Here is a 144,179-nt window from a genome sequence, read left to right as displayed (position 1 = left end):
ATCAGGCTGCCAGCGTGTGGTCGAGGAAGGGCCCACTCCCCGGTCACGACTTCTGTGTCCTCACATGGCGGAAGGGGCAGGGGAGCTCTGTGGGGTCTCTTTTATCAGGGTGCTAATCCCATTTGTGAGGGTTCCACCCTCATGACCTACTCACCGCCCCGAGGCCCCCCTCCTAATCACACTCATTGGGAGTTAGCATTTCAACATGAATTGTGTGTGGTTGGGGCCTGCAAACAGTGCATGGCACATCCCGTGTGCTGCACACACAGGGTGGGACTTTGAGATGAGGCCCAGGAGCCCATGGCACTTGAGGGTTCTCTGCTGTCCCACCCAGGCTTGACAGCAGAGGAAAATGAGGAACAAAGGGGACAAATGGCAGCCAGGGCGAGAACATGCGTCTTTTGACCACTGGGTTGTTTCTGGCCCCAGAACTGTGCTGCCTGAAATGGTACCCCTGTTGTGTGTTGAGCATTTGAACTGAGTAAAGGAGAAGCAGCCTGATGTCTTCTGTCCTTTCCTTTCTAGGTGAATCCAGGACCCAGCTTCCAAAATGTGGCGGCTCTTGACCACCCTCAGCTGCCTGGTGGTGCTGACCAGTGCCCGGAGCAGGCCGAATTTCCAGCCGCTGTCGGATGAGCTGGTCAACTATGTTAACAAACAGAATACTACATGGAAGGTGGGCAAGGGGCAGCTTCCTACATGTCCCTTCCGAGGGTCGGTTTGCACACCCTGACGCCCAACAGAGGTGGCTGCAACTTGGCCCACAGGAAAGTCTGATTCAGGGGGTGGACGATTAGCTCAGTTGGTTAGAGCGTGGTGCTGATAACACCAAAGTTGCCAGTTCGATCCCCACATGGGCCACTGTGAGCTGTGCCCTCCTTAAAAAAAAAAAAAGAAAGAAAGAAAATCTGATTCAGTCATGGCTGTGCAGAACCATGCCCACCTCGTTCCTTACACGTGTGTGTGTGTGTGTGTGTGTGTGTGTGTGTTGCCTGTATGTGAGCATGCATGGAGGTGCATGGGGAATAAACAAGCTTTGGAAGTGTTTTTCCAACTGGATATCTGTGAGCCCCACCGTGGCAGCCAGCAGCTCCTTGCTTGTGCCCAGCCTAAGGCCTGAGACTGCGGGAACCATGAGGAATAGGTCATGTTCAGGACTGGGAGACGCAGGTTGTCTCTCTGGACACCAGCAAATGGCAGCAGATCACAGGAGACACCCGCTGGTCTGAGTGCCCACGCGGCCCATGAATGAGGTCCCTCTGGGTTCGCCCCGGCCTGTACTGCAGGGTGCCCGTCTTACTTAGTCTGTTCAGGCTACTGTCACAAAATTTCTTATAAACAGAAATTTACACACAGTTATGGAGGCTGGAAGCATAGGATTAGGGTGCCAGCACGGTAGGGTTCTGCTGAGGCTCCTCTTCCAGATTGCAGATGGCCGCCTGCTCGGTGTGTCTTCATGTGGTAGGAGGGGCGAGGCAGCTCTCTGGGGTCTCCTTTATGAGGGCACTCATCCCACTGATGAAGGCTCCACCCTCATGACCTAAGCACCTCGCAGAGGCCCACCTCCAGACACTGTCACATTCAGGTTAGAGTTCAGCGTGAATTTGGGGAAACACAAACATTTGGTCTGGAGCTGTACCCCAGCCCCCTTGCTCTGCTGAGTTGGAAGGAACCCCTGGCCCTGTCAGGCCTTGCACGTGGGCAGCATGCACACCTGCGTCCATCCCATCCCTGGAAACAGCCCCTCTGTTGGTGGGTGACTGCCGTGGTTGGGCTCTCTTCCAGGCCGGACACAACTTCTACAATGTGGACCTGAGCTATGTGAAGAGGCTGTGTGGCACCATGCTGGGCGGGCCCAAGCTGCCCCAGAAGTGAGTGCCCACTTGCTGGGGTGTGAGCAGCAGGTGTTTGTTTGGGACCCTGGGAGGGAGGGAGGCAAAGAAGGAAGAAGGCCTCCCTGGCATCTGCAGGTCTCATTTGCCCCAGAGCTGCACGGACTCTACATAAGATGGTCCCAAATGCCTGTGTTTCCTGCTGTGCTTCTCCAGGTGGCTCAGAGCCCCAGGTCTGGTCCCACGATCTGGTCGGCCACAACATTGTGCCTCACTCCCTTTCTAGGGGACGGTCCACGGTCAACTGGCCTTTGCAGGGATGTGGTGGGGTGGGCAGCGCAGGTGGTAACATGTGCGCTTCTAATGGAGACCTTCCTTTGTCCAGAGTTTGGCTTGCTGAGGACATCGTTCTACCTGAAAGCTTTGATGCCCGGGAACAGTGGCCAAACTGCCCGACCATCAAGGAGATCAGAGACCAGGGTTCCTGTGGCTCCTGCTGGGTGAGGCCCTGCTGGCTGAGAAGGGCTGGTGTGAAGGGGGTTGGGGGACTGGGAGTGACCAAGGGAGTTGGGGTCGGACCACCCCACCTGTGACTAGGCACGTTACATAAACTTCCTGAGTCTCAAACTTCACTAGTATAAACATAAAGATCCCTGTGGCTGTGAGTTATTGCAAGGACTAGGTGGAAGAATAAATGCACAAAGCACCTTGTACAGGGCACGCCCCGTGTGTGGGTTGTGATGTGTTTTTATTTCTGTTGGACACTCTGTCCCGTGCCATTGGCCAATACCACTGGTTTTGACCTCTACTCAGCTTCAGAGACGCAGCCCTTCGGTATCAACGAGCTGTCTTAATTCTGTTTGTTTGTTAACTGTGGTGACATATACATAATATAAAGGTAACCGTCTTAATCATTTCTAAGTGTCTAGTTCAGTGGCATTAAGTACACTCATTATTGTGCAGCCATCACCACCACCATCCACAGAGCTCTGTCATATTGTAAAACTAAACCTCTGTCCCCATTCAACACTAGGTCCCCATCCTCCCTCCTGCCAGCCCCCCACAACCACCCTTCTGCTTTCTGTCTTTGTGACTTTGACTCATCTGGGTACTTCATAGAAGTGAAATCAGAGTGTTGGTCCTTTGCATGAGCTGTGTTTTTATGTTAAACTTCAAAACCACATGTTTCAGAAATGAACTGAGTGCCCAAGGTGAGGCTCAGGGAGGATGGGTCTCTTGCTTTACAGCTGATAAGCTTAGGTGCTAGGACGCTCGCCTGCGATGTCGGGGGAGACTAACCACCAAGAAAGTCAGAGGTGCCCATGGTGGTCCTCCAAGGTGGTGGCTGGTGGACTCCACAGTCCAGGAGTGGGGCTCACCTGGGTGGGCCTTGTTCTTCCAGGCATTCGGAGCTGTGGAAGCCATTTCTGACCGGATCTGCATTCTCACCAATGGGCATGTCAACGTGGAGGTGTCTGCCGAGGACCTGCTTACCTGCTGTGGCATCCAGTGTGGGGAAGGGTGAGTCTGAGGCAGCAGCTCCCAGTTCAGGAGCCCAGGCCCCTAGGAATGGTCTCCTCGGGTGGACGGTGACTGAGGGCTCCCTGGGACGGAAGTGGTACTCCTTCAGGATGGGTGGTGGTCCTTTGCCAAAACAATGTGGGGACCTGGGGAGTTTGGAAGCTGGGTCTGGCGTGACTGCTGCTTTCTAGGAGGTGCCTAAAACCAGGCTGGCAAAACAGATAGTCTCAGGATATGTGGTTACATTTCAGATCACCGGTCTGGTTTTTGTTATCTTTGTTCCATTTTCCTGCTCAACAAATGTAATAGCCTCAGGGCCTGATTCTTTATCTGTAATTAAGGATAATGGGTCCCCATATTAGTCACAGGGAACTAAACCCGTGTGCCTGGGGTGTTGCCTTCTGCCACCTCTGGTCTTGGTTCTACAACAGTGGTTCTCAGCCATGGTTGCAGATTAGAAATACCTGGGAGTTCGGGGAAAAAAAGGTGTGCCCAGGCCTTACCCTATACCACTTAAGTTATTGGCACTGGTATTTTTTTTCAGTGTCCCAGGGAGTTCTGTGTGTTGCTTGTTGAGAATATTCTAGAAAGGACACAACCTGGGAGCATCCTTCTGTCTTCTTGAGGATCTTGGTGGGTGGGCCGGGGAGCTTGGGTGATTCCCTGGCAGAAGGGACTATTCAGGGAAGGATGAATTGGGAGGTCTGCTGGGATCTGGGCGAACTGTTGGGCCAGTTGCTGAAGGCAGTGGTGGAGCCACCAGGCAGTGGTCTAGGAGCAGCGAGCACTTCTCATTCAGTTCTAATGAATGGCTCTTTTCTTAGCTGTAATGGTGGCTTTCCCTCTGGAGCTTGGAACTTCTGGACAAAAAAAGGCCTGGTTTCCGGTGGCCTCTATGACTCCCATGTAGGTGAGTGTCTGCCCTCAGCTTCTGTCTGGTCAGATGGATTTTATAAGCAATGAAAAATAATGGTCTCATTTTCCATTTTAAAGTGAAGGTTGAGGGTTGAGGGCAAGAGTGCTGGGCTGAAAAATAGGGTAGAAAGACAAGCCAGTCTTCTTGATGGCAGAATTAGCAACAAATTCTAAGAAATCTCAGGAAGAAATTTCTTTCTTCCTGAAGAAATCTCAGGCTGTAGACTTGAGGGTGACTACTGTTTACGTTGGTCATCACCCCAATTCTTTCTGACTCGAGGGGCCTCTGTCGGGGCTGTTGGCTGACATCCTTCTTTCTACTTGCCCCCCCACCCCAGGTTGCAGACCCTACTCCATCCCTCCCTGTGAGCACCACGTGAATGGCTCCCGGCCCCCATGCTCAGGGGAGGGGGGGGACACTCCCAAGTGCAGCAAGATCTGTGAGCCTGGCTATACCCCATCCTACAAAGACGACAAACACTTCGGTAAGCACTCCAGGCCAGAGACCCGCTGACAGCCTTCCCGAGCCAGAGAGAGGCTGGGGCAACTGAATCTTAAGAGTCAGGAATGCAGGATGGCAAAGAAAGGGCATTAATGCCTCTCTTGCCTGCCTGTCTTCATCCTGAATTCGGCCTCAGGGATGTTGTCTTACAGTCACAGTCCCGTCGAGTTGTAAGGGACCAAACCCCTGGTTTTACAGGGGAGCAGCCTAGCCTGGTCTCCTGGGTCCCACTCTTCCAGGCTCATGCTCACTGCCACTCGTACATCAGGGCCTGGCTCTCCTGCTTCTCGGCTCCCAGATTCAGTGCAATCACCACTCCCCGGGAGCCTTCCCTGACGACCACCCCCACCCCCTTCCTGGGTTGGGCAGGTCCCCTAGATGCTCAGTCTTCCCCTGGTGGCTCCCGGAAGTCAGTGAAGAATTGGCTGATGGAGCTGTGGCAGGTGAGCCTCACCCCACTGGGCTGCTTCATTTGCCAGGATGCAGTTCCTACAGCGTCCCCAGTAGCGAGAAGGAGATCATGGCGGAAATCTACAAAAATGGCCCGGTGGAAGCGGCCTTCTCCGTGTACTCGGACTTCCTGCTCTATAAGTCTGGTGTGTATTGATCCCTGACGGCCGAGGGTGGAAGGGGGACAGGGCGGTGTTAGGCCTCCCGTCGCCCAGCTCTGCACATCCCTCAGCAGCCGGCCGCTGACTCTCACCATCACTGCTCTCGGCAGCTGCTCCCGTTTGCCTCCCCCACACGTGCCATTCCACATCCCCTCTCCATGGTGTTTCTGTGTGGCCAGTTGCTGCTCATTCCTACTCATCCCTTAATAGGCCGCTCCGATGTCTCCTCAGGGATGCCTTCCCTCCCCTCCCTGGGGCCTCTGGCTCCCGGCTGTCTGCTTCCATTGCTTTGTCAGCATATTCATCACACTGTAACTGTAGGTTTTATGTGTCCTGTCTGTCTTGGCAAAGTCCTAGCATCATGCCTGCCATCCAGTGGATGAGGAAACGGAGCACGTGCTGTGTGCGACACGGGGGGGATTCAAACTGGGAACTGGACGGTCCCCGGCCCAACAGCTGCCTTAGAAATCCCCCCATTGTACATGAACAGTCTGTGCTGCCCGCCTGTCTCGTTTACATTCTGTAGAAGGAGAATTCCAAAGCTCGCCACTCTTGTAAAACAGGGATTACGCAAAGGAAGATGTTTCTGGAAGGAAATAAAAATGTTACAAAGCTGGCAGTTCTTCTTATAGTCCCCACCCATGTTATACAAGGATGAGGAGGCATTTCCAGTTTGACAGAGTGATTCAGCAGTGAGGGGACAGCCTGATTGGCAGCCCTCCGAGCGCTTCATAGCCAGTATCTTTCTCCATTGATCAACACTGTCTGCCACCAACCCAGCTTCTCCTGCGTTACCTTCTCCAGGGTGACCAACCCCAGAGCAGCCATTTAAAACTCTTTCAGCCACAGAATGCTTTTGACACATCCTTACATGGAGTTTCCAATATATAAGGCGAATAATTAGTATTTTAACATTACATTTATTTCTTAAATGAAAACTTGTAACTTTAGTTCTCAAGGCACCCAACAAGCATCTTTTGTGGGTTCCTTTTTAATGTTGACTCAACATATTCTAATGTTGGGCTTTCAAAAAAATACATGTCAATAATTCCGGAATATTGTGGGAACCCTGGGAGCCTTCCGGTGCAACAGTAGGGTTCTGTAGAACCCTATTTGCCAATGGGTTGCGTCCTTTCCTTGTGGCAGGCCTGTTGGACCCTCTGGGCCTGACTGGTCCTGAGGAGGGGTAGCCAGCTGAGTTGGAGGGAGGCTGTGAGATGGGGCCGTGGCCTGGTCTCAGCCTGAAAAGGTTTTTCCTTTCTCAGGAGTGTACCAACACGTCACTGGAGAAATGATGGGAGGCCATGCAGTCCGCATCCTGGGCTGGGGAGAGGACAACGGCACCCCCTATTGGCTGGTTGGCAACTCCTGGAACACTGACTGGGGCGACAATGGTGAGTGGCTGCTCCCTTCCCGCTGAGAATAAGGTGTCATGAACCGGAACATAATTGTCATTTTGTCTTCCTCGGCTCCACCTGCTGCACAGCTGCAAACCAGAGGCCTTGGGCTTACCTGTGACCTTCTGGTGCCTAGTGAGCTGGGGTTTCCTTCTGCCACAAGGGCAGCCCCTGATCCCGAGAGGGCAGTAGGGACCAGGACCCAGCTTCACATCGTTTGTGCCTGCCGGCTCCCCCTTGTACCAGGGGCAGGGACAGGTGACATGGGGTTGAAAGGAAGTGGAATCCAGAGGCCTCATGCTGGGCAAACAGGGCAAGCTGACAGAGCACCTTGGTGCGGTCTGGTGTTTGGGGGCTGGCTTAGTGATTTCTGCTCCTGGGATTCAAAGATGAGTCTGAATATGTTGGCAAGGGCCAAACCCCACGGCACACTTTAAAGGCATCTTACTTTTGCTTTCCAGGCTTCTTTAAAATCCTCAGAGGACAGGATCACTGTGGAATTGAATCGGAAATCGTGGCTGGACTCCCGTGCACTGAGCAGTACTGGACAAGGATCTAATCTGCTGTGGGCCCGTCCAGCCAGCCCTGGGGCAGTTTTTCCCTAAATAGAGCCAGTAGGGCTGGGGATGAGATGAGGGATAGGAATATGTTTTATTCTTTGAGTTCAGATAGGATACAAGAGGTTTTAGACAGGGCCTGAAGGACTGCATTGGGCCATACCTCCTGTCTACCATGAGAGCTGTCTTCCAAGGAGACACATCCAAGGCCTGGCTACGTCCCAGCTTGTTCAGTGGACTGCTGTCCCAATGCACATGAACCAGGGAGGCCACTGCTGCAAGCAGAGCACGTCCCGCCCCCATAGACTAGTGCTGCTCCAGCTGCTGCTGCAACTATCTCCACACCCTTCCCCAGCCGTGCGTCACCAGGGAGCGTAACACACCTAGAGGGTTTGTAGGTTTTCCAAAGGGATGGAAGGCACAGTTCCTGACAAGACAGCTTCTCCTACCTGTCAGCAGTACCTCTCAGTAAGTAGCTTTCTAGATTTGGAAGTAGGTTGAGAAGAGAAATAGGGGGGCAGCCCTTTGGAGAAAGCCACATTCTCCCAGGACCCCTGCATCTGTTGAGCTTTGCGGTGTTGCTAACCTCCTCTGGTCTTGTCCTTGGCATGATTCTTTTTTAATAGAAGTTTTATTTTTTCTGCACCTCAGCTGATCACATGAACGAGAGTCTAATAGTTGGAAGAGCTGTACTAGTTTTACAGACTGTCACCTGAACACAGAACTGGGTGGTTGTGACTTGACCAACCTACCGACCTCTACTACCACTAGTTTTGGATAAACAGCTCTTAATGTTTAAAAATCATGCTTCCCCGATAATTGAACAAGGAAAGGAATGACTGTGCCAATAAAAGATTTCTCCTTCCATGTAAAGTCTGTTCTGGTGGGTTCTCAAAGATCATTTGTCACTGTAGCCTTGTAGCTGCTGTCTGTCCTTATCTGTCCCCCAGAAAGTAATGTTCTCATGGATCTGGGTGCCCTTGAAACTCCAACCAGAGCTATCTAGCCTCAACTGTGTGGAACACAATAAAATGCCTAATTTTAGCTTCTCACTGCCCCAGCCATGCTTTCAAACCACGGCTTCTATCCCTTCTTAGTTCCCTGTCATTCTCATCAGCATGTCTCTGTAAATGCATCCCCGAAATGTGCCCCATGCCTTGATAAGCTCTGCCCCTGCATAAAGAGCCAAGAACATAGTTGTACTCAATTTTTTTACCAATGACATCGCAGCAGTAACCTGTCAGGAGTCACACAGGCATGATGTATTGGTGAGGTCATGACCCAGGTGTCCTGATGGAGGACCAGCTTTCCCTGATACCCTCCGGTGCTGGAATGGGGGGAGGCAGCTTTGAGCGGTATTCTGAGAGCTCCCTATGACTCTTCAGTTTACATTGCTAGTTAGGAACTATTCCCTCGGGTGGTCGGAGTTAAGACTCATAAACAACAAGGTATACCAGGTCCTTGAGGGAACAGAGGAAATGAGACGAATGAGCACAGACCCATCCCGCAGGCCTGTCAATACCTGTTCTTTCCCTTCCCCAACTCAGAGTTGGACTAGCTCTTCCCAAAAGGATGCGAAGTTTGACTTCCAATGTGATTCAGAAAGATCAGAAGCTACCTCAAGTAAGCGCTTATCAAAACACCCGGTAAACACTGTGGGAAAAATCTGTGAAACTCCTAGCGCTTATGTAATGTTTAACGAGGGTTACCAAAGCCACACATTTGTAATCACTTTATTCTTAACATTTCAGTTAGAACACATTCATAACCTCAACGGAATTGACATTCTACCCACTCCCCAACTGAGTTGAATAATTCCATTTCCACACCGCTTTTCCCCATCTCCACCACGGCCCTACCTGCAACTCCATCCTCGCCCAGGACGCCAGCCGAGTTGTGCTAAAATGAGGTAACCAAATGAATCGTGGAGCATGTTCACACTTGGCTTAAGGAGTCTGTTAGAAACCAAAACAATTTTATGATTGATATTGGGATCAATATCAATACTTTTTACCTCAAATTACCCCACTGATCATTACCTCACCACCTCAGCTACTCTGCAGAAAACTTAAAATATTCCACTGTAAATAGAAATCAAGTAGACTGTGCCAGGGATGCTACACATTTGGTTAATTAAATTGTGGGGTTGCCAAATTTAGCAAATATATAGGATGCCCAATTTGATTTGAATTTCAGATAAATATGTCCCCTGCTATATTTGGGACATAACTATACTAAAATAATAGTTTATCTAAAATCCAAGTTTAAGTGGCTTTTAGCCTGCATCTTACCTGGCAGTTTCAGTAGAGAAACAAAAGGTAAACTGTCGTCCAAAGAATTTAGGAGTGGGCAAAAGACCTTGGCACAAGTCAGTGATAGTAAAAATGGCATCGCTTTGTGGCTGGGAGGGACCTCAAGAGGTCACCCAAACCACACAGAAGATCAGCAAGTCCCACGGGTCATGACTGAGCCAGAGGAGAAGCTTCCAGGATGTCCACCTCAGACCAAGGCTCTGTCCACCAGGTTCTTTGTCCTGTGTGAACTTCAACAGAACTAAGATTTCAACGCACAAATTTTTAACAACCTGCCTTAGAATCTCAACTCAACTTTTGATGCTCAAACTACTTACTGAGTCTGGCTCAAAGCTGTACATGGCAAGTCACTTTAGTTTGTCCAAAACTGAGGCTCCAACGAGCCAATGAACTGAAGCCTCCAGGGACCAAAACCAAGGCGACTATGTCAGATGGTGGCGGTCCCAGGAGGAAAATCGGGGTGGGTATGTGAATAGCAATGCAAGTCCAACATTGCTGGAAAAATATCAGTCACATTCAATAAATTGCTGTCCATAAAGGACTGCAGCAAAAGAGCAGACTGTATACTATATACATTGAAAGTAACAAGGGCTTCTAGAAAGCACTTGAATGCCCTACGTCAATGATTCTTCGCCTGGGGGCCTTTTTCAGAGCCATGTCTCCCCTCGTCCAAGCTGAGACCTCTGTGCCTCCCTGGGGGTGAGAGTCCTGACAAAACTCCGCTGTGCGGGTAGGGAGGAAGGCCAACCACAGCGCTAAGAACTAGGCTGAGTACCACTCGGCTTTCAAGCCCATCACCTGAAAACAGCTTTTCCCCTTCTTGAGACTTCAGTGTATAAACTGGTAATTAAAAAACAAACACAGAATTAAAAACCCTGAATGCAGCTAAGAGAATTAGCCAAACGTAGGGAAGGCTACAAGCTGGAACCACGGGTGAGGCGATGCTGCCACTCGCTCATTTTCGAACAGGCAGTCATGCAAGGGCCAGACAGCTGTGTCCCTTCTTGGTGCTGCTCTGGCTGCCTTCGTGGTGGCAGCAGGTGGCCATCCGTCCCTCAAGCACTAACTCCATGTCTGAGTTACCCGCCATGTCCACCCAGGCTTTCAAGTGACCTGCTCTTGACAAATGCAGAGGAATTCAATTCATTATTAGAAAGCTCTTCTCAAAAACATCCGACTTAACTGGAGACCAATCTTCTACAACGGGGCCAAGACAAGCCTGCTGTTTTCTTTCTGAAAGCTAAACTCTCTTTAAAGGAGGAAATAATAACCAGAACACCCAGGAGCTAATTCCTAGCCTTCACGTGCAGAAGACAGTTGCATTCCTAGGAAACATGGGGAAATTACCTAAACATTCACAGCTACTACATTCAAGTCAACTGAAGAAAACAAAATGAAGAGAGAAACAGGAACCAAACAGAAAATTCATTTTTCTACTAGGCCAGGTATTCAAAGGTTGCTTCCAAGTAAATACATTTAATTGTAATCCTAGCCAGGAGTCACACTGAGCTCTCGCGGCCCGTGTGCAGCCAGCTCCCACCTGCAGCTCCGAGGGTGCTGTGCCATCGGCCACCAAGCACAGAGGTGCGGGCAGCCTACAGATACCAGGTAACAAGGGGGAGGCAGCCTCTCCTCTTCTTATCTTCTCAGCTGCATGTTAGTTTCTCAAGGTCCAAGCCCACAGAGTTCTTTTGGGATTAAAGCAGGAGGGGAAGGAAAGGGGAAGCAGCCGATGTCCATCCTTGAAAAAAAGGTCAGTCTGTTTCACGGTGAACTTCGGCTTCCAGACCAATTCCAAATCAGTGTTCTCCAGTCTGAACGTAGTCCTCTGTGACCTGGGACAGCGTGCTCAGGTACTGCCAGCTCAGGGCAGCCAAGAGCATGACAAAGGACAGGTAAATGGGGGAGTAGTGGCTTCGGGAGATCAGCTGACAGCTGGGAAGATTCTGCGTCCTGATCGTGGAGATGATCTGCCTTGTTTTACTAGAAGATGAGTCTGAGTTGGGGATTCTATGATAAATCTGTTAAAGAAATGAAAATATCGTAAATGCTACTTATTGAGTCCTAGGAACTTCATAAACATCTTCTGTGCCGACTTCTTACAACTCTAAACAGGTAGGGATTTTATGCCCATTTCAGCAATGAGGAAACTGAGAACATGGAAGTGTAAGAGCCCGCATCACTCCACTAATAAGGCAGGATGTTGGCCTCAGGCCTGTGGAATCCCAATGACTGTCCTATGGAGCCAGCAGGAGGCCTGAGTACATGCCGCACAGGGAGATACTGGTCTTCACTGATCTGTCCCCACGCCTCCCAGAGCCAGGCGCACAGCCGGCGCTTGGGAATGTCTGCAGTTTTTAGGCTGAAGCAGAGTAACATGGAGAAGGGGAAATAGTATTGGAAAGACTGGCAGACACAGCTTAGGAAAACAAGACTAAATCTGCAGGACGGGTCACAGGCTAGACGAAGAAAGGCAGGAGCTGAAGCAGGACACCTGAGAGTCATCCTCATTTCCTCCCTGCCCCTCCACACCGCCTGTCCCCTCCACAAACCTCCGAAATATTTGCTGAACCCAGTGCTCTACGTGCCTCCAATTACTGCCCCTGGTTAGGCACTCAGGGTCTCTCATCTGAGCTACACCAGCCTCCATGCTGCTCCGGCCTCTGTGCCTGACTCCTAAAATCCACGGACCCTGTTCCCCACTGTCACCAACGAGATCTAAACCCTCTGCCTGACAACTACAGTGGCCCCTATTACCGGCTGAGTACGGTCTGAGCTCTCAGCATGGGGCACAAGGTCACCATGACCTGGGCCCACTGTACCCTCCCCACTTCACACTCTAGTAACAACTGCCTGCATTATTTCCCGTGTGCTGTTGCACGCTCTGTTCCTTCCTTTGCTCACACCTTCCCTCCGCTGCATCGCTCTTCCCACCTTCCTTCACCTGGTTAACGCCTACCCATCGCCCACGTCTCAACCTAGGTATTATGTCTTATAGAAAACCTACCTTGAACACCCGGGTTGGGCCAACTGCCCTCCTCACATACCTCTACCTTATCTCTTACATTGAAATCTCTACTTGTATTTGTCTCCGTAACTAGACTGCAAGCTCACAGGTACCTTGGCTTAGTCATCTTAGCCAGCCTCGCACTGCCTGGCACACAGCAGACCCTCCAGAAATATTTACTGACTCAAACTGACAAACTAGTTAGGAAGTGACAACGCTCTGAGCCGAGATGAAGGCAAAATGAGTGAAGAGGACAGAGCAGGCATTTTAAAAAATAATTGTTTTTCAAAATTTTCATTATGGAATGGGTATTTTTTCCATAAACGTATTCTTGCCACCTTCCTTCCTCCCCTCAAAAAAGCACAGCTGCAATTTCATATAACACAGAAAGAATATGCCTACAGGAATACACTAATGATATCTAATATCTAGTAATTATGCTACAAAGGACAACTATAGAGAGAAAACAGAGATGGGGATGAAACTACAATTTCTTCAAAGAAATTTTAGATGATGGAATTATACCTGTAAAAACAATCAACACGAAACTAAAAGTCAAAACTCCCTTGCACTATTCCTCCTCAGTTACTTTTATTTCTCCTCTCACTATGCCCTTCTAAGCCTATATATAAAAATGTCTGATATGTTCCCATAATCCTCAGACAGGATACTTTAAACAAAATAACTGATGCCCTAAATCAGATGCCAGCAAACTTTTCCCTAAAGGACCGAACAATACCTTCAACTTTGTGGGTCACCTCTGCTGCAGTACCCCCCTCTGCCACAGTGCTGCACAAGCTACCAAACAATAGGCGAACCAATGGGTGTGGCTACGGTCTAATAAAAAGCTACTGACAAAAACAAGGGGTCGGCCAGCGTGGTTGGCCCACCTCGCCCTCAATCCAACTGTGAATCACAACTAGCGTTTAATTCCAATAGTTAAGGAAAACACCAAAAAAATCCGAAATTTTAATACCGGAGCAGATCTGCCTACAGCATTTTTAAAAATGGTTTTCTAAAATTAGTGGCCAGAATAAAACTGCAAAACTATAATATCCCCTGAGCTACATACTACAGAAAATGTTTCCAATTCACATAAAATGGAGAAACAGTGCCTAAAACGGCCTTACAGTCGTCCCTCAGTATCCGCGGGGGATTGCTTCCAGGACTCCCCGACATACCAAAATCCAAGGGCACTCAAGTCCCTTCTATAAAATGGCACACCATTTGCATATAACCTACACACAGCCTCCTAGACACTTTACATAGTTTCTAGGATAATTATATCTAATATAATGTAAATGCTACGTAAATAGTTGTTATACTGTATTATTTAGAGAATGACAAGAAAAAAAAGCCTGGACATCTTCAGTACAGACATATCCCTCGTAGGCCTAACTACACAGTACACGTCAGCAATAACATAACATCCCCCCCGCAATATTTTCAATCTGTGGTTGGTTAAATCTACAGCTGTGGACACTGAGGATACGGAGGGCCGATTGTATTCAGTTTGGAAAGGGTAATTCAACCCCTTAGAATCATGATGAACAGCATAGGCGCTGAAGTTAGCCAGACCTGGGCCCAAATTATGGTCCTTGACATTAACAGTACCCACCTATTTGGTTGATAATGCAGGCACATGATAAGCCCCAAATAAATGCTATTTGGTAAACCAGACTGTCCCAAGTCTCATCAGCAGCCATTGTTTGGTCAATGGCTGAACACTTTCACCCAGTCGCTACAAGAATTTTAGGATTTTAAAAAAATTTGTTCTTCTGTTATACCTTCTATAGTATGAAGTTCAGGGAGTTTTTCAGTTTTGCAGTTTTATTCTGGTCACTAATTTTAGAAAACCATTTTTAAAAATGCTGTAGGCAGTGCTGCTACTATATTAAAATTTCGGATTTTTTTGGTGTTTTCCTTAGCTATTGGAATTAAATCCTAGTTGTGATTCACAGTTAGATTTAGACCAGGGGTGGGTTAACCTGGTATAAATGCTGAGATCCAAAACTGTCAGATACAAAACAGGGAGGAAATATAAGGAGAATGTGCAATATGCAATAGAAATCAGAGGAAATAATTGTTTTGTAGAATTCTGTTTAGATGAAACCACTGTTACAAATCACATCCCTGTACAGGCATAACCAGGGGACTGGAAGGATGCAGAAAACTATTAACAGTGGTGATCTCGGGGACAGAGGAGTGAAAAGGGTCTGTTTATGTTTTCCTATACTTCTGTAATATTTCAATCTTAAAAAAGAACATACCTACGGATAGTAGGCCTCCACTCCCTAGATGGCAGTAGCCACCACCACCCCTCAGTTGTGACAATCAAACATGTCTCCAGACATTGCCAAATGTCCCCTACGGGGAGAGGGGAAGCAAAATCACCTTCTTTTAAGGACCATGCCTAGCAATCGATTAAGAGAGTTCTTGCCTCTAAAAAAAAAGGTTCTTTTGAACTTAGTCATATTTTATTAGAACCAGCATGTTTTATTTTATAGGATGGTTTTGGCATTTAAAAGGGGATTTGCATTAGAAAATTTAGAAATAATTGCAACTAGATGGTTTTTCCTTTGCCAAAAATCCCTAACATGATTTCTTAGACGAGGCCCATGATATAATGAAAAGTGCTGGATGGGGTCCAGGAACCACTCAGTCAGACAACACATTAGCATACACAGAACCTCAGCTTCACACTCCTCAACTGTAAACAAGAAGTGTGGCCTCTAACATCATCTCCCAGCACAAAAAATAGAATTCTACTTAGGATCTCCATCCTAAAACCTTGCTTCATTCCTCTCCTCTCGCCATGGTCTTTTTAAGTCCGAACAATCAGCTCCCTTTATGCACCGTGTCCACCCTTTTTCCTAATAAAGGCTACCGACTCCTGTCTCTATGCCATAACAGAGTGTGTTAAGATCATCTAATATCCAAATATGAAATGTTTAAATAAATGACATTATTTAAATCATACAAATAGCTACAAATTACAGGTAGTTAAATAAAAACCTACCTCTTCCATATACTGGTATATTATAGCCTTGACAGCTGGCATGTTGGTGGCATTCATCATTAGGGTTACTGCTTGCCCTTTTCGAATCTTCACTACCCCTTTGAACACTTGCTGATTATTGTAACAGGCAGCCAAAGTAGCAATGGCCATTACCTACAGGTAATAAGGAGAGGAAAGAAACACTAATTCATTTCATTTCATGAAAAAAAGAGTAAGAAATGGTGCTGTAAGCAATTATCACTATGAAAAGGTAAGAAAGCCTTCTGTAGAATGAGAAAGAGCTGCCTAAGAGCTAAGATGTAACTAACCAAGAAAAAATACCCATGAAGAAAGCACATCTAGACTTTTACATTTCCCATACCTCCCTTTCTCAAAACACAGAATAATCAAGTGGTCTTTGCAGTCTTAAATGATTTTATAGTTTAGCCATGAAAGTTCTTTTTTATTTGGATTAAAAAACACAAACCAAAGCAACATTTTCCATGTTAGAACAATGAGTTATTAGATCTGAAAAATATATCTCAAAAAATAATATCTGACAAGAATTTTCTATATTTTTCTAGGTTCCTTACAATAAACATAATCATTATCCATAAAAAATAAAATGGCATGGGGGCGGGGGCAGACAAAAGGGAAGGTAGTTTCCCATGTTCAAAGGTAAATAATTTCTAGGATAAACGAAAACCTAAGTCATGCATACAGATCTTAGTTCCAACAATCATTCAAGATGGGTCATTAGATTTCTTTGTATAAATACCCAGAAGTAGAATTGCTTGGTCATATGGTACTGTGTTTCCCCGAAAATAAGATCTAGCTGGACAATCAGCTCTAATGCATCTTTTGGAGCAAAAATTAATATAAGACCCGGTCTTACATTTATATTTATATTTTATTATATGTTATATTATACATTATATTTTATTATATATTACATTATATTATATTATACCCAGTCTTATAGTAAAATAAGACCAGGTCTTATATTAATTTTTGCTCCAAAAGACGCATTAGAGCTGATTGTTCAGCTAGGCCTTACTTTCAGGGAAACACGGTATATCTATTTTTAAGTTTTTGAGGAACCTCCATACTCTTTTTCATCGTGGCTGCACCAATTTGCTATCCCACCAACAACACACAAGGGTTCCCTTTTTCCATATCCTTACCAACACGTGTTGTTTGTTGATTTATTGATGATAGCCTTTCTGACAGGTGTAATAGCTCACTGTGGTTTTAATTTGCATTTCCCTGATGATTAGTGACATTGAGCATCTTTTCGTGTATCTGTTGACAATCTGTATGTCCTCTCTGGAGAAATACCTATTCAGGTCCTCTGCCCATTTTTAATTGGATTGTTTGTCTTTTTGGTGTTAAGTTGTGTAAGTTCCTCATATGTTTCCAATAGTCACCCTTTGTTGGCTTGCCAGTTATAAAACAGTCACGGATATAAAGTGCAGCACAGGGAATATAGTCAAGAATATTGTGGTAACTGTATGGTGTGAGATGCATACTAGACTTATCAGGATAATCACTTCATAAGTATATAAACACCTAATCACTATGGTGTACACCTGAAATTAATAAAATTTCAACTGTAATTGAAAAAAATTTTTTAATTAAAAAAAGATTGGTCATTAGAACAAGATTAAACCAAATTTCCAAATCAGTTAAATCCTATGCCTTTCTTCACTTAATTGAGTAAAAAATAAAATAACTGGTAAAGACATTTAAAATACATAAGCTCCTAAAATATCAAAGGCCTAGGTCCACAGGATCAGGTTCTGTTAGCCTGAGTCCAGGAACAGGGCAGTAAATATTAAGTGCCGAATTAAGACTTTTTAATGATTAACAGTTTCACCTATGTTTTACTCAGCACTCCCCATAAATCTATGCTAATGCCCCAGATTTAACTGTGAGGATAAGAATTTAAGTAGTTTAGAATACTTCATGGGAAAAAAAGGTTCTGGAAGGTTCTGGAAAGAAGTAGACTTAACCTTGAGGCTTAGCTCAGTGTGGTGGTTCTGAGTCCAAGAGAAGGTGTTATGAAATGCTCCCTGCCCGGAGCAAAAGAAAATAAACTAGAGCCATCTTTTTAAGGAACCATATTCCTGAATACAACACATCAAAACAGTGGATGCATTCTACCCACCCCCATCACCACCACCACACCACCCTCTTTAGCCTCTGCCTCCCACATACAACAAGACCAGTCACATTACATACCTGTGGAATAGCGCAGAAGTTAAATACACTTTGGTTTCTAAGTCTGGAAAGGTAGGTGATGACATCTGGGATGTGGTGTAGTGCGTTGGTTATAAGTTCATTCAGACACTGCACAGCCAAATCAATATTCTCTGGCTTAGCAAAATCACCCAACTTCTTGACATACTTGCTCCAAACCTAGACAGGTAAGGTTAAAAAAGAAATCAAGATGTACACAGGGGAAGAATGTACAAGCAATATGAAGGGATGTTGGTGAATAAGAACTATGATACATACGATACACAGTAAAGTCTTTCTTAGCTGCTGACTCACTTATCACCAAGATCAATTCTGTTTTTAGCTCCACCCACTGGCTAGTTATGACTACCACTAGAGTCTAGGTCTAATCACAACCTAAGAGTCTGTTAGGTATTCGGGCAAGTGCTCCTTCGAGACAATTAATGCAGTTATGGCCTAAGCAATACTTTGATCATCTCAGACTAAACAGGCCTCCTGTTATTCAGAAAGCATTAGTCTACTCCTGAAAAAATAACCTGATATATACAAAATCAGCTACAATTGTACCACAAGCTAAACATTCTCGATTGCCAAGCCTCAAACTAATTAATGATGAACATCACAGTCCCAATTCTGACAAGAATACTGCTAAATAAGCCTATCTGGGGAAAATGAGCTGGGTCTATACTTTAAGAACATTACTTCCTTGGATATTAGTCACTTGAAAGTGAAATAACATCCTCAACTCCAACAGCGGGATTCATTTGATAATTTTTAATATTAATAATATTGTTCAGAGGATTCTCTGAAGCTAGAAAATAGCTTACTTTTATTCTTGGGTAATTCTTAAGCTTCCTATAGAATGACACTACTGTTCCTTTATACACTCCGTAACATAAGTGACTAGTACTAAAAGGACTAGGAAATTCTATGGAAAGTCAAATTTGTCATCCATTCTTAACTTGCACTCAAACCCAATGAGATTGATGGGATTAGACTGTTCTGCAGAACTTGGAGAAAACAGTTACCGGACCTCCTATATATCCATCCATGAGCTTCAACAATTACTGACATTTAGCCAATCTTGTTCCATCTATATGTCCCCCCACTCCAGCCCGGAGTTATTTTATATCAAAGCCCTGATATATCCACTTATCCACAAAGTACTTCATTATGCATTTCTAAAAGACTAGGAACCTTCTTGTACACATCTTATCACATCTAAAAATTAACAATAAACACTGAATACAAAATATGTAGCTAGTGTTCAAATGATCCTATTGTCTAAATTTATATTCTACTTGGTTTGTTCAAATAAAGATCTAAACAAGATCCATATGTTGCATTTGGTTGATGTCACTTAGGTCACACTTAGGTCTCTTCTGCTCAATTTTTATTTTATTCCTCAATGTGGGGCTCAATCCTGGAAGAGAATCCTGGCTGGTCATTGTCCATTTCAAAGGGGCTAGTCTACTCCAGCTTCTCCAGGCTTTGCCACAGCCCCACTACTGGAGAAGGAACATTACTTCCTTGGATATTAGTGGACTCCCCCACTACTGGAGAAGGGACACCTCTCATTTCACCTGTTCTTCTCAAAGGGGCCCACCCTGCTGTCCAGTGAATATCTGTTGGCTCTTTTGAGGCCTCTCCTCTTACAGGTCTGTTGGATACCCTGTAGCCAGCCCTTGCTTTCCCCTGTGCAGGCTCTGGCAGCAGACAGGTTTTGTTTTGTGGTGTTGGTGTTTTGTCCGCATCTACTTGTGTTTTGGAGTTCCTGGGAATGTTATGTCACTTAATGCTTCTGCACATGTTATCCATGGACTGGATTCTGGGTATGTTTGTTTAGTTCTTGGGGTTTTTTTGGTCGAGTTATTTCATCTTGTTTTGTGAGAACTTGGGAAAATCCCAAAACTAAGCTGCTGCCACCACTACCACCATTTTCACAAAATTCAAAATTCCAGCTAATAAATACAGACAGGATGATAGAATTAGGATAGCACCACTTGGCATCTCCAATGGTAATGGGTCTAGACAGTGACCGCCAAGGAAAAGAACCCATAATTTACAAGGAAAAAAAAATTATCATCAAAATTTTCAACAGCCAGTCTTTAAAACAGAGGAAAGTAGAGTAACACATATAAGATACTCATAAATGTGAGCTAAAAACTTTATATCCAGGAAAACTGACCTTCAAATATAAAGGACACAGACAACTGTTACCAAAATGTATAAACACAAGGAATTATTATTTTCATGGGTCTTTCCTGTCCACCAGAGCACAGGCTTCAGAAAACCAAAATGACTCAAGTCGTCAACATAAAGACGGGTGGTGAGCATCAAACTAAGACTAAGGTGGAAAGGAGATATTATAGTAGCAATAGCTACCTGATCTGACAATTTAGATATCAATACAACGATAGAAAATCCACAGATACTTTTGACTCCCCCAAAACATAAATAGTCATCCCCTGGAATTCACAGGGGATTGGTTCCAGGACACCCCCAGATACCAAAATCTGCGGATGCTCAAGTCCCTTATATAAAATGATATAGAACAATATATACAGTCGGCCCTCCACATTCACGGATTCCCAACTGCAGATCAAAAATACTGTTGGTTGAATCCATGGATGCCAAACCCAGGGATATAAAAGGCCAACCAAATATGTATTTTTAAAAATCCACATATAACCAGACCCTGGGCAGTCCAATCCCACGCTATTCGAAGGTCAATTGTAGTTCTTTTTGTGCTTCTATTTCACAGAAGAGGGAGGTGAAGTGTGTGCAGAACAGCAGAGCTGGTACTCGTGATTCACACTTGGGTGATGTGCCCATCTGAGAGTCAGTGTGGTACAATGGACAGGCGCTGGGCTGGGACCCAGGAGACCGAGGCTTCCCTTCCGGGGAGGCCACTAGCTCACTGGGGATCCTGAGACAGGCCCCTTTCCCTTACGTGAGCCATGGTGTCAAAGGAGGAGTGGACAAGAGCTGTTTCTCCACCCTGGCTGCATAAGTCACCCAGGAAGCTTGAAAAACTATGGTGTCTGAGCTCAGGCTAGTTTTAATGTGAATTTTTATTATTAAGAGTAAGACTGACCATCTTTTCAAATGTTTAAGGATTATTTGCATCTTTCTTTCTGTGAGCTATCTGTTCTTTTCTCTTTGTCCCTTTTTTCTATAGGGCATTTGGTCTTTAACTTTTTGCAATTTTTAAAAAATATTAGGAATATTAACCCTTTACCTGCAGTATAATTTGCAAATATTTTCCCCACTTTGCCATCTGCCATTTTTCACTTTAAAAGCACTTGGTTTTAGGAAACCATTTTATGGAAAGCAAAAGGTAAATGCTAGAATAAAATGAGCAAATAGTCATAAGATTTCCTAGCTTTCCTTCTGAATAAAATCAGTGTCAAAGCCTTTTCTTTCCCTAATTGTCAAAGATCAACTCGTTTCTTAAAATGAACATCTGTAAGTTTTTGCCTATCTAGCATCCTTTCCCTCTTCTTTCCCTGGAACACTTCTTCCCTGGAATCCATTCCATGTGATAATCCAGGTTTGGACACTCTGGCTATAGTAATTGATTAAGGGATGGGCACAGGAACCAAGCCATACCAACCAGGCCTTCCTAAGGACTTTTCTTATTAACCTAGCAGGTTGTGAGTCACGGGTTGTTATATCCACCACATGGAGAATGCCTGTCGAGAGAGAGATAAAGGGGACCGAGCCTGATTACATGGTTCAAATCCCCGGATTCAGCCAGTCTACCTACGTGAAGCAAACTAAATCTTAACCTACTTCATACATTCTTTTACATTGCTTAAGATAGTTTAATTTGGGTTTCTGTCACTTGCAATTAAAAGGGTTGAATGGTTTGTTTTCAGAAAGTGTTTAAAATTATTTTTCCCCAAATCTCCTGAATTTGTTACCTCTTGAGGCCAAAATTCTCTTCCTTCTTGCTGGTCTTCCAGATAATCACGAATGATGTTAGTTTTCTGCAGGAAGAGGCCCATAGAGTTGGCACACGCTGTGTCTTCGCCAACTAAGGGGTCTTCTAACTCTGAGGCCGAGAACAGACGAGAAAGGCCAATTCCCACCAGTCCAGCAACATAGTGGCAGTACTGTAAAAGAAGAAAGTTCTTTAAGAATGAAATTTTTACTAAAATGGAAATGCTAGAGCTCATTAGCTACAAAGAATACAGGTTCCAAACAAAATGTACAAGATCTCATTTTGATTAAAAAACACAAACATACACTATGTACATGGTAAGGAGTAAAAAACATCCAAGAAGGATGTGCACAAAAGATTTAACAAAAGTGATCTCTAGTGTGATGTTTTTATTTTTTTACTTGTATTTTCTGTATTTCTACAATGCACATGCACGGCTTCTGGAATTAAAAGATTATAAAAATAAATAAGTAAACTTTCTGATATCCAAAAGTGACAGTGAAGGCAGTGAGGGAATAAAATCCCCAGTGAGGGAATTTACATGCTTAAAATGTCTTTGCTTGTGTTGGGGTAATGAGTCTCACAAATGCCATTCTTAGGGAAAAGGGGCAAGCCCCCTCCCTCTCTTGCATACTTAGTTTAGTCCCCACAGTCAATTAGGTCACTTTGTCGAGATAAGCACTCTCTCCCAGCCCCCTAACTCCTGCCTTTCACCGCCACTGGTCAGGAACAAACTCTGGCCACACAAAAGCCACTGTAATTTTATTTGCCACATCCTCTGCTCTCCTAGCACTTTCCAGCTACTGTGCCTCCTGAAGAAGACAGCCTCACCCACGTGGGGTCTCCCACAGCTCATCCCCACACAGACTCATTTATAACCACCATATGAATTGGGGGCTGGGGAGTGTCAAGACACTTAGAACACCTCATATTGTCTTATTTCTGTAAAGAGGTGATGGGAACGGAAGAACCAGGGTATTAGAGAGTACTTGTACTTCCCATAATACACCTACAATCCAAAATTAATACCTGTGGGTTCTCATGAACCACTTATGTCTAAGGAAACAGCCATGTTAACAGTTCAAAAGTAATCTGTGTTAAGATGGAAGTGGAAATGACTCAGATACTAACATACGTATACAGACACACACACTCGGTAATGGAAAAGAAGAAAATAACAAAACCCACATATTTAAGATATGAAAACTGGTATCTCTAATTACATGAAGTAATCTAGCAATTTACTTAAAATTTCACAGCAAATCAGAGACATTTTTATAAGCTTAATGTCTGTACCTCTGGGACGAGTTCTATCTACTTTGGCCTAACTTAATGATAAACTCTCTAGGGCATGAATTATTTCAAGTATTAAACTAAGCCCTTATTAAGTATTTATGATGAGACATTCAATTCAAGCTAAACAGATAGGTTGTAAAACCAGAAATCCTGGAACTGGTAGACAAGTTTTTCCTCATTCTGAACTCATTCTGAACCATGAGTACTGCCAGCTCTGTCTTACGCACCACACACAACTTTACCAAGACACGAACCTTGTCCCACTCCTGTTGAGATGTCACGTGCTTATTCAAAAACTCCGCCATCCCAAATCCCATTTTCCGGCAAATGTCAACAATCACTGTTTGGTATTTTACAGCCAGTTTTCTAAACTCGAAGGAGATCTGAAATGGACATCAGAAAAAAATATATACATGAAATATGTATTTATACTGGGAACAAACATGGTTCCTATAGATCATAAAGCAAAGTAACAGAACTCGTTAATTAAGACTCTCCGATGATTCATCTATAAGCCCAACATCCAGGCTCTATTAGTTTTCTATATATTGAATAATAAATCCAGCAGATTTTACAAATATTACAATAGAAGGGTCTAAAATACTAGTTTCCAGACTCAAAAGAAGATTCAAAGTCTCACTACATACTCATCTTTCCAATGTATAATAAACAAAATGCTTCAACATAAAACTGAGCATAAGTGTAAGAAGGTTAGGGAGAAAGCCTCATTTCAGATAAACCTCGTAATAGTGAAAATTGATTAGTGCAACTTCTCGAGCACTTCCTAAGTAACAAGCATTGTCCAGGCATTGGGGATAGACAGCCTGAAACCAGCAGAAACTCCTGCCCCTGTAGTTTCCAGTCTAGTGAGAGGATCAGCTAACCAGATTCTATCATTAGTTCCCAAATTTATATCACAAAGCTATACAGTGTCTCCCCCACTACACGGCGATACTTTTTAACTCCTTAAACAACTCTGTTTAGCTCATTCGGAGGAACGGAGGAACGGAGGAACGCTACCCAACAGTTTTTTCATAGCCCAAGCTCTACTGGAGACAAGTACTACTGATGTTTTTAAAGTTCATTCCTACTGTACAAATATCTTGTTTACAAGTTCAAATTCATGTTTAAAGGTTATCAAAATACAATATAAAAACAGCATAAAACTTCATAAATAAAATGCTATAGTAATAGACCCAACGCACAATACTGAAAACAGTGAATAGACTTTGTTAAGCATCAGGAGTGTGAGAAATACTTGGTCTGTGTTTACAGAAAGGTCAGAAAAACTTCCTCAGGGAGCACCTACATTTAAAGACCTGAAAGAACACCAGCTGGGTACTACACACGGCAGGGATTCAGGGCCTAAGGTACCTGAGGATTACCGTGATGAACATCAACTGTTAAACCCCCCAAAATCCATAAAAACCAAGCTAGTGACTCCAGAACACTGTTCTTTCCAGAACAGCTGTTCCAAGGCAAAGCCAAATGGTAACTCCTATTGTGGATTGAAACAAATGAGCAACTCTATCAAAGGTTATTTGAATCCCTGAATCTCTCTGGGGTTCTTTCAACAGATCCTTGGCTAGGTCAGTTCTATTTATAAGAGGAAAGGTCAGTGAGGTGGGGGAGGAGGAGCAGCCAGACTCAGAAAACCAACACTCCAGAATAAACACTTCACTGCTGAATCTGAACCATCCCCTTCAGCAACTCTTCGGTACTTATTATATGATTATACAATTCAAAAAATGAAAACAAAAATACCTAGGAAAGAGTGGCAATGAGCTCTGTGTTTTCCCAGAAACCTGAGAGAGGGAGAGAGAGCATTGCTGACTCTCTCCACACTTGGCGCCCAATTTCACAGTCTCTAGGAATAAACAACAAGCTCTGCCTAAAGAAGTGAGCCAGGAGGGCCTTTTCTTGTCCTTCCAGGTGATTCCAAGGGCATGAAGGAAGGGTAGCTGGGAGAGTATAATGGAGAAAGGTGTGAGCTCTAATTCCTCACCCAATTATTTTTCAGATTCTTTTTCTTTCTCCTGCTTTTGTACTGTATTATACTGTATCAACGCCACCTGATTATTCGTCATAGACTTTTTTGGTTTGTATTTTATTTTTGGCATTGACACTGAAGACATGATATCTGTAATATGAAACAGCCCTTGCTCCAAAGGAGTCTTTCTCAAACATTCTTACGTAATGGGTAGATTTCTCCCCTCTCCACTCAGAAATATAGATTTGTTTCAATAGCAAGAGCCACATAAGGACTATTCTTCCAAAAATTCTGGCAACTGTGTACAAAAGATGGGCTTCTTTGGGCTATCAGGGAACATGAGGCTTTGCTAAATCAAAACTTTATTTATGAGATCTGAAAGAATCACTTGTGTGATAAAACATGCAAATTCCAGAACAGCAGGACCTGGTTACATGTAACACATAAACTTGTGGGATTTTCTAAAGCTCAAGATTTTAATTAAAACCCACTTTACTCCAACAGAATAGACTGAATAACTAATACTTCCAGAATACTTAGTATACAACAGGCACTATTCTAAATATTTTATACACATGAATTTATTCAATCCTCACAGCTCTAACTTTCCAAATGAGGAAACTAAGGCAAAGCAGCTAAGGAAGTTGTCCAGGATCACACAGCTGTAAGCAGCAGAGGATCCCCTGCTTCTCCGTCTTTACCCCAGCTGCTGAGAGCCTGCTCCTACACCAGCCACTATCCATCGTGCGCAACATGTCCACGCTACCAGGCTTACAGTACCCAAGAAGCCAGCAGTGCTACATACTTAGACTGCATTATATCGCCAGTAGGTTTTGTGAGCTAGCCTGAGAATCCATCTTTTACGACATTGGAACTTGAATGCATCTTTCCACAGGAATAAACATTGGACTTCCAAACAACATATTAATAATAATAGTAGCTAACATGCTAAGACCTTTACCTATATGAACTCTTACTCCTCACAACAATACAATGAAGTAGGTACTAGTATTATCTCTATTCCATAGATGAAAAAGAAAAATGAGGCACAGACAGGCTACGTAACTAAGCATCAGTTAGTAAGTGGGAGTTGGGATTCCAACCCATGCAGTCTAGCTTCAGTCTTAACCATCACATTATACTATGCAGCCCTCAGATTGCTTATTTTACCATTCTCTATAGGTAAAATAACCTATAACTGGTTATAGGTTATAACCGGCTCGCTGACAGTACATCATCAATTAGAAACACAACCATATGCAGAAGAGAGCTGTAGTTTCACTACCGTTGGGAAGTCCTCTAGCACTTGTCGATCCTTCTCCTTGCTCTCCATGAACCGCCAGTCGGGTTCATACAGGTAAGAGTGAAAGTTGTGTAACAGTGGGACCTTTTTCTCTACACTGATAGTCATGTCATCTTCCAGAGTGTCCAGAGCTCGGAGAACCAGATAAAATATGCATACCGCATGGCTGTGAAAAAAGGAAAAACTATTAATGTATTGGAACAAACTTCCAAAGGTATTTATTTTAAAATAGCATCTCGTTCTATACCCTGCAGAACTATGAAAGAACATCCAAGCCTTTCATACTTCAGACATTTTAGTTTTCCTTTTTTAGAAGGGAGCAATGGACTTCTGTAGTTTATTCATAAAAAATGAAATAAAAAAACTTATCAGCTGGATGTCACTACTACTCCCAGAATAAGTTGCATTTAACTAACATAGAACAACTGTACAAAGACCAAATGTTTAGATGAACTAATTCTGCAGATAAAACTAAAGTCAAAAGACACAACTTCTCAGTATGAATACTATCACACATAGTGGCAGTTGGTCTAAATTCATGGATGTATGTAATCTACACAGAGGCAATTTAAGAAGAATTAACCCAGTATACTAGAAATGCAAAGGAGTATACATAAAGCCAAGAAAAATACATGACCGGCCCAGAGACAAGTTCAGCTGCCAGAAAAAAATGTTAATAAACACCACCCCACCCCTTCCCTGCAGGGCCATTATTAATGGTAGATGGCGAGTTGCCTAGAAGGGCAATTTATAAAGTAAACACATGGGCATTTCTACAGGGGACATTTCCTTCACTCAAGTGGCGCATATTCTGCTTAAGCCACCACAGCACAGAGACTGCAACGCGAGGGGCTATGCCAAAAAGTAGCTTCGAAGGACTCAAAGCCCCCTGGAAAAGCTTTCCTCCCCCACATCAAAAGTACCTGCCTCCGACACTCACCGCATTTCCTCATCCAGCGCCTGGATAACTGCTGCGAAACTGCGACTGGTCTGATGCAGATACTTGTAGCAAGTTTTCAAGCTACTGCTGAGCGAGTCCTGCGGGCAGATAAGACACACGGAGGTGGGAGACGTGGAGCAGCAGGAGTGGGACTGGGGCAGGCGGCCGGCGGCCGGCGGGCTCCGCAGCCTGCTGCAGACGCCCTCGGAGCCCCGCAGCCAGTCCTTGCAGGGCCAGGCAGCAGGAGGCAAGGGGCAGCAGCGCGGGGGGATGCCGGTGCCCGCGCACCGGGGCGCAGCGGCCGGGCTGAGTACCAAGGTCCGCTTAAAGAGGGCCATGGCCTTGATGCCGCAGGCAGCTGCGGCCATGAGAAGCGCGGGGCCAGCGCAGGTTTTCCTCCATAGAGCCGCGCCGAGCTGGGAGGCGCCCACCGAGGGGTGGGGCGGACTCTCCCTCCCTTCCTATAGGCTTGGGACTGGCGGAGCACGGAGCAGGCATTCCGCCCGATCCGCCCGCCCCACACGTGAGGCCCAGGCCCTCCGAGTTGGCCCCACCCCGCGTCCCGAGTTACAAACCCTTCGCCCCCCAGCTCCTTCCTCTCCATCTCCTTCTCCCCAGAACCCACAGGCTGCTAACGGAACGGTCCACTTTGGGGAAGCCTGCTTTTCCTCCCTGGGACAGCATCTCTCCTTGACCAAACTTTGTTCAGACTCCCTTGAATTCTCCATTTTTGCACTTCTATCTTTGCCTTGCCCAATTTTAGCAAAAATCCTGATTTAGTTTAGCCAGACTCTCAAACTTGGATATCTGATCACACTCACTATCTGACCGGGTTTCTCTCACCCCCCACCATCCCAAGAATGCCGTTAGGTCTTTGAGCCAGAACGCCCCTGCCCCAGAGATTTCCTCTTAGAAATTTTCCCTCCATCCACCCCTCCACTCTGCTCCTTGGCTATAAACCCCCTTTCCCTTGTATTCAGAATTGAACACAGTTCTATACTGAAGTCTCTTTCCCCTACTGCAATAGCTTTTCTTAATACAATCTGTTTTTACCGCATTAACTACTGTCCAGTTCTGTTTTTTCTTTAACACCTGTCAAGCCTCTACTATCCTCTGGAAAGCTAGCTATTTATTCCTTTTAAGATTTCTAATCTTTCTAATCGGCTTTCCCTTTCAAATCAGTGAGCTGTAAAGAGCAGCTTCCTGAGTTTTACTCTTCCCTAAGGCAAAGGAGGACTGTTTTTCCAGGAAAAAAAGCTTTATGATATGCAAAAATATCAGAAAGAACTTCGTGTGTATAGAGACATACTTCAGAGCAGTTTTAGGTTCACAGGAAAATTGATTCGAAAGTACCGAGTTCCCATATATACCCCCGTCTCCCCTACTCTTTTAAAAAGAGAAATGGGTAATATCTGAAATATCTAACAGGGGAGTGGTTAAAAACACAACATATGGCATATCCACTGGTCGGAAATCCCATAGTCACTTTGGAATGTTAACAGCGAACCGTGGACCCCGGTGGCATCTAGGTGAACTATGTCCTTTTTGTGTGTATTTCCTGAATTTCATGGCTTGCATGCATGTTAGTCACTTTTGACTAATAAGGCTTTTAAAAAGTAATAATTATGAGAATTTTATTGCCATGTTCAATTCAAAATTGTTAGTAAATATTAATATATACTGAGCACCATATATTAAAAGTCATTTAGTAGTGTCTGGCATATAAAAATACTCAGTGAAGGTTTAATAACTACATTCACAGAGCATTTAAAAACGATTCACCAGCTCCTTTCCTCTCAAAATGTGGAGAATCAAGATTTCACAGTAAAATAAAAGAAACCGAGTAAGAGCTATGTACTGAGCTCCATCCAGGCCAGCTCTTCACATAAACTGCTGTTATCAGGCCACAATGATTCCCTTCTGCGTTGCCAAATGCTTTAATGCTCAGCTACCACTAATGGTCTGGGGCCTGCTATCTAACCATGAGTTTCCATAAACACTGTGGCGCAGTCACACTGGCTCTGAAGGGCAGCACTCTTGGCGAGCAGTACCCCTCCTTTCCAACACACCTGCCTCCACTCCTAAAGGGGACTGAAGTCAACAAGTCACTTCCCTGTCTCCTTCCCCCGTCATTCTTTTTCCTGTCACCTACTTGTGTCAGTACCTCACCCTGTAACAATAAATTTCCTCAAATTACCAAGATACAGGAAGACATAACTATTAAGCACACTATGGAAAACACTACTCACAAACAATGTCCACTGCTTCATTCCCCCAAGCTGGGGAGGTGGGGAAGCGGTGCTACAGTGGCCTGTCCCTAGAGCCTCCTGATGTCTGCCGAGATTAACTGCACTCCCATGAGCACTCAAGTGAGAGCAAACAGGGATGCGGGGCACTTAGAGGCAGAGTGTGCAGTGCCTACAAGTACAAGACTGAACTCCCATGACTGGGGCTCCAGTTTCAAGCTGTCCACAAGTGAACAGCTACCAAGCCTCCCCACAGCCTTCCATTTAGACTTTAAGTAACCCAGGTTCCCTCAGAACGGGAAATAAAACCCACAAACTTGAGAGCTGAATTTATGTAACAACAGAATACTAACTACCATTTACTGGGCAGCTAGTGCATGCCAAGAATAATACAAACATTACAGCAAGTTCTCACTTAACCTGCTATACCTTTTAAATCCTTACAAAACCCTTTAAGGAAGGTATTACAGACCTATAATCCTCATGAAATCTTCATGGCCAGAGGTGTAGCAGAAATCTGAATTTTTTGTGTTTTAGAAAGCAGGCCATACAATGCATACATATGCTTTGTCGAGTAGCATCCCATAATTGGTGTTAACAATTCTTCAGCAAAACATTTGAATATTTATACTAAGCAGGATCACTTTAATGCAGGGCTTGTTTTTGCTGCTGAAGACCTTGAGCCAGAACTCATGAAAAAACTCTTTGTTTTCCTATCATTTTGGAGTTGGGAAATTGTGGTTAAGCGATTGTGATCTGGTATCTATTTTACAGGTAAACAAACTGCTGCTCAGAGGTTAAGTTACCGAAAGTTATTCAACTAATTGAGTCAAGACTTAAGACTTGGTAGAAGTCAGAATTGCATCAGTACAAAACACCTGCTTTTTTCCATTATGTGTCCTCAGAGTGATGTCACAACTTGCAGGTGGCAGTATGTCCCTATAGTTACTGATATGCTCCTAAAAATTCAGTATAAATCAAATTTACCAAACCCTAAATTTCTACAACCAAATCCTTCTCTGATCGAAATAATCAGCCGTCAATATCTGCTAAGTGTACATTTTCTCCCAGCTTCTTTGTTACTTAAGAGGAAAACTAAAATAATGGTAAGGGAAGGAAAATGGTTTTTCCTATGTTTCCTCTAATTAAATGTACACTCAACTATCTTTTTAAAATGGCTCATGGGGGTTAAAAAGGACCCAGAAAACCTGCAATTAAACCAAATAATATTGTAAAGTACTGTTCATCCAATCTCAGAGCTAGAAGGGTTGGAATAGCCTACCTCACTTATGAAAAACTTCAAAAGATGATAGTGTCAAGTCTTTCTCCTACCCCCTATCATGGCCACCCATTACCTCCTACCCTTCTAGTGGTTACTAATGCCACTGTTTTGTTTCTGTTTGTTTCCCCAATAGGCTCATTTTATACAGAGGAAAATAAGACATAGAGAAGTCAAGTCTCGACCCAATCTTATAAATTGTGTCCCCTATCTTCAGACACTCAGATCCCTTGCCCTGTTATTTTTCTTTGTAGTACTTCTCTCTACCTGAAATATCGTATTTTTGTTTGTTTTTTTCATTCTCTCTTCCACTAGAACGTGAGGTTCATGAAAGCTAGGTCCTTCACCTATCTTGTTCATTGTTCTATCTCTAGCACCTAGAACAATATCTGGCATGCAACTGGTGGTCACATATTTGTTGGAGGAGGGGAGGGAGAGAGGTAAGGAGGGAGGGAGAGAGGAAGAAAGCTAATACACAGCAGAACTGGGAGGGAAGAAAGGAACTAGGAATCATAAAGTGCCTGTCATGTACCGGGAGCACATGTGACAGAGCTGGCATCTGATCAGCTATCTGGGACCAGTCAAAGCCTATGCTCTTTATCCCAGGTGGCCACCAAACGGAAGCATGGAGATTTTCAGACAAGCCTGGGTTGGCCTGGTGGTAACTTCTCTGTGACTGTTTCTTCATCTTTACAAAACAAGAAAAATTATAGTAGCTTCCTCATAGAGTTCCTGGAAGGTTTACATAATAGACGTAAGGTGTTTAAAACAGTCATTGGCACATAGCAATAGCTCAATAAATGTTAGCCTTTATTACGTATGACACCTTTTATCTAAACTGTAAAAGATCTATGTTTAAAAAGTCTTTCAGCAGGTCTGCCATCAAGATGGAAGAACAGGTCCTGAACAAGTACAATTAGGGATCTGGACTGATCACAATTCTAAGTCTACAGCATGATGAGACTGCCAAAAACAAACAAACAAAAATCAATGAATACTGGTGTGGGGGAAAGGTAAGATGGAAAAGGATTTTATATGTAGCTGGACATTTTATTTCTTAACAACAACAACAAAAAGAAGAAGCTAATACAGCTAAAACAATACATAGTTAATCTTGGGGAGAGACACAAAATGGTTTGGTATAGTATTCCAGCATTTTTCTATTTGTTTGAAATATTTCATAATTAAAATATATTTTTAAAGTTAAAGCAATCTTAACCTATGTTAATTAGAAATATGACATCCATAAAAAAGGAATTTAAAGTTCAGACCACACCGAAAGTATTGTTCAATTTTGAACAAGAGAATTTAAAGGGAGAGAGACTAGGTTGGTAAATAAATGATCTGGAAAGAGCAACAGATAAAAAATGGAAGAACACAAAACATTTGGCTTGTAGATCACTATTCTTAGAGAGAATATGAGAATTCTCTTAAAACACTTCAGGTGCTGTATTACAAAACAAGGTTTAGACTCTCTGGCTCCTGAGGGAGGACAGAGTGAAAGTTCAGCTCACTATAAGGTGTCGTGACCTAAAAACCAGAACTATCTGGAGATGGAGTGGGCGGTCTCCACAGGTAGTAAATTACCTGTCACAGTATGTGTACAGGAGACTGTACAATCTGGATTGTAAAGCAGTGATTATTCATTATCTGTTTTTTGGTCACAGATCTGGTAATAGTGGATATCATTCCCCTCCCCTAAAACATACAATATACAGTAACGTAAATATTTGCAAATAACTTCAGAAAAGCTCCAAGTAAGAACTCTTAGTAAGAATCTCTAATTAAACTAATATCCTTTGAACAAGGCACAATTGTTCAGGAGCAATTTGAAGCTGTATTTTCTTTAGGCATTCCTCAAAAGATTAATCCCTTTTTCTAGTCAGAAGTAATTTTTCCTTTCTATGAATTTCGTTATGGCATTTACTACAATCTGGCATTTACTTAAAACGTTTATCTTGTTTAAAAAGCTAGATGTTTCTTGAGAGCAGTGCACCCAGTTCATTAATTCACTAAAGGTACATCAAACAAGATTCCTATTTTTTAATCGCTTAAAATCCAGAATCACATACAGAATCTTAAATCTGAAAGGGATTTGGGGAACATAAAGCCAATACTCAAATAACCACAATACAAGACTATGTGTATAGAACATTAATTATGACTGATAGTTATGTCAGTCACAAAGTGGCAGTCATGTCACAGCATCCTGTGAAAGGTGTACCCAGTGAAGCCCTAAGCAGATTAACTCCTTATGCAGGGTGGAATGGGACCATTTATTGGACTGCAGATGGGGGCACTGCACCCAGTCTTGAGCATAAAATCAGAAGCTCTCTGATGGCTCATCGCTCAGGCCTCAACTGACCAGCTGACAGCCGCACCTGCACTCGTCCCAGACAGAGCGCTTGAAGACTTGTCTCCTGACCGTCTCACCAGCTCGGCCTGACACTCCAGTGCTGTAGGGACTCTCATTGAACACCGGACTCTCTCTCTCATCCTTCTTTCGTAAGACTCTGTTTGCCTTGCCTAATCCTATTGCTTGCAAACCGGTGTGACCCCCTTGTGTGAAACCACTCTACCTCAACTATTGGAAGCTTATCCTCGGGCTGGAGCCTTAGTTAATGCCCGTGGTAAATTGAGTCAGGACTAGATCGATGGTTTATTTCTAATAAAGTCTGACATTGTGGAAAGACACAAATGTGTGTGAGACTGCTACTTAGATAGTCACGATCCACTCACAATATGGGACTGACTTAAGGTAAAATAGTGCTAGAGAAAACGGTGGAGGGAGGTTCCCAGGTGACATGAAAAGGCATCTCGTGGTGGTGCCTTCCTTAAGCTTTCTATGAACAATTCTGTAACGTTTTATTGACCTGACAAGATGGTGAGCCCTTTGAGTGTCTTATTTGTACTTGCCATCCTGCTTTACAAATACCACATCCTAGAAGCTAAATGGAGCGGGGGGGAAAAAGGTAGGCGAGTGGGATTGGTACTCCTACCGAGGGCGGGCCTTTGTTTTTCTCCGCCTGTCCTTCGAGGGGTCGGAGGTATTCATTTAACGAAGGATACAGGAATGAGTCAGATGAAAAATAAACAAATAAAACCAGGTTTGGACTTAAAGGAGCCAACAACGTAGATAACCCACAGACATATAGAAGAACTTGGAGGAGTAAATGTGTTATAAAAAAGTGAGAGAAGCTTCTGGAGGAGATGGTGTAAGAGAAAACTGTGAGTATGGGTCAGGTTTCACTCCAGGAAAGGTATTCACGTGACAATATTTGGATAATTCAGTTTGTTCACACATTCCTCTGAAAGGTCCTCCTACTTAAACTATCCATATAATCTCAGTCTTGTAAACCACGTATTAGAACACAGATAAACGTCAGTGCTCACGGACAGAACGAAATGGGAAGCCAAACTACCTGAAAACCAGTGTCTTGACGGGGCAGAAACATTTTAAGCAGCAAGACAACTTGGGGGAGGGAAGGGCCGGGAGTCCTGTCTAGGGAACCAAGCCCACCTGGGCCCCACGTTGGGATAAAAGGAGAATGGACCAAGCTGGGCAAGTGGGGTTGCCTGACGAGGCGGGGATCTGTTCCTAGAGGGAAGGAGGGAGTCTGAGGCGTTTAGCACCCGCTCGCCCCACCCCTCGCCCCCGATTTGGGGCCCACCCGGCCAGGCCCGAAAGGCGGCCGCCGCGAGTAGCGTCAACGCCCGGCCTGGGAGGCAAGGATGCTCGACCCACCTGGTCCATCTTGGGTATCACCTTATGCAGGCCCCCCATCCGGAAGCGCAGCAAGTTGTAGAACTCCTCGGGGTGCCCCAAGCACTTCACGAACTCCATTCTGGCAGCGGGCGGTCAGGCCTTGGTAGTCACCTGGTGAATACCTCTGGCTGGCACCCGCCGGCACTTAAGGATGGATGAGGCAGCGGCTGCGCGGTGGGCGGGACGGGAATGGAGGAGGGCCCAGCGCGGCGACGCCACGCCCACTTCTCGCCCAACTCCGCGGTCCTCCGGCTCTCGCGCCGCAAGCCGGTGGACTGACAAGTGCTAACTGGCCAGAGCGTCTCGCACCAGGAAGACGCCGGCCAATCGGCTGCAGGATAAGTCTGGCGTGACCACATCCTAAAAGCTAATTGGAGGGTGAGGAAAAGGCAGGCGAGCGGGATTGGTACTCCTACTGAGGGCGGGCCTTTATTTTCCTCCGCCTGCCCTTCGCGGGGCTGGAGGTATGAACGCATCCCTTCCCGGCCCTCCCGGCCAAGGGAAGTGAAATCCGACTCTGGCCGAGGCATCTGTGAGTGAAGCGGCGAGCCTGTAAGAGCAGAGCCGGCCAGAGTCCACATTTATTGTGTCAGTAAGCCCTCCACGTGTTTAGTCCTGCTATCTAGATTTGCTCTTTTCGTGACTCTCCCCGTTCGTGGTCGCGCTGGCTGCGGAACTTTTAAAACGCGGGTGGGCCGTTAAAGTGGGCGGTTCTTTATTACCAACAGAACACAAAGCAAAAGCTTGGCCGACTCGCCAGCCGCCCATACCCTGCCCAGTACCCTTTACCTGCTTCCCACACCACATGCAGCCGCGTGGAAGACCTGTTACCCGGCCCAGCACTAACACTGCCCTCCACTGTCTATCTTCATATCCCACAAAACGCTTTCCTGTTTCTCTGAGCGATGTCAATCACTACTCTAGAATTTCAACTACTCTTCAAAGTGTTTATTTTAGGCCCACCTTGTCCCCCAAAAAGGATTTGAAGCTTTCCCACGACTTACATAAAGCTGATGTGGAAATTTATATCTCACAAGCCCTAGAAAACTACTTGCTACCACAGCCCTTCACCCTACTCCATTTTAACACAGCAACCAGCTATCCTTCCAAATTTGTCAGCTCACTGCCTAAAACCCTACAATCTCTCCGTTTCACTCAGTAAAGCCAAAGTCCCTACGAGAGTCTACAAAGTTCCGCATGATTAGCCCTCCACCCCCATTACCTCTCTGTTATCTCTTATTTCTCTCCTTTCTGACCTTTGGGCATTTTCTAGTAGGTGTTCACTCTTCCAGCAATATTTCTCCCCATTCAATTGGCTCTTTCACTTCTTTCAAGTCTTGGCTGATATCTCACCTCATGTAGGCCACCCTGATCATCCTGTTAATACTGCAGCTTGCCCCATCACCACCACTGATCCTCCATCTACTCTACTTTTTCCCCACAGTATTTATCACATTCTAATATAATAATTTATTTTTGATGTTTAGTGGCTGTTTCCCTTTGCTAGAATGTAAGCTCAATGACAACAGATCTGTTTTGTTCACTAACTTACCTGCAAGCATCTAGAATTGTACCTGGCACATACTGGATGCACAATGAATACTTACTGAATCGAGCTGCATCTAGGACACCTCCTCTTTGATGTCCCCCAAACTGTGCAAACTGAGCATGTCCATAATTGAAATCTCTCTTTTATTGACCATGCTTCTCCAGTGACTGGCACTAACAGCCTCCCAGTTGCCAATTATAAAAGCCAGGCATCAGCATCTATCAGACAAATCTCTGTCTTCTACGTGCCAGAGACTGTGGCAACCGAAGTGAAATCCACCTCTGCTTCACCTGATCTCCTGCCAGTGCAGTGCCCTGCAGGGCAGAAGAGCAGCTGTGTGCTTACCCCCTCCCCCTGCCCTGCTCCTTTCAAGTGGCTCTATCAAGCCACCTCAACAAGCCCAACAGAGCTCAGTTATTTATAGTGTAAGAACCATTATTGCCAAATACATGACAACAGAAAAGAACAAAGAGTTTTATTTTCATGTCCTAGTTTCTTCCAGCTGTTGCTAACTGGACACTGTGTCTCTACAGTCTGTGATTCTTGCATTGTTTCACATATCAACGATCACAAATATGTCAAATACATCCTTGAGGAGGAAACAAGTAGCTTTTTTCTGAAGCCCACTGGGCACACTAGGGAGGTGGCCAGCTCCCTGACCCACTTGTTCCCCCACCCCTTCTCCTGGTGTCTCCATCTCACAGGAAAGGACCCAGGCAGGAGGCTGAGTCCCAGCAAAACCCTCACGCTACACCATCCTCATCCCTGGATCCCTCCAGAGGAATGAAGGAAGACAATTCCGTGCTCCTGTTTCTAAAATGGAGGGCCTTCAAGCCAACCAATGTTTCAAAAACAAACAAACAAAACCAAACAGAGCAATGTTGGGGCACAGCTGTCTTCCAGCAGCTTTCATTTTCATCACTCCACTGTCGTTCCAGGGGGCTTTTCCCTTAACTGTCCTCATGACTTTTCCCATCTTTCCCAATGACAGAACTAGATAGGAAGAATTAACCAACAGTTGGGGCGGGGGGGAAACTAACCTTGTAGAAATTATACCTTAGACGTAACTCCAGTGACGAATATCAACAGGACTGACAGCCCTCTGACCCACGGTCCCCTCTAATTCCTGTACCCAATTCCAACCCCTGCCCACACCCCCTTTCTTAACATTCAGGCATCACGGTCCCTAAAGGGCAAGATTCCGTGAAGGAGGGGCCTGAACACCTTAGGAGAGCTGGCCCTGCTCTGGCTTGTCGGGCGGCAGCTTGGGCTGGCACTGGGGGCACCACCACGTGAGCCTCTGGAACCCACCTGGAGGCCCAAAGGCCTCCTTCATGACCCGATGCCCGGCAGGGCACTGCTCTTTCTGGTAGATATGCATGTGCTGCTGTCTGCCCTGGAACTTGCCCTGAAGCCAGTCAGCACTGAACTCCACCACATGATCCACAAGGACATCAAGCTGCAGGGGACTGAGGAGCGAACCAAGAGAAAGGGGATGGATCCCAGCTCTGTACAAGGCTTCATTCTTAATGATGTTCCCTAAAAGAAAGCAGAAAGACGACGAGGGAAGAATAAAGGACACATCCATAATGAAACCAGTCCACCAAGTGAACAAAGCAAACTGAAGCTAGTGTGATGGCAGCAGGGCAGAGCTTCAGGAAGACCTGGGGCCAGCTCTGCTGTGTACCAGGGGCTCTTGGGCAGGTCACGAAATCCCTGAATCAGTTTCCCTGTCTGTAGAACTGGTTTGGTAATACTTACCTTTAGGTTGTTGTGAAGATGAAATAAGAGTCATGCATGGCCCTTGTTACAGCAAAGTGGTTACCAAAACAGGCTCTAGGACCTGACTACCTGGATTTAAATCCCAGTTCAACCAGATCCCAGCTATGTGACTCTGGCAAGTTCCTTAGCTTCTTTAGGCTTCTGTTTCCTATCTGTAAGATGGGGATAAGTTACCTGGTTTTTGTAAGCAGTAAGTGAGAATTTAGAGACACACACGCACACAAATGCTGGGCCCCGTGACTGGTATACAGAGTAGTCAGTAAGTATTAGCTGTTACTCTTAGTTGAAATGTCAAGCATAATGCCTGAAATACAAAAGTGTTTAGGAGGTATTATTGCATTATCTTTCTGCTCCTGCCTCATTCTCTGTAAAGCCAGCCTTGATCCCGCCTTCCAGAATCAGTTAACTCTCTCCAAAATGTTCCAACAATGTACTTTCCTGTAATCTCTACTAGGCATTTATTACAGTCTAACTCACGTTACCTATTAAACAATAATCTCCTCATGGAGAGCAGGTTGGGCTTGGCAGAAGGCTAGCGTTCAGCACGTGTGGCGTGAACGGATAAATAAAATGACCACTTTCTAAGAGCTTCAGAATCACATTCACGGCTACACACAAAATCTTGCTCTAAAATTCACTGGCAGACGACCTAGATTCCTATCTCAGCTGTATTCCTCACTAGCAATGTATCTTTTGGTTTAGTTTCTTCATCTGAGTAAAGAGAAAATAAGTAAGTAACTACCCTACAGAATAGAAGTTAAGGATGAACCCATGTGCCTGGCATGTTAGAGTCCCTTGAAAAACGTTGGCTGTTACTATTGTTAATAATGACACGTTCATAGGGCATTAGCTCTTGCTACACATACCCCAAAGGCCACTTCTGAAAGACCCGTTGGTTCCCAAGTCACAGGGACTCCCTTGGTCCTAACATGAAAATGCAAGGCCACTGCCTGCTGAGCCACTGGTCCTCGTCCCCCCTCACGAGGTGAGCTATGCCTGCAGCAGACAAAGTCATGCCTTGGATACAGAGGTGACTGTCACATCACCAGCTCACCCGACTGCCTCAGCAGCCAATCACAGGTGCACGTACTAGCCCACTGTGGGAAATAAGAATGGTATGTTCTGATAGTCCAGGTAATTTGCTGTCCAAGTTTTCATACTGCTCAGCTTTTTTCCCCACCTCAAAAATGTTCAGTTTCACTGCTCAGCATACCTGGACAGAGAGCAGAAACCTGCTTCTTCACTCATGTCTTATAAGATCCTCATGTAGACCTAAGACATCTCTGCTTTCACCAGCAGGCAGCTCCATCTGCCTGCCAGCCCCATTAGCAAATGCACGGCTCTCCGTTAGCAAATCCCATGGCTTTGGTTCCTACCAGACACCAATCAAGCGCATCCTGCGTGCCAGGCACTCTGCTATGTACTGGAGGATTCAAGGACGGACGAGACGTGACCCTTGCCCCTTAGGTCACACACTAATGCGGCTGTCAGGCAGACTACAAGGGGTTACAGAATTAGGGTGTGAATTCTGAAGCCAGGAGGAGTTAGAAATTGCATTATCTAACTCCCTCAGTTTAAAAATGAGGGAGTTAAAGAGGTTAAATGATCACCTCAAGACCAGCAGTGCTCACACTTGGGTGGGTCTCAGTTTTGTACCACCCAGACGAGTACCTTTTCTATTAAATAACGCTGAGGGGGCCCATCCCTGTCCCATCAGTCATACCTAAGCCTGAGAAGTATCTTTGATCCAACAGTGTATAGCAGACAGGCTGTTCCTGTCCCAGAGCTTCTAAGGCTTGTCCTCGATGGAACTTTTCAGACAAGATGTCAGAGTTGGGTTTCACCACTGGGGAAGAGCTCCAAGACATCTGACAATTATAAAATGCCAGGAAGCCACCACTGTCAAAGTACAGGACCAACCTGGGAAGGAAGAAAAGATCGTAAGTACAAGAGAAAAGGAATGGCTCTGCCAGAATCATAAGAATTTCAGGGCTAAACAGAATAATTAAAAGAAAACACATATGGGCGGCCGGATGGCTCCATTGGTTGGAGCTCGAGCTCTGAGCAGCGAGGTTGCCGGTTCAATTCCCGCATGGGATGGTGGGCTGTGCCCCCTGCACCTAAGATTGAAAACAGCAACTGGACTTAGAGCTGAGCTGCTCCCTCCACAACTAAATTGAAGGACAACGACTTGACTTGGAGGTGATGGGTCCTGAAAAAATACACTGTTCCCCAATAAAAATTAAAAAAAAAACACACATATATAGCTCTTCATCTTTCTGATCATAACAATACATGTTCATTGAAGACAACTTGGGACATACAGAAAGGTCTAAAGTTGAGGAGGTGTGGCTACCTGCACAAAAACAGGGCTTATCAGGAAGGAGGACAGAGAGACAGGCTAAAGAGGCACAACTCCCAGGCTCAGGCAAGATTTACCCAGAAAGACATATCCGCACATATTCCCATGGGCTTTCTGAACTCCAAGGACAGAGGAGAAACCTAATGAACTTTGATAAAGAAATACAGTGTTTACTCTGTCAGGGAAGATAATCAGGCTGGAACTGGACTCCACATCAGAAGCAGAGTATGCTTCATGTATCTGACCTAGGTGGTATTCTTATGCAAAAGTAAAAGGATGACTTTAGAGGAACAGAACTCAGGAAAACATCTATGCATGGTATCAGAGGTAATTAATTACTCAAGGTAAAAATACATATCCAATATAAATTAAATCAGCAAATATCTCAAGATAGGAGATGAAAAGGACAGCACATAATGAGCAGCACTGGATTTTGTAGTATTTATTGTGAGATCTAAATGGATTGTAATTACCATAACACAACTGACAACTACAACACAAATATTAGGAAAGAATTCTTGAAACAAAAGATAACTATTTTAATGTTTTTAATATTGATTAGTTTAATTATACATAATTAATAACATAGTTAATGAACAGTCTGGAACTAAAATTCTAAACTATCTCAGCAAATGCAGATGGGATGGATATGACAGAAAATAAGTAGTGAAGTAGAAATATTTTAAATTTTTGTAAGAGTTTATTTGAGCCAAACTGATGACATATGCTGAGGAGCAAGATCTCAAATGCTCTGAAGTAGAAATATTTTAAAGGTCTCATCTCAGAGGGGTGAAAGAGAGCAAAAAACCAATTTCAATAATGAGGGAGAAGAGTTATTAATTTAATGTTATAAAAATTCGAGGGTTAATAACTCAAAAAGAAAATACAGGTATAATTTAAAGATAAGATTATTACCAACAGAATGAAAATAAATAGCAGTACTTCCAAATTAACAAGGGTAAAGAAAGGCAGAAAAGAAGCTTGATAAATCCAAAAAAAGAAAAGGAACAAGGTATAATTAAATGGCAAGTGGAAGAAAATCCAAACACCAGTTACCCCATTTCAAAACAAAGAGTTTCAGTTTGAGTGTAAAGAGATACAAAAGCCTGCTTCACTGAAAACATACCAACTAAGTGAAAAAAGACCAATGGGTAGACCAACCGAACACAGAGCGGCCCTATTAATGTCAGGTAAACCAGAATTCAAGACCCACAGCAAAGAGAGGGTCTGTTATTTACTAATGAATCTGCCAAGAACCTATGCAAGTCAGGGGCCTTAATGCCTGGGACATCAGGGCAGCAAAACACATAAACAAAAACGCTTAGAAAAACCAGGAAAAACTTTGTAGAAGCACAACTACCCTGGGAGACTGTAATATTCCTGTTCCCCAGTTTGGCATATTAAGTAAACAAAAAATACGCTAGAGAGAGACTTGGAGTTGTCAAAGCTATAACCTGTTCTTCATATTTACGGAATGTTTTACTTTTAATGAACATACTATCCTAAGTTATGTACACAAAGTGCACACAAAGATCAATTATGTGTTTGACTACAAATCTTAATGCCGAAAGTAGAAAATTTACAGGCTTTGATCACTGATCAAAAAAATGACAACAAAACAAAATGATGATCCCAAACACTCACACATCTGGAAAATTAGGCAATACTCCTCCATATAGAGCATATAAAACTAATTATTATTGATTTGAAAGACCAACAAAATAGATAAAACTCTGGCAAGCCTAATTAAGGAAAAAAATGGGAGAGACAAAGCAATATATAAAACATGAAAAATGAGACATAACTTGACAAGAAGAGATTTAAAAAAGAAGAGAATATGTGTTAACTCTGTGGCAATAAATTTGGAAATCTCAGGGTGAGCCCTGTTAGTGGAAGAGTACTTCAAATCCCCTAGCTGGAGACTAGTTCAGGGATTAGCCCAGGAGCCAGCGTCTGGCAACGAGAGGTTTGCTGGGGGTTTCTGAGGAACTCTCCTTGCTCATCTGAATGTCTAGAATTGACCCTCTCTCTTCCTCTTTTCTCTTTCCTTATGTGGACCTAAGGCCTGGAACTGCATGAGGTTCTAAGGACAAACCCAACATGTGGGAAAGTGCAAAGGCTGGAGAATCACAAGAACACGAAGCCAAAAGCTGGGAACTGAGTCAACGCCAAAGCCCACCCTCCCTCTGAACTTCCAATTACTATGTGAACCAAAAAAATCTCCTCCCCATTTAAGCCAGCCTGAATTATTTTTACAGCCCAAAGCATTCTACTGGCCCTACATCATACTATAAATATAAATAAAGACTACAGTTCTGAGCATAAAAAAAGACATAATTATGAGACTTTAGGAAACAGAAGAATGGTGATTTTTGGGTAGAAGGGGTCTTCTTTAGCAAGAGGGGAACACTTAAGAGCCATCAAGAAAAATACCAACCACAGACTACACAAAAATTAAAAATCCTGAGCGCCAACAGGCAGACACTGTCAAAGGGCACGGACTGGAAACGATACTGGCAGCGTACATCACAAAGGCTAACGCAATATCCAAAAGCCCCTACAAATTGATTTATAAAGTACACAAACAACCCAGTGCTATGAGAATTCAGCTAAGCGAGCACTTCTGCAAAGTCATGAGAACGTTCATTCTCTTGGACCAGCAATGACTCCTCTGGGAATGTAGTACAGTAAGGAAATAACCCTGAACAGGATAGAGTAAACCCCTGGATAGTTTTATGCACTAAGATATTCTCAGTATGAATAGATTAAAAATTGGGACAATTCCATCCCTAAATTCAGAGTGCACTCGGTCAAGCCATGCAGTGTCCTTCAGAGACCTCCCACCCTCCAGGGCCACGTTTGTGGGGACAGTTCTCCCCCTTGTCTAAGCTGCCCCAGGATGTGACTGCCCCTCTCTGGGCACAGACCACAGTCTACGTTTTCTGACGGGTAGACAGAGAAGTGTCTCCTCTCCCAGGAAGCAGGCTGCTGCAGAGCAAGTTGGACAGCCACCCGAGTGCACCCACAGTGTGCCACACCGTGGGGGCCATGTTGAACACTGCAGACCCTGCAGAGATGCAGACACAGCCCTTGGCCCTCTCCACCACATTACCTTGGAATGGGGTCCCTCCAGTCACCCTTCTTGTTTGCTTTCTTCGTTCTGGAGAACTCGTTCACCCAAACGCTGCCAAACAAACCAAATCTGACCTGCAGCCACCTCTCAGCATCTCCTGCAGGGCTGTCTCCCCCCAAACATTCCAAACCATCATCTCCACTGGGAACAACAAGCTCCGGGGACTGGGAAGATGGGTCTGAGATTTTCTGGCTGTCAGACCCCACGGCTTGCTTTTGGTCCCCGGCCTCTTCCTTCCTCTCTCCTTCGAGAGGCTCTGGCAGTGGGTTGTTACCATGGGACCTGGTTTCTTCATCTGGATCAAATCTCAGGAATAATTTCTTTCCATGGACCTAGGAAAAAATGAACGTGACCTAAACCTTCGCTTATAAACTTGTTTGGGTCCCCTCAAACTTCGTATGTTGAAACATAACCCGTAACATGATGGTATCTGGAGGGGGACCTCTGGGAGGTGATTAAGTCACAAGGGTGGAGTCCTCATGAATGAGATTAGTGTCCTTATAAAAGAGACCCCAGAGAGCTCCCCTGTCCCTTGCACCATGTGAGAACACAGGGAGAAGATGGCCGTCTATCAGCCAGGAAGCTCAGTCTGCCAGCAACTGAGCTTGACTTCCAGCCTCCAGAACTGAGAAATAAATTTCTGTTATTTATAAGCCACCCAGTCTGTGGTATTCTACGATAGCAGCCCAAACAGACTAAGAGAGACTGACAGGCCCAGAAAGAGGAACACTGGAAGAGGTGTATGAGACATTTATCCTAACGCAAATTTCTCCCTTCTTGCCTCATTTATGAAGCTTTCCCAAAGGTGAGTATTTTGGACTTGACTTTTGCTCTTTGTTCCAGTGGTGTGGGCAGTTAGCACATTTTCAAAGTGATTGGAATCAAGTGGAAGAATCAGATAAGCAGTAAAATAAATCCATGCCAGACTAGATAGACAGCAGAGCCATGTTAGAATACCTAAGGGAAAATGCTCCCAATTTTTTTTATGGGTTAGCTAAGAAATAAATACAAATTGTCATTCCTGTGTTCAATTTACAATATTTTTTCTTTGTTAGAAATAATCAGCACATACACACACTCTCCACACATAGATTGACAGCAACTAAAGACAACACATTGTAAAATTCAGTACCCCTCACTACCCCCCTGAAATTGGATATGATAGAATTAATGGCCAGAAGAAAACTCACAATTAAAAACTATAATCAATAAAAATTGACTATTGACACAAAAATTAATCAATGGATCAAACCATCACTATAAAATGTATAAAAAGAAAAAACAATTCACTTCATCCCAATGAAAACAATTTCAGTAAAAGAAAATGACAATAGGAAATGGGTGCAAAAGAATGTTCCAGCTGCTTGTACTCTATTTTCATACTGCTAGCCCTAGTATATAATGTGTATAGGGCTAGATTCCAGGATGAGCCTGTTCTGCATGACCTGATATTCGGGCAATCTTTCAAAGAGTTAAAATCAAAACATCTGGCATTAATCATGGAAACAGGCGTTACCGCTTTGACTACCAAAGGTGCATACTTACAGATCACGGTTCTGATATGATCTCCAATTTGTCAATTAGTATAAAAATTACAATTGCAGCAGTCTTGTGAAAGCCTCTCCCCAAAGAGGGCATTAGCTTTCTAAATAATTCCCGAATCACTTATTATTTGCAAATCTGAGCACGGCTGTTTGCTCCCACACATGAGAAATGTCTCAACTGAGCTACACAAAAAAATGAGAAGTCTCTCCCATGGCCCGGAGCAGGCAGGGCAGGCTTCTCAGATGTGATGGCAAGGCTAAATCCAGAAGAAAGACTAGGAATTACCATGGTAACATGAGGGGACAGGAATGGGGGCAGAGTTGGGAGAAAAAGGAAGAATTCCTTAAGCAGGGAAGCAGCATGTCAAAACCATGGACAAGGACTGTTAGAAGAGCTCTAGATGGTTGACGACGATCAGAAGAGAGATTTGGGGCAGGGTGAGAAGCAGTAGAGAGGGAGGCACAAGTCAGACCACAGGGACTCTGCGAGCCCCTTCAGGGGATTCTGACTTAATAATGCTCAGGGCAAAGGTAAGCCAGGTTGGAACCTAGATCAAAAGAGATATGCTCTTTCCTTATGTCCTTGCTGGCCCAGTGGGATTAAACATGGTTACCCAACCAAAGGTGCACATGAGAGTCAGCTAGAGTGATCAAACCATTCCAGAATTCCCTGACTCAGAATCTCCAGTTCACGTACATTTGTTATAGTTCAACGGGCCACTGTGACACCTGCTTCTGGCTGAGACTGAAAGAGGGGGAACTGCGTGGAGTCCTAACATGGTAGTCTTGGGCTCAAGGAAGTGATGGCATGAAAAGTTTTGAGATGAATTCTAGGGGAGGCACAGGATGTGCTGATGGAGACTGCCCACCTGTGTGAGGTTATGAACAAGCCCAAAAGTAGACGATGAACTCACCTGGGTGTCCTGGAGCCACAACGACCTTCTGGCATCCCTATAGGCAGAAATGGGGAAAAGAGGCCACTGATTTATCTAGTTTCTCTCCAGCATTTCAGATGGGTGCCAAACTCCATGGTTTCAAGCAGCTATTTTTTACCATCAATTTTAACAGCACATATGGCAAAAAATAGAGTGTGGCTGGAGTGGGGTCAGATCAAAGAGAGGTATCAGGTGCACCAGCTTCCCAGGAATGGTTTCCCCTTCCAGCCCGTCACCCTTCTTTATGCAGCAAATACTTAGGAAGCATCAGCAGTGTGCGAGGCATCGTCTCACAGGCAGGAGCCCTCCACGTTGATCCTGTGGCAGCTTGAACAGGAGCAGGCCCTTGTTACTTTTTGCCTGGGCTGTGGCCCCTAAACTCATCTCCACACTTTCTCTGTCCTCCCCCTTCTGCCCCACCCTCCAACCAATCGTTCCAACCTACTGTTGCTGATTTATTTCCCCTCTTTTAGGGGAGAGATGATCACCATAGACAACGCTGTAAGGGACACAAAGATACAGATGTGGATCTGGCCCTTCCAGGACCACCCCACTAATAAAAGCATTGTATATGTGACAACAACAGTGCAGAGCTCAGAATCATGACAAGTACAGACACAGGGTCACGTTGGTTCAGAGCAGGGAGAGGCCACATCCGGCTTATCTACAAATACTTATCCCTAGAAGTAGTAACTGAGAAACAGCTGGGGTCCCATCTTAACTCTGATGTAGGGGATATCGCTACATCTCTCTCCGCCCCAAATCCCCCACGTTAACTGAGAGCTTGTGTATGAAGCATTCAGATGTTTGAGTCTGAGTGGTCTGCAGCTGGCTCCTGAGACACAGGAGTTCCCACCCCCCCACCCTTACCCAGGGCACCTGCACAAGACTCCGTAAGTAATGTCGAAACCCCAAAGGACTAAGCGCGTCCTACCACTGGCATAGTGGCAGCTGTTGTATTTCAGCAATTCTAAGAAAACATTTTAAAGTCTCTGAGATGGTGACTGATGCCTCTTACAATCCGTACTTTCTCATAGGTTAATTAGCACCACATTCGATAATATGTATTTTAAATCTGATGGTGCTTTAGAGTCTCTAAAACGTAATAATATCCCCCTAATCAAACTTCAAGACACTCGGGAGGCTATGCTGACAAAACTGCTGGACTGCAAGAGCTGCAGCACACCTTAACCTCAACCAGCTCTCTGTTCCCAGGTCATCTCCAATAGAGGAAGCTTCTGGAAAAGCCTCCCTCTGAAATGCACCTAATCCTTAAAGTATCTCAACATACACCATGCTTCTTTTAGGTGTATTTATGGAGATGGAAAACGCGGCAGCACGTTGCCTCTAGCATAACCTTAAAAGATTTGAACCGGAAGGGACACAGCTTTGATGGGGAAGCCATACCTGCCCTCAAGGCCCTCTCTCAAAGCTGGTTAATGGCTCGTTTAGCGGACCACACTGAAAGCCCGGGAGGACAGGGGCGTCACCGCCGTCCTCTTTTTTTTTTTTAAGGCAAATCACTCCCGGAGGCAGAGTGTAAAACGGCTGCCTTCTCCAACTCTTTCTCAGGGCGATGGGGACTGAGAGGTGGGCGCAGAGACAGAACTGTAAAGGCACTGGGGGTGCCTCCCTGGGGGAAATGCAGGGAGGCACAGTGATAAATATCTCCCTGAAAAAAAAAATTCGAGCAGGGGTGCGGCACCGTAAGCCACGCTTCTCAAATTTTTGGTAATTGAATTTCCCCGCCGGTAACAAGGTGACGACAACGCGCGCAGGCGGCGGTAAAGGTTAGGAAGCCCTGCGTTAGGAAGGGGGGGAGTCCGCGCACCGCCGAGGAGGGAGCCCCGCCACCCTCTCCCCGCCCGCGCGGGCCACGCGGGAGGGCGTGCGGCTGCACTCACCCGCTCCCGGCCCGCGGCCGCTCGGCGAGGCCCACAGGCCCCTCCGGCGCGGGTTAGGAGGACGGGGCGTCGGGCGTCTGCGGGGTGCTCTGCCCTCAGGGTGGGCGCGGAACGCTGGCCGGCAGCCGGGCGCGGGCCTCCGGCCAAAAGGCGTAAAGCGGCGGGTATGTGGCGCCAGGCTCCACCCTGGCGGGTGGTCCTCCCGCAGCGTTCGCAGGAGGGTGCAGAGCGGGACTCCGCCCCCCGCGTGAGCTCAGGAGGAGGGGCTCGCCGGGGTTGGGCGGGGGGTATAGGGCTCTGTCTGGGTCTGGCCCGGGGCGCAGGGACTCCCCCTTAGCAGGGGAGGATGCGGGGCTCCCACCCAAAGTGGGTCCTGGAGGGCGGGCAGTGGCGGAGGATTGGAGGGTAAAGGACCGCAGTGGAAGTAGGGCGGAGAGAGACGGAAACTGAGCAGACCGTGGAGAAAAAGCAAAGCACCCTTGGAACGTTTCTCTTAAGATAGATGCTTATAGAGAAAAGTGGATAAATTGCTAATAGGAAAACTTTGCGTGGTTCGGGCAAAGGCAAGCCTTGAAATTGATTTCGCTGGGCTTCCTAAACCTAGTGAGGTTATTGTGAAAAGGAAACAGGCTGTCAAGAAATTCTCATGAAATTTTAAAAGGGTGGGATCTTTTACTTTATATAATGTAAATATTATTATTTGAATTTTTACCATAAGCAATTTTGCCTTGCATGTAGTATTATTCTATTAAAGTTTTATTTCAAAAAATAAAAAACAAAATAGTAGAGTATTTAAAAATAAGTATGTTCCATTGTTGTTAATTCTCCAAAAAGGATTGGGGAACTGGCATGAGAGAGGAGGCACCTTAGACCCTAGCTGAGAGGTCTCTGGGGAGGACTAAAACCCAGGCTGTGTGGGGTTTCCAGCTTTGACGTGTCCACACTTTAGGAGAGGCAGGTGTGGAGTCAAATAGGCGTGGTTTGAATCCTGATTCTGCACCTATTAGTTCCGTGACCTTCAGCAAGTTACTTAAAATCTATGGGCCGGTATCTTCCTTGTGTGCAAAACATGGTGATGATACATAAATATTTTATGTGTACATATAAAACTACTAGCAGCATCTGATGTGCAGTAGTGCTCAATAAGCAGTATTTAGCAGAATTTCTGTATTGATCTCAGATTGCTTGAAAATCAGGCTGTTAGGTTCTGGAGGGCACAGGGAAAGTAGAAGAAAGCAGGCGCCCCCACGTGGTCAGTGCATTAACTGCAAGGAGAGTACCTTTATTCCAATCTCAGATCCTCCCTAATGAGGTTAGGTGTGAGAACTTGGCCTTGGGCAAGTTCCCTCGATGATGGTGAGACAAGAGGGCTTGGGCCAGATGGTATCTGAGACCCCTCATGATCTGTAAATCTGTCAGGCAAGGCCTCCCAATCCAAGCATCCTTTTTCCTAGCGGGGCTCAGTTTTGCTTCCATTCCATTGGACTCTCCCAAGCCAGTTATTGGACACCTTAGCAATGCTAACTTCCCCCAAATCCTTAGCAGCTTGTATCCTGTAACCCCATTGTATTCCCATCAACCCCAGACCCTTACCCTCCTGTAAGGAAGGGGCTACCAGAAATTCTTCAGCCCTGTCCTTGTGTGAACAGCTACATTTTAGGCTGCAGGACCTCCCAGGAGCCTAGAGAAGCCCCAGGGGCCTTGACAGAGGCCTTGGGACTGTTCCATTGCCTGACTTCATAGCTAAATGGAAAAGTTTACTCTGGGCCAAACTTGCCCACCAAGTGCCTGGACGCCCTAGATGTTGCTGACCTGGTCAGTTTGACCAACAAAGCCCTGTAGCACTGGACTAAACCTGAGCCTGAGAGCAGGAATTCTTAACTCTAATCTTAACCTGGGGTATGTGGAGAAGTTTCCAGAGTTTCATTGGTGTGCAAAATCTCAGGCTATGTGTACCTTTCTGGGAAAGTCAGCAAGACTTTTGTTACATTTTCAGAGAGCTCTGTGACCCCAGAAGTTAAAAAACCACTGCCCCAAATTGCAGAAATGACATACTTCAAGCATTCTCTATACAGGATCCTGCAGGAAGCCTTGGAAGTGTGTTCCAGTTCCATAACCTGCAGTCTCTCTCAAACCTCAACACAGCTGGGCAGTGAGGGAAGACTCCAAGGTCGTTCGATGGATTTAGGAAAACACACCAGAACTAAAGCATAACATGCTGGGTGGCAGCCACAGAAGACCTAAAAATGTTTTGCATCACTTCTGCTTCCATCACTGGTATTAGCTGCCAGAGCCTAGAGATCATTCTTCACTGATGGCAAATTTCTGTATTTTAAAGGAGCATTTAGAATTAAGATTGGTGACAACAAATTAGTCAAGTGATATAATGCTGCTTGGGGCCCCAAACTAAATGTGGCTAAGAAGCAATAAGCCTGGTTCTCTTAGACTCATCTGAGCAGGTTCTGGATAGCATCTGCAGAGACTTCCAATTTTTGGCAATGGCTGCAACATTGGGATGAATAATTTCCTAGATGGCTACTTTAAGAGACAGTGCTCATTTGGAGGTACAGCTTCTGAGACATTTTTAAACGTCATTACTCGGGTCACAACAAAGCTACTGTTTTCTACTTGGAGAACATCCATCTGGAGTCTCCAGAAAGAGCATTTTCCAAGTGTGTAAGACCCAGAGAGATGAGAACCACTTTCCTCCAACTCGTGATTTCAGAACTGCTGGTCCCAAGCCCGGGATGCTAGATCTAATTCAGTGTGACTCTAATCAGAGGAGGAATGATAAATCTAATTATTTTACATCTCTAATTAAAATTCATTTCATTTGAGCAAAACCATTTTGGAGAAGAGGCAGCCCAAGAGACTATGGTCACTATAAGAGGAGTCTACTAGCATTGTCTCCTAGTATTGAGCTTTTGGATTACCTCCTTGCAATCAGATTCACTGGTTAGGAATTTGGAACTGTCCATTAATTAGTTAAGAAAACTCTTGTAAACCCAGTGGGGGATCACATATTTGTTTTTCAGGTGAAGCAGGGGCCACCACAGCTGTAGGGCAGAAGGCAATCACCAGAGAGCAGGGAGCGGATGGAGTGTGTGGCCCGGAGGGAGGTCTGGGGGTCCTAATTTATCACCCTTCCCTGAGAGGAGAACCTCTTCATGTTAGGACTGCAAGCACTTCTACAGCCTGGGCCCACGAGCGCCAGTTGCCTCACGGGCTTTTTCTGACTCCTCTGTTCTTGTTAACCCAGAGCACAGCTATGTGGTCACCTCTTTACATAAATCTAAACCCACAATCTCCCAGAGAGTGAGATAGCAATGGACAGACCAAAAGAAAACTGGACTTTGAACCACGAGGTCTGTTATAATGTCATTTTTGCTTGGATTATTTAGTTCTCCTCATTATTGAATAGTCTTTTGCCAAATACCACTGCCGCAGCTACTAGAAGGGATATAAAAGTCACACTGGAGCCAGAGTGGCGTAGAATAGCAGCACGCCCAGGAGGCTAGCGGTCAGAGCCCGCTAGCCTCTGAAACGAAATGAAAGCAAGTGTCCCGGGGCAGTGACCTCAGCGGGACAGATTCCTGGAGGTCCCACTTCCCAGGCTAAGCCTTGAAGATTTGAGGTCCTTGGTCAGGGGACGATGGCATTTTCCTGTTATAGCTTCAAGCAGGGCAAGGATGCAAAATGAAGAGTAGTGTCCAATGTTAGAAAATGATTTCAAAACAAAAACTAGCCACCTCCACTCCAAAAGCAGATCTCCAGATTTCTCATGCACTAAGTATCCTCATCAGTGTGGCAACTTCTGGGGGCTTGGGGCTGGAGCGGCGTTCATCCATGTAACCCTCACCCCAGCTCCATCTGCTGCATGTTCAGTGAAAATAAACTTATTTTCACTACTGTCAACCCAAGCCAAACATAATCACAGCTATTTCTGCTATTACTCACCCCTCAAAGGCATTCAAAAGTCAAATATTAAGGATTCATGCTCTCCAACTGTTCAAATGATTTGAGCTGTGCCTTAAAAGTTGTTGTCATAGCAAGAGGTGAGGCTGCTAGGGAACGTGAGGGGTTTCTTAATCTGGACAGATGCACACTGGCTGCTGCTCTCACATTAGGCCAGACGTTTATTCTGATGACATCATCATTGCCAGCCCCCACTACCTCCCCCCCAGCCACTTCCCAGCCACCTAAGAACTGCATCCTTTAGAATTCCAGAACGACCTCCTCTGAGGAGACATTTGATTTGGGAAAGCAACCAAGTCTGGTGAGCGAGGCGGCTGGACCAAGCTGGACTATACGATCTAGGGTGACGCACAAGTTTAGCTATAAGGAAAGAGGTCGCTCTTCTGGTATTGTATATCATTTTGTTCTGGAAGCCATTCCTAAAGAGCAGTGGAAAACTGTCTTCAGTACAGACCTCATCATCAGAAAACATGTATTCCCCAAAGCCAATGTAAATCCTGGTAGGTTTTATTTTTGGTTTTGAAGCTCTTTTGTTACTCTTAGTTGCTAGCATTATCTGCTACTCATCCTTCTGGATGCTCGCTACATTGAATAAGTTTGGCTATTTCTTAGCAAATGTAAAAGATTTTCTGATTTTTACATAGAAGCATGATTATAGTTTTTTCCAGACCTGCTCAAACATAACGGGTGCTGTGAAAAGTCAAAGGCTACCAGTTGCCCAGTGGGTTTGGCGTAAGTCAGTTGAGAGAGGCAGGAAGCCACCATGAACAGTTCTGAGTGGGGGTGGGTTTGCTTGTCCGGGCCCCTTTCCACTGGTTCTAAGTCAGCGGGTGGCCTTAGGACCATTGCCCCCACCCCCACACCACTTTTAATATGAAGAAATGTAGCAGTTCTGTAGCCTAAGAAGGTTGAAGACAGATGGACAAAGGAGAAGTTTTCATCTCCTCCCCCACTGGTGTGGACCATCAGCTGCCCCTCCAAGGGCTTGTTTGGATCAAACTGTAAAGGGCAAGTGGAAAATAGAAGTGGAAGAACACCTCAGGGTGACCCAGTTATCAACTCATGTGGGCTACAGAGATCACTGCCCCGCAGCTCGGCCTCACGCTCCAGCCCTGGTGTCCCCGAGGGGAGCTCTAAAAATGACCGCCCTTTGTTGGGGAAACTGTTGGGCCATAGGAACTGTAGTTAACAGCTGGTCCAACCCTCTCCTAGGAAACCAAAGCCTAGAGGTTACCTGTCAAGGTCACAAACTAGTCGGTAGCCGGGCCAGAATGAGTGTTCCTTTCACTCGTCACCATCACTTACAGAGGAAGTCCTGGCCAACTGCCAAAAATGAATGAAGGGAGAAAATGATTTTAGATGCAGCCTGTGAGTGGATCGGCAAAGGGGCCTCCGTGGCTCAAGATTGCCTTGCAAGGGGCAGCAGCGAACCTCCCAGGAAAAACCTCCAAGGGAGGAGGAGAAAGGAAACAGGAGTACAGATAAATTTATTAGTTAAATACTGATTTTACAGCCATTTCACCTTAAGACAATGTTAACAGGTTTGTGGGTTAGGGAAGGTACATGAGGGTGGCCTTCATGAAAGAAAACAATGTAAATGATGATTAAAACAGAATCTTGGTTTAGAGATATTCTCTGCTACAGCCTGTAGGGTTTTTCGGTGGGGGGCTGGGTGTTTTGGGGTAGGACACAGTAAGGCCCCAGGAGGACAGGAAGGAGGAGTCTTCGAGCCCCAGTGTCACGGGCAGGAACAGCAATGTGGAGAGGAAAAGAAGGCCAGATCCAGAGCAGCGCAGAGCTGGAGAGCCCTCCAGGCCCACCTCAGTGTCTTCTCTTATCAGTCGTTGTCTTTCTTTCCGTGAGTTTTCTTGGGTTTGTTTGCTTTGAATTTATGTTGCAAAATCCGTAGCGTTTTGCCTCATGGGTAAGAGATTTTTGCTGGAGAAAGGACGTGGGTGCAGGAACTCTGGATGGACTCCACCAGCTGTCTGACCAAGAGGCACATCTCCGCAGAACAAGAGTGACATCAGCAAGATTCGAGCGCAAGCGAGTCAGAATCCACGGAAAACCCGGCCCCCAACAGTGCCTGCCCCAGCCCCAGACAATGTCCAGCAGATAGCCTCTCCAGAAGGATCTCAAGTCTTAGATGAGTGCTAGTCAAACGTGCTTTAGCAGCAGAACCTCTTTTGTTCTTAGTCAGAACCCTCTGTGCATGATGGGGTGGAGGAAGGTTTAGGGGGAAGCAGACTTGAGGGGAGCTGCTGTTTGGCTAAACTGTGGAGCTCTCGTTTTGCTGAGGGAGTGACATGTTCAAGCTGAAGGCAGATCTGAATCACTCAGAGCAGGGTTTTGTTTTCAGAGGCCTCAGGGTGAAGAGCAGAAGCGAAGGGATGAGGCTGTGAGCTGGGAAAGGACCGTGGGGGAGGCCAAGGTGCCGAGGTGCGGTTTTGCAGAAGCCGTCCTGTGTGGTGAGTAAAGCAGCCTCTCCTCCATCTCCATCTCCCCACGGAGCACCCAGTCACACTGGAGCTACACCCAGCGTTTCTGGAGTCAAGATTCAGTATTGAGGAATGCAGGGGTGGGGTCGAGCCTGAAGGGGAGTGTTGGGCAAGGGCAGCAGCTGCCCCAAGGGGCCTGTCACATCCAAATGCATGTCAAACAGATGCCCTGGCTCAGGCTGGAGCAGGGGTCCCAGTGGCCTGCCCCTGCATCTGCCCTCAGATCCCTGGTGCCGGGAACACCGTGGAAGACCACCACCTTAGGCCACAGTGGTGGGAAGGTAGGGGAGAAGGACATCTCATCTCTTGTCAGGGGTGGAGTGGGCAGAAAATGAGAAAGAAGTCTCTAACTCCACGGAAGGGACTGAAGTGAGCCCCTGGTGAAGGACAGGAGCTTCCAGATCAGCGTCTGGGCTCTTTCCAGCCCCCCACCTTGAAAAGCCATCTGATTAAAATCCAACACCCACTTCCCCTAACCAAATCGTCAACTTCAAGTTTCTTCCCAGTTGTTCTGGAGTTATTTCCAGACAGAGCAGGCCAGCCGCTGGGAGCCCAGAGCCTCATCTCTGCTGTTCTCCAAGTCGCAAGTCCATGCAGGAATCTGAGGAGGGAGGGAGGTGACATTACGCAGTGATTATGTCCCCGTGACTGTCAGCCAAGGCCAGGCTGTTCCAAGGGTCCTGCTTGGAGCTGGCCTGTGGTGACTGGCTGACAGAAGACGCGTAGCCTTGTGGGGACAGCTTCAGGGCTGAGAGGACAGGGTGGATGGAGGGCCCATGGCCAGACATAGCACTGACTGAGAACGTCTGAAAGCAAAAAAGTGCAAGACGAGGTCAGTGGAATCACTCCTGAGGGCTCAGGAGGGGAGGGCTGGGCTGGAGAAGGGAGCCCCATTAAGCAGATGTCCCCAGACTGGCTCCCACCCCTAGGAGAGGGAGTAGAGTAGAGGGCCAAAGGACAAGGGCAGGACAAGGGACCCCAGCAGCACTTGTTTTCCCTACCCCTGTGCTATCAGATGCAAAGGGTGTGCATGACTCATCAGCTGCTACAGAACACTGTGACCGGTAGGTTGGTAAATATGCTAGTTTCTTGGAAGGCTCGGATAGTTCTGTGAGACCTTTTCTATAATCTCATCACCATCAGATCTCGACTTCCAAACAGTAGCCGTCCTTCCCACCCAGAAGGGGCTCCTGACTCTCCTGGCTTTATAGGACCAGCTTCTCTTCCCTCTGACAGGAAGAAGCTGGTTAGGACATGGCCTCCTGTACAGCGTATGGGTGGGGAAAAGATCAGAGTTAACGGAGGCTGTGACCAGGCTTGGGAGAATCATGATCCCAGATGAGGGGAACCACAGAGGGAAGGGGGTGGAGGAGCAGGGATGCCATCATATCTGAAAGAGGGGAATGCGGGGGCTGCTGGCCCAGCGTCTGGACACACGGTGGAGCTGGACCTACAGCTGACCCGCACTGACATGGCGTCCTGCCTGTGACCTCCTCACCAACCCCATGCCATCCACCCTGCCCTCTGCGTTGCCACACCTTTGCCTACGCCAGGATGGCCCTCTTCCCCTTCCTGCTGTTAAAATCGACCCATCCTTCAAGGCCAAGGTCAAACCACCCCTCACTTAGGAGACAGACTTGCCTAGAAAGCCCCTTGCTCTGCTTCCTGCAGCCTGCTACACTTGTACCCACCCTCTGCCCCAATGGACACAGTCGAATTCAGGTTGAGGTTTGTGTCATACTGTGTGCCAGCCCCAGACTCCTCTTTCCTTGTCTCTGAAGGTCCTGACACAGAGGAGCTGCCAAACATCTGTGTCTCATAGGTGTGTGTCCAAATCACGGTAGCTTGCCCAGATGTGTCACGCAGACAGCCCCTAGCCTTGGGTGGGGCCCTGAGCACAACAGGCAATTGCCTCGGCCACGTGCTCCAGGTCCAAGCTCCCGTGCTGCACGTTGGCACCTACTTCGCCATGGACAGTCCTGTCCCCACGCCCAGCGGCATACCTGGGACATGGAACTGCTGTGCCCATAGTGGGACACCAGCCCGGGCTCTGTCTTGATGGGGCGCATCTCTTCACCACTGCTCGTGGCCACAGTGCTGGAGGTGCTGGAAGCGCTGCTGGTGGAAGGAAGGCTCTCACTGCCCGCGGGACCTGGAACGAGGCAGAGTCAGGACACCGAGACCAGGAGAGGGTCAGACAGAGGGCGGTCCTCTGAGACACCCAGGGCTGTGCTCATGGCGTATGTACATTTGCTGGGGACAGAGGCAGGGTCTTTCATTGGTATAGGACAACAGTTCCCAAAATGAGCTTTTCAAGGGAACTTTTTCAAATGTTTCAAAGGGATGAGCTCACCACCCCTTATCCTAAATCCTTGAAGCCACATGTGTTTCAGGATTCCTTTTTGGATTTATATTGTACATTATAAAACAATACTTTCAGTGATGTCTGGGACATATTTAAGTCCATTAATAGTTCGATATTTTGTTCTTTAGATTCCATATATAAGTGAAATCATATGGTATTTGTCTTTTTCTGTCTGACTTATTTCACTTATTATAATATCCTCTAAGTCCACCCATGTTGTTGAAGATGACCAGATTTCATTCTTTTTTATGGCTGAGTAATATTCCATTGTACATATGTACCACCTCTTCTTTATCCAGTTGTCTACTGATGGGCACTTAAGTTGCTACCGTATCTTGGCTATTGTGAATAGCGCTGCAATGCACATAGGGGTGCATATATCTTTTCAAATTAGTGTTTCCGTGGATAGTAGATTTATCGGGGGGATCACTCCATAAATTATATAAATGTCTAACCACGATGCTGTACACTTAAAACAAATATAAAATAATATTGAATGTCAACTGTAATTAAAAAATAAATACATACACACAGACATACATACATACATAGTTCTATAGCAAAACGTGAACATTTAGACATGGGGTAGATAAAGACTAAAGAGCCTGTGTTTGTTCAGATTAGGTACTGCTGCCAAATCTAGCTCCCTGGATTTTGATTTTCGGATAGGGGTTTGTACACCTGAACCAAATGCCTCCTCTCCCTGTGACTGTGACACGTAGGAGATGAGGTCACCCAGGGGGATGTGTGTACTTATAAACCACGTGGCAGCAGAAGAAAGGCGGAAGACGACCGGTGTAAAACACTAAAAGGTCTAGTAAGACATGACTGCCAGAGGGGGTAGCCATTGTTGAATCTGGGAAAGGACAACTTTGGTCATGATCTCGACAGTGGAAAGGAAAAATTTATCTGACTCTGTCATGCCTTAGATTAGAAGATAAACTTTCCATCAGATTAGCCGATTTACTTTCTCTGCGACTGTGGCATTTCGCAGTGAAATCTTTAATTTGGTAGCAGTACTGAGCAGGAAGTGCTCTTGAGAGGGAACATACATAGTCCTCAGGCTCACTCTAGAAAGCCTGAGTTTTATATAATCACATATGGACCCCAAAGTGTAAAAACTTAGCTTTTCATTCTGGACCTACCCATTCACAGCTGTATGACTCTGGTTAAGTCACTGCTCTCTGTGAGCCTCAGTTTGCTCATCAGTAAAATGGGGATAATTAATGGGTCTTATGGGGGTCTTTAAGGATCAATGAGAGAATGTTTGTGAAGGAGCTTTCTAAAGTACAAAGTACTACAGGATGTTAATTATACATTGGCTTACAAATCAATCTGTTGTGACGAATGGGACCCTGTCTTCCTAGACTCCAGTTCCCCCAAAGAAAACTAAAAGGAGTGGAGTTCTTGAGTGGCTGCAGCACCAAAGATGAAGGGACCAAGTCATGTTCCTTTTCCCTTCAGGCCCTTGACCCATCCAGCTGCCCACTAGAGTCTGTGCAACTGGCATTGATCAGTCCATAACTTGACGTGAACCAGCTTCAAAAGCTCCAAATAGGTCCCATGGTGATGTTACTTTTTTACTGGGTTATTCATTTCATTCTGAAAAGCTGAGATGGACACTGCTATCATTCCATCTCAGCAGCCTGGGCCAGCCCACCTAAGAATACCTCATTCTCACCCTCTCTGAGGGCTCCAGACATATTCATATCATTACACACAGCTCTTTTCCTCACCTGCTGCTGCCTTAGATTTATTAAGGTTCTTGGGCTTCCGTTTTCTGGTTTGAATCCCCTCTTTCCGCATCGCAAGAGGCCTGGGGACCTAAGAAATTACAAGTCATTATATATGGTTTTCTACTTGTACAAAACAAGTATTTAAACACAGCTACAGTATTTAAACTCTCTCTCTCTCTCTCTCTCTCTCTCTCTCTCTCTCTCTCTCTCTCTCTCTCTCTCTGGTAAGGCAACATCTAAGCAATTCCTCTATAAACCTTGGGGCTGAGACTAAGTGATTCAGCCCCTGGAACTCTTGCTGAGAAAGAAATGGGTTGAGCATATATTACATGCCGGGTATTATACTAGATCTTGGAGAAACAGAGACTGAAAGACACAGATACTTCCCTCTAGAGGTTCATGGTTTAGTGGGAATGACAGACAAGTAGAAAATAACCAGACTCAGAGGTGATGTGGGAGGACAAAGAAGAAACACTAAACTCTGGCCTGGGTTGGGGAGGAGGGGCAGAGGCACATGAGCACATCAAGGAGGGCTTCACTGAGGAGGTGATGTCTGAGTTGTAGGAGGCTGTGGAGCTGACAGGGACAGGCATTTCAGGCCGCTGAAACAGTATATGCCAAAACATTTAATTTATCAGCCACATCAGGACACTATAAAAGTGAAAAGGGGGTGCTATTAATAATTATGCCAAGAAAATAGGCATGAACTGGGACAGTCCTGGTGAGTCAAAATGTAAAGTCACTCTACTTAGAGTAGCTAGCTCTTCACTCCATTGAATCTGACTGGAGCAAAGGGTGGTGTTGCCACGGGTGGTGGGAAGCAGCAAGAGATTATGCTGTAGGGATTGCCCGTGGCCAGGTACTGGGACATAAACTGTCCATGGACAATACTTGTATCCCATCTGATTCCTCATACACAAGCAGTGACTATCAGGTGTTATGCTCTTGAGCCATTCACATAGGCCGAAAGAAGTGTCTGGGGAGCAAGCCCGCATCTTTCTAATATTTTTAAATATTGTGCCTTCTCCACATCTGGTTTCTCTTAGGCTTAGCCAACCAAATCTTTTAGCCGCTGGTCTGCCATATGGGACTAATAAATGCCAACCCTGATGATACTGAAAGAAAAACTGTCACTTCAGAGACATCAACATGGAATGGTAAAGAGAGAAGTGCACCAGCATATATGAACTTGAACTTGCCTTCTAGTCAACGGAGAGTCAGATGAGACAGCATTCCCACTTTTGGGAGAAAGTGTACTCAGGCCTTCTTAAAGCCCATCCTGACTTCAGAAGAATCTTTGCCTCTTGTTTAGTCCCTATCCATCTCAATACTTTTACCAAAAAAATTGTGGCAAAATACACATAACATAAGATTTACCATCTTAACCATTTTAAAGTGCACCGGTCAGTAGTGGTAAGTGCATTCACACTGTTGTGCAACCATCACCTCCATCCATCTCCAGAGCACTTTTCATCTTGCAAATCTAAAACTCTGTACCCATTAAATAACTCCCCATTTCTCCCTCCCCTCAGACTCTGGCAACTAGTATTCTACTTTCTGTCTCTATGAATTTGCCACTCTTGGTCCCTAATATAAGTGGAATCATACAATATTTGACCTTCTGTCACTGGCTTCTTTCACATAGCATAATGCTTTCAAGGTTCATCCATGTTGTAGCAGGTGTCAGAATTTCCTTCCTTCTAAAAGGCTGAATAATATTCGTTTGTATGTATATACCACATTTTGCTTATCCATCCATCCATCCATCAATGGTTTGGTTACTTCTACCTTTTAGCTATTGGGAATAATGCTGCTATGAACATGTGTGTACAAATAACTGTTTGAAACCCTGCTTTCAATTATTTTTGGATGTACACCCAGAAGTAGGATTGCTGAGTCATAGGTAATTCTACTTTCAATTTTTCAAAGACACAATTTTTTTAATACCCACACGATATTCCTCTATCAGTTTCTTTTACCATTCTCCTATTAAACAACAATAGTTTCTTTAACCATTTTCCTCCTGGAGGTGTTTTCTACATTTTTCACTATTACAGTGATTCAACAAATATCTGCCGAAAGAAGCGTATATTCTTATGAATGTTCTTAACTGTATTTTTAAACTTTTTTTCCTCATTATAACAAGAAAACGTGAAAAGAGGCATGAGATTAACTTAAGAACAACCCTTCCCACCCCACTGCCACCAATCCTATCCCCATGAGGCAACTGGAGTAATAGCCTATGTTTCTTACATTTTGTTAAATTACCAAACATGTGTGCACATGTACATATCTATTACATACATGTATATGTGTGAATTCATCCATCCATCCAACTGTATCTGTGTGTGTGTGTTTAAGGTACCCTCACCCCCACAGTATGGGATTATTCTATGGCTATTACAGTTGACCCTTGAACAACATGGGTTTGAACGGAGGGAATCCACTTACAAGTGGATTTTTTTCAATATATACACAGTTGGCCTTCCATATCCCCAAGTTCCACATCTGCAGATTAAACCAACCTCAAATGAAAAACAGTATTTTCAATCCGTGGTGGGGAGTCTGCATATGTGGAGAGCCGACGTAAGGTACATACAGACTTTTGACTGTGTAGGATGGCCGGCGCCCCTGACCCCTGAGTTGTTCAAGGGCCTACTGTACTTTGCAATGTGTTTTTTCATTACTCCAGGTCAAGATATATGGCTGTAACTTACTATTTTTTAACTTCTGTGCAATATTCCACATTAAAGGATGTGCCATAATTTATTCAACCATTCCTTTATGAGGCTTTAAGATTGTTTCTAGTTTTTGCCAGTACAAACACTGCAGCAATAAACAGTTCAAACATGATTGTGTCCTGACTCTTTTATTGTTTTATATGCTAGTTTCCCAAAAGTAGAGCTGCTAGATCAAAAGGTATATGTGTTTTTAACCTTAAAAAGTACTACTAGGTTAATCTCCTGAAAGAATACTTGCAGTAATTCACATACAAATCAACAATATAGAGTAGGAGAGTATCTATTTTCCCAAATCCATACCAGCAGTACATATTATCACACATTTTCATTTTTGCCAAACATATGGGCAAAACAGGGGATCTCAAGGTTGTTTGAATTTACACTTTCCTAATTTTTAGTGAGGTCCAGCCTCTCTGCACATGTTCAGTGGCTATCTGAGCTGCTTCTGGGAGTTGTCTGTTCATAACTTTTGCCCATTTTGGGAAATGGGGGGAAGATTGTCATTTTCTTATTATTCTATAGGATCTCTTTTTCTGTTTGTTTTGCTTGTGTTGTTGTAGTTTAACTTATATTTGAAGTAAGACATGCACGTGCACCATCTAAAAGGTACAAAGGGGGTACAAAATGAAAAAAGTGTCCCTCCAAACCCCTGTTCCTTTTCCTAGAGGCAACCCATGCTACCAGATTCTTATATATCTTTCCAGAGGTGTTTTATGTATATATAAACAACTACATATAAATTATATTCCCCCTCTTTATAAAAATAATGCCACATTATTCATTATTAATATACTATTATTATTAATATAAACAACATTCTGCACTGACTTTTTTTTAAGCACTATATAATGGAGATTGTTGCAAATTAGAACATAAAGAGCTTTGTAGAAGCTCCCTGTATTCTGGAAATAGTAACCTTTTTTCCTGATATTTGTGTGTATTGGTTTTTACTTTCCTCAGGTATCTCTTTCCATACACTAATATTAAATGTTATATAATCAAATATATCTAACTCTTATCTTATGGCTTAAGAGTTTTGAAAACTTGTCTAAGAAGTTTTCCCACCCCCAAGGTTATATAAATATTCCCCCTACATTCTCTTCTAGTACTTCTATTGTCTCTATTTAAAGATGTTTGACATTTCATATCTTTAATTCACCCAACTTTATTTTTGTTTCTGGTAGGAGGTGGAGGTCAAACTTTGCTTTTGTTTTCCAGATTATGTCAATACAATTATTCTTAAGCAAACTATCTTTTATCTATTGAATTGTTACCTTTGTCATATCTTATTACCACATAAACTATTTCTGAGTTTCCTCATCTGTAAAATGGGAATTAGGCTTATATAATGTTAAAGATGGAAGTGACCAGTAGTGTTTCTGCTATGGTCGGAATGCTTCTGTCCCCCCCAAAGTCCTATGTTGGAAACCTATCTCTCAAGGTGACAGTATCAGTAGGTGGGGCCTTTGGGAGGTGATTAGGTCATGTGGGTGGAGCCCTCAAGAACAGGATTGGTGCCCTTACAAAAGAGGCCCAAGTGAGTGCCCCAACCCCTCCCACCAGGTGAGGATCCAATGAAAAGTCTGTGACCTGGAAGAGGGTCCTCACTCCACCATGTTGGCACCTTCATTTCAGGCTTCCAGGATTTAGAACCATGGAAATAAATTTCTGTTGTTTATAAGCCACCGAGTGGAATTTTGTTAGAGCTGCCCAAACTGACGAATAGTCTCTAAGGTCCCTTCCAAACCCACGTATCTTTGTTAAGGAAAAAATGAATTATAGTCCGAAGAGAGGCAGACAAGTGAGAACTGAGTGATGGGTATGAAGGATCAAGGATGCTGGTCCAGGGGGTTGTCCCGTGCGGGGTGGGGTTACTTACGCCATGGAGCTTCATGTACAGGCCACAGGCATTGCACACGGGCTCACCCTCTGCGTTGCGGCGCCACAGCGTGGTGGTGGTGGTCTGGCAGTTGGCACAGGAGAGGCCCACTCGGCGGGAGGCGGACTACAAACAACACAGGAGACAAGCCCTTCAAGTCTAAGTACAAGGCAGGTGCGGCTGCTCCCACTGCACAGGGAGCGCTGCGGGGCTGCCCTCCCGATACAGGTGGCAGGGGCAGGCCATGATAGCCCGTGTGCGAATCTCAGACCAACCACAGCACCGGAACCTCCCTTTACCCGGGGGTGGGGCTGTGAATGAAAACAAGGACTTCTGCTGTGGGAGAAGAGTGACTCCTAATCGTAGCTGCGGCATTAGTAGCAGTGTTATTCGTTCGATGTCAGATGAAAAGCCCCGTGAGCACTGGACACTGGAGGCAGAAAAGCTTCTCCCAAAAGTAGAATTAATGTGGGCTTCTGTGCCAGATACGGGTGGTGGGTGAGGAATGATTGTATCCAAGGGTTAGCAGAGACTGGATGAGCCGTGGGACATCAAGAAAGGGAAACATCAGGGTTTATCCCCTCTGTTCTTCCTTCCTTAAGATAGCGAAAACCAGTTCATTTTGGTCAAAATCAAATTATAGTGAGGAAAGACCATAGAACCAAGAGCCAAAAACTCAGTTCCAAACTCTTCCACAGTTATAGGGCCCAACACACACTGCTTAATGTCCCGAGGCTTTGGGTTGATCAACTGAAAAGACGGTAAGTAACAACATGTAAAGGAAGAGTTGACCTTCTTCATGGGATTGATGTGAACACAGGAGACAAACAAGAAAGCACTGGACTGGGAGCCAGCAAGTCTGGACTCTGGTTCATGTGAGACTGCAGGCAAAACCATTAGCATTTCTGAGCCTCATTTTTCACTTCTGCATAATTAAGCTGTCGTACCAGATGGTCTTGTGAAGATTAATACATAGAGATTTCATTTAAATTGGAGTAAGGAGGCCCTGTAGGGGGAGCTCTCAAGACATACCGCTCATCATCAATGACCCCAAACAAGAGGGGACCTACTTTCCATCTTCAACAGAAAGATGTTTTCCTACTCAACTGCTCCAGCAGGTAGAAATAGGCTCCTCTCCTCCCCCTGCAAGACTGTTACAACTCAGCCAATGAAAAGTCACCACCCTTGGAACTCCCAGTTTCCTCCAGTGGACTCCGTGTATAACAGCCCCTCTGAACTCTCCCTTTCCTCTAGAAAAGAATATTCCTCTCCTTTGTCATTTGGACTTGGCATGGTTTACCATTAGACCACATGTCCCGAATTGAAATTCTTTGTTGTTTCAGAATAAACCCATTTTGCTGGAGAAATATCTGGCTACTTGTTTAAGGTCAACAGCCTGAAACATCCTTGTAGCTCATGCCAACTCTAAAGTGGGAGAAATTACTATGCTGCCCCCCCACACACCCACCCCCTCAAACTGCACCTTCTTTTAAAGGTAACTTGAAGTCCAAAATTCAGAGCCAGGGAATCTCCCACCAAGGTGGGGGCCCTAAAGCCAGGTCCTGAGAGGAGACAAGTGTGCCCTGCCTCCCCCCCCCAAGGCTGTTGGACTTGAGTGGTCCAAGCACTTGCTTACCAGCCGGCGCTGGGGTTTGATGAGGGGCCGATTGATGCCATTCATCTTGTGGTAGAGGCCGCAGGCGTTGCACAGGTAATGCCCCGTCCCGTCGCGCCTCCAGAGTGGGGTGGACATGGCTCCACAGTTGACACACTCTCGGCCTTCTGAGAAGTCATCAAACATATCTACTGGGTGGGAAATAACACAGAGGATTCATTCTTTGTTTATTCCTGTTAATCTTATGTTGGAGAATCTAAAGATCAGAGAAATAATGTCTTTTCCTTGCAAGGAGTGAAGGGTGGATCACCTCGGAGATCGTGCTCTTCCTCACTCTGACCTCAACCTCTGGGGGATCAGCTCAGAGCACTGTTTTGGGCAGTGGACATTTTTACTCCCAGGTATCCTGGAGTAAAAAGGCTCTCCCTGGTCATAAGGAAAAAAAGAGTTTGGCAATGACAATCAGTAGCCTGATTTTAATCTCTTCTCTCTCCTTCAGAGGCTATAGCCCTGAGGTTCTCACCCAACACTGAGTTCCACTTAGACCTTCTTTCTTGTTTTTTGTTTGTTTGTTTGTTTGTTTGTTTGTTTTTTTGTCCTCTTTCAAAATTGAGACTATTGGGGCTGGCCCGGTGGCTCAGGCGGTTGGAGCTCCGTGCTCCTAACTCCGAAGGCTGCCAGTTAGTTCAATTCCCACAAGGGCCAGTGGGCTCTCAATCACAAGGTTGCCGGTTCAACTCCTCGACTCCCACAAGGAATGGTGGGCTCCGCCTCCTGTAACTAAGATTGAACATGGCACCTTGAGCTGAGCTGAGCTGCCTCCTGAATGGCTCAGTTGGTTGGAGCGCGTCCTCTCAACCACCAGGTTGCCAGTTCAACTCCTGCAAGGGATGGTGGGCTGCGCCCCCTGCAACTAACAATGGCAACTGGACCTGGACCTGCGCTGCGCCCTCCACAACTAAAACTGACAGGACAACAACTTGACTTGGAAAAAATAAGTCATGGAAGGTACACACTGTTCCCCAATAAAGTCCTGTTCCTCTTCCCCGATAAAAATCTTTTTTAAAAAAAATTGAGACTCTTTTTCCCTTTGAATAAAAATATAATAAATATTGGGCCGGCCTGGTGGCTCAGGTGGTTAGAGCTCCATGCTCCTAACTCCGAAGGCTGCCGGTTCGATTCCCACATGGGCCAGTGGGCTCTCAACCACAAGGTTGCCAGTTCAATTCCTCGAGTCCCGCGAGGGATGGTGGGCTGTGCCCCTGCAACTAAGATTGAACACGGCACCTTGAGCTGAGCTGCCACTGAGCTCCTGGATGGCTCAGTTGATTGGAGCGCATCCTCTCAACTACAAGGTTGCTGGTTCGACTCCTGCAAGGGATGGTGGGCTGCGCCCCCTGCAACTAGCAACTGGCAACTGGACCTGGAGCTGTGCTGCGCCCTCCACAACTAAGACTAAGGACAACAACTTGAAGCTGAACGGCATCCTTCACAACTAAGATTGAAAGGACAACAACTTGACTTGGAAAAAAAGTCCTGGAAGTACACACTGTTCCCCAATAAAGTCCTGTTCCCCTTCCCCAACAAAATCTAAAAAAAAAAAAAAAAAATATATATATATATATATATATATATATATATATATATATATAATAAATATTTACTTTGGGAAAGTTAGAAAACACAGAAATGTGTAAAGAAAATCTAAATCATACATAATCCTATAACTGAAAGGTCACCAGTGTTATTAGCATTTTGTTGTAGTATATCCTTTCCAATTCTTTACATACATATAGACATAAATTTTTGCCCAGTTGAGGTCAAGCTATATAATTTTGATGCTATTTTTTCACTTAATGCCAAAGCATTTTCCCACCATTAGAAATTCTTCTTAAACTAATTTTAGCGCAGTAAAATAAATATCCCATCATACAAATGTGCCATCCTTTAACTGTTACCATTGATCTTTAGTGAATCATTGCCCAGTTTCTGAGTTTTGTTTTGTAAACACTGCTCATTTTGTACACAAATCTTAGCATTTCTGGTTATTTCTTAGGATACTCCCCCCAAAGTAGAATTAATGAGCCAAAAGGGACTACACTATTTTCAAAATTTTTCAAATTTTCAAACTGTCCTGCAAAAAAAGGCTGTAATTCATTTTTCTCATTTCAATATATCTGTATGATATGCGGTATCACAGTCTGGCATATTTTCTTGCTTATTGGTACATAAAATAAAGGTACATATTATAGCAATGGTAGAGTTGATCACACTTCCATAGAAAAGTTGCCATTATTTGTCACTCTTGTGGACTCACTCACACACCCTGCCTTCCCCAACATCTTTATCTTCCATGTCTATAGAATTTTATAATTGATAAATTCCACTCCTCTCCATTTCAGTTGCCCTGGTGAAATCAGCTGGGCCGGTTTTCTTATCCCCATGATCTATTAGATTGGTGCAAAAATAATTGCGGTTTTTGTAATTATTTTTAACCTTTTAAACCGCAATTACTTTTGCACCAACCTAATACATGAAGGCTGGCTCAAAACTTCTAGAAGTCTCTCTGACTCCATGTACACTGCTTCTTATTTTGAAAAATGTTTATATCCTCTCCAAATTTTCTGTCAGTCAGTAAAGCTACCCTGGTGTCCAGATTGTTCTTGTCGTACTACGTGAGGCACAAGTAGATTCTTCTCTAGTAAATAGGGGAGGCATTTCGAGGGGGAGGTTTTTAAGAGCTCTTCCTCCATCAGGACCCAGCCCTGGGTTTTTAAGGTCACACATTCTGCTAGTTATGTGACCCAGCTACCTGCTCTAAGGGAACGTAGGCTAAAGAAGAGGATGGTGGGGGCCCCTCCCCTCAACTTTCGGTACACAAACAGTCATTTGCACCTGCAAACAAGTAGCTGTATGTCCACACACCGAGTCAACAATGTGCAGGTGTGAGCGGCTGTTTGCTCAGGCTAGGAGCTGAGCACACACTGGTCACAAGAGAGGCTATTTTTGCACCTGGGTCACACTGAGAACCCTCCAGCAAGGTCACCCGCTTGCACAGTGGCACATGAAGTGGCTACTCCCTTGCACAGCTTGCTGCCTCAAGCCTGGAGGAGGCGTGGAACGAGCAACAACCTGCACGCCACCCTCGACGTGATCACGGGCCCCTCCACCTCCAGGCCGGCATGTGCTGCCCTTGCTCAGAGCGGTCAGCCCTGCTCCCTCGGCCCAGGCCTTCCCACAAGCGAACTGGAAAGGCCAGGGGAGTTCACAGAAGGACCTGAGTCCAACGAGGGGTGCGTGCAGTGTCATCATTTTGTTGGATGTTTGTAGACAACACTAGATGGCACTACAGTCTCAAAATGGAACCAAGACTCTGCGTTCTAGTCTAAATCATACTTGAGGACAGAGGACATTTTTAGATCATCTGTCCAGTCCAAACTTAGCACAACCCTCTTCTTCCATATTTTTATTACTATGGAAACATTTAAACATTCAAAAGTGGACAGAATATAAACATGAACTCTTCTTTAATCATCAGCGGCCAACAATTTGTGTCTAGTCTTGTCTTATGTATACCTACGTCCACCCACTTTCCCCTGTCCTGTATAACTGAAGAAAATCCCAGACATTCTATCATTTCATTCACAAATATTTCACTATATAGTTCTTACAGGTAAAGATTCACACTCTTCTTTTAAAGATAAGCAAACCAGCTTCTTTCTTGTGTTCTGGTTTATCTATAAATGGTTCCAAAGAAGAAAAAAAAACAACTCAAAATCTGCTCCTCTTTTTTGGAGGGGAGGTTCCTTTTTCTCTTCACACTTATTGTTTCATATGCAGGGACAGAATCTCATTGAAGGAGACACACTAGCAATCTTAGGTCTCTGCTGGTGACTGGCCTTATACTGCCTTGAGAACCCAACACAAAGATTTGCCTCAGAAACTCCACACTTGCCACAGAGTGGGTTACAAAGTCAAGTAACTATTTTAATGGCCAAGGGAAGAAAGACACTGGAGGTTGACAAATAAATAAGTATTTGTCAATAGTAAATATTTACTGAGCATCTGCTATTTAAACACTCTGATAGATGTCACAGGAGCCAAAAGGGAGTCTTACTCTCGGAACGCTAATGACCTAGTTGGGCAAATTGGGCCAGAACACCAATCATGAGTAACAACGTTACTCAATTCATTTTCAGAAGACACGTTAATGAAGTTGGGGGTTTGGGTGGCAGAGACTTCTTGTCTAGGGTAGGAAGTGCAGAAGTGTGATCTGGATTGAAGGGTCAGGTATTACATACACAACAGCAGCCAAAGGAAGGAACTGGATGGGAGATCAAGGCCATCCTAAAGGCACCCCGTCAGATACCACCTCTCCCCACAACCCACTACACCTCCAAATCTGCACACGTTTCCTTATTTTCCACCAGAAAATCTTGCCATCCAACCTACTCAATGAACCGTTACATAATTTTAAACAATTATTACAAAGACGATGTAATAGCAGAAAATGCTGACCCCACGTTAAAGAAAAAAATGCAGCCCACAAAATGCCATATACACTGTGATAGTAGCTAAGACCACCAAGAGGGAATTTTGTTAGGCTAGTTAGGTTGTGTGGACTTTAAAACACACACACACACACACACACACACACACACACACACACTCATTTTTGATCACCTCAAGCAACTCCCAGTCCAATATGGAGGAAGAGATTATTTTACTCTCTTACATTTGATACATATGTTCCCTCCCTTGGACTGAAGAAAGGAGAAAAAGAAGTTCAAACCCTGCTGCTTAGCACCGACTCTGGGGGAAGTAGGAGGCCGCAGAGCCCCAAACCAGCACGAACATCTGGCAGCGTGAGCCTTGGTAACAACCACCTCTTATTCCTTGTTAGAAATGTACAGGGTGCAACTTCCTCAGGGCAACTGGGCAGCAGCCTGCAGCCAGCTGCGAAGCTTTATTTCTAATTTGGAAGGGCACAGCTACGGCCTTGACTTATGAAAGCCCCCCCCCACATGGTGCTGGGCATCACAGGAATTGGACCAACCACTTAGTAGAAGACAGTGGGAAGCCAGGTCTCTAGGAAGTGGGTCAGCATTACCCCACCTTCAGAGGAAAGACTCTGTAATAATAGTTGTAAAGTACTTTGCAAATAAGAGGAAAAACTCACAACAATGGCTGTAAAGTGCTTTGCAAACACCAAATGAGATAACCATGATGGATTATTGTTAGGGTTGGAGGGGTTGGAAGGGAGTGGGGAAGACCAGCGACAAACCTTGCTGCTGGGTAATGGGGGGCGGGAGGGGATAGATAAAAGAGCTAGGAGATTTGGGAATCTGACCTTTTCTCAAACCACTGGGGCCATGCTCAGAATTGTAAATTGTCTACCACTCACAGACAGGAACAAGTTTGAGACCTGTGGCTGGGAATGAACAACTGGCACAGCAGTTGACAGTTCATACTTATGAGGTCACAAAGCTGCTGCTCATAGGAAATATTTGTTAATGTTTCTTTTAGCAATCAAAAGCACAAAAAGAATTGTGCCCTAATCCCAAGAATCTGGGTCTAATTCCTCACTGCCATCCATGCCCCACTTAAAAAAAAAAAAAAAATTGTTTCGAAGAGGGAAACAAACTCAGCCTGCTTTCTTAAGCATCCAATTCAGAATGGATATTCCTAGGAATTAAGGCAGACTACTCCCACTCAAGTGCCTGAAAGAAAAATGTGGGCCTGGAGGTTGAAGGGTACCACCCTTGACTTCCCCACAGAGAACTGACGCAGTCAAAGGCAAGGACTCCGACCTCTCTCCCGACCTGCTCCATCCATCTTGGGGAACCACCCACAAGCAGAGGGGTAAGCCAGTCTGGGCTGGGAGAAGGAAAGGCGGGAGAGGAAGAGAGGGGAAAGCAGGCGGAAGAAGGGAGAGGAATCAGAAGTCAGGGTCACGGTTGGCAACACCCGCTGGGCACTGCCCAAAGGCTGGATTTGTCTCCTGACTGCTGGAAAGCTCAGGCTGATGGATACTGCCATGCGTGAGCCAGCCTGCTGAGTTGGTGCCACAGAGCCTGGGTCTGCTCTGCTGCAGAGGTGCCCCTCAGGCCTTCCCTCTTTGGAGGGTCTTCCTCTTGCGGGGGAAAGCTGGGCCTGGGGCCAGAGCCTATGGTGGAGTGACCCTCCTGTCCTTCACCCGCAGGTGCTGAGTATGTCCGGTCTCAGGCCCTCCACTGGCTCTGTAGGGGCACTGGAGCCCACACATTGGCCATGTGTCTGCTCTACTTGCCCGAGTACAAATGCTGGACATACAGATATATTAGACAAAACTGGGGCAAAATCCCTGCCGAGTTTTTTTGGTCTGGCGGGGGATACATAACTCAAAACAAATAATTCTACTAAATACGAAAAATGGCGATGGCCCCTGGGCTGTATCACTAGCCGTCACCCTGCCATCCCCAGCCACACATCTTCAACAGGCCGGGATCACTCTGCAATCTATTTGGGAAGGCAAGACACATAAACACAGTGGACATTACCCATGCCCAGGGCAACTGTTCAATGCTACAAAATAGAGGCCAGAGGGGATCCAAGGCCTGGCAATGACAGGGGAGGGACCTGCCCAGGGACCTCCCTCAGAGCCAAAGGGGCTTCAGGAACAAAGTCTCTAGCTCCACCCATATGTCCCTTGCTGAACCCCAGCCCCAGTCCCATCCAAAGTTCACCAGAGATTGTGCGTGGATTTCCTGACAGGCCCAGATCTGTCCCCGGGCTGGCGCCTGGGTCTGGGGCACGAGGAGCAAACAAATCTTGAGGTTTTTCTGGCAGCTTCTGAGCCTTTGGTCTTCTGGGCTTTGTCAGCTTGGCCTGTGACAGGAGGCTGCCGAGGGGAGAGCAGAAACAGCTCAAGCAGTGTCTAGGCTGGTGGGGATTAGAGCACCTATTTTGGAAGCTCCTGTAGCCGCTGAACAGAAGCAGTTCTTGCCAGGCTGGGCCAGAGTTGCCCTGCGGAGTCTGGGGTCTCCGCATCTGACTGCAAAAGAACAAAACGCTGGCACTTCATATATAGACTATCCATTACATTCTGACCGTGGTTTCATGAGATACATAACATTTTTGGAATTTTACAAACAAGAGAACTGAGAATACTTCGCACTACGTTTCTTAATATCCACTGAATAATATGACAGACCTTTAAACTTTTCTCCAGGTGAATACTGTAATTGTACTGGAAATAAATTCTCTCTCTCTCTCTTTCTCTCTCTCACACACACACACACACACACACACACACACACACACACCCCACTGGCATTCATCTAAGAGCCTAGCTTCAGGCTTCAGGTGAGAGTTAAAGAATAGGACTCAGGTTTAAAAAAAAAAAAAAAATCAAAGAAACAAGGATATTCTGAATGAAAAAAAAAGCACCAAAAACAAGAAGGAAGAGAGAGAGAGAAAGAGAAAGAAGGAGTTGAAGAACAAGTGATAGACTGGAAGGAACTATTTCTAGCATGTTGCCAAGAGTTAAAACCTCCTAACATGCTAAGAGAAATGAAGAGAAAGATGAGATGAAGACTCCACTAGGCAACCAGTAGTATCCTGTCTTTGAAGGATCTTGGCAAGAGTCAAGCATCTGTCTTTCTTTTCTGCAGACCAACTGGGAGATTTACAAGCTCCCAAATACCTACCTCCGTCCTCCCTGGTCTGTGTTCACAGCAGGGGCAGACTGAGAGGTGGGCCCCGGAGAGCAGGCGATAGAGGAGAGTTAATTAACATGGTTCAGAAAAATTAAGTCTTGCTCCATAAATAGCAGAGCTGGGATTTCAACCTGGACTGACTGACCAGTCTGTTAACTGCAGGCCTAGCGTCCCACCCGCTCCTGCCTGCAAGTCGATGACCTGTCCTGTTGGGGACCCAGTCCTTTCCCTCAGCAGCAGACAGTGTCAACACGAACAGTTCAAAACTCAGTACCTGCAAGATAGGTGAATGACTCACCTAAGCTTCTAGAACATGCTGTGACCTGGTCCTTGCCCTCGCAGCACCATGCTGCTCTCAGGCTGGATCATTGCATCCATGTGTGCAGTGCTCAGCACACAACAGAAACCCCATGAACACTGACCAATCAGACTTCAACAAAATCCAGAGCCCTAAAGCATGGAATGAGATTATCAGTAATGCTAGTAGAATGGCATAAACCTGAGGGCTCTGTCCTCGGCTCACTTGACTGCCTAGCCACTGAGATGCCATGTGCCTGGACACACATGATAACTGAGCTGAGAGAATTATCTATGCAGGGCCAGCCATTGTCATATATACATAATATGTGTATATATATATACATATATGTAACGGATGGATGGGTGGATATAGAAAAGTGCTCCGCGATGCACTAAAAACCAGCTCACTGTTGCTAATGATAAAACTGCTCTAATAATTTCTTGGATTACCTCAAAAGGACCCTATCTCCCCTCCCCCAAAAAAGAAAGAGAGAAATGTTTATTGTTAAGATGCTCATGGCAAAATACTGGAAACAACCCAAATATCCACTGATAGGGGAATGAGTAAGAAAACTAAGTTTTGGTAAAAAAAAAATGAAAATTTGAGTTTATTTTTAAAATGACAACTACATGGACTATGTTAAGATTTTCTCTTCCTGTAACATGGTTTAAATTCATTAAATAAGCAGTTGAATTCATTGAACAAGCATCTCTGTATCTAGGGAAGAGCGCTGGAGACAGAAGGAACGGCAGTTTAAAGGCTCTGGACTTGGGAGAAATGGACAGTTAAAAATAACAACACGCAACAGCAAAGAAGCCAGTCACAAAAGACCACCAAGTGTCTTTTGTCCAGAAGGGGCAAATCCATAGCGACAGAAATTCGATTTATGGTGATCAGAGGCTGGGAGAGAGGGAAAGGGGAATGATTGTTAACAGGTATCAGTATCTTCTTGGAGTGATAAAAAATGTTCTCAAATTGATTGTGAGATGGACACACAACTCTCTGAATACACTAAAATTCACTGAATTATACACTTTAATAAAATGATTAAATTCTACAGAATGTAAATTACATAGTCAGAAGGCTGTTACAAAATAACTAACACAAATTAAATTTTAAAAAGCATCTCTGCCCAGGAGTCGGAGAATTGAAGATGTCTACTTTATTTCTTCAATTTCCTGGGATCCTCTCCTTCCAAAAACTAACACAGTGCCTTCTCTACTTTGGGCCCAGCTGCCTCCCCTCCCATAGGAGCAGACCTTTCTGGACTCAAGTACCTGAGATGGCACCAATGATTCTTCCCATCCCACGAAGGAAAGAGAAAGGCCCTCTCCCCCAGGTACAGGTGGGGATGTACATGACGAGCTAATCAAAGCTGCCTGCCAGTCATGCTGTGGACAAAGTCCAGGGCCGGACCGGGCTCCTACTAGTCACTGGGGTGAGTCAACGTTCCTTCCCAGGCATCCTGCCAGCCAGCCAGCCTCAGTCATCTAAATGCCCCGGAGTGGTGATGTAGGAAAACAAGTAGTCTTGTCATTGGAGAGTGTGACATGGTACAGGCCCAAGGGAGGGAAGTTTGCAATATCTTAGCAAAAGTATTAATATAAACGCATGCGCCATATGATCTAGAAATTACACTTCTGGGAATTTGTCCCACAATGCACTGGCACTTGTGTAAAAAGGTTCACATTCATTGTGGCTTTTTTTTTTCCCCAATAGTTGAGGATTAGAAAACTGCTTACATGGTGTATCAATATGGAACTGGTTAACTGCATTAGAATACACTATATAGCCATAAAGAGTGAATATCTTTGTATATACTGACATGGAATTCTTTCTAAAATATGTTGTGAAATATTAGAAGCAAGGTACAAAAGGAAAGGGAGAAGAGTCTATACACAGATTTCTTTGTATAGTCAATAAATGTTTCTAAGAGGATAGACAAGAAACTGATAACATTGATTGCTTCCAGGGAGACATCCTGGTGGTTTAGGGGTGCTTTTTACTCTAGGCTCTTGTGAACCTTTTGAATACTCAACTATGTTCATTTATTTCCTAGTTGCAAGAAATAATCTTTTATATGTTAAACGAAGTAAATAAATATGCACCAACTATCATCCCCACTGTTTTATATAGTATTATTTTTAATTTAGAGCAGGCTCCATTTGGGACAGGTTCCATTTTCTGATTTCTCATACGAGGATTTTATCTCCCACCATTTTCTAAGTGGGTTCTCAGTTTCACCCACCCACTGTCACCTTTCACAGTACCCTAGCTCCTGTCCCAAGGGACCCCTAGCCCAGCCTCCAAGGCAGGCTCAGGCCCCAGCCCCGGTGGATCTGGCTTGGCTTTTTTTGTTGTTCTTTTTTTGTTTTAAAGAGGGCGCAGCTCACAGTGGCCCATGTGGAGATCAAACTGGCAACCTTGGTGTTATTAGCAGCATGCTCTAACCAACTGAGCTAACTGGCCACCCCCTGACTTGGCTTTTAATGCTCAGTTATACACATGCACACTGCCCGTGTAGACCTTGTTCCTTTCATTAAATAGGAAGACTGAAAGGGAGCTTTGGCCAGGCCCTCTATCAGGGCCAGTCAAGGAGACTTAAAGCAGGCCAGTCTGGGCCCATTTGACTCTGCACCCCCTCTCCAGCTGGTTACAAGCTGGCAGGATGGAAAGGAAATTCTGAACAAATTGCCAGACCAGCTCCCTCAGGGACCAAGACAATGGGTCTGGAGGGAAAAGGCCTTTCCTTCCAGTCCAGCAGCTATCAAGAGAAAACAACTTCCCTTTCACCTCCTGGAATGGCAGCAGCCAGCCAGCCAGCAGGGGAGATTTATGGAGATATAATGTGACCTCTTTATTGCCCTGAATGCTAAGGAGGCATTTCAGGGGAGATTTACGCCTTTCAGAAGGGGAGGGGAGCAAGGGTGTAGAAACATATGCAAGAGACTGTTTTCCTCTCTGGGGGTTTTGGGGATTACTTCATCAAACCAAGGTTAAGCCCCATGCCAGCACTTTACATCTTCTTCTCCTGCTAGTCCACCTAGTTACCCTGAAATATTGTTGCATAAATATGGTCTAAGGAGAGTTGGGAGGGATCTGCTTAGCTCCCCATTCAGTTAACACAAAACAAAACAAAAAGTAAGGACCAAGTCCACATGCAGCAGGGCCAGGAGACTGTGCCCCTCCTAGCAATGGATCTGCGCGGTACACGTTTTACCTGCCAATGCCCAAGGTCTTGTTTGTAAAATGGGGCTGTTAGACCTGATGATCTAGGTCCTTCCTACTTTGAAAATGACCCACATTAATATCAGACCAAATGTATAAATTACTCTGCACCAGTGATGTTTCTATTACTTGTTTCTTTAAGCTGCGGAATCCTTTCTTCAAAGAAAATCTTATTTGAGGGAGCCCGACATAAAAAGACTGAGAAGTGCAGCTGATTGGGCGAAAGAATGTCCCAGACTCTGTTCAAATCCACCAGCACACAAGTGGGGGTCTTGAGTAAGGTCCTCCAACCGCTGGAGGGCGCAGAAGCATCGCTGCAGGAGTGTTACTCAGGACTCTCTACCAATGATGTGAATGGGGTCCTTTCCCTGCTTCAATATCACAAACTACATTTATTAGACTTAAAGGCTGAGTTCATAGGAACCAATTCCAGAAGAATCAGAGGTGGAAATGTTCACTAACAGTAATTTTACCTCTCTTGCTCTGGTCTCCACAAAACAAAACTGAAGCATTTGGAAACATGATTTTGGAACCCTCCAACTTGGCACTACATTCTGCCTCTTCTCGTTTACATATTTTTTAATTGTCCCCAATTTATGTTCAAATTGTATAATTCATAATTGCTATGAATGTTCAAATTGTATAATTCATAATTGCTATAAATATTCAAACAGTACAGAAGGATGTCACATAAAAAATAAGACTCCACCATTACCATTATCTCATGCCCTGGAGGCAACAGTGGCTAACAATTTTTCTATTTTTTTCCAGACATTTTCTATTTTATTAACTATAATTTTTATTTTAGAAATTTAGAAATTATAGAAAAGTACCAAGAATAATATAACAATCTTTTTTATTGTCACCATCTCTGATCCAAACACTATTTTGAATTTAGTGTATATCCTGCCAATTCATTTTTATACTTTTATACATATATATATATAGACCTCTGAACATCATAAGTATGATTTTGTGCTTTTTAAATTTACATTATGCCTTCACACTGCACATCACATTTACAAATTTACTTTTAAACTATGAAATATTTCTGTAATTGAAATTAAAATTTAAAAACATTCCTGAACCCACCACCTAGCTTTGTCAAATCTCAACATTTTACCATATTTGCTGCAGATATTTTTAAAAAAATAAAAAATTGCAGATACAGTTGATTCCCCTGTGTATTCCGTCATCGCAGTCTCCTCCTTTCCGCAGTGGAAATAACTTCTATCCTGAAGGTAATGTTTGATTCATATAAATGTTTTTACTCTTGCAGTATGTGCATGTTTTTTCAAAAACAATGCATAATACTTTTGCATGTTTTAAACTTCATAGAAATATTATGCTATATATATCCCTCTGCAAGTTTTTTTTTTTTTGCCTATTATTTTTCTGAGTTTTAATTATGTTGATACACGTGGAGCTACTTTGAGTTACTTTATAGTCTTCTAATATGTTATCATATTGTTTTCAATTTTTGCTGTAATAAATGCTGTAACAGGCATCTTTGTACATACCTGTTTATACATGAGAAAAGTTACTCTAAGATGTATTAGACATGTTCAAAACTATATCCATAAGGGGGGTTATCACTTTGTGAGGGTGTAAATGTCTAACGATTCCATTGTTTTGTACACCTGAAACTAATAAACAAACATTTATATATTCATAAAACATGTATGTTTGGCTTTGGTGCTGCTTAACAATGTATCAGTCAGCTTTTGCTACGTTATGCTATAACAAGCAATCCCCACATTTCAGTGGTTTGCTATATTACAGATTTATTTTCTGCTGTTCATTTTACATGGTAGTTGCAAGTTGGCTTAAGTTCTGCTATATGTGTGTGCTTCACTCCAGAATTCAGGCTGAAGGTGCAACTATCTAGGCCATACCAGCCTCGTGTGAGCAGGCAAAAAGTGATGTCAGGACCACATAATGGCTCTTAAAGCCTGGACTGGGAAGTTGCACAAGTGACGTCTACTCACATGTCATTGATCACAACAAGTCTCATAGGCAAAACTATGCTAACAGGGTAGGGGGTATAATCCTCCCCCAGGAAAAGGCAACTGGGAAGAACAGTGCCTCTGCCCTGAACACAAATGGGACCAGACCACCCAAACTCTTCACAGCTTAGTTTCCTCGTGGAAGCACATTTATTTGAACATTTTCCAATATCAGTACAGATCCACCTCAGTCTTTTAAGAGGATTTAGTAGTTTTACATTGTAAAGGTACATAACATTTACATTTTATTCCATGATACCCACAATTGTTTAGCTGTATTTTGATATTTGAAAGGATCCAATGATTAAGTCTATTTTCTAAAAATTATCTTGGCTATTCTTGTACAGTAACTCCACCATGTAAATGTTATAATCAGCTTGACAAGTTGCATTGTAAGAAATCCTGTTGGGATGTTTGCTGGGACTGCACTAAATTTATGGATTTGTTTGGGGGCGTTTGGAAGAAAGAATACTACGAAACATTCCAACCCAAGAACATAGATAGTATCTCTCCCCATTTATTCATGCCTTCTTTTATATTTTTCAGTAAAGTTTTATAGCTTTCTCCAAAGAGAAAGCCTACATATTTACCTAAGTTGACCATTCTTTCATCGCAAATAATGAAACATTGCTTTCTTTTCCAATCTCATTTATTTTATAACTAAGGAAATTTATACCTGGCTGGAGACCTGACAGGTATAGATCAGTTCTCAAAGTTTTCCCCTCAATGTGCTCTGAATTTCCACTATATTTAACAGCATTTCTGTAGTTGGGGGTATGAGTTGTTTCCCAGTTTCACTAGAGATGAAATTTTTACTTTATTTGGGGAGGAGGGTTCTTTTCATCTGATTTGTTGGTATTCAGGGAGGAAGGGGAGATAGCATCCCTTTGCTATCTTTCCAAGGAAGTCTCCACCCCTTCTCAACAACAGATACATGCTTCCCAAATCCTATCAGCTGTTCTTCCTATCACTAGCTTGCCCAGCTAACCCAATGTTTCCACAGGTTTATTTGACAATGAATCACATCAATCGTGAATTACACATTTTATCGTTGTCCTCCAGTATCATTTAGATCGTTTGGTATTATTTCATCCTTTTCTCCCAAACTATGTCTTGTTCCTAAACCAAATTATATGCACATAGAGATCAGGGTCTATTTCATACTTTGTTTATTGGGTTAGTTTTCTTTCTCCTTTTTTCATTCTAGGTTCAGAACTCTGTACCAAGCAGGCATTTACAGAAAATATATAAAGAAGTGGAGCTTCTGTACACTGGCGGTATCACAGAGCCCAGCTCTGTCTCTTCCTCCCACCCAAAGCATCGCAGTGGACTCCCCGGACCTCTCGAGCATATTTGATGGCAAAGGTCTAGTAGTTCAATTCATCCTTTTACAGCTTTCCCGTGCTTGGGAGATAGTTTAGGAAAAAATGTGAAGCTGCCACAGAAAAACAAGCTGATAGAACCAATTCAGGAGGACTAGTACTACCGACTCTTATATTAACACTGCTTGCATCTTTGGGGAGGGAAATAAAACGCAGTGTCAGGTGGGAGGATTTTTCCAGTTTACTCTCTGCTAAGCTTTTGCATTCTCTCTCTCTTTCTTTTAGTTTTATTTTCTATTTTTAACTGTGGTAAAATACACATAACATGAAATTGCCACTTATCCATTTTTAAGGGCACAGTTTAGTAGGTGTTAAGCAGAGTCATATTGCTGTGCAATCCATCTCCAGAACTTTTTTTTATCTTGCTAAATTGTACCCATGAAACAACAACTTTCATCTCCCCGAAGCCCCTGGGAACCACAATTCTACTTCCTGTCTCTGAATTTGAGGACTCTAGATACCTCATTTAGGTGCAATACAGTATTTGTCCTTTTGTGACTGGCTTCTTTCACTTAGCATAATGTCCACAGGTTCATCCATGCTGTATATATGTCATCTTTTTGCCTCCTTTTAAAATGTATTTACCTATTTATATTCTATTGTTTAAAGGTGTACAATGTGATGATTTAATATACATATACATTTGTGAAATGATGGCCACTATTATCCATCACCTCACACAGTTACCTTTTTTTTTTTTTTTTTTTTTTTTGGTGAGAACACTTAAGATCTACTCTCTTAGCAGCTTTCAAATATATGATACAATATTAACTATAATCACCGTACTGTGCATTGTATCTCCAGGACTTATTTGCCATATAACTGAAGTCTGTGCCCTTTGACCAACATCTCCCCATTTCCCCCAACCCTTGGCCCCTGGTAACCACAGATTTCCATCCTTTTTAAGGCTGAATAAATATTCCACTGTATATATTTTACCACACTCTGTTTATCTGTTCATCTGTCTGTGGACACTTGGGTTACTTATGTAAATGTCCCCCTCTATGTAGCAGGAATTACAGACATTAAGTTGGATATGAGGTCTATGTCCCTAAATAGAAATTAATACTGAGAAAGAAGGGAAATTCTAACCAACACAAAACCCTTTTGGCTATTGTGGCTCTCTCTGTTTAATCAATAATGTATTTATTCATCTTGACAAAAAAATAAGCGAGCTGGAACAAATGTAGAGCTGTACATTGAACAGCAAAATAAATCAATCAGACCCTGACCACTATGACACCCATTTGCTAACCTAGCTGGGGACATTCCTTCCTCACGGCAGGTCTTCTAGAAAGCAGCTCAGAGGTAGCAGTAACTGCAGGAAAGCCAGGATGAGAGGGAAATCCCATGTCAGCAAGATCCCCAGGGAAGGAAGACGCCCCAGCAGCCCAGCTCTGACAGAGCGGTTCAGGTGCGTGTATGGCAGCCTCAGTCTGGACAGTTCCCTGAAATGGGCGTATGCACCATCAGTGCGGCTGACACTCGGGAACAGGAAGGGCACTGGCCCAGGAAGTCAGGCTGACCTGAGTCCCGCCAGACTCAGCTCCTTTGTGGCCTTGGGCACCCTGTAACCTCAGTTTCTTCATCTGCCAATGGACATTGCAACTCCTGCCCGCAGGACAGTTGTCGGGAATAAAACAATGTCAGAGGAGGACAGCAAACATGGTAAGTTCTCAGAGTGTTTGCTGGGCCTCAATGCCACCACAGAATGTCACAACTTTCCTCGAAACTGCTCATCAGCTGGGAAGGCTGGAGAGCCATGGATGGGGACCCAGCCTTTACCCTCCCCTTTGCTGCCTGTACCTCTGCCCAATTGCTGTCCTCAGATCCTAAGGGAGGGCCAGACAAGGACCCCTGCTCCTGAGCGTAATAGCACCAATACGTAGCACCAATGGCACTCATCCTTCACTTGTTCCTGTTTTTCAGATGGTCAGAGCTGGAAGGTCCAATAGATACCACAGGCATCTGGTGCCAATTCATTCATTTTTACAAAGGAATGAGAAGCCTGGGAAAGCCCATGTGGACCATGCAGTTTCCATCAATACTCCTTAAAAGATGGCCCGATCACGTCCTCTAATATGGATACCATGTCCTGCAGTAGAGACGGAGGCACAAAAAACCCTGGATCTTCATTGCACCCCATAAAATCAGTCAGAGGTAGGAATGACCAGGAAGGTGCATATGTTGGGTTATTTGAAAACAAACAAACAAACAAACAAACAAAAACCCACAAGTAAGCAACTCCTCCTTTCCTTCATCTCCTTTTCCAAATCCAAGGATGTAGCAGCTACGAAAGGAGGGTTAGGTGTTCTTCAGGAGGGTTAGGTGTTCTTCCGGGCAGAAATCCACAACACAGTTGACTTGCCCCCTGCTTTTCAGCAAACACAATTTAGCCCCAGGATAATGCTCGCCACAGGGATGTGTGATTTGGACCCCAGGGAAAACTCTCCTGGAACAATTCAAAGTGGGAGGAGACCTCACTTACTTATTCTCAGAGAGCCCCAGAAACAGACTTTTTCAGGGCTTCCTCCACAGTTCCTTCATTTCTGAATGCAACCCAAGTGGTTTCTTTGGTTTTTCGGGTGTTTGTTTTTCCTTTTGTTCAGCTCTTGCTGGAGGCAGACAACTGGTTCCAACACCCTTAGAAGTATTTTAAAATATTCTAAAGCTATTACAAAAGTCACTCATCGGATGTCTACAACCCCTCTGTTTATGTAAATGTGCCCCCCTATGTAGAGGAATTATAAACATTAAGTTGGATATGGGGTCTATATCCCTAAATATAGATTAATACTGAGAAAGAAGGTAAATTCTAACACAAAAGTTTCCTTTAATCCAACTTGGCAGCCTCCTGTGCAACCTAACCCTTTATTAGTGGAACTGAAAAAATCCTATTTGAAATAATATCTCCTTTAATGATAATAGCAAACATTTATTAATGGGTGACTAACGGCTAACACATTTAACACACTTACTGCATATCAAGTGCTACTCTTTACGAACATTATTTCCTATTACAATACGCTGTTTAGTAGTTTCTATTCAATTCTATGGACGTGAAAACTGGGAAACATCATAACGGGTATTTAAAATCAGCTGTCTGACTCCAGACCTGCTCCCTTAACCACAAGACTCTTCTGCCTCTCCTTTATCAGTTGCCAAATAGTAAAAAGTTGGAGGTCCCAACAAAGAATATAAGCAAAAGTTCTGAAAATGATGGGGAAAAGTCTGGTTAATGGTCTCTGCCTTCACCATGCACAGCTGTCTAGATGGTCCATTTGGCCAGCGCTCCCCTCCCCAGCATCTGTCCTCTTCATCCTTCTCCCCCAACTGCCCCTTCACTTTGTCCTGGGAAAAGGGTCCCCTTTATTAATCCCATTCCTAGAGATGTGTTTACACAGGGCAGGAAACTTAATATCAACATTCCCCGCAGGAGAGTGTCCTGTCACTTCTGTAAAGCACTTCAAGCCGGCAGAGACCAGCCTCCCAAATCAACAGGCACTTACGCCCTTTAAACAGTCTGATGGGAGAGTTTGTTTCTACAGAGAATCTTTGAGTTCCTGAGCCCGTTTGTTATGATGAGTTGAGAGGTGGTTACCCACATACACAAAACTCGCCCTGGTGCCTCAAGAGGCTCTCTAAGAAGGAGCTCAGGGAATCTATTTAAAGTGGGGAGGAGGGAAAACAGTGGATTTAGGCACTCAAACTTGGGAAAGGACAAATTTGATGAGTGAAATTCTGCAAGTCTCTATAAACTGGCAAGGAAAGATTGCACTGGATCTGGCTCTGGGGCCAGAACAGTGATAGGATGTAAAGACTTGGGCGGGGGAGAGGTGGGGTGCACTTAGGAAGCCCAAGGGGTACCATCAGGGCCCAAGGCAGCATCACAGGATCAAGGAATAAGCCCAGGTAGATTTTACAAGGTGAGACATGAGGGCAGCGAATTATCTATTTCTTAGCTTCCTTGCTCGGCTCCTTTTGCCCAGCACCTCTGTTACCCTGCCCGGCCCCACACTCCCCCGTCCCCCCTTCATTAGAGGCAGCTCTGCCAGGCCTGTCTGGCCCTGTCCCTCTCCCCACTGCCCTGGGGGCTCTCTCCTGTTCACAAGGCTTCAGAGTGATGATCCCAGACTCCAGCCCCTGCCACCAGCCTCCTGGGCATCTCCCTTGCACGCCCCTCCCCCATGCCTCAGACCCGCTACATCCAAAATGTCAGTCCCACACCTAAGTGTCCTGTTTCCTTATTGTTAACTTTGAAAATACTACTGGAGTTTTCGACTCTCTTCTCTCTCCCTTCTGGCCTTTTAGGTTTGGGCTGACTTTGCATGATTCTTGCAGCTCCTCAAGCTCCTCACGACCCCACACCCCACTCCTGTCCCACAAGGTCCCTCTCCCTGTAAAACTGATCATGGGTGGGGACATACTCATCCTTGGACTTCTGCCCCTCAGGTCCCTTTTAGAAGGATGGAGACTCTCCTTCCAGTCACTGTTTCACTGGGCTCATACTGCAGGTATGAACATGGAGCCAAAGGGGCCGCGTACTGTATGGTGAATTCCAAACTACACGTTTTCAGACAATGAACATTTATTTAGTATTTACCATGTAATTGTATCACAGGCCCCAAAATGAATGCGGTATAATTCTTCCAGTCTAATGGAACCATAATCCAAATAAAAGGATAGCACCATAAGATGCAGTGCGAACACTGGCCATGTCTGATTCTCAGGAATTCTGCCTGGAGGAGCCTTGACAGTAGCTGCCAGCAGAGACAAGCCCACACTGAGATTCCAATGAGAGATCTCACCCCAGCTTTCATGTATCTCTGGCAAGATCCAACTTCTGCTCCCGCTCTGCCTTCAAGAGGCAGTGAGACCTGTTTTCTTTAATGGTTCCTTGTTTGCTTCTAGTTCTTCCAAAGTCAGGTGAGTGAGAACAAGAGACAAATGTTGTCTGTATAAAAGGCATTATGGAATTATTAGGGTAGAGCGAAAACAGTGAGACCATCAGATACCAGATGGATTGCCAAGGTCATAATGGCTAACACCATGCAGCACTTGTGAGTCTGGGCTCCAGCGTCCCCACCCGTCACCACCGTGACAGACAGCAGCAAGTCTCTCCCTCTAGTCAACAGCTAGACTCAGAAGCTCCACTTATCCTGGCCTTCCCATCAAACACCAAGACTCACCAAGCTGAAGTGGTAAAACCCAAGGGACTCTCCAGAAATACAGTGGAATCTGCTCTTCTCTCCAAAGGAAAGCAGTCACATAAGAGCCTCCCAGTTCCTGCACGGTGCCCTCCCTGGAAGTGCCATTTATTTTCCAGGCTGTCCCAGCAATCAGAGGCTGCCCGAAAGAAGGGGGAAGTAATTTATCAGATTTCCCAGCCCTCAGGCAATGGAGGAGGCTGAAGAGGAAATATGGGGTGAGAAATTCTACTCAACAGCTGACTCAACTCTCTACTCAAAAGTTCCTCCAGACTTTTTCAATCGAGCAAGTAAAGGTACCGGGGGAAAGGGAGTATGAATTCCTGATGGGGAAGTGGAATCCCACAGAAATGAAGAAATGCCGTCGGCCTGGTCCACATGGCAGGCCTTTGATGTCAGGCCTCAAGTCCAGGACTGCTGCCTTTATCCAGTGACCCATCCGCTACCCCATGGCCCTGCTGCCTCACCCCTACTCCCACCAGGAGATTACCAGCTAAGCAAAAGGACCACACTGTCTAAAGACGGATTCTCCTTGACAACGTGGAAGAACAGCTTAGAATTCAAAAGAAAGGCAGCAAACTTCAATGCCATCACTGGACGGGCAACTTTGGGAGGACCCAGTCCCCAGCCCATGTAAACTGGGAGGATGAGAGGTAGACAAAGTTGTCTTACACATACCTCCCACAGCTCTTTCTCCTCAAATTATGGCTGAGGCTCAAGGGAAAGATAATGACCATTGCCTTCACCCATGCCCTTCTTCGGCCAGTTTGGCCTGCTGATTTCCCCTGGCCTTTTCTTTCGTGTCCTCTGCCATTACTCCTTCTCTTGCTAAAGAATGCTGCTGCCAGTCTCACACGGAGTCACCTGCCTTCGTCTCCGTGGCAGCCATCGCTCTCTCCCTCTCCCTCTCACTCTTGATCTTACTCATTCACAGTCATGTTGGTCCTCTCTGCATAAAGCCCCAAACTCCTCTGCCTGATTTTCAAGGCCCTCCATATCTGGCCCCAACTGCGTCAAGCTTGCCAGTCCCTATTGGGGAACCCAGTCCGAGATACGGGTGATGAGTCCCAGGTGATCCAGTGACCATCTGGAGTGGAGCACTGCATGGGGGAGGGGGGGGCTAGGAGCCGAGGGAGGCAACCATGAGCTGGAATCTAGGTCAGGTAGTTGAAGAGGAGTCCAAAGCCAAGAACTAAGAATACTGGATGTAAATCCAGTCAAAGGCAAGGAATGACCAAAACAGACAAAACTGGTTCCAGTAATCAACTGTGAGTGAAAGTGTTGGTACTGTTTTTATGAGCCTCCATAGATGATATGGCATAAAGCAAATGAGGAATTATGTTGGGGTTGTTGAGAATGGGATTTTTGGTGTGGATGACAAGATTTATAGAAGTAAAGATGCATGAAAGATGTAAAACAGTGAAGCTGTCATGGAAAAGAGTATGATGCTTCTTCAAAACCACATAGAATTACCATGCAATCCAGCAATTCTACTTCTGGGTATAAACCCAAAAGACCTCAAAGCAGGGATTCGAACAGACATTTGTACACTGTCAAACAGCAACATGTGGATGGAATAAGGGATTCTGTGGAAAGTAACCTCACAGGGGGATTGATCCTAAATTCCCAACTGGGCAAGTCAAGCCTCAGGCGTATAACTTCTTTAGTAAAAGGTTATCTTGGCCTTAAGCAAGCCCTGTCCCTTGTTTCTGTGCATCTAGGTTAACAAACCTTTGAAGTAAGCGTGGCCAGCCTCAGGAGAAGCACATACAATCTCAACTATCCTGTAACTCAAACGCCACCTTGCTTTCTCCCACATTCATGCACTCTTCCTGTGCTCCCTCCCTAATTCAAAATGCATAGAAGATGATGCAAACTGTCATTCTGGGAAGCATTTTTCTCAGACTGTTGAGATCTTAATTCCAGGCGTATCCTCTGTTTGACTCAAATACATTTTTATAAAAATTCTCTACAGGTTTGAATGTTATTACCTCAACAAGCATTACTCACAATAGCCAAAAGGCAGAAGCAACCCAAGTGTCCATCAAAAGATGAATGGATAAACAAAATGTGGTAGATACATAAATTGAGTATTATTCAGCCTTTAAAAGGAAGAAAATTCTGACACAGGGTACAACATGGATGAATCTGGAGAACATCAGACTAAATGAAATAATGCAGATGCAAAAGGATAAATACTGTATGATTCCACTTATATGAGGCATCTAGAGTAGTTAAATTCATGGAGACAGAAAAGAGAATGGTGGTTTTCAGGGGCTGGGGAGAGTGGGGAATGGATACAGAATTTCACTTTGGGAAGATAAAAGGTTCTGGAGATAGATGGTCGTGGTAGTTACACAGCAATATGGAAGCACTTAATGCCACGGAACCATATCCTTAAAAATGGTTAAAATGACCAATTTTATGTTGTGTATATTTTGCCACAGCTTAAAAAAAGATGCATAATGGGAAGTAAAAGCCTTTTAGACCTAAATTTGAATTGAAAGTATTGATATCAACACGATATATTTTATCTTATCTTTGGGTGGGGTGGGGAATTTCCTAACTCTCTGTATTGAATGACTAACCCAATACCCAAAAGCTCAGCTAGGAGAGCCAGCTCTAAGAGTGCTGTCCATAAACCATTCCTCACAAAAAGAGCCAAGGCTTCTTGGAGAAATGGCCAAATCCAGGTCTGGGAGGAGGAAATGCATAAGAAGAGTTGGGAACATTTTGTAGTATGGAAAGCAGGAAAAGTTCAAACTAAGATTTTGTCAAAAAACAAAACAAAACAAAACAAAAAGACAACTCAGGAACCAATTTGAACAAGCTCCCACTGGCAAAGGTGGGACAATCTGAGCATCAATTAGGATAACTACACATATCAAAATATATCACGCATATTTAAATCCACAAGTTTCTAATGATACCAAAAAAAAATTTCATTTCATTGGTAATTTTTGAAGGATGCAAAGAGAACTAATTCATTATTTGAATACTGAAAAGTAAAGTAAAAACAATAAGCATTTTTCCTGCCTTTCATATACAAGCTGTACCTCAGAGTCACCAAATATTTGATAAACTGAATTTTTTTATTGTTATAGATGTATTCCAGCTAATAAATGAAGGAGTGAAAGCATTAGAATGTCAACATTCACAACCCCTAATGAAACAATGGCTCTAGGCAACGGCCATTAATGGCTACTGAATATGATCAAGCCTATTTTTTTCCAATCACAGATTTACATGAAAAATGGGACAGAGGAACATGTTAAATGTCATGTAGGAAACACAATCAACAAAATCCAGGCTGTGGGAAATTCTACAAGAAAAGCCTAGTATCTTTAGCATATAAATATATTGAAAGAAAAAGAAGAAAGGGTGAAAGGGAACCTATAGATGAAAAGAAACTTGAGACGTATCAATAGAGGCAACATATGGACTTTATTTAGATCTTGATTTGAACAATCTGTTAAGGAAAATTAGACAAATGGGAAATTTGAACACTGGTTGTGCATTTAATGATATTAAGAGTGATAGTTAATTTGTATCAGAGTGATACTCGCACTGGGGCCATATTGTTTTTACATGCCCTTCTATCTTTTAGAGATACACATAGAAGTATTTATAGATGAAATGATAAACTGTCTGGAATGTCCTTCAAAATAACGTAGTATGGGGGAAGGGAGGGTGTAGGTGAAATGCTGGCAATGAGTTGATATTTGTTGAAGCTGGGGGATGAATAGTTACTCTCTACTTCTGCATATGTTTGAAATTTAACATACTTAAACATTGTTTAAAATGCAAGAATTGAATTTAATATCTTCATCTTCACCTTGAAACCTCCTGGTGCTCTGGCTGATCCAACCTACAGGGTCTAGTGATGCATACCTGCATGAACAGTCCTTTCCTCTGTAATTATCTATATTCCTAGTCAAGACCACTCCAGGCACCAACCTTATCTTTAGAGACAGTGCACAAGGAAGGTGGGATTACAAGAGGATGGGACTCAGCCTCTGGGGGCAGATTAGCCACACCCCTCTTCCTTCCCAGGGCAGGGAAGGGAGGACCTGGTTTGGGAATGAGAATCTGGCTGGATTTTTGCCCCTTCTTTCCACTTCAGCCTGGACACAAACCAAACTGCCATGCGGTGTCCCACTGCTAACGCAACGCACATATACATTAACTCCTCCAAAATATCCTTGTACCGTGTGGCTCCCTTTCCATCAGAGCTCCTTCTCTAATTGGGAACAGGTGCAGAAATACAGAGGAAAGGTAGGCACTACATTGCACGAGTGAGGCCGAAACAAAACAAAACTGAGAGCCCCCATTTCTAGCCTTTCTACACTGTGACTAAAGTGATTCATCCAAAATGCGGCTTGAATCCTGCCACGCCACTGCTCTACTTTCAAATTTTCTCTCATCAGGTCCAAGTCCAAAACCTTTAGATGCCTCTGCCTGCTTTCTAGCGTCATGTCCTCCCACCCTACCCTGCAGAATAGCCAGACTCAAGAGACATTCTCACCTTGGAACGTCCTTTCCCCAACGCAGCAAACTAGCAAACTCCTAATCATTGTTTAGAACTCAACACAGGAGTCCCCTCCTTCAGGAAACCTGGTCTGCACTTCTGGTGACAAAGCCAGTTTAAGAATCCTAAGGGCTCCTGTGGAACAAGCCCACTATTGCTCCCCATACACTGTCTAAGGCTATACCTTTACTTTTTATCTCCCCAATCACACTGCTAGAAATACAGAGACCATCTTGTTCATTTTTGATCTCTAAAGCTGAACAAGTGCCCAGCTCACAGGAGGCAGGCAAAAATATGTGTTGGCTGGCTGACTGATGAAGCAAATGATGTGTCTGGGACTGGTGTTGGTCACAGAGCTCCACCCTCCATGGGTCTCCATGGCCGCCTGGAACCTCAGACACTGGGTTTGGTATGGAAAACCAAAACCAGAGAAACAATAAACTGAGACCAACTCTGAGATCACTTAACCCATGGTTTCCCAAAGTTTTTACATTTCAATAGCTAAATATTTTATTGCGTATAAGAAAAAATTAAATTGGGCCATTATCCCAAATTTTCACAGATACTGTTGCTTAAAATGAGGCAGGCAGCAATGGAAACCTCCTCTACTCAGACTGCATGAATTTAAGTTTGATGCCCCGCAAAACTCATGAAGGTTACGTGTTACTATGGTAGCTTTGGTATGAGGAAAGACAAAGCCAACATCATCTACTATCATGGCACGAGACTCTGGATTTTAAATTTCCCTAAAGGGCCCTGGAGCCGCCCTTCTAACCATGTCTGCTCCTGGCCTGATTCCGTAACTTTATAAATTCAGATACTCAAGCTAAGAGAGGCATAGTAAGTGGTCTAAAGTCATCCGGCACACAAATGAGAGCACAGGACTAAATCCCAGAGACCTTCAGTGCCAGACTGACGCATTTGCACCTCACTAATCTCACCTACAAAGTGGGTTGGAAGCTATTGCTCACATTTCCCAGCAAATCAGAGCCTCACAAATGAACACACCCTGCAACTGGTCACCTCACTTCAAGGGGCAACCATTTAAAACTTATAACTCTGCTCTAACTTTAAATTGTCTCTACATAGTATACTATAAGATTGAAAAACTATGTTTTTACACATAACTCTCCCATTTGATTGGCTATTTATTATTGGCAGTTCTTTCGGTCAATTTCCCATTTTTTGCTCTATTTGAGGGATTGTTTTCAGGAGCCAGTCTGAGTCACTAATCTTATAAAAACTGTCTTCAGTGATGAAATAACTAAACAGTAACTTTTACGATTGTTTAAATATGTAGATACACACATACCTGTATATATACGGTAACTAAAAAGTCAAAGATTAATGCCTAACAGTGGTTATCTTTGGATGGCATGATTACCAAATATTTGTGCATTGTTTTATGAGTTTTTCATTTTTCCATAGTAAACATACGTGAAGTTTCATAAAAGAATAATTTTTTCTAATAGTGTTTGGGAAAAAAAAAAGTTCGTTTTTCTGAAGCCATCTTTGACCTGGAAAACATTTTCTTTTTTCAAATAAGCAATATTTTCCTATTAAGTACACTCCGTGAGAACCACATTCTTTCTTTAGGGTCAAGTTAAGTTCTCTCCTTATGCTAGGGAAAGGTTTTATTTGTTGTTTGTTTTCCCCGCCTACTCAATTTTGAGGGGTAACCTGTATTATTGCCTCTCTTTACCTGGTTTGATTTATGGTCTTGGAAGTCAGGTCATTCTTTGCTAGGTCGAAGAAAAAAGAGAAAAAAAAGTTTCCCCACCTAATACCTGATAAAATATCTGAAAAGGTCATTGCAGACCTTGACAGAAACACATACAATTTCAACCCAATCTGATAAAACAGCAACTAGAAAACTTTTATCAGAAGAAAATGTAACTTGCCATTTCCCAGCTCAATTGACTGAACTTTATTTTTATCTGAAATGACAGACATCATAAGATAGGAAAAGCTACAGATAAGAAACCAAATTGAGTTGTCTTGAATCGGATCCGATTGTCTGCCCCTGGTTCAAACTCCCACACCTGCTCTGTACAGGTCAATGAGAGCCTCTTGGCATGGTCCCTGAGGGGTTTGGAAACATTGCAAAAGTGCTGAACTTTGAGACTTCAGCGTTTATTCTGCGATTATAATTAACCTGCTCACCAGTTGCTATCGATCAATTCTGAATGAAGGTGATAAAGTTTGACTGGATTTCTAGAAGTAGAAACGGAGATTTAAACCGGGAAGAAAAAAAGGAAAATTAAAAAAATAATTTAATGACCGAAGTCAATTTTAAGAAGCAAAACTGGATCTGTGATTGGCTTAATAATCCTCAAAACTCCCCACTGAATTCTGGTGGTAACCCCTCACTTTCTTATCCTCCAAAATAAAGTATATCTGTGACTCTTCAACACGGAGTGAAAGAGCCCCACATTGCACACTTGCAGAGGTTTCTCAATGACTTTAAACATATGGAATGGTTTACCTGCCTGAATTATATTCCTCCTTCGGGGGAAAAAAAATTTAAAGATATGAAGTCAATTTGGGGGTTTCTGCAAAAGGCTGAAGGCCAAAAATCCAAATTCCCTTCATTCAGATAAGAGGCTTGAATATCCGGGCTCAATTCTGATTACAGAGCAGTAATAGATAAAACCGTAGGCCCCCTGCCAGAGACGAGAAAGCTTGCACTGGTGGCTTCTGTGTTCAGCTCAGACCATGGAGCACTTCTGGCCTGGAGTTTTAGTCACTGTCTTGATCCATGACTCTACTTTAGTCTTTATTAAAAACATAATTACTGTGCTTTTCTCCCCTCCTTTCTCAGTTCCTCTCACAAACACATTTGAATCTTCAGAGAAAGGGGAATATAGAGATTGTTTTGTTTTCATTTAGGAAAGGGATTTGAGAGAGCAACATGGTTTTGCTCTTACGCAGCCAATAGTCTCCCCAGAGTGAGAATCCTCTAGTGTGGAGGGTCTGAATTCTGGGAAATCTCTCTTTAAATTCTCTGCACAGGAGGCTGAAAAGGAAGTTTGTGCAAGGCAAGGATTCCTATTAACATTGCAAGTTCTGCAGTATTGGAATGAGATGGAAGGTTAGTTGGGAAGACATTGCACCTGTAGAGACATTGGGGGGAAGCAGGAAAACATAGGAGAGAAACTACACAGGGGAGAGGGAGCAGATGGAGAGACAAGTAACAGAAAATCCTAAAGTTTAATTGAGTCCTTCCACCTCCACGCACCTTCTGGTTCTAAAGGGATAAGTGCAAATGCAAAGTATGGTAAATAGGGGGAAACCTCAGTCCTGGAAGTTGGACTTACTCTAAGCCAGAGCTGCTGTTTCCTACCAGTGGGAATTGGGGCAGATTACTTAATCTTTCTGAGCATCGATTTCCTCTCCTGCAAAATGGAGATCATAGCATCTACCTCTCAAGGACTTAAAAGTCTCTGTCACCTGACAACTTCTTCATTGAGCTTTGATAAAGGATCCAACTTACTATATATAAATTGCACGTACATAATGCAAGATACAAGTATATATATATAGTGCAAGATACAGGCTACTAGCCCTAAAAAGTTGTTAGCTAGTTTCCAAACATTAAGGTACCCAAACTTGCACACTTATTTTGTATAAATTAAAATAGATCCGAGGTTATTCCTATTATAACCCCACTCGTATTATCTTCCCTACCTTCTTTAGAAGGAGACAAAGGAGTATTTCTATAGATAGCAAACAAAATGTTTAATCCTTCATGGAATGTGTTATGTGAAACCATGGTGTGGACCACAGAAGGTTAATATAACAGAGAGATACCCATCCCCAAACCATGAGAGAGCTTTATTCCCTGCATCTTATTCATGATGTGCAGGACAAAGAAGACACGTGTGGACAAATACCTGTATGTTTAGATGTCAAAAGGCCCCCTCAACTTTTTAAAGCAGCAGCTTCCCAGGGCCTACAAGAATTGCCCTCTTCTAGAGCAAGGCAATGATAAAACCAGCAGTCCTGCCTCTTTCTTATACAAACAAAAAAGCAGCAACATATGCAACTGGCTGCATCTCTAAATTCCATACAACTCAATTGTCTTAAAAGGACAGGCTGAAAAGAATTGGTTAAAAGACTTACCTTGCCCTGGAGGAAGGTAATTTGTTTTTCTAACACAATCCCATCACTCTGGTAGGTTAGTGGTGTGTGGGATCTAGCCCCAGTATAACGTGAGGGAGAGCTGCTCATACCAGAAAAAGTCACCAGTGTAAGGGCCCGTGAGGCAAGCATCTTACGAAGCCAGGTCAGTGTGGGAATGGGGGCATCTGACAAGGGCTGACTGAGATCGGCTACCTGTAGACATTACTGTAAGATAAGGGTTTTTTGTTTTGTCCTGTCAGTAAAGCAATCTGTTGGATAAGCAGAAATCAAAAGCCATATTCAATAAACAAAAACTTGTCTTAAAGTACTTTTCCTGTGCATTCATAAATTAAGAGGGAGAGAGACTTTCAGGAAGTTAATTCATGAATACTGTCTCTTTAAAAACTTAATTGGTTTAATATTTTTTTTAAAATTGGTAATATATCCACATGGTTCAAAATTCAAAAGATTCCATTTGCACACCCACGTTTCACAGCAGCATTATTCACAAGTCAAGAAGTGGAGACAACTCAAATGTCCATGACGAATGGATGGATGGATGGATGGATGGATGGATGGATACAAAAAATGTGGTATATACATAAAATGGACTATTATTCAGTGTTAAAAAGAAAGGAAATTGACACATGCTACAATATAGATGAATCTTGAGGACATTATGCTCAGTGAAATAGCCAGTCACTAAAAGACAAATACTATATGATTCCACTTACAGGAGATATCTAAAGTAATCAAATTCATAGAGACAGAAAGTAGAGGGGTGATAACCAGGACCTAGGGAGAAGGAGAAACGGGGAGATGTTTAATGTGTATTCAGTTTGTTTTGCAAGAGGAGAAAGATCTTAAAACCTGTTTCACAACAATGTGAATACACAGAGGGTGCCAAAAAAATGTATACACATTTTAAAGAAGGAAAACTGTATTAAAATTGTAATACTCAATATATACTGATAACAAAAGATGAATACAAGTCACGTTTGACTTCTGCAAATACAAGAGGTGTTCAAAGTGGTTACCGTCAGCATCCAGACACTTCTGATTACGGCGAACTACTGCTTGAGCAACGCTGACCAAAGTGTCCACTTGTATACATTTTTTTTGGCACCCCTGGTACTTAACACTATTGAACTATACACTTTACAATGCTTAAGTTGATAAAATAAAACAACTTTAATCCCCTATATTTAAAATGTATTTTCTTGGTATTTAATGGACTAATAAGTAAGCACAGAAATGACTATTAGAAAATGGTTAAGATGTGTAAAAAAATTCAAAAGGTTCCAAGGCATATTTTATACGGTGAAAATCCTTTCCCACCCTCATCCCTCACCAACGCCCTTAGCCTCCCCATGGGCAATCAGGGTTACAAGTTCCTTGTGAATACTACTTCCAAAGATAAGCTAAATATTTTCAAATGCATATAATCTTTTCTTCTCTTTTTGCACAAATATCGTGACATTTACACATCCTGTACTTACAAATGTCTTGGTGAGGACTCCATACTATTACATAGTAAACTTCCTAATGTTTATGCCTCCATGATATCCTATTTTTTGCATGTACCACATGTATACAAACAGTTCCCTACTAGTGCACATTTAGGTTATTTCCAATTTTTGTTATTACGAACAGTGCTGCAACTAATATGTGCCAGTATATTTGTAGAATAAATTCCTAGAAGTTAAATTTCTGGGTCAAGAGTATCTACTTTGTAATTTGTCGGCTACCAGCAAGGGTTTTCCATAAAGGTTGTACCAATTTACACTCCCACCCACAGGTATCTGAGTTCCTGCTTCCCCACACCTCAAGTATGTTTGTTTTCCTAGCTAATTTAACTAAAAAAAAAGGGGGGTTGGGGGGAGGGATACAGAAGAAAGTGTTATCTAAAACTGTCTCCTGTGCATGCATCATTTCAACCTGAGTGCTTAGAAAGTGCCTAGCAAATGTGGCCTGACCTTTTGATGAGACACACAATTGGGCAGGTGACAGGTCTCACTAGAAGCAGTGACACACCCCTGGCCACCCCCACACACCTTTCCCATCTCATTGGTTCTCAACGGAGCACCACAGACCAGCCCCAGCTCTGACTGACCTGCTCAGGGTGGTAACCGGAAAGTTAAACAACTGGTTTTCTTAAAGACTGACAAATCATTCTCTAGCCAAACACGCTACTTCAGAGTTGATCTCACAAAGTTCCCTGTATAAATGAACTGGCTTTGAAAAGCAACTGGCCTCATTGATAAGCAATCCCCCAAAACATTTAGAGAACACTTCAGAATTTTCCACCGACCTACACCAAAAACAAACTCTTAGAACACGGTGAATGAGGCAAAGCTTTTAAAGAAACCATCTGGGCAACACTGAGAGATATACTTATGTTTCACTGTGTTGGTATTCTTTTAATCAACCCTTAAAATGATTCAAAATTTTTAAGCTCCTTTGAAAATATTATAATTGTTTGTTTCTCTATTATACAAAAGAATTGCTATTCTATAATAAAATATAATTTACAAGCATTAATTGTTACGGAAATCAACTTTATTGTGGCGTAATACACATGAAATAAAATACTCCCGTTTTAATAGTATATTTCCATGAGTTTTGACAAATCGCTACACCTGTGTAACCACTGTGACTGGGTTCTTTAAAAGGAGACAGCTACTATATTATCCTGCTATCGCTATTTTTCATGCACACAAACAAGCAATTCCCTGGCACAGCTCCACTGGCAGATGGCAATGCAGTCTCTCCTTAAGTACTTTCAGTGCCCAGAGCTTTACCATTAAGACAAGCCATATTCCATATTCCGTTTCAACAACTACAATCACGTGTGAGAAAGTGTTCTTCTCAAACCTAATACCTGCTCACCTGGAACAACATAAAGTTAGAAGGCCATAGACTTCTGCCTTTTAGATATTTGTACACAGTCACTCTCTCCCTCTCTTATCAACCCTGTGACTTCTCCAATCTAAACTGCTCCAGTGGTTTCCCAAAGTTTCCAGAACTCTCTCCTACCCTGCTCACTCTTCCCTGAGGCTCCCCAGTTGGCCTCTTAAGCTGCCATTGTGTGTGGTTTGACCGGGGCAGAGTACTAAGGCAAATGCCTCCTAGATCTCTACTCAAATATTTGCTAAGTGCCCAGCATGTGCCAGGCACTTAAATATGAGTAAGACTCTACCTGCCCTCAGAAAGGTCACATAATTCCACTAATGCAGCCTTAGTAACAATTTCAGCAGTTGCTCTGTAGGGCCGAGGCTCATACTGAACTTGGAATGAATTAAAGTTCATAGACATTGTCAAAGTAGAGTAATTCCTTCCAACCCAAGTGCAGGGCTTTACAGAGGCCCCTGTTAGCTTTCATTTCTTTGATTTTTGCCTTATTCCAATAACCAACAGAAGAACTCTGGCAGGATATATTACCTATCGTTAATACTAAGGCAGAGTTAATACTCTGTAGAAAAATGAAGGTGTTCTGTTGTTTCTCCTCATTGAAATTAAAAAGAGTTTCTGAGTGAAAGGTGAGTTAGTCTGTGAGGCTTTTCTATGGTGATATATTATTTAAGCAAAAGCCAAGCTGTGTTGTATCATTTCATGGTACTATACAGTGAGACGGTAAATGAGGGCATAACATTTTTTTTTTTAATTGCAGGTATTTTTCCTGGCAAACTCCTACTCACCCTGCAAGACCAAAGGCAGATGGCACTACTTAGGAGAAGACTTCCAGATTCTTACACAGAGCGAAGAACCACATCTGTCTTCTCTCCTTCTCTCTCCACTCATTACTGTAGCATGGGCTGGGTCACTCACCATTTTCATATCTGTTTAGGGTAACCAACCATCTCCATGTGTTGGGAATGGTCCTAGGTTTAGCACTAAAATTCCCAAGTCCTGGGAAACCCCTCAGTCCTGAGCAAATCAGAAAAATTGATCACTCCACGTGATGGCACGTGACTGCTTAATAACATAGCCATCATTTAGGAAGAGCCAAGGACAAGTATTTCACAACAATTACTTTACTTTTCCAAGTTAAGACAATACTAAAAGAAGTTATGATCAACCCACTTAACAGAAAAAGAGAGGAGACTGAAAGAGGTAAATAACTTGCCCAAGATCACAGGGGCCCCTCAAATTGAATCTAGGCTTGCCTCAGTCATACCACCACATGGTGTTGCCATCTGAGGGCCTGGCGGCAACGCCACACAGCAAGCTGTCAATCAATACCATGGAATCAGTAATCCCTTATCATCATCCTTCTAGCATCTTTCGATCACTCAGCATCAGCTAATATGCCAGGGTTGATCCTTGAGAGTGTTACCGGGCATTTACAGGAGGATCCGTGCGATGGGAGCAACATATAGAAAGCCAATTTACATGCACTGCTTTCAACTTAACTTGCTTTTATGTTAAGTGCCACCTGAAGATGTGAATGCCAACAAATTCAACCTGCCTCATGTTCCCTCACAGAGATAATGGAAGCTTTCATGACTGGCCCATTTAAAGCACTTGGCTATGTGCAAAAGAGAAAACGCAGCTGTTAGGCCAGACCCAAGGGCTGTCTTCAGGTGGGACTTCCCGACTAGTGGGACAGAGCAGGGTACCAGCAGACAGGCACCACCTTTTGGCAAGGAGATTCTACTTGGCGGTCAGCTTGCCATTTGTTGACACTGTAATTTGGGAAACATTACTTACTCACACCCTCTTGCTTGGTATGGGTTACATTTTAGAATCTAAAGACTCACTGCGTTCACTCACATGGTGCATTTTTTTTTACATGGTTGTGGTTGCCATTCTGATGACCAGGAAGTATCCTCCATCATTGGCTTCTCTTTTTTCCCCCCTAACCAAACACCAAATTCATGCTCCAGGATTAGAGGAGTTAGGAAGCAATCGCCCCACCCCCACCTCCAAGTTAAAAGAAGCAGAACTATGGGGACCTATTTTAAAACAGAAGTTCTAGCAAGAGTTCTAAGAATGCAGAGCCAAAGCGCCCCACCCCCACACCCCCCACTCCCAACACGCCCACCCGAAGCCGCCATTGTATGGATATGTCACGCGCGCTATCTCTCGGAGGTCGTCCCCAAAGGCTCCGGAGGTGCCCCTCCTCTCCTGGGGTGTGCCGTCTGGCTCCCCCACAAGGGGGAGGGGGAAACTAGGAGCCACAGACTCAGCCTTGGCGCCACATCCACGGTTAATCAGTTTACCTGGGATGTGTATTTGGCTGGACCCCCCTGGGGACCTTCCCTGGCCACCCAGGGTCAGAAAATAATTTAAAAGCTCTTCAAAGTCGGGACACTTCTCGGAGCCAGCCCAAGAGTGGAAACCTGCGAGGGACAGGCTTTACTCTTCAAAGTGAGAACAAATGCGAAAGGATTTAGCACTTAGTAGGTAGTCAATAAATGTTAACTTTGTTTCTTAAGTCTGGGCTTCTCCCGTACAAAAGTCATCTCCATCCACACCCGATCCTGTCCCTTCCTGAAATTCCACAGGACCAGAGGTCGTTTGCATTTTTAACTAGTGGTTGCCACTTCCCTTTCCCTCCCAGACCAAAGCAACAAGGCCTTTTCTTAGACTTCATTTTGTTCCTGCGAGCAAGGGTGCACACGTCTGGCGTCCTCCCCAGGTACGGTATTCAAAGGAAATCTTGTGCCCGTTAGGATTGTTATTTTTAATCCCAGTCCTCGGGATAAGCGGAAGCTGAACGACTCGTGGATGACATGACAAAGTCTCCGTTTAAGTCGGGCATTATAAAGAAGCCCCTCAGGACTTCCCATCCTGGACCCTGACCAGGCATTCATTTAACGCACCCCTGGGCGCATCTGCCGGGCGGACCAGCACAATTAGACAATAGGCTCTGGCCCCGAGGCACCCACGGGGTGCCGGCCCCAGTTCAACCCATCTCCATCCCTCGGGTCCCTCCTTTGTTCCTGGTGTGAAATCTCCGACAGGAAAATCATCTGCCACCCTGAGGGATCCTCCAACTGGGCCACCAAATGGCCCAGAAGATCTTGGGCCCAACCCAATGTAATCAGATCCCTGCGGAGGACTCCGAGAGAAGGAAATGGGGGCACAAACCCGGTGATCACTAGCGCTCTCCACGGAGGGCTCCCGGGCTGCTCCTTCTGGCTGTCCCGTGAGCCCGTCCGCCTCCCGCAGGCACCCACAGATGGGCGCCTGCCCAGGTGCGCCGCGGGCCCAGATAGTCCCGATGTCTGGGCTGCTCGCAGGACGAACTCAGACCTTGCCACGTTGCAGTCTTCTTTCATAAAAGAATCTAGGGGGCAGGCCCGCCCTCATTTAACAGAATCTGGGCTCCTTGGGGCTCTGATTTTCACGCCACCATCGCCAGCTTCGCCAACTTGTCCTCCAGTTTGCTTTCACCGGAAACTCACGCATCCCTCGCCCGTGTCCCTGCTCCCTTCAGCTCCCTACCCCTTGTAAAAATTAAATGCCCCAAACAGGGCTCAGGATAGTCTCTGTTCCGGTTGCCATCCCGCCCCAGTATTCTCGCTCAGTACTCACCGAGATTGGGGTGTCGGGCGGCGGGGTTAGCGCGGCCGGGCAGGCTATGCAGGACCGGGCTGTCGAAGGGACCGGCGGAGGCAGCGGCGGCCGCGGCCCAGGAGGCACCTACGTCGGCCATGTAGGCTGGGTAGGGGCTGGAGTAGGAGCCGGCGAAGCCTGCACGGCCGTACTGCTCGCGGCCGGTCAGACCCGCGCCCGCTGGCCCCCCACCACTGCTGTAGGCCGCGGCTTCCCGGGCCGCGGCGGCGGCGGCGGCAGCTGCCAGGGACCCGGTGGTGCCCGGGAAGGAGAAGCGCGGCGACACGGGTGGTGGGGTGTAGGCTGCTCCCTCGGCTCCCGCCTGGCTCCAGCCGGGGCTGCCCTGCTGGGTCCCGGGCCCGGCACCCGACGCGGCCGCACCCGAACTGCCGCCCGAGGTGGCTCCAGACGCAGTACCCCCGCCTCCGCCCTGGAGGTAGGACAGGCCCAGCACTGAGGAGGGCACCCGTGGCGTGGGCACGTAGACGGGCGAGGACGCAGCGCCGGCGCTGTGCATGAAAGCGCCCGGGCCGCCCGCATCGTAGGCCCCCGGCGGGGGGCCGTGGTTGGCGGCCATGGCCAGGCTCTGGTACATCGCAGCTGCGAGCTCTCAGCTTCTGAGTCCTTTTTCTCACTCGCGGGTCAAGGAGCAATGCGCGGAGAGGAAATAATAATCACACACACACAAAAAATAATGTACAGGTGAGTGGCTGTCACAAAATAAAGATCAAAAATCGAATGTTTAAAAAATATCCCTCAAGAATATGTACGTATTAAATCCATCATTGAACAGAAGATGCTAGACTCTTGTTTACTCAGGAAAATCCCAAATTGAATTTTTTGGTTGTTCCAGGAGCTGGTGGAGGAGGGGCTGAATCCACCCTAGGGCCTGGAGGTCCCGAGCTCCTGGGGGTGGCCGAAGACGCGGGGTAGGGCCTGGGCTCGAGTGTGCGGCACGGGCCTTCGGGTCACGCCGGGGGCCGTCGCGGCGCACCGTCTTCAGGAGACCGCGGCCTCGGGCGCAGGGCGCGGTAGGCTGGCTCCAAAGCCCAGGGTCCGGCTGGCTCTTTTCCTCTATGCTGCACCCGCGGTCCTAAACAGGAGGAACGACAAAAGGGAGAGAAGTTCATCATGAGCTTTCAAAGCCCACTTTCCCTATGCGTGGTTGCTTACCCCGCAATGCAAACGCAACAGCTTTGGAGGCCACTGCGGTTCCAAGGGAATCTGCGGTCTTTGTTTTGCGGAGGCCGTAGGTTCTGGCTGCCCAAGAAATCCTCGGGGAGGGGTTTCTTGGAGATGCGGGGGCTTCCCGGTTATTGGACATGGAATTATTGGTTGTGATCTAGGCCATTGTTTTTAATTGCTTGCCAGGAAGGACTTTAATTTTACCTTATTTTTCAAGCATATTATTGTATTTTTTTACACGTCCCAGTGTTTTACACGTCCAAGAGTTTCGGATTCCAACGGAGTGCCCGGGACCCAAGAAATCGCGATCATCTCTCTGTTCCCTTACCTATCCCTTAGCGCACCTGGCCATGAAAGAACTTCAGATTGCCCATGGAAGACAATGCGAAACTTCATAAAAACCAGCAACCTAAGAAATTCTCATTTGTAGTATTTTCTTTTAAAACTAGAGGTAGAGTCGATAAATGAGTACAGGGTCTGCTACATCTCCATGAAAATGATTGTGAAATCTCTTGCCCATACACTATATACCACGGGGACATCAAATCAGACAAGATACGCGTTTCTGGCAAATAGTTATATTTTAGAGATTTTGCAGATCGGATATTAAGACCAGAAAAGCGAAAGGAATGTACACGGTCACTCTACTGAACTACTCACTGGGCCATTACGATGCATTGAGTAGGTTTTTCATGTAGAATCGTTGGTTCTGGAGTCAGAACACCAATGAGACTGCTTGGGGCAAAGAACAGTTTGTAGCACTTGAGTATATCCTTGTATCCTGTGTTTTGATTTTCACCAGGCAATTTTTCTGATAAAATAAGAGCTCCACATTCTGAAGCACCTGCTCTGTTCCCGGGCCTTTTCTCCACACTCTACTAAGTAACAGTGTTTCTCTCCATTTTACAAAAGAGGGAACTGAAGCATCGGAAAGTTTTGAAACTTGTGGAAGATCAAAGTACAATTAAAGGGGGTAGGGAACTGGATCTGTAAGGCTCCAAGGGTTTGAGGCTGTCCACTACACTCCCACTTTTCTCCTTATGAAGAGGCAGCTACTCCTAACAGTGGTTTCTTTTTCATTGCAATAGTAGACTTACAAAGATATTACCTGAACTATGTACTAAATCCAGGCTCTGCCACTTACTGAAAAAATGACTTCAGACACTTAAGCTCTCTGTGCCTCAGTTTTCTCATTTTCAAAAATGCAAATATTAAAGATATCTCTCTTATAGAGCTATGATGAGGATTATAGATTAACAAATGTAAAGCACTTATAACAGGGTCTTATAAAACTTATAACAGGCACAAAAAAGTTCTATATAATTGTTGATTATTATTATTATTATTATTATTATTATTACAGATTTCTAATGTAAGGCACCATAAGGAAGTGCCTCAGATGTCACATGTACTATAATAAATGGATATCTTTACTATTGTAAAATTTTTCTGGGTGTGGAATCTCTAGTACACATTATATAATGCTTTTAACCATTTTTGCAACATCACTAATAATAATGGAATTAATAGCACTGTATTACATAGTCATATGTTGACACCTAAATGGTTATTATTTATTTTCAAAGCTATACAAATTATTGGTTTGGTGGACGTTTCTCTCCAGTTAGAAGTTTGGTTAGAGAGAGAATACAAAAAATTTGACCTGAAATCACCAACTTTCCCCTTTGAAAATAAAGGCAAAGAAATGAATACCTCATAGGAATTTCTGGGTTTCATTAAGTAAATATATAGGATTACCTTAATAAAATGTACACAATTTAATTTTTAAATCAAATAGTTGACCTACTTCATTGTATTTTCTGCAATACTCAACTACTGCAGTTCTAAAATATAATGTCTTTTTTTCTCACATAACTGCAGGAAAGGAAGATTTATAGTTTTGTAATCCAACTTCTAATATACATACAATCTTTAAAATGTAAGCGCTAAAAATGCCGTAAATCTAACATTAGTCTTTCTTACATTCTCTGCATTACCTTAGGATTACTGGACAATAATAGAAGGTAGAGAAAATACCCCTCCATAGGTTTCTGGAAAGGCAAGAAATTAACTATTCCCTTAAAACGACTTTTGCTTGTTTCTGTAATTGAGCCCTAATCCAGGCGTTCGCTGAGGGAGCCGAGCGAGCTCCTAACAATGGCAGAGTAGCTCAGGCCTTCCCGTGGGGGCCCAGGCCTGCGCCCCAGTTTTTCCTCTCCTGATCACTCATCCCAGTTCACCACAAATTCACAGGCCGGACCGGAAATGCTTTCCAGTTTCGTGATTTAGCCCATAGTCCCCTTTCGGATCTATTTCTGAGAGCTGAAGGATCCAGAGCGCCAGAATGTTCGCGTTCATTTTACAAGTCACTCCTGCTCTTTCCGCTCAGCTGGCGCCTTCGCTCAGCGCCTGCTGCGCAGAAAACTTACTTACGAGAACGCACTCAGAAGTGTAGTGGCATCTCCCCGTCACCGCAATAACAACTTTCTGTCTTTAAAAGCTTGAAACCTGCTCCTGGCTGCCTGTTCCTTTTCTGAGAGACACAGGAAATACTTCCCCAAAGCGCTTCCCCAACCTTCCCCGCAGCGCCAGCCGGGCGGACCGACTCCCCCAGGCCGTGAGTCCCTCACCATCCTCTTCCCCCAACCGAAAGACCCCTTGTTCCCTCAACCTGGTGGCATTTCACCATTCGAGCATCCTCCTATCCCTTGGGTGACCCCCCAGCCCAAAGCCAAGAAACATAATATCGTGGATCAGGGCAAGCAATCCGTGGCCAGAGGAGGGACGTCACTCTCCCCCCCCCCCCACCCGGGTTCCGGCTCTCAGCTAGTGTCACCCAGAAGCAATGTGGGTGGGTGGGGCTGTTAGCTTCGTAAGGGGCGTTTAGGTCCCGGGACCCCAGTGAGGAAAGCGAGAAGGCTGGCCAGAAGGGCATCGAAAAAGTCCAGGCGCTCAGCAGCCTTTAGCGACTTCAGAGCGCCTCCCCGGGGCCTCTGCCTCCCATCGCCATTCTGCATCCCCAGAGTCGCCGATGGGCGACACTCCTGCGTCTGAGCCCCTCCGTGTTCGAGCTGCCGTGTGGCCTGTCCCGGGTCAATTCGTCAGGGTGGTTTCGCACGGCCATCATCATCACTCAGGCCCAGGCCTGCGAGGTGCGAACAAGGGCTGGAGAATCTGCACGCCGGGCCGGGATTAAAAACGTTCAAGTTCACACAAAAAGAATCCAAAAACAACTCCGAATATCCCTCTCCGCTTTCCCCCCAAATCTTACTTTGATTTAAAGAAGCTGCTAAGCCAAAGCCAAACGTCGAGCAGACTTTGGCCAATTTTGGGTAGGAGAAGTGACCAACTCTCCTTTCCACCTACTAGGTAGTCATCTCTCTACTCCGAGGCAAACCAGCGCGGGGGAATTCGGAATACCGCGGATGGCGGGAAAGAGCAAAGGCAGGGAAGAAAAAGTCGTACCTGCAGGGGTTGGAGCTTCCAGGAGGGCAGGCGCGCGCTCTCCTGGGCCCTGAAGCTTTGGCGGCAGCCGAACCTCTCGCAGCCACTGTGCTGGCCACCTCCAAGTCCCCCAGCTCGCCGCCCAGGTCCCCGCGCCCCTGCGCTCCGGCTCGCTGCAGCTGACTGGCTGGTGGGAGTCACGTGCAAGGGCAGGGGGCGGGGGTGCGCCGCGGCCACAGCACCTCTGCTGGGCGCCGGGCTCCAGGGCTGTTCAAAAAAACTCCCTAGCAGGCAAAGTCCAGCCGCAGGGATCTCCACGGAAAAAGCCGAAGTGCTACCGCCACAGCGCGGGGCTTCACCCACCGCCCTGACTTAAGTCGATTTGGTTTGCAGTTTTGCCCAGAGTCCCCTTTATTAACGAGCCCGCTCTCTCCCATCTCCTCCCCACGCGCCTGCTGATAGTCCGGGTCCCGCCGCGGCCCTGGACGCGTTGGGAGAGGGGCGGAGCTGATAGAGGGGAAGGTGACTTCTTGGTGGGATCCTCCGATCCGGTGTTGGGCACTCGGTCACCAGGGAAGTAGTAGGTGATATGGATCTTCCTGGTCCCGGACTCCGGATAAGTGGAAGAGACACCAAACCTGGGACTGGCTCCCTCACATAGGAGCGCGGAGACGGAAGCCTCCTTTTCTCCTTCCCAGCAGCCCCAGGAGTCGTCAAGGCGCCTGCTCCAGCCCTCAGTTTTATGTATTTATGCAAAATGTGCACCCCTGCCTGGCGACGCTTCCCATCTCTTGCGGTTTCTCCTTTCAAATCCTTCCGTTTTCAATGCAGCCTGCGGCGCCGCTGCGCTAATCCCAGGGACGTGGCGGGGGCCTGGGGAGCTCCGCGGTACAGCCGGGCGTCTCGGCCCAGAGGGCTCTGCCCTAGGCCTCAGCCCCCTCCCTCGAGCGGGGGTGGGGGAAGGTGGCAGGCCCGAGTTGGAGTCGGCGTCAGCGCCTAGAGGCCCCAGCGCCGCGGGGCTGAGAGCCGGAGAGTCCCTCAGACAGGTCTAAAGGTTAATAGAGCAATCACAGGGCCCTATTACCGCGTAAAAATAACCCATCGATTACCGCAGCCTTCAGCCCCAGATAACAGCCGGCCGGTGGCTCTCACGCTTTCGGTTAAACTTTCTTTTTCCCCTAAGGCCGTGTCTCTCTCCCTAGAGCAGGTTTCTCATACCAGATTAGAGGGGTCGGGAGGGGCGCGGGATACCTCCCTGCGCGAAACCTGTGCGGTTCCGAAGGAAAGGTAGGGGTGACACCCGCTTCCGCAGTTGGTGATCGGTCGTGGATACCCGGTCTGTGCAAAAGCAACTCGGGAGTTGACGAGGCTAGGACGCGGGGCTGATTGAAAGGAAACCCCCAAAGGGATTGTGGCCAACTCGTGGGGATTCTTAGGAAAATCCCAGAGGAAGGACTGAGCGCGGCTGCGCGGGGAATTCTTTTCCCTGAGCTAAAGGTGCGGAGGTCCAGAGGGGTCCGAGGGCAGGAGAGAAAACAGGCTACGGAAAAAGCGGAGGAACGTCTGAGTGCGGGCTAGACGCACCAACGCAGTCCCCCAGGTCGCTGCCCGCCTAGGTCCCTTCGCGCCCCGTAAGCTGAGGACGGCGGGCTTAGGGTCCCTTCTCCAGCTCCCCCAACTCCTCGCCAGCGCCTCAGCAAAATTTGGCCCTGCAGATCCCAGGCCTGAGAACTTAAGAAGGAGGGGTCCTGGGGATCCCCGAGGCTGGAACTGAGGAAAGGCAATTTCGTGAGGACACTCTGACCCCAAGCACTTTCAGGTGCAGCGGAGGAGATGTGTACGCGCCCCTGCGCTGTTTGAAAAGGGCCCACAGTCCCATTGGGATGAGCGAGAAAGGCTCGAAGTCTAAGGCCTATGTCTGGGGCCCACGAGAGCTTTCTGGAGAGCTGAAATTCTGGGCTTGGATGAGCCGGGAGCTGCACCAGCCACTCTCTTCTCGGTGGGGATTTATGGCTACAGCGATACCCAAAATCTCATTGCTTCCTCCCGCGTGCGACCCTCAGAAGGCGAAAAGGGCTGAACCTGGGAACTGGGCAGTGAATTAGCAACAAGCCAGGGACTTGGGGCTAAGTATTTGGTGGTGTGGCCATCTGAGCGTCCTCAACAAAGCCAAGGACACAGGCTGCTCCCACGCGGGCTTCTTCCAGTAGTGTGGCCGTGGGGCACCAAGAGAGCTCGCGGGTGCTGAGGTTCGCATTAACTGTGTGCCCTGCGGCGAGCCCCTCCCCTCTCCACTCTTTCCCCCCCCCCCCCCCCCCCCCCGTCTCTCGGAACTTCTGTCTCCTTTGTACAGTGATGGAGGCAATACCAGGCCCTTCTCTGTAGCTGTTGTGAGACCGTTGATGGAAGAGCCTGCTTTTTCTCAGCAATTGCTTCTGAAGAACCCCGAATTCATAGCGGCGCTGCTCCTGGGCAGGCACCCGACAGAGCTTTACCCACGCCCTCCACCACCCCGTTAGCACTCTCCTGGTGGGCTGAAGCCTGGGAACCTTGAAAGATTCGTTGCTCCTAAGAAGGCGCCCGGGACAGAGAAATTTGTGCCAGTTTCCTGGCTGTTTTCCCTGGGCGCAGCGCCCCGACTTTCTCTCCAAAGGGCTCTGCTCAAGGACAGTGCAGAGGGTGGTTGGCGAGTGGCCTGTTCTTTTGGGGTGTTTCGTTTTCCCTCGCTCCCTCCCTCCCTCCTTCTTTCGCTGGCCCCCTCCCTCCCTTGGGGAGGCGGGAGCCGCCTCGGCAGCCGTACGTTGCCAGGAGCGGGGAGCATTTCAAGGCCTCGCTGGCCGGCCGGCTGGAGGAGGTTTATCGGCAGGTTCCCAGGCTTCTCCCTCTTTCAGGAGGCCGCTGGGGGGAGGGGGGTGCTCTGAGGTTCCGAGTCTTGGCTATTTTTAAGGAGATATTCCTGGGCTGGCCTGGGATGTGGCCCAACCACACTCACGTCCTCTTTCTGCTTTTCTTTCCCATACTCCACAGGGAAAATGTAATACTGTGAAAGTCTTGGACCTCTTTTTACCAAAGCCCCGGGTCTAGTAGAGAGTCAAGTTGCGAGATTTTAGACACATAAGAATTACTTAGAGGTACTGTAAGCTTTAAACAAAAATCTCTCCAGGACCCAAGCATAGGTTGCGTTTCCTTATTCCATTAAGGCCTCTGGGACTTGAGCCGGTCTGTACCCTAGCAGAGACGCAGCCGTAGGCTGGACATGGTATACAGAGGAATCTGAACTCTAGTTCCCTGGGGAAAAAAGTTAAACAGTGGATGGAATTCACAGTGACACCAGCGAGGGTGTGCCCGCTCGGGGTTCCCGGGATTTCCTGGCGGGATCCAAAGGCTTGTTTTAAACGCCATGTCTTGTGCTACAATCTCAAGTTCTGGCTGGTGAGGCCCTGGGGCGTCCTGCGGAAATCAGTCTCCGTGCACACCCTACTCGAAAACCAACGACGCCTTAAAAACGCAGGGGTCCCAAAAGTCTTATAATCGAGAACAAGAAGCCCCCAGAGTGAAAGCACCAGAGAGGGTACTACAGAAGTCATCCCTGGTTCTGTGTAACGAATTCCTTCCGAGATGTAGTCGCTTCTCTGCGGACTTGTGCGCAAAGGCTCCAGGACAGACAAGCAAAGTGACCCGCACTGAACGTTTGCGGGCTCCTGTGCAGGACCCCACGGCCTTCGAAGTCCCCCGCCCGGCCTGAGGGTCGCCAGGTCGCCAGCCCGATTCCTCCTCCGTCTGTGACATTCAGTGCTCACTCACGTGGCCCTCCTTGTCCCCTGCTCAACTCCTTGCGGGCGGAGTATGGAGAACCAAGGTGCGGAGCGCGGGGCGTCCCCTCTGGTGTTAAAATGGAGAAAGAATTAAGCTGCAAGGCTACATAGACCTTTCCCTCCTTGAGCTCGGGCCTTGGACAGCGGATGTTCTCTGTGGAGGCGGGGGTGGGAGGTGGAGAGGGGACCCTCGCCTCCACGCGCCAGGAGCTGAGCTCTGCACCCCAGGAAGCGATCCTCAGCCTCCCGTCGGCACACTTGAGAGAAGGCCGCAATGCTTTTTAATTGTCTTCATTTAAAAAATACTATTCAGTGTTTTAAAGAAAAACCATGCTCTCGCTCACAGACCTTCGCAAAAGCTTCCTGGTGCTTCCGGCCCTAGGACCAGAGTTTTTGGCACACTCCCTCCTATTTTACAGTCATTTCCCGATTACAGAACACTCTCGAATTGCATTTTTTCTCGAGGAAACAACAACATTCTTGCACTAGAGGGAGGGAGAGAAAGTGTTACCGTTCTCAAACAAATGGGAACTCTAGAGACCCAGAGAGGTTTAGACACGACCCCGGTGGTACTCTACGCAATAGGTCTCTATCTAGATTCCTGAGTTAGTTTTTTCCATTCTATTTCATATCGAGTTTCTATAATAAAACACTTTTTTAAACCTTCGTTTTGTTTTTCAAATACTTCTAAATTTCCTTTAGTAAGTAGGCTGACATTTAAAATTAAAGTCAATTTAAAATAAAACAGTTCGTGTCTCATAATCTAAGAGTTTGTGAGAAGGGGAAGAAAAGTGAAAAGGAGTCTCCACATTTTCATTAAGTTCGGGAAGGATGCCAGAGGCTTTTGAATGGAGAGGACGCTCCTCGGGTCTTGCCCAGAGCAGCGGAGGCCAGAACTGAAACCCGTCCCGGCGCCCGCAAGTCCGGGTTCTGTCGCCAGCGGGTCAGCTAGCACGGAGCTCCCAGCGCGTTTGTCCCTTTTACTCCTCCAAGCCTGTTTTCCCTCTCTCCCTTCTCAATCCAAGGACCTCGAACAAACAGCAGTAAGCAGGAGCTTCCGGCACCCCCTGCCCAGGCTTGGAGGAGATCTGATCTGGCTGTCTGTCCCCCGACTCATCAGGGACCAGAGCTGCAACCTCCGGGATCTCTCTTGGGGACGTGGGCCCCAATTCTTTCACTTGTGATCTTCCCTCTCTCCTCCCATATCAGTGTCTTTTCAAATTGCTGTGCTGGGGCTCTCAGTCCACAGTCAGGTCACGATAAATGTCGTTGGAATACATAAAATGTCAATGTGTTTTATTTGCGGGCTTTATGTTCTCTACAGTTATAAATTCGTTTATCTGTGGTATGTTATACATGCCCCCTCCCCACACACCTCAGAAGGTAAGCTTTCTGAGGTTAGCAACCTCATGCTGGCATATAGTAGTTACTCAATAAATGTTTGTTAAATGATTAAAATTACAAAAGAGCTTGCGAGTAACATCTCTCAGGGCTGCAGGAAGTTGGAGAATGGAACACGCGGCTCAAAGGAGAATATGTCCTCTGGCACACAGTACTAGATGCCTAGAGTCACCACCATTTCTCAAAGTAAAGTGCTGAAGCCCAGGCCAGACAGGGAGCGTGGCCCACTCTGAGTTCCTGGGGAGCATATAGCAGCGTGGCTCAGCCCCAGGCGGGCTTCCTGCAAATCTCCCGCCCAAATTTTGGCTGCACCTAAGGAAGCCACTGAGCCCTGGGCTCTGGAGTCTGCAGGAAGACGGGATTTTCAGGCGCATAGTCAAGAGTTTGTAAGTCATGCTCAGCTACGGAACACGATTGGGCGTCCAAAGAAGCAGCAATGGGTGAAGGAGGCGGCCGGGCCCCCCAGAACAAGACAAAGAACGCCAGGTGCGCGGTCTCCCGTGGCATGGACGGCCCAGACCCATAAATGCTGGAAGTGCCGAGAGACTGAGTCAGACACCAGGACCGAGAAAAAAATGAGGGGGAGGGAACGGAGAGAGACAGAAACGAGAGAAAAGAGAGAAAGTGGGGGATACAGGAAGACAGGCAGAGAGGAGGACAGAGAAAAGACTGGGGAGCAACTGAGAGTGAGACACGCCTGAGAAAGTCATAGAGGGACGGGATTCAGTCATTCGTTCACTCATTTATTCTATATTGAACATCTACTTTGTGCCTGGAACTTTCAAGGCGCCAGGATTCAATATGGAGGAAAAATAGGAAAAAAAATCTGCCACGGGAGCTTATATTCTATAAAAGAAAGAGGGATAATAAATAAGTCAAATATAGAGAGATTTAAATGGTGGCGTGTTGTTGGGGAAAAAAAAGAGCAGGAATGGACAGGCAGGGAGAGCAGAGGGGAATAGAGACAGGGATAGAGAGAGGAGTCGCGAGACCTGGCGACAGAAATAGAGAATCTAGACCGGGAGGGAGACGAGAAAGAAACAGGAGAAATGGAAGTAAAGGGCCGGGCCGGATCCGAGAAGAGGGCATCAGAGGAGGACGAGGTCAGTCTGGAGTCGAGGGCTCTGCAGCCCCGCTCCCGGGAGGCCAGTGATGGCGCCGGGGACACCAGCGGCTGGAGCGCTGCCAGTCGCCAGACCTGACGCGCATATCGGGGGACTTGTGGGGCCCCCAGAGACATGGTGTTCCCAGCGCCAGCTCGGGTGGTTTCCGCACAAGCCGCCACCTCCTCCACCGGCCCCGGCACCCTTCCCCTAGCCATGGAGCCGAGGTGACCCGGAGTTGGGGAAGACGCCCAGGCAGGCGCCGAGACCTGGCGCGGCCAACCGAGAGACAGGAAAGTGTCAAGGAAGCGCGAAGCCCTAGTGCGAAAACAGCGTCTCTCTCCCAAAGCCTCGCCCGCCAGGGGTGGGGAAGAGTGAAGGGGGGTGGACCACAGTTGGACGAAGGCTGGGGGCAGGGAGGAAGATGCTGGCTTCTGGAGGCCCTGCGGGCCTTCACGAGGTTGAGCACCCACTCCAGGCAGGCCAGGGCTTTCCTGTAACGGCCAGTAATGTCGCCTCTGCCCCACAGTTGCAGCAGGTGACAGAAGAGAGTGGGCTGCTCTCTCCCTAACACCCATCGGTGCTTGGAAGTATTTATTAATCATTTGGAAATAACTGGTTTCTTGCAACAGCAGAAGGAGGAAAGGAGAGGTGTGGAGCTTCCAATAGCTGGACTCACCTCTTTCTGTCAAATGGGTATGTACTGTGTATTCTATCCTGAGTAAATAAAAGGATTGGAAGATCCCTGGAATTCCATTTCTTTGTAGCTCTTTTCAATTTTTCACCACATTCACCATGGATGTGTGTGTTTGACTGAAAGACAAGGGAACAATACCTTTAAAGTTTGCTTTCTTCCACAGCCCCAGTGCCTTTTCAGCCGAGGTGCTAATGAACAGCAAATTGTCAAAGGGCAAGGAACTACAGGAAGGAAAACCAAGAAGCAAAGGGTCTGAGGGAGATGGAATAATCCACACCTAGATAAAGGGGAGCTGGCAGGATTTCACTTAGGGAGGGGCAGAGCTCACCCCAGGAATCTCGGCTAACCTTATCCTGTCCGCCCTCCCCCAGCTCATGCCACCTCATCACAAGGGCTGGGGCTTTTCCTTAGGAGGGGCAGAATCTCCCCCCTCCCCATGAAGTCTCTGGAGAGTCTCAGTTCTGGTCGCTGACACTTAGCCTGAGGGTGGGACGGGGACGTGGTGGAGAGCTCATAGCAGAGAGTGTAAGACAAAGCCTTATCAGTCAAGAGTGATCGATTTCTCAACATTATGTGAGAAATTTGTCTACTCCACTTCAAAAGCCCTGAATTCTCATTCTCTCTCTCTCTCTCTCTCCACACACACACACACACACACACCACTTTTGTCAGAGACTGTGACATCTTCACCTCAAACTCTATGAACATAGCTGCTTAGCAGATGTATTACTTGCAGAATGCCTCAGGATAGGAAAAGCTAAATATGACTTGTGCTTTAATCTATAAAAGAGGATTGCTGGTATCTTCAAACCCTGCAGTTTTATTCATAATGTCCCCCAAGCTGTGAACCACATGAATGAGCTTCAACTGGAGAATAAACAAATGAGGTACATCCATAGAGCAGAATACTACTCAGGAACAAAAAGAGAAAAAAATTACAAATACACCCAACAACATGAAGAATCTCAAATGTACTAGGGATGCATGAAAAACACCAAACTCAAAAGCCCAAATGAATCCATTCATATGATATTCTCACAAAGGCAAAACCAGAGAGACAGAAAACAGAGGTTGCCAGGGGCAATGGGTGATGGGAGAGGTGTCTACAAAGGGAGAGGAGGAAATTTTGGGGAGTGTTGGAACTATTCTATATCCTGATTGTGGTGGTGGTTATACCATTTGTGTGTTTGTCAAAACTCATAGAACTGTACGCTAAAAAGGGTGAATTTATTGTATATAAATTTCACCTCAATAGATCACTTTTAAAAAAGCAGGGAGAAAAGAGAGTACTGCTAGTGCAGGATAAGATTCTATCTCTCTCTACACACACATACACACACACATACACACCCATCTCCAGTCTTTAGAGAGACTCCACATCCCTGGTACATGTTCGACTCCCACCTAAAATACTTCAGAAAAGTGATTTATATACAAAAGAAAGACCTGCAATCACTTTTTAAAATGATCCAGTTTCCAAGGTTGGTCTTTCCTATTGCTCATCCTTCTGCATGGTCCGCAGGAATGGCCACAGTAGTTTACTCTGCACACAGCTCCAGGGCATATTTCGTACATGTTTTACATGCTTGCATTCATATTTCACAGTGGGCTGCAGGATGGGTGACATCTGAATGAGAGTTATTCTGTTCTCTTGTCCTGAGAGTCCTGGAGCCAGGCTACAGAAGCTCAAGCCTGCTAAATCACTTTCAGCAATACTGTCACTTCCCAGGCAACCTGCTGATTGAGGATAGAGAGCTGGGAGACCCAGCTGGCCAGAACCCAGTGATTCTGGGTTCTGGCCAGCTGGTCCCATGGGTCAAGAGTAAGCCAAGGCCTGACCTTGAAGGAATGAGTTTGCCCCTGAGAGTAGGACTGTATTTCCAAACGGACTAAGGAAAAAGCATTTGATGAAACATGGCCTCTTCTGTACATGATCTAATTCAATCTTCACAATAGTTCTGCAGGAGAAGTTGTTTTAAACCTGATTCTTACATCAATTTTCATCACACCCAGCTGCAGTTCATGATGTGCACATGGCTACCAGGTAAGTAGATGGTAACTAGAAGAAAGTGTGTGCTGTGACAGAGAAAACCATACTTTGTACCTGTATTTATAGAAATCATAGTCTAGTGGACATCACTGGGAGCCTGAAAGCCACTGACTAACTGAGCTACAGGATGGCTTTCTTCCTTTTCTGCTTAATAAAAATGGTGAATGTGTTGTGTGTATGATTATTTCTACTCTGTCCCAGAGATGTTGATAATATTGTTTCTAACTCCAGTGAAATCACTGTGGTAACGGAAGGAAAATGAATGTTAAGGTTAGCAGACACCCACTGGTCATTGGCATTATCTCATCCTCTTCACTTGAATGAAAAAACTAACAACAATACCAACACTAACGAAACACCACCATCAACAACAACAACAAAAGGACAAAAATCCCACAAAATATTGTGTTTCCTGTTAAAAACAAAGCAAACAGTTTGATTTTGTTGAGTTCCCTATAACTCTCATTCCCATCCTTGGAGAGCTTGCTAATTAAGCTGTGGAAGAACCAAAAGGCGGGAAGGGAAGGAAAGAAGTGAAAAGGATGCAGGAATCCACAACTAGGAGAGCAAGGCGGCACGGCAATTTTTGGGGGTGGGGGGGGGAACCCTGGAGGCCATTACAGATGTGAATTTACCCCTGGAGGCCTCGGGTAAATCAAAGGTAGCGCTGTGGGCCAGAGTCTTCCTCTTATGAAATGAAATTGGACACCATGCTCTGAGAGTTCTTTCAGCCTCAATGTCCTCTGGACCTGAATTACTTGAATTCCCTTACAAGTGTTGCAATTCACATAGCAAACATTTATTGAATGCTTACTATGTGCCACGCACCATGCGCCACGCACACTTTGGAGATATAAGGATGAACACAAGTTTCTACCTTCAAACTGTGCAGACAAGTGAGGAAGAGTTCTGCAAACAGGCATCAGAAGAAAGGGCTGGAACAGATAAGTACATGGAGAGAAACCATGTTAACTCCTAGGGGGAAAAGGGTAGATAGAAGGAGGAAGTAAATGAATTCAAGGAACTGTATTATTTTTATTTGTAGGTGTCTTCCTCCCCACTCCGCCCATATTTTGGCCTCCTTTATTGTTCTTTTTCTGGACCCCGTAGCGAGGACACACACAGACACACACATGCACGTGCACACACATGCGCGGTGACCTGACTTGGGGGCAGGAATTGTGCATAGTCTGTGCACTGACAGGCAGACCCGGAACCTACAACATGCATTACTTGGCCCATTTCACACATTTGATGCCAAACATATATCGGTCATGCGTCCCGCAGAGTGCCAATGTGGCGGGCACATTGGCTGGAAGTCAGGAGATGTGGGCTCTAGTTCCCATCAGCACCTGGTTGTGTGACCTCTGGCATGTCCAGCCCCCTACTCTGTCTCTCAGTTACCTCATCTGTGCAAAGATCTAAGCTCCCTTACAGCTGTTTAAAAACAAATGAACACATCCTTAAAAGACACCACAATCAAAAGGTGGAATTAAGTCAAATATTTGTTCACTGATAGAAAAATGCCTCGGAGCCACGCGGGTCTATCTCGGGCTCACATCGAGTCGGCCCGGCTCCCTTGTGCACATGGGCCTGTCCCGGATCCCGCACTCCTGCGGGGGGCGCGGGATCCCCTCGCGCGGTGCCCTGCGCTGCCGCCCGCGCCCGCCCGGGTGATGGATGGCCGTGGAGCCGGCTGCCTGTCAGGCCTTATTGATGAGGTGTGTGCTGACAGCCGCCGCGTAACCCTAGGCGGCAGGAGGCGAGCGCGGGGCGGCGGGCGGGCGCAGACTCAGCGGCGCTCGGGGTCAGCCCCCGGCCGGCAGCCCCCCGCCCCCCCTGTGCTCCCCCGCCGGGCTCCGCGGAGGGGGTGGCGGGCGCGGAAGCGCATCCCGGGCCTGGCGCCCGGGCTCCAGCCCCGCTTCCTCCCCGCGGTGGCCTGGCTTCCCTCCGGGCTGCGGACTCAGCCTTGCCCCCGAGCCCGCACCTCTCCTGCCGAGCCCCCTCTCCCGCTTCATCCCGGCCGCGGTCCTCCGCTCTTACCCGGGTGACCCAGAGCTGTGCAGGCGTCCGAGGCCGCGGCGACAGCCGGCGCTTCCCCGGGGGAGCAGTGCCTTTCCCCAGCGACGCGGCCGCGCCCTTGAGGCGGGTCGCCGCCGCCGCCAGAAGTATCACCGGCAGCACAGTTTAGACGGAGAATAGTCCGTTCCTCCGGAATCATTCCCGCCAGGCGCGAGAGGAGAAAAATCAGGACGGCGGTGAATGCTCACTGCAGTTGAGTTCATTAGAATTTTTATATAGCGATAAAGAAGAGGATAGGTAGATAAATAAAAGTAAATTCACCTGAATATAAAGACGGTAAGGTTCCAGCGTGGTATTCGCCCCCCTCCCATTTTGTGTACATTTGTAATTTTCTCATTGAGCCAGTATTCTTTTGTAACAGCAAAAACACTTGTTCTGCTTGTAAAGATAGGGTTGAGCTTAGTTCAACTCAACCTCCCCGCTTGATATCTACCAGTTTCACCTTACTCCATCTTCTTTTTTGGCCTCGTTTTTCCTTCCTATTGGACCTTTCAGAATGAGAAGAAGAAAGGATGCCCGGCTATTATCTGAGCGCCAGACAGACTGCAGAACAAGGGCAGGTTGCCTTAGCTCCTCTGCCTTTCTAGTGAAAGCCACCACGGCCACCTCCGTTGGTGACAATAATGCAAGGATCATGAACATAGTACTACCTGCAAAACACTTTCAGTTCATGAGAATTAAAGGACTACTTCAATCCTGGAGACAACAAGAACCTCTAAGGGGCTCAAGTTTTTGGGTTCCTCTCCCCTACCCCCCAGTCGAAAGTGAGTCCTGAGAGATAAAGGGCCCTAATTCGACATTTGATGTGACCTAAGAACTGGAAAACAGGTAGTCTCCCTGGGGCACAGTAGTAGAGAGAGTGGCAGGCGGGATCCTTGGTTGGTATGGCCCAAGACACTCCTTGTAGAATGCAGCTTTGGCCAGGAGGCCCAGGGTCAAGGCAGCTGCTCAGGGTGGTGAAAGCTCATTGATCTGGGACTCAGGAGTTTTGGGTTCTAATCTTCAAACTGCCATCACAGGCAAATCACTTAACTTTTCTGGGCTTTGGTTTCCTGTCTGTAAGATGAAGAGACTGGACCCCTCCATACATCAACATTTTGTGACTTTAAGGCTCCCCAACTAGATATCACCAAATTGTGCCAGTCTATGTCTCAGATGGTTCCGGACCAAGGGGTACATTCCCGATCCCACACAGTGGAAGCCCAAGAACATCAGGCCTCTACGTCTGAACTCAATCTTAGCCACAGGGTGTTCAGTGAAGAACCCAAAATGTTAGGCCTGTCCGACTGTGTATGATAACAGACTTAGACTGCAGATGAAAATTTCAATCCATTTCCTAGGCAAACGTTGATTGATAACAGCTAACTAACCCTGGGCACTTACAATATGCCAGGCATGATGCCAAGTATGTTGCATGGATTGAGTATCTCATTTAGATACACTATTACGTTGTGTCCCCCATTTTACAGATGAAGAAACTGAGGCACGAAGCTATTACATAACTTGCCTGTCTCAATAGGTGGCAGATCCAAGATTTAAAGGCAAGTAATTTGATTCCAGAACCCAAATGCTGCCACTATGAGCAAGGCATTGGTACTGGGAGGGATATAAAAGGGAAAAAGCAGGGGCTTTCTTCTCACATACCCTCCTTTTAAAAAATTCATTTTGTCTTTTAAACTTACATTTCCAGAATCAATCCCTCTGCTTCCACAGCCTTTAAAACACTGTTGTTCAGTATAATCTCCACATGTCTGCCTATCTGCATACCGCTCTCTCCCAAATTTCAATCTTCTTAAGGGCACAAACCTTGTGTGTGCTATCTCTGTATTTACCATACTTTCTAACATGTAGTAGACATGTAGTAACATGTAGTTTTTAAAAGTTTGTTGAATTGAATTCAGAAAATTGGCGTTTCCAACTTGTCCTTACACAGTGTAAATGTCTGTCCTTTATGACTGAACATGCAGTGTCAGGGATGTGGCAGAAACTCACGTGCTATGGTCGCTTCCACTGTGTGCAAACATAGCGAAGCTCACGTGTAGAAGATGCCAGGTGGTGCCTCACCAGCTGCTTAGCCTGGGTGTCTCTGTTGGGGTGACCATGGCCCCAGGTACCTTTGGCCAACTTATCAGTCACAGGACAGCCTCTCTGACACTAACACTGGTGTGGAGCACTGGAGTTGCAAGGAACCTAAAAGTCTGGTCCAATCCACTCATTTAATAGATGAAGCAATTAGGACCCAGAAAAGGCTACAGACTTATCCAGGGTCACACAGTTATTCAATGTCAGGGCCGGGAGGAGGTGCTCTGGGACACTGGTGGTTATACCTTGTCTCCCATTTCAACATGCTGCTATAGGAACTGATATCTCCTGTCTATAAATCTGAATCTCAAGGCCAAGCTTCCCTCACCCTGATGTAATTACACCAGGGGGAGAGGATTAGTGATAAGGCAGCTCTGGGGTAGTCCAGGAACCTGGTTAGGGCTGCTGCTGCCCCAGCCCTCTGCAGGAAGGTGGAAACAGAAACCCTGGCTCAGCCCTGGGGTGGGGGGGAATGGGGGCAGGAAGATGCAGTAAAGAGTTTCGCGGAGCCATAGACATTCAAACCTACAGTCATTCTATGCCCCTTTTAGACTGAGGATTAACCATCCAAAAGGGACACTCAGTAAATACTGCATTCTAGATTGAATGTCTATCCTCCAAATATCCTGTGGACTCATAAATATTACTGCCTTCAAAATAAAGAAAATAGGGCAGCAAAGTGTGGGGTCTCTCATTGTTTCATAGGGTGATCCTATGTTCCACTTTCTGCCCGCTGTCCTGTGTAATTATTAATACACATATTCGCTCATAGTTTCACATAAATTAAAGGGTTGCTCTCTGTCACTTGAACTCTCTGAGCATTGGTTTCCCCATCTACAAAGTAAAAAGCTTTGAGTAAATATCTTTCAAGTTCTCTTTTTACTGAAAAATGCTTCGGTGTTATGAATGTGGGGATCCAGCAGGAATTTCTTTTGTCTGGGCAGCTGAGAGCGTAGTCATTTATGGATTTGTGACTGCTCATTGACATTGAACTTTGGGCCTCAGGTTCACCACGGGCAAACTGGGACTGATTAAAAAAAATAATAAAATAAACTCGTTCTTCTGAATAACATATGAGAATCCATTAGAACTCATCTCCCAAATAAACAAGTCAACTGTTCGTTTTATTCATTTTTGGCACATGTTACAAATATTATAGTCCCTCTTGGCGCCCTATCAGGCTATCAGGACTGGCATCTCTCTATCAGTTTACATTTAACATAGAGCTACGTGAAGGAAACGAGATTTGGGGATTTGGTTCTTAATTGGAGCCATCAATTCACTGTCTAGTATTTTTTTTTTCTTTTTCTGCTGGTGACGTTTGCCAACCCCATGCTCATGATAAAGAAAGGCTGTTGAGCACAAGGTTGTGGCAAGGCCACCTCTGCAGTGTGCTTCTTGTTGTGACTACCCCAGCAGTCAGGCAGTCTCCCCTTTCCTCCTATTCCCACGCACACATTGCCTTCACCCCGGGGACTTTGTGAGGTTCAAGTGTGTGTGTGTGTGTGTGTGTGTGTGTGTGTGCACGTGCGTGCTTTATTTTGTCACTTTGTTAAGCTTAAAAATTCCTTGGGTCACATTCCTTGATGCTTGGAATGGTACTTAGTACTTTTCCATATTCCTCACAGGGCTCCCTGCACAGAGTAGGTGCTCAATACATACTTAAAAGAATGAATTAATGATTGGAGACCTCTGGAGGCTAAATATGGAATTCTAAGAACTGTGCCTATGTGTGAAATGCAAGTAACTTTTCCTAAATTTCTTTTTTGCATATCTCAGAAGACCTCGGGTATAGCCACATTGTAAACGTACGGCTTTGTAAACTACTTTATTTTCACTGTTTTGATCTCACACATGTGGGGGCTCTTAAACTGCTATTTGCCTCACTTTATAACTTGCACCTTGGAGAGGCTGGATGATAAATGCGAGATGAATAATTCCTTATTGCTACTTATCTGCCGAATCTATAAACTAGTGTCAGCATTTACTCAGTTAGGTTTAAAGCTATGCCTGGTATACTTATTAACCTGCTTAAAATAAGCCATAAAAATGGGCTTGGTAGGCAGTTGTTTCAACTAATTTTTAAAAATGACATTGGTCATTTCCCACTAACTCATGGGATGACCTTTGGCAAATCACTTAACCTTCCTGAGCCTCACCTGAAAACTGTGAAAGGGTGGGGCGGGGCTAGATCAGCTTTAACAGGCTTGCAGCTTTGTCATTCCTTGATCCCATGATTTTTGTACGAGTAAATATGGAATCCTGATAATACCTATTAGAGCAATGACAAATTAGTTGGTATAGACTATCTCACGAGTCCCTGGCACATCTCTGGAAGGTGCGGGGAGGCAGCATATGGTAGTCAGAACAGAGAATTTTAAGTTTTACTCTGTTACTTACTCGTGGTGTGACCTTTGGCAATGCAACATCCCTCAGTCTCAGTGTCCTCATCTATCAAATGGACATAATACTCTAATAATACTTACACTGATTACCCCAGAGAGCAATCAAATGTGAGGATCAAATGTGATATATGTGGGGAAGCACTTTGAGAAAAGTTATTCATTGTCCCCAATTTACAGATGAGGGCATTTTGAGAAGTACTCTGGTTTATCAGTTTGTGGTAAACAAACTGGACCCCTACGGTTTACCATTGGTAGGACCAATGGTAGGCTTGTTTGACTTCACTCATTCTATCTTGACTATATGTGGAAATTATTTAAAAACTGTATAAATATCAAGCACTTGGGATGTTTCTCTGGGGTCTATGGGCGTTCAAGAAAAACCTGTGCCTGATGAGACATTTCTGGGCATTCTAAATAGCACAGTGATAAGAAAATTAGTTAATATCTTACTGGCCCACAGACCTAGGAACTCCTAACTAGTAGAAAGTGAGGCATTTTTTGAAGGCTTTGGAAATATGTACCCTTCCCAGCTCCTGTTCTCCTCACTTCTCATACCCCGGGGCTTTGGGACACATCCTGGCCAAGCCAAGGGTACCTATGGTATGCTCAAGGCTTTGGGTTACAGTCCCTTCAGAGATAAGTGCAGAGAAGCTGGTTGTTGTTGAGAATTTTCGTTGTAGAGAATTTAGTCAGCAAAGGTGTCTGGAATGTAACCCTGTGAGAATCATTCTTCATGACAGTACCTACCCCCATGCCTGTACATGCAGGGGCCTGGCAGGTGTGGCGTGAAGATCAATATGATGCCTGACTGGACCTGGCTTTCCTTGTAGATGGAGAAGGGCAGAGGTGAACTGACTCAAGTCTACAAAATACTAAAACTCTGTAGTTCTACCAAAATTCTATTCATATTTCTTTACCAACAACCAACCAACCAACCAACAACCAAACGAACAAGCAAAGACTTGACCTTTAGTTAAGCAACCAAAAAATCTGAGAGAAAGAGGGCAGAATGGTATATTAAGTTCACACCCCCTACTGTGCTCAGACTACCCGTTTTTTATTTGCTAAATGTTTATTTACTAATTAACAACAATGAAACTGGCCTTTGGCTCAATGTTACTTTTATCTTCTGTTGGCTGAATGTGTTACATTAAATTAAGAATCTCATTACAAGATCTTCTGAAGGTTCCCTACATTCATGGTGGGATTTTGTTTCAATTTTTTTTGCTACTATTCCTTGCTCCAACCCCGTCCCACACTCGGCTCATAAAGTGGGAGGAAGGCAGTCTTCATCTTTATAAATTATTACTAACTTCTCTACAAATTAAAACTATTTCAGTTTCAAAAATGGCACCTGACATTAATACTTATAATTAATTCATTTGATTTTCAGTTGAGTTCTTAGTCGTTAACTTTCTTGCTTTCACAATGGTCTTCCCCTCTGAACATGCTCTCCAGCTTTTTGGCCACCACTAAAAGTCTGTCTTCCCTCCCCTGCCCGAGTTCCCTCCTCTTCTCCTGGAGTCTGAATAATCAGCTTTTAGTTGCAGCTGGACCAGCACCTGGCCTTACATTCCACCACATCCTTCTGCCAGCAAAGGGAGTTTTGAGGAGAAGAAAAAGTTACAAGTACTTAGACTAGTGTTTTCAATTTCAGAAACACTCAAGGTTGCAAATGAAATTCTGAAACAATCTAGATGGTTGTAAAAATGTTTTCTAAAGGGGGAAGGAGAACCTCTTTGTAGAAAAATCACTCCCACCAATTATAAATGTCTCTATCTGGGAATCAAGTGACTAGGATTATTCTTGGAGTTTGAGTCCATGGAGTTTTGAGAATTCTAAAGCTAAATTCTCTAAAATGGATATTTGTCATAAACACAATAGTCATAAAATCTTAGGAAGCAAGATATGTCTTGGATACAATCAATCCTCCCCACCCTTCTCAAAATATTTCTTTTTCTCTAATTTCAAATAAACAAGAACTCATTGTAGTTCATTTGGAAAGCACGAGAAAGTATAAATGAGGAAAACAAATTCCATGTTTAACCACACGACCCAGAAAAAAACATTTTTGAAAATATTAATGTTCTCTCTCCTATCTCTCTCTTTCTACCAGCTTCACACTGTATAGAGTATTTTGCAATCTTTTTTTTTATTTTTAGAAAACATATTATGAGACATTTCCATGTCATTAAATTTTTAAGGAAACAGTTTCATGGCAACTTCATGGATTTTGCAGAGTTTATGTAAGTCAACTCATATTGTTCAGAGTTTATAATATTTTCTATTTTTCGCTACAATAAATAAATGTTTGATGTGTCCTTGTCAAATTCACACACAATTTGATAAGTATAGCATCTTGTATAAAGTTCTGATTATTTCTTTGGGATCAATTTCTATTATTGGAAGAAGTGGGTCAAAGACTATGAACATTCACAGTGTTTAGGATACAAATCACCAAGTTGCCTTCCTGAAAGACTGCATCCAAAATTCCCACTATTACCACCAGTACCTAGTTTTGAGTAAGATAATTTAAAAATATTTTATACATTTGTCAAGTAAATCCACCTCTCATTAGACAAATTTAATTTCTGAAGCATTTTAAAGTCACAGATTAAGAAACAAAACAAAATAAAATCAAGGACATTGATACCCAGCCAAAGGAATGATTTGTGGAGATTATTTCAGAGACTGGATAGATGTCCTGTTTACCCTCTAATGTTGTGAGGATTTCAAAATGTAGGAAATTGAAGCACAGAAATGCAAAATAATTTGCCCAGGCCATAGCCATTAAGTAGTGGAGATGGGATTCAAATCACATTATTCTAAGACCAGAGTCTAAAATCTTACACTGATCCAGGGACAAAGTACACTTAATATCTCATCAAATCTAAAGTTTCCAGAATGTTCTTTGTGATGAGTTTATTGTTCAGAAGTTGCCTTTTGTAGGTTTTAAGATTTTAACCGGCAAGTGAGAATAATCACAGATTATTTCTGAGGGAAAATTTTATTTTTCAAAAGGTGACATCCTCACTATTGAGAAGCACACTCATACATCTTATTTCTAGAATATGCCAGAAATAGAAGTGAAATAACTTGTTGGAGGTCACCCAGCTTGTAGGTGGGACTAGAATGCAGGCTGTGGGGATATTTGACTTCTGCCTGTGTGTTTCCTCAGACCTGGCAGCAAATAATCCCCTATGGCCAGGGGAGACAGGCCAGCTTGATTAAGACCCATAGTGCCTTAAAGTTTCCTGGGGTTTAGTGTCCAGTACCTGGGGATCTCCATCCCCAGTGGGAGGCTGAAGGTGAAGTGATACAGCCCGGTTAGTGGGACACCCGTGGGTGAAAGCAGCATGAGTAGCTTAGCACCCTCAAAAAGTGTCTTCTCCCAGGGAAAGACCTTCCAGTCTGCCAGCCACTTTCAAGCGGGAAGACCACAGGAGGGTGGGTAGAGGGCAAAGCCTGGGGCCTTTCACTGCCTGCCTCTGGGGAGGGGATTCCTGCATTGAATGGAAGGCTGGTCCAGATAACCTCTGGGGCCCTTCCAACTCCAAATGTCTCTGATTTGTATGTCTTGGGGGAAAGAAGTGAGTAGTCATGGGACTGCAATAGTTGATTTAGGGTCCCGCCCCAGTCGCCAGCCTATCCTCATCTTGGACAAATAATTTAACCTGTCAGTACAAGGCACAATGCCTGGCGCAGAGGAAAGCTTTGTAAATGTTTGCTGAATGAATGAATGAATGAAAGAATGGGTGGATGGATTTAAGTCTCCCAAGTCCCAAGGAATATTGGTAAAAATTGGAATCTTACAGAGCCTTTCGGATGGTGTGGAGTTCGAATGTGACAATGTAAAGTATATTGAACTTAAAAAAAAAATTGTAATCCCCCAGGCCCAAAAGGATTCTAATTCATCCTTACATTCACAATAGGTAGAATCATGATTTATCAGCGTCGGTAAGCGTTCTACTGTAGTGGTGAGTTTTGAGTCCACACGAAACTGTTTCATTAATGCCCCCCCTTTCCCCCACGCCGCCAATGGGGCAGATCAGCGCCACCCAGGGCCGGGTGGGGCGCGCCAGCCCCTGTCCCTCCCTCCTCCCTCGCCCCGGATAAATGCCGAGGTCTAATGGATTGTTCATGCTGCTGTCCAGATTAGATAGCGAGCCCCTCCGTTATCGCGGCTGGAGCAAACCCGAGCGGCCACCATGCTGAGAGCTTTCTAAGGCAGCCCGCGCGAAGCCTGGGGAGTCTAGAGGACAAGAGTAGAGAGCTGCTGACAAATCCAGGGGTCCCAGGCTGTTTCCGCCTAGCTCATCTTCGCAGAACTTGCCCTGAACCCTAAATCTTCTCCCCGCCACTCCCATAGCATTTAACGAAGCAGGTGTCAGATGTGATCGGCAGCTACTATCGGCTGAATTCTAGGGAGTGGTTCTAAGACAGGACCTGGTCGATTCTGCTTGTCAACCTTCCAAAAGCTGGGAACACTTTGAGACCCCTCTCTGCCCCCAATAGCAGACAGATGCTTTTTCACAAACAGGGGCGACTACATCCGACCAGTAGGGTAGTACTTTTCTAGTTTTTGTTGTTCTAGAATCATTGCAGAGGAAGCATAGCTGACTTTCTGACCTTCGTCTGAATTCCCCATGGTCAAGTTTTTGCCTGTGAATGATCGTATTTCTCAAAGGAAAGTTTCTTTAAAGTTTTCTGTAAGTTTCTTAAAGAAACAAACCATAACAAGTGTTTTTTCTTGTGAGTTTTTTTGTCTCCAGTCATTTTTTGAAAGCAAAAAGGATCTACTATCTATCAGCACTATTACAGAAAGTAAAATTTCATGCATGCTGTAACAACAAATTCTACATAAAACAAATAAATGCCCTAAATCATTATTTATCTACAAGGAGAGACTAATTGTTCTATTGTTATGATAGAACTACTGTGGTATAATAGAAAACAAATAAAACCTTAGCTAGTGAACAAGGAAAAGTTATCTGTTTATGCCCTACCAATTTCCTGTTAAATCTTTGGAGTTAGTGGAAAGCCATAATAAATGGTGTGGCAGGACAAATCATCTGGCTCAGTATTAAACATTTCCACAATATTAAAAAAAAAAACCCTCTGCATCATGATTTTAAGTGACTCAGTCTTGTTAGACATATACCTTGCTGTTGGAAAATTATTTTGTAGTGCGCTACTTTCACTTAGAGGTGAAAATTTAAGAAATTCCTTATGGGCAAATAAAAAAGCTACTGTGTAGTTTAATATTCAGAAATTAAAATAACTGGCTAAAAGGAAGGCTTCTGATTCATCCAACAAGACATCTTTATCAAGTAACTTCTGCATGCAAGCAGCACACCGGAATTACTACCAACGAAATTATTATGAGAGGTGAGGGTCTTGGTTTTAATGGCGAAGTGTGGTTCTGGGAGCATCCTGCAGTCACTAAAACGAGCGGGGTCTGCAGTCATCCAAGAACTGGGGTATAAGAGAAAGGCATACAGGTAGAAAGGAGCAAATTCTATAGATAAGGCACAAAGTAACGGGGAGGAGTTTTGAATAAGCAAGAAAAGGAACCTCTGGAACTAGAGAGGAGACTGAGAGGAATTAGAGAGGAGACCGAGAAACGGGGTTGGAGTGAGGGGAGAGAGAAAGGAAAGGAGAAAACAAGGAAGTTAAGACAACACTAAACGAATAATAATAATAATAACAACAAATCCTAAGAAAGACGGGTAGGTTGGATGAAGGAGAAACAGCACATCTCAGATCTCGCCCAACGCCGACCCCCCCCCCCACGAACACCGCACCCCGCACTTGGACACAGCCCCCCTGGTGTGGGCATCTGCGCAGTGATTGCAGCTACTGCCCCCGCGTTTAGCGACAAGCGATATTGGAAGGGTCTGCCAGGAAATCTTCCAAGACCAGGAGGAAGCGTGCTGGGGAATCGCCGCGTTTGGGGCGCGGGCCGAGAAGTGATTACAGGACAGTGCCCTTCCCCCAGAACGCCAGCGTGCCCAGGCCTGGGAATCCAGTTGCTCCTCCACAAGCCCAAGTCCAGAAGCTGCGCGAAATCTCTACCTCCAGCCCGCACGCCAGCTGGGGACCAACCCAGCTGCACGAAACATGAAGGCTCTTCAACCCGGCTGAGGGAGACTCCCTGAACCCGGTGTCCACGGCCACTAAGCCTGAGAGCCCGGGGCGCCATCCATGTCCCTCAATCCTCCAAACCCCACCCAAGAAAGGATTGATACAGTGCCTTTCGCACTGGAGTCTGGGGTTCTTGCGACCCTCGACACAGGGGGGTGGAGATGTCTCTCCGCACTGAAATATGGAGATGCAGAGCAGCCCAATTAGGAGGTGGTGTGTGTGTAAGGATAACCGTTTTGATGAAACTCCTGTCATTCTTGGCTTGTTTAGGGACCTCACAGGGGCAGACGCGACTGGAAAGACACTAGGGGGCCCGGGCATAGCCACGCGGCTGGCTACCCACATCGTGGGGGCAGGGCTTTGGGGAGAGCAGGTCCAGGGTCCTGCTAGCGCCTCTGGAGAGGGGCGCACAGAGCCCTGCCCACCTTCACTTCGGTGCCAACATCCCGCCGGCTCTGAGCTCCCCAAAGGGATCTCCCAGGCAGAGAGCTACACGGGCCGTATTATGAGCAGCGCCAGGCCCAGGCCCAAGGTCACGAGGTGGACGGCGGCCCGACCCTACTGCTTATGGCCTGGGCTTTCTCGCCCACCATCCCTGTGCTCGGGATGCTGAGTCTCGCCGGGTTACTGAAGCAGGAGATGCGACCCTGGAGACCGCGAACGCGAAAGCTCTCAGAGGTGACCGAGCTGGCCCAGGTGGAGCCATAATAATTAAATGCGTTCAAACCAATCCAGCCTTGGCCTCGCCAAGAATAGAAATGATGAGAGGGATCTCTCCGGGTTCGTGGGCCCAGTGCGGGGCGGGGTGGGTTGGGGAACGGCAAAGAACTCGTGGGGTCTGGTTGTTTATCTGCAAAGATCGGCTGGTTATCCCGTGCGTGGTCCGGCACTACCGCTGCCATCCTCCGAGCCCCCAGTTGTTGAAGGAGCCCTCCCCCCCCACCACCTTATCCCCCCACTGGGCCACCCGGCTTCTTTGCACCGACAGCTCTGCTGGAGGGACAGGACATTCGAGACGTAAACTGGCCCCAAAGCACCCTATGCGACAGCAGCGTTGGTTCAGGCTCCCATTGCCCAGTTTTCGAGCCGGCTGCGTACTTCTTTCTGATTGGGTTCTGTCTTGGGAAGATCTCTGATGAGCAGTCCTTTAGCAACTAGTTTGAGCCCCTTTGCGGGAGACTCCGGCGGGCGATATAACTTTGGGCAGAGTAACTTGCAATCTTTCTTTCTTCCCGTCATGGGAGGACTGAGAGAAACAATATCCCGATGTCAAAGGAATTTGTAAACTTTTAAGCATCATACAAAAGGAATAAAATTGATTACTACTTATTAACACTACCATCCTCGTCCTAATTTTTCTTATTTTGGGACAATGCTCTGCCTCTTTGAGGGACCCCTGAAACTTTATTGAGTGTTCCCATTATTTGGGAGTCTCCACCTCCCTCCTCCGCCCCTTAAAAAAATATTACTTTTCACGTCCTTCTCCGAACTCTCGAAGAGTTAGGACTATTCGCCCAGGATCCAGCTCAATGAGGCATCCTGGGACATTTTTAAGGTCACCGTTACTCCCGCTGGGCCGCGCCGCGGGGACCCCACGCAGCCCGCCAGTGTGACTTGCTCTCCCGGGCTGCCCTCCCCGCGCTGCCGACCTGGGCTGTGGCCCTAGGTTACCCCCGCGCCCGAGGCTGATGTCCGGATTTGGACCCCGGTCTTTTTCATTTCGCCGACAGCCTTAAGACCGCTCTCTTCTCTTCCCTCCCCTGTCCTTTCCGACCCTCCGCCGGAGCTTGACGCCGCCAGGTTTATTGACGTTAGATCGGCTTTGGGACTTTATCAGAATCAGCCCGGTGTCCCGCAGCGCAAGGCCCCCTCCCACCAGTGGCGCGCGGCGGGAGACCCTTTCAAGCTTTTCTAGAAACCTCTCCTTCTTGCCCCCTCCCGACTCCACTCGGAGAACATTCGGGAAAATCGCCGGAATTCGTATGATCGCGGACAACCGAGGCAGGGCCTTCCGTGTGTTGCCGCTTTATCTAGATAATGCAGGTGAAAGTGCCTCCCTCCCCCAGTTATTCGGATAATACTCTCAACTCTCCACTTGGCGCTGGTGTTTAGACAGTGGGAGATTGATCGCTGGAATTTCTTCAGTCTCTGTGCTGCCCTGGCCCCAAACTCCCTCCTCTCTCCTGTCCCCAGCCCGAAAACGTCTCTGGACTCACACACGCAAACTACAATTTTCCATCCTATAAATCACTTGGCAAATATAACAAGGCATTAGAAAGTGATTTGAAATGGATATTTTATTGGGTTTGAGAAGTAGAACCGGGATAAAGAGCAATTTATTAACATTTCCTCAACACTAACCACACAAAACTGTCTTTAAGATTTCCTCCCCGCCACTGAACTCAGACTACAAAATCACCTTCAGAGACAAACGTTTTAGAAGAAAGAGGAAATGTCTAGATGGCTAAAAACGAACTCTAAGGCATTCTGTTAAACAAAGTTCATAAAGTGAGACTTTCAAATATCCTTTTACTCGAGGCCAATTTATCCAAATACGTCTAGCAGAAACAAAACACTTGCTACCACCACCACCACTGCTACTAATAAAAAACCAAACCCATTTTGTGATGGTTAATCATGGGCTTCTAGCAGCCTTCTAGAGCAAGGTTTTCTTGCCAGTCAGAGTGGCACTTCCCTGATTTTACCCGGAGAAAAAACCTTACAATTTCCCTTAATTTTGGAGAACATGCTGAGGAGTGAGAATATCAGCGCTGGGGGAAAATGAGGAGGGGGAAGGAAACCAGAGTTGGGCAGGGGAAAGATAAGTAAAGCAGATGAGTCTAAGTTTTGAGGCAGCTTTTGAATTCACCCGACTGGAAGCTGGCTGGGCGGCAGGAGAGGGAACAGTACCAGAAGGAATCGTTTTCCATTCTCTGCTTTGCAGAGGTAATATTTGTTGTAGGTGCACAGACACGAAGAGACATTGCATTAAATCCTACCCAATTCCAGAAGAGCAGTTGCTTCGTCTTTCTAAGGCTACAGAGTTAAAAGATGCCACTGACTATTTTCAACCGTTGGTAATGTGGAGGAAGCTCAGACAGTCACCAGGCTGCTTTCACTCTCTCCCAGAGCCTTAGTTAGGCAAGACTTCGCTCTGAACTCAGGGTCTCCTTATTCTCCACCCCAAAATTTTCCCTCTGTCTTTACCTTTGTTTCTCATTTTCTTTTGGACTCAGCTTTTTTTTTTTCTCAGTTACAAATAAGATACAAAGCTCATTAGCTCAAACTGGATTTATAGGTAGCGGAGGTACTTTTGATTTGTATGCAAAAGCATAGAAATGTAACCAAGCTCTTCAAAGCACACCGTGGGCTGGGGAAGAAAATTACAATCACTCGGGTACCTCTGCAGGACTCAGTTCTACCCCTCCTTTTCATCACAGCTCTTGATCCAGAATAAATGGAAAAATTAAACCCTACACCAAGCCTGGCTAACTAGGCAAAGAAAAGTATGAGATCCTGAAGGACCTGGGTCTTACTCATTAACTCACCAGTGAACCCAACAGGAATCACCAGTGAGACTTTCTGCCTTGAAAACACACCAGGCAGGTCTGACATGGGTCAGGAAGGGTTCCCCTAACCTTTCCAAGGGGTTCTCAAGACAGCACCAGCCGCGGAGACCCGAGGGGAAAGCCATGCTAACTGGCTGTGTGGGAGGGGAAACGGGAAGAGGGTCTAGGGCACCGGCCAAACCCGTTTGATTTTTTTGTGTGGTGTGTATTTATTTATTTTTTCTTGAGAGACTGACCGTTCCCATTGATTTCTGATTGTTGGGGTGGGAAGCAGAACCGGGAAGTAGAGAAACTAAAATGCCATCCATTGTAAGAAACAGAAACAGAGAAAAGGAACCACAGAGAGAAACTGGGAAAGGAAGCCTTGCCTCTGTGGCTTGGCCTGCAAAGAATCTCATCCTTTCTTCCTGTCCCCAAAGTTCTGAGGGCTTCCTGCACGTCCTCAGTCGCACACTGGCCAGTCCTTTCCCTCCCCTCTTTCCTCTACCTCATCTCTCCCCACAGTTTGATATTCAGCACAGTCCCCACCAAGCTTCTGTTCCTCCAGCCCTGCTGTTCCTGGCCCTCCTGGCCTTCCTCCCGGCTCCCTCGGTGCATCTCCCTCTCTGCTCTGACGGAGGGGGTCACAGGAGGGCCTGGAGGGGACTCACCCACAGTGGGAGCGGTGGCTCTGTGGCTCCTCTCGGCCTGGTGCGAGGCGCACTCCCGGGGAAGTCTCAGTCCCTTAGTCCTGGGGATTCCAGGCTGTTCTCAGCTGGGTGGGAGGGAGGTGGTGTGATCTTCGTCTCCCAGCTCCCTCAGAGCTCCCAGCTTTTCCCTCAGAATTAGATAACAGGAAAAATAGATAAGAGAAGTGGTTCATTAATTCAGCAAGCCTTTTCTTTTTTTCTTTTGGTATGTGTACATACAAGTGGAAGGAAACTCTGCTAGAGAATAAAGCCCTGGTTAAATATATATATTTAAATGTCAGTATTCAAAGGGTTCCAGAGATGCTTCCGAAAGGTCACTCAGAAGGATCCAAGAATGACCGGAAATAAAACTAAGGAATCAGCAGTGGTGGGGAGAAATGCTGATTTCACAGCGTGTGGCTTCCCCACTCCAAGTCTCTCTTAGATGCTGGTCCTGCCTTTAGGGTGAGTAGGGAGGGCTGCTTTGTGGTATTTGCTTAGGTCACGCAATCATCCTCTGAAGGTACAGATAATAACAGCAGTCCAACTCTTCCTGGTATGATAATGAAAAACAACAGATTTTGAAAGCACTTGCTCATGTGGTGTGTCCTGGGCTCCTCACAACAGGAGCAGCTAGGCAGATTACCTAATAATAAGAGATACTTGAGACAATTGAGCTCAGAGAGGTTAAGAACATGCCTTTGGAGGACACAGCAAGGAAGGGCTCCCATACTGGATTCCAGATCAATTGATTCCTGATCTAGCAATAAAGAAATCAATGGGTTCTTGGAATTGGAAGAGACCTTGGAATTCCGATCTCTGGCCCAAAGCAGGAATTCCCTGTGAGATGACTATAAGTACTCTACTTGAATACTCCTGGTGATGGGGAGCTCATTTCTTCTACATTGCACGAATGTGCAGCTTTACTCGCCACCACACTTTCCTGTCCCCCTTCCCCAAATGACCTAGGATTGCAGGTTTGTGACAGGCACACAGAAAGAAACAGAGTGGCAGTCAGGGCCTGGTTTGAGGCTCCAGGCAAGCCAGAGCTCTCTGGACAGGCCTGCTGCAGAATTCTCTCCTCTCCTGGCTCACATTACTTACGGTGAGTCTCGCCCGTGGAGTCAATGTTTCCCCAAGGCAATTCTTAAAAATAAGAAGAATAAACATAATGCCTTTATATTTTAACACATTTCCCACTTCCCAGTGTCCTGGAGTATCTACAACAGTCTCATTAAGGTAAGAGGAGAATGTACACGTTTACTACTCTTTTCCAAATATAGACCAGGAACCTGAAACTGGAAAGGTAAGCGAACTGCCAGAAATCAAAGAGCGTAAGTGTGGTGGGAAAGAAACTAGAGAGATGAAGGCCTGGGGAAAAAGGGAAAACATAAGGGAAAATGAATATTTTCTCTTCCAAGAATTCTTAGTTACGAATATTTTTCTACGTGATGAATACGGTGTCTATTATTATTATCTGTCTTTATACTCTTTCCCTGCCAGATAACCTGTAGAAACTATGCCACAGGCAGATTTTAGTGTTTAACTCCCTGTAGTGTCAGATCATTAAAATTCCTCAAGAGTGAACTGAACAGTGTAAGACATAAATGCAGAAGCATGGGCCATGCCTTCTTTTTCCAGGAGGGTCTGTTATTTTCACCAGAGGATATCCCTGTTCCCATGTCTCTTCCCTTTATGGAGTTTTAAAAAATCATGATGGTAAAATAAAATTTAACATCTAGTGGTAGTAAGCACATTCACATTGTTGTTCAACCATCACCACCATCCATCTGCAGAAGTTATTCATCTTTCCAAACCGAAACTCTGTATCCAGTAAACACTAACTCCCCATTCTCTCCTCCTCTCAGCTCCTGGCCACCACCATTCTATTTTCCGTCTATGAATTTGACTGCTATAAGTGGAATCCTACATAATTTGTGCCCGGCTTATTTCATTTAGCATAATGTCCTCAAGGGTCAGCTGTGTTGTAGCATGTGTCAGAATTTCCTTCCTCTTTAAGGCTGAATAATATTTCATTGTACGAATATGTTGATCCATTTTGTTGATCCATTCATCTGTGGTGGACGTTTTGGCTATTGTGAATCATGCTGCTGAACATGGGTGTGTATACATCTGTTGTAGTTCCTGCTTTCAATTCTTTTGAGTATACACCCAGAAGTGGGATTGCTGGATGAGATGGACGAGTCTATGTTTAAATTTCTGAGAAGCTGCCATACTGTTTTCCACCCCTTATGGAGTTCTGATCTAAATTTTGGAGAGGAGGTGTCTCCATCCTCCTAAGTAGCAAAGAACCGGGAGCAGCAACATCCACTTATCCCAGTTGGGGTTCTATCCAGGGGCAGATTGCCTTGCTTGCTTAGAAGTTTTATAAAAGAGAATGACTTAGTAATAGGGAAGAAGGTGGAACATGAGGTTCTCTTCAGTATTACATCGGAGCAGAGAGAACACTCACTTCTTTATTAAAAGATGAGGAGGGATAACTGCTGGCATCAAAGTGCAATACCGAGAGTACTTGTGTTTGAAATCCAGCTCTGACAGCTTCTTGCCTCAGTCTTCTACATGTGACCACAGGAATCTGGGGATCTCATAGCATCACTGTTGGGGCCACCAAACACAAATCAGAGATAGGACATTTTTGTGTTCATAATTTAAAAAAATAAAAGTAATCATGGGAGCATAACGAAACTTCACATATTTTCATTTCACCCTACATTTCTGATTTGTGTGTGTGTGTGAGGTGAAGGGAAACCCATTTTTGTCCCTATGGTTACAAACTTTCCAGAGATTGCAGATATTTTGGGGAACCGGAAACTCCATTGCCCCGAGGCCTAGATTGGGGTTTTATTGATCCAGCCCAGGCCAGTGCAAGCCTTTCTTGGGAGGGATGGCAGCCCTTGGGCCCTCACTGCCAGGTGGTGGAGGGTGGGGTGGTTGGATGCACCCAGGAAACCCAGGTGCACTTTGGGCATAGTTAGCAAGGCCACCTGTCAGCTACTTCTTGACGTACTTGTCCAGCAAAGGCCGACTGCAGTAGCATATGCCCCTGTACTTCTCTTCTTCAGTCAGAGGGTAAATCCCATGGGTAACAATGATGATGAAGATGATGTAACCACTGATAAAACCAGCCAGGACTCTCTGAAAATCAGTGAAAACGCAGGGAGAGGGCTAGAGAGAGACTTTCAGAGGAACACTTGTTTTAAGTCTGCTCTCCCAATACCTTAAAAATACATAGCATTTCTATTAGTTCTTGTTATCGAAGTGTTACATATTCACTGCCAAAATTAAAAGTACTGTAGAAGGTAGAACATGACAGTCTTCCTACCCATCTGCCCCTCTTTCCTCACCAGGTAGCTCTTAAATTCTGACCTCCCTTCTGAAGACTGCCTTTTTTCTGGGATGTATAATATTGAACATGTGATTAAGAGACAGCCTCCAGATATTATATTTCTACATCTTGTGTGAACAAATTAATTAATCTCTTTAAGCCTTAATTTTCAAATCTTTTAAATGGGTGTAATCATAATTTTTACCTCATAGGGTTCCTGTGAAAGTTAAATGAGATGACTATATGGGAATCACTTAATGTGATGCCTGGTGTATATATATATATATATATATATATACACATACACATATATACATATATTTTGTGTGTATATATACACACACACATATAATATATAATATATAAAATATGCTATTATATATATTATATATGCTATTATTAATATTATTACCTGTAGGCAGAAGAAAAGGCTTGCATTCAGCCCAGTGACCCTGCTCTGGCTTCCTCTGCCACCTTGAATCAGATAAACTGAATCTCTTTTCTTCTTCTGTTCTGACAAACAATTTATATCAAATTCTAAATAATCAAGCCTTTCTTTGACATTACATGTTTTAAAAGAAAAAAGATGCAATCATTTTCTCATCCCTGACCATCATCCCTACTTCATTAAAAGAGATATGTGCTATTAAAATGTGAGGAAAAGACTCTCATTACAGCCCAAATGCTCCTCTCTTTACAGGCTTTATTTGTAAAAAAGTCCCTTGACTGCTAACTCACTCTGTATATATACACAAACATGTACACAAGAAGATACAGAGACAGTACAGAGATCATCCATGTACTCTTTACCCAGTTTCCCTCAATGACTACATCCTACATAATTACAGTACAGTATCAAAACCAGGAAGTTGACATGGTACAGTGGATGTACAGTTCTATGTCATTTTATCACATGTAGATTCATGTAACCACCGTGCAATTAGGATACAGAGCTATCTCCTCACCACAAAGACCCCTTCGTGCTATTCCTTTATGGCCACACCCATTCCCGTCCATCCCAGCGTCCCTAATCCCTGGCAACCACCAATTTTCTCCATCTCTGTAATTTAGTTATTTTGAGAATGTTATATAAATAGAACCGAGCAGTATGTGACCTTGTGAGATTGGCTTTTTAAAATCAGCATAATGTCCTTGAGATCTAGCCAAGTTGTTGCATGTATCATTAGTTCATTTCTTTTCATTGCTGAGTAAAATCTCAGGGTATGGATGCCTCATTGTTCATTTAACCATTAACCTATTGAGGGACATTTAGGTTTTTCCAGTTTGGGTCCATTACCAATGAAACTGCTAAAAGTAATTGTGTTTCAGGTTTTTGTGTGGACACTTTACATATTACTTTACAACACTGGATTTTATTTAAATCTTCTGTTATAGCAGGTCTCTGACACTACGGGGAGTTCAGGCTGCCCACTAAGTCTCTACTTGATGCATTCTTGTTGAGGAAGAAAAAAAGAAATGAAATAAATGGAAAAAACTTACTGTTCTCTAAGATAGGAAAACTCAATATTGAAACGTATATTGATATTTTAGAACTTCACAAATTTACTCTAAAATTTATTTGAAACAATAAATGGGTGAAAATAGCCATGAAAGAAAAGTAATAATCATAGAGGACTTGAGCACCAAATATTAAAATGTATTATAAAGCTATAATCAAAGCAATCTGACATTGACTTAATCAGATGTAGAGAGATCAATGAAACAGAAATAGGTAGTCGGAAATATATATGGGAGTTTACTACATTATAAATGTGGCATTTTAGAAAAAACAATAATATAATAGAATTTATTATATTATTATTAAATATAATACAGGGTGTTTGGACAACTAGCTACCAATTTGTAAACAAAGTATAGTGACAAACGTTACTATACTTTAACGTTACTAAACGTTATCTCATACAAATAAGTTTTAGTTGGGTCAAATATATAATTTAAAAAATTTAACCATAAAAGTTGTAGAAAAACATATACTGAACATTTACATAATTTCAGGGTAGGAAAGACCATTCTATGCTTGACACTGAAGTAGAAACTATAAAGAAAAATACTATAAAGATTTAACTAGATAAAAATTTTAAACTCTGTATGGCAAAAAATTATTATGAGACACTGGAAAAAGTTGTTTGTAACTTACATGTCAGATAAGGGTAAATATTTAAATATAAACATATTAAAAGCTCTTACAAACCAATAAGAACAAAACAAGTTTCCGAAAGAAAATTAGATGAAGGATATGAATAGACATTTCACACACACAAAAACATGAAAATTGCCAATTAACGTGACAAAATTAAATTTCACTAATTTATATAAATGTGAAAACATAAATGATATACTAGTTTTGTTAATTGGCTTAACAAAGATGAAAGATGGTTCATGTGACTGGAAAGCAAAGCTGGGAGGGGATTGGATCAAGATGGGGCTAGAGAGATAGTCTTGGACCAGCTCATGGCTGTGATAGCCATGGTAAGGATTTTGGATTTTATCTCCAGAAAAATGGAAAGTCTGAGGAGTTTTAATCCAGAGATTACATGATCAGATAGATGTTTTGAAAAGCTCATTAGCCAAGGTGTGGTGAATATGTATTCGTAGAGTGTGCAGAAAGACCAGTTATATATATCTACCTATGTTATCTATTTGAGTTGGGAAATGTCTGGAAGGAGAAACAGTTAATTCTTACATTTTAACGGTGGTTGTTTTGGCTGATGACACATCTGGCGATTTACATTTTTTCTTTTTCCTAATCCATACTTTCCAATTTTTCTGCAAATATTATATATTACTAACCTACCTTTTATTTTTTAATCAGTGATATGGAAATGAAAAAGCACAAGATTTAGAATCAGAAAACCTTGGTTTAAGACCTGGTTTTCTCACTTACTTACTGTACTGCTACTGAACAAGATACCTAATTCCTCTGAAACCTGCCTGTTAGGTAAAGTGTCCCTACGAATAAAAATAAAACAACAAAGTTTTCCCACTTAAAAACGGTGATGATAGTAAATGCTCACCTTACAAGATTTTTATGAAAGTTTTTTATAAACTACAAACTATATAAATGTTACTGAAATGATGATGGTTAATATTATCAGCTTTTATACAACACATGGTCGAGATATTTAAACAGAGATGTCTGTTAAAATATCTATGTAATTTATTTCAAGAACTAAATGAGGTCCTATTGTACCTTTCTGACTACCTGTGCAAAGGAATCATTTTGAGCTTGTACATTTTGACAGGGATTTATTGGATGCTTTGGGAGACGTTGAGTGATGTCAAGATTATAACAAATTTTGGAGGTTTCAAGAAAGACTGTTATTTGTAGTAAACAGTCCTAAGAGAGCTTTCAGTTCTGAGTTGGCGCCACCCATTCTTTAGACTATGGTTTTTAGACAAATAAAATTATCAGATAATCGGGCCAGGGGAAAGTATATCATTTGGCTAGAGTTGCCAGGTAAAATTCAGCACACCCAGTTAAATTGGAATTTCAGATAAACAATAAATCATATTTTAGTCTAAGTCTATCTCAAATATTGTACGGGATGAACTTAGACTCCAATGCAATTTATTATTTATCTGAAATTCAAATTTAACTGGGTATGCTGTGGTTTTATTTGTTAAATCTGGCAACTCTAAATATGGAAAACCTGCTATGAGTGTTTTGGGGTTGATGGATGGGGGTGTGTGTTGAGGGAATGCTGTGTGATTGGGGGGGCTCTTATCTTTGGGGTGGGGCTTGGGGCACCATATCATGAAAGTACCCTGTGCAAAGATTGGGTTAGTGCATATGAGAACCCAGAGTCGAGAATAAATGAATATTTTATGAAGATGGTGTTTGAATTGAGTCATGAAGGAAGGTGGTTTTGTCAGGAATATTATTCATACGCATAACATAATATGTTGGACATAATGCCTGTCTGCTCCACCTGCTATCGCCATAATTCTTGTTTTATGATTTGTGTTTCTCAAGTCCCTCATGCACACTGACTCACTGATTGTCTCAGGGCCTCCCTCCATCAAGCTCGTCTCTGACTAAGCCGGTGGTGGCTGAGTCCACAGGCCAACACACTTGGTGCTTTCGGGCTGAAGGGGAAGGAGCTGGGTCATGAGGAGCCCGGCTGAGTCAGTGTTTTCCTGGGAGTAAAGTCTCCCCTTAGGAAGGTGAATGAACTCTGTTCTCAACACCCCCCACAAGTCACATTTTCCTCATCTCTTGGTGGAGCATGCATCCTCCCCATTCAATGGCTTGTTGTCATAGAACGGTTTGTTCCTGGTGCATAAATAGTGATACCTGAGAGTCATCATGCCACCCCCTTTTCAATTAAAAAAACTCATAGATACAAACATTTAGATTTTGGTTTGCATTTAAGAAAAGTCTGGAAAGACATTGCAAACTTAAAGCAAATTATCCTGGGTGAATGAGAGTGAGGGAAGTACTTCTACGTTTTGTACTTTATATACTTCTGCATTGCTTGCAAAAAAAAAAAAAAACTTTTACAAAGAGAATGTAATAATTTTGTGTTAGACCAGTAACAAAGCAGTAACATTGGAGACCAAATTTTAAACTAAAACTCACTCCCAAACACAACTATTTTCCATTCATTTTGAAATATTGCTTTTCCCATGCAGACATATGGCACAGTTACCGTCACAAGACACACACTATTTTGTATTCTGCTATGTTCCTCAACATTTTATCACAGCTGTTTTTCTGCATTGCTAAAAATTCGAGGTACCACTTTTCAGGGCTAGAAGGGTGAACTTTGAGTTACCAGTGACTTGCAGCATGAACTTGTCTTCTCTGAGCACTGAGTTGACCAGCTGAGGAAGGTGGGGGTGGGGGTCTTTGTTTTTTTTGTTTTGTTTTGTTTTTTTCCATCTGGAATATGAGGCGCTGGAAGTAAGTTCTCTCTGGAGTCCCTTCCAGGTATTATCTGTTACCTTCATGAAGCACATCATAAATAACGATCATTTGGACATAACTCTTTGTAAACCTTTATTTAATCCACCAGACTTCCTGTTTTAAGATCACTTGGCGTAATGCAGCTCATTTATCCTCATGATAGATACATGGTGGTGGATAGAATTTTCCCGTTCATAGATGGAGAAACTGAGTCCAGAGGTGTGGGATGATTTACCGCAGCATTGGCCTCTTATCAGGGCAGCCCCGGGTTTCGGCTGCCCCGTGTTATGGCTGATGGATAGCAGACGAGATCCCCCAAGAGCAGACAATAGGAGGCAGCTTTGGTATGATTATTAAAAGATCCATCATTTTCCTGCCACCTCCCTTTTTTCTTCTTTGGATTCCAAGTCACTATTTCTCTGAGACATTTGGGACGTATTCCTGACTGGACCCTTGGAACACACACACACACACACACACACACACACACACTCACACACACACTCTCTCTCACACACACACACACACACACACACACACAACAATTTGGTCACACCTACGATGCAGATAAACTGGAGGGAGCCTGCAAAAGGATCTGTAGATAAAAAGTCCGGTATCTGGGCAGGTAACACCCAATTACAACAGAGCAGTGTTGACTTACACTTTTTCTTATCGAGGGATCAGGTATTCATGTAAATCAGAAAAGGGTTTGATGGATGCTACTTCACTGGAGTTTCTAGCCGAAGGACAGGTCTGGTTAAACAAAATATATATACTCCTTATCTACAGCGGCAACTATCATGCAACTGCCCGCCTCCCTTCTACTCACCAAGCTCTATAAAAAAGAGGCCCTTATCTAGAGTTTGTAAGAGCCTAATGTCTAGCAGGGTCTGTGCTAAAATCACTCTGACAACGCCACAACTCAGGCCCAGCCCCAACCATTTGGGCAGACAGATGATCTTTCCTTATCTCCAATTGTCTTGGCAATAAATGTCTCTTTCTTAAAATGCATGTTTAGACTACCCCAGGAGAAAAGAACAGGTACCCATCTTGCTTGATGGGAGAAGTCTTTAAGATTTGGAGACCTGAAACCTGCTCCGCTTGCTTTGCGAGGTTCAAGGGCCGTGGTGGGAAGGAATGCAGACTCCAAGGAAGAGGCTGTTTGGTCACGTGGGCAGCAAACTTGTCCAGAAAAGAGATCGCTTGTAACGATGTGAGAGAAGTGGGGCCTCGGGCAGAGCAGGAAGTCTGAGTTTTGGTGGGAAAAAAGGATGGGAACTGACACAGAGAAGTGAAGGGGGTTGAAAGAGGGAGAGTGGCTTACATTAGACATGAAGAAGTTGCTGAGATTTTGGTGCTACTTCTTGAAATGGGTGGTTGTCTCTCAGGATTGTTGGTGTCAGGCAGAGGCCAGCTGGGTGTGGTGACAGGACACAGTGCAGTGGAGTCAGAGACCTGGGCGGGGCTCTGCCTCTAACCTGCTGGGCGCCTTGAACTATCCCCTCTCCATCTCCGGGCTCCAGAGCTGGTCTTCTGAGAGTGTGCTCCGTGATGCCCGGTGCCCACAGGTGCAGGGGACCAGCAACAGGTGCCTGCTTTGCCGGTGCTAGAGGTGCATGGTCCTGGAACTCACACGGGGTGAGCAAGGAGCTGTGTGAGCACTAACCCGCCCTGAGCCTTTTCCATGCACCTAACATGAATTTGTCTTTCCTCTTGCCCTAGGTGCACTTGACTTTTAGGTACAGGTAATGCACTGGTCGGAGTGACAATCCTGGGGGTGGCTTCCAACTCACCCAGTTCAGTATCCTGTGAAAATTTACATGTCATCTCCTACTTCTTCCCCCAAGTGTCTAATCTGGCGCTTCAAATGGCCCAGTGAAGGTGAGTCACTCTTCCTGGGTACCCTGCTGCAGAATTGCACAGGCCTCTGCACATCTTTCCCCCAGCTACGTAGCCTCAATTCATTTCCCTTTCTTCGTTTCGATTTGCATTTCCCTAATAAATAGGGATGTTGAGCATCTTTTCATGTGGATGTCATCTTTGGAGAAATGTCTGTTCAAATCTTTTGCCCACTTTTTAATGGGGTTATTTATTTATTGTTGTTGTTAAGTTGTAGGAATTATTGATATATGCTCAATATCAACTTTTTATCAGATATAGGATTTGCAAATATTTTCTCCCATTCTGCAGGATGCCTTTTCACTCTGCTGATTGTGTCTTTGGATGCACAGAAAAATTTAAGTTTGGTGTAACCCAATTTATCTATTTTTTATTTTGTTTTGTTGCCCGTGCTTTTGGTGTCATCCTTTCTTAGTTTTAACCCATTCTTTTTGGTGTGTAAGGCAACCAGGGCTCAGAACCTTAGTCTAGCTTGGAAAGAAAGGGCTTCTGTCATGTATCTCTGTAACATTTACTGCCCTGCAGTGTACATGGAGGGACCAGATGACAACAACTTTCAAGTCCCAGAACTGTTGTCTCTCAGCAGCCATGGGCAAAATTTGAGATTCATTCTTGGTGTTTATTTCCTCTCTGCTCAGCCAGCCCAGCCTTATTTCAATGATATGCGGTTGTCTTTATTCCCGGGGCCACAATTTCCTAGATTGTGTGACCTCTTGCCTTCCTGAGAGGCACACACAATAGAGCACACTGGTGCACAACTTCAGGGTCCTTATGGTGTCAACTGGACAAACTATGAGGTATGGGATGGTCTTGGAGAGCCAGGGACATGGGACTTCCACAAACACAGGGCCCAGAGAGTGTGAGGAGCAGAGCAGCAGAGTAGTATAGCCTGGTTCTCTCCCTGGTCCCACATCTCCTGGTGTGTGTGTGTGTGTGTGTGTGTGTGTGAGAGAGAGAGAGAGAGAGAGAGAGAGAGAGAGAGAGAGAGAGAGAGAGAGAGAGAAAGAGAGGTTGAACTAAGCTACCTAGTCTCTTCCTCCATGGAAGACGCAAACTCTTCTGTTCCTTCTGTTCCTATTTGGGTCAGAATCTGCCTTTTTCCTTTCAAGGGTGACTCTGGTTTGAGACTCCCCTAACCTCTTTTCTAAAGTGACCATTTTATTCTACTTCAGATACCAGCCTTTAATATATTTGATTTTTATTATAAAAAATTCTATTTTAACTTTGAAATTAATTCACACCCACTGAACACATTTTGGAAAATATAAACATATACTAGGAAGAAAACGAGAGCCACTTGTAAAACCTGTGTTCAGATATAGCATCAGAGTACATTCAGATGTATTTTTCTCCAGGCTTGGTTGAGGGAGAGAAGGGCTGGTATGGAGACAGAGAGTTAGATAGACAGACAATGTAGATATATATTTTCATAGTTGATATCATCCTATATTTCATTCCTTCTCTCTTCCCAGACCTCCAACAACTCTTCTTCTTCCTCTTAGCTTCTGGTCTCACTGAGAAAACAGAAGCCTTCCATTTGCTCCCAACCCTCGTGCACCCACCTACCTCAGGGCCTGTCTGCCCTTTTCCCACCATTCATAGCTGCACTGTCTTTGCTTCTCCTCTCCTTGTGGACTGGACCCCATTCCTCCTGATGTTCAGGATGTGGCTCTAGCAATCCTCCCCTCTCTCCTGTGACTCATTCATCCTTTCTGTCCTTCTGGATCGTTCCCACCACCATCAGGCACAGCAGCATGGCTTCCTTTTTAAAAAACTAAATTCTTCCTTATTTAATTCCACATTCCCCTGAGAGGAGGAAGAGACCATACACATTCTACAAAGGATGAGTAGGTGTGTTCGGCTGTAAAGTGCTTATACCGAGGTGAGGGAGGTGATTCTGGAAGGGGAGGCTGGGGTCAGAGCGCTCAGGCCTTTGAGCATTTACTCTACAGAAGATATGGAATCCTTCAGGGCTTTTGAGGAAGGACAATGGAGGATTTTGGTGCTGTCTTGCAGAGGTTTTTCTGGCAGCGGTGAACAGGGATGGGGAAAGCCACTGGGAGGTCAGTGTCTCAACACAGGCGGGAAGGGACCATGTCCCCAGCGATGGAAGTAGCCGTGGAATGGAGAGAAAGGGCTCTGCAAGAGATTTGGTCTAGCACAAATTTTTAAGTCACAGAAGTAGATTGGCTATGGGTGGTGAAGGAGGAAGGAGTAAAAGATGCCTCCAGCAGTGGCACTAAATGTCTATGAAAATGGGGTTCCCTCTCTTTTAAAAAATTGAAGCTTAGAAGAAGAAAAGGCAGGTGGTTTCTAAAATGTGGAGGTAAGGAGCTTGTTCTGGAAGTGAGGTTTCCATCTCAGAAAGAGGTGATGAGGGCTTTGTTACCTGGGTCTTTCAGAGAGTAGACAATGATAACTGATGGCTAGCAGCCAGGTCAGAAAGGCTCCCTGGGAACCAAAGGGCCGGCTGGCGCTGCCTCTCCCCACAGCGGCCCCCTCTGGGCAGCAGCAGGCGTGGATGGCACCTGGTGTCACGTGGTACTTGGGAGGAAGTCAGGAGAAGGCTAATGGGGAAGGTCCTTAGTTTTATTCTCCTTCCTTTACAAGTCAGGTGAGAGAGGCCCAGAGAGAGCATTTCTTGGCAAAGCAGGAAGAGGATTTTGGTGAAGGGAGAAGGACTTCACCAGTCTGGGATTCCAGGAAGACAAACAGGGGTGATATGAAGGATTATGGTGGGGACCAGGGGCAGCTCTGGACAAGTGACAAGACAGCTGGGAGTTAGAAGGTGGGAGATGGAATGCCAGATGGGATGAGGTGGGAGCTGGGGAAGAAGTCGTTTTGGAAGCAGATGAGGCAGGGCTGGGAAGAGAGCCTATAGAGCTCTGAAAGGCCTGTTGGGTTCCTCTCCTTATTTAGGTGAAAGGTGATCTTTTCACTTCTGAACTTAGAAAGGAAGACCCCTCCCAACCTCTCCCCTGAAAAGGGAGCGCCAACTGCCAATTGCTTATTTATTTCTTTCCAATCCTGTAGTTTTATGGGGCCGTAAATGAGGACAGCAGGGAATCAATGAAAAAGGTGTAGCCAAGACAAACAGCAGAGTCCTTGCCCATGTGGCACTTGCAGTCTAAAGGTGTGCATGATGCAATCCCATGGCTGTGTGTTCCCAGGAGGGCAGGGTGGAGCTGCCCTGGGCAGCCTGGGGCAGCCAGGAGGTAGTTGGGAGGGACAGGTAGCCTTGACCTCCAAGGAATGACTGAAGGAAGGTCTCCCAGAGCAGTGAAAGGACAAAAGGCAGGGTGGTGCAGGTGGGCACAGGCAGGTTGGAGCAGCTGGAGTGAAGCAGAATGGGGAGGGTCCCAGAGGTCATCTTTATTTTGCAGAAGTAAAGAGAGGGGTTTGGGGTTGAGTAGAGGGAGCAAGTAGGCAGGAGCCTCGGCTAAGGCTAGCAAGGCCCACCCCAATGGCAGAAGTTACCAAGAACCCCCAGATCCGATCCAGGACCCAGATGCTGAATCCGGATGCCTTTTCTGAGGGAACCACCTGGGTGTGTTGGGGGATGTGTTTAATCCTAGTGAGATCAAGGGGCCTGTGCCACTCTCACTGAGCAGCATGCCCTAAAACAAGTGGGTGGTAGGTCATCCGGACATTTGAGG

General features: G+C 45.1%; 4 protein-coding genes across 10 annotated transcripts in view; 1 reads left to right on the top strand and 3 right to left on the bottom strand.

Moving 5' to 3' along the window:
• The window catches only part of CTSB (cathepsin B), an 18,684-nt gene extending 10,305 nt beyond the window's left edge, over positions 1–8,379 (top strand). The window contains exons 2-10 of one of the 2 annotated variants that reach the window (XM_033134528.1): positions 526–676; positions 1,786–1,871; positions 2,218–2,332; positions 3,235–3,353; positions 4,178–4,263; positions 4,607–4,753; positions 5,250–5,366; positions 6,647–6,775; positions 7,240–8,379. In XM_033134528.1, the coding sequence (XP_032990419.1) occupies positions 551–676; positions 1,786–1,871; positions 2,218–2,332; positions 3,235–3,353; positions 4,178–4,263; positions 4,607–4,753; positions 5,250–5,366; positions 6,647–6,775; positions 7,240–7,337 (1,023 nt within the window). In that variant the 5' untranslated portion in view covers positions 526–550 and the 3' untranslated portion in view covers positions 7,338–8,379. Of the gene's footprint in view, positions 1–525; positions 677–1,785; positions 1,872–2,217; positions 2,333–3,234; positions 3,354–4,177; positions 4,264–4,606; positions 4,754–5,249; positions 5,367–6,646; positions 6,776–7,239 lie in introns of those variants that run through there. The other variant, XM_033134529.1, reaches the window with a different exon arrangement.
• FDFT1 (farnesyl-diphosphate farnesyltransferase 1) lies at positions 7,838–34,923 on the bottom strand. Of its 2 annotated transcripts, XM_033134527.1 has the most exons (8): positions 34,636–34,923; positions 27,366–27,463; positions 26,408–26,591; positions 23,387–23,515; positions 21,817–22,008; positions 17,894–18,070; positions 15,674–15,826; positions 11,253–11,668 (listed from the first exon to the last, which is right to left on the bottom strand). In XM_033134527.1, the coding sequence occupies exons 1-8, from the start codon at positions 34,732–34,734 to the stop codon at positions 11,447–11,449; spliced, it is 1,254 nt and encodes a 417-aa protein (XP_032990418.1). In that variant the 5' UTR covers positions 34,735–34,923; the 3' UTR covers positions 11,253–11,446. The 2 variants fall into 2 exon arrangements, with proteins under 2 accessions (XP_032990417.1, XP_032990418.1); XM_033134526.1 differs by lacking the exon at positions 34,636–34,923 and having other exon boundaries at positions 7,838–11,668; positions 27,366–27,733.
• Positions 34,924–36,633: 1,710 nt separating this feature from the next.
• On the bottom strand, positions 36,634–45,961 carry NEIL2 (nei like DNA glycosylase 2; the record flags this gene model as incomplete). The annotated part of the gene is made up of 4 exons (XM_033134530.1): positions 36,634–37,744; positions 39,711–39,907; positions 43,462–43,814; positions 45,941–45,961. Coding segments are annotated over 4 exons (885 nt in total), but the record flags the coding sequence as incomplete, so codon positions are not given.
• A 7,355-nt stretch (positions 45,962–53,316) lies between these two features.
• Positions 53,317–100,798, bottom strand: GATA4 (GATA binding protein 4). Of its 5 annotated transcripts, XM_033134964.1 has the most exons (7): positions 99,945–100,798; positions 99,686–99,782; positions 64,696–64,865; positions 63,060–63,185; positions 58,440–58,527; positions 56,342–56,490; positions 53,317–55,144 (listed from the first exon to the last, which is right to left on the bottom strand). In XM_033134964.1, the coding sequence occupies exons 1-7, from the start codon at positions 100,299–100,301 to the stop codon at positions 54,962–54,964; spliced, it is 1,170 nt and encodes a 389-aa protein (XP_032990855.1). In that variant the 5' UTR covers positions 100,302–100,798; the 3' UTR covers positions 53,317–54,961. The 5 variants fall into 5 exon arrangements, with proteins under 5 accessions (XP_032990855.1, XP_032990852.1, XP_032990854.1 ...); XM_033134961.1 differs by having other exon boundaries at positions 99,686–100,798; XM_033134963.1 differs by having other exon boundaries at positions 53,317–54,939; positions 99,686–100,798.
• Positions 100,799–144,179: the final 43,381 nt, after the last annotated feature.

The sequence above is a fragment of the Rhinolophus ferrumequinum genome, chromosome 18 (genome assembly GCF_004115265.2).
Source record: "Rhinolophus ferrumequinum isolate MPI-CBG mRhiFer1 chromosome 18, mRhiFer1_v1.p, whole genome shotgun sequence".
Taxonomy (NCBI): Eukaryota; Metazoa; Chordata; class Mammalia; order Chiroptera; family Rhinolophidae; genus Rhinolophus; species Rhinolophus ferrumequinum.
Note: the sequence above shows the minus strand (reverse complement) of the source record. Positions and strands in the feature narration are given on the sequence as shown.

Coding starts and splice junctions, on each gene's coding strand:
- FDFT1 (XM_033134526.1), bottom strand. CDS start 27,733: ATGGCCGCAGCTGCCTGCGGCATCAAGGCCATGGCCCTCTTTAAGCGG. Junction 23,516..26,407: donor TGCTAGAGGACTTCCCAACG/GTAGTGAAACTA, acceptor TGTCCATTTCAG/ATCTCCTTCGAGTTTAGAAA. Junction 11,669..15,673: donor TATACCAGTATATGGAAGAG/GTAGGTTTTTAT, acceptor TTTCTTTAACAG/ATTTATCATAGAATCCCCAA.
- GATA4 (XM_033134961.1), bottom strand. CDS start 100,301: ATGTACCAGAGCCTGGCCATGGCCGCCAACCACGGCCCCCCGCCGGGG. Junction 63,186..64,695: donor TCAAACCCCAGCGCCGGCTG/GTAAGCAAGTGC, acceptor TGTTGTTTGTAG/TCCGCCTCCCGCCGAGTGGG. Junction 58,528..63,059: donor TGTACATGAAGCTCCATGGC/GTAAGTAACCCC, acceptor GTAATTTCTTAG/GTCCCCAGGCCTCTTGCGAT.